Here is a 143,612-nt window from a genome sequence, read left to right as displayed (position 1 = left end):
TCGCTAATGAAAGAGAACAGAATGTATTATATATGTGGCACCAGGCTCACTAAATGCTCATTAAATAAATAAGAAACCCTAGAGATGACCCATCTAACCCAGCAGACCTGACAAATGAGTGTCCCCAAATATAACTGTTCTGCTTTTCCCCTGCTCCTAGAGGTAACAAGTTTTATGGCAGAACTCAAGTACTAAACTAAATTTCACCTTTGTTATATATCCTTATTTTACCCTTAACAGTGTATCATTTCAGTTATGAAATGAGCGGTTCTGCTGTGGTGCTGTTGCCTGCAGTATCCGCGGGTAACACCTGCCCGGCTGACTTCCCTGCACAGCTAGTGTCTAGTCCATCTGCATTAGGATCCCGCAATGCTGCCTCTATCCTACCTCTCTTTAGACAATTCTAGAAAGCTTCATTGTGTTTTGACAATTTTATTCAAAGTCTTGATTTAAAAATCAATTTAAAGTATACAAATGTTTGTGTGGAGATCAGGAGAGGAATGGAAAGTAAAAGTAGTAAGCCTTGCTGTCTGAGTCATCCTCCTTGGCAGCAGGCAGATCACGCTGTGCCATATGTCCTCGCAGGCGCTCTTCTGCCATTACGCACACAAACATTTTGTCTATGCTTTGTGAAGTTAATGCAATAAAGAGCTATCACTTCTTAAAAAAAGACCAAAACTTTTTCTCTCAGTATGTGCACACTCAACCCCTTAAATTACAAGTGACTTAATATTCTGTTGCCCTGTTCCTCTGTAACTGACTACAAAAATGAGAAAACACAATTGAGTATGGGTTATTTTAAGGCAAGTTCAGATACTTTACATCTACTTGACCTTCATACTGCAGCTCATAAGTAGACCTTCGTGGTAAGTGCTCTTACTGCCCAGCTGGCACCAAGTTAAACAGCACACACACACATACACACACACACATACACACACACACACACACACTGAGCAAGCCTTTTGTATGGTGATCAATTTTTTATGATGTAAGTAACTGTTTCTCGCTGGAACATTTGTATATCTGATTTACTTTACAAATTGAGATAATCATAGAAATGAGACAAGAATATCTATAAAACAAGGGGCTTTATTGCCCCAAAGAAATTCTTGATGGCAATATTTTTCATACTTCATCTAAAAACAACAGAGTTCCACAAAGGCCAAAGGATGACAAACTACTTCAAATGAGCAAAACAAAATAGTACAAAAATACATTTAACAGAACAGGGGAGAACTTTTTTAAAAAATATATACATTCTGTTAAAATACTGATATGCAAAGAAATAACTTTCGGCCCTTGGCCAAACTTTAAATTCCCAATTAATTATAATCTTTAGTATTGACTTTATTAACTCTTGATTTCAGGACTGACTATATAAAGTATCAAATATAAGCAGTAGTGTAGCAAGAAATAATTGGCAGAAAGAATTATTCAACCAGTACTGACAGGTAAACCCTCCAAAGACTTTCTATGCACAACAAACGAGGAAAGAGTACAAGAGTTTCAATCCTAAATGGCTACTGTTATACTTCTTTCTTCTTCAGTATGAGCGGACCCACGTTATCGCCCGTCAATTCATTATGCTTATTATGGGACCCATCACAGGCAGGAAACTAAAAGGGAAAAAGAATTGCAAATGTTATTTTACAACGGGATTCATGAAGTAGAGACATCCGTGAGATGCTCATGCAGCTAGTGTGCCACAACAGCACACACCCACCATCCCAGCCACCACACTCCATGCAGGCAGGCATGTAGAGTGAAAAGAAGAATCTTTCCCAGCACTCAGGAGGCAGAGGCAGGTGGATCTCTGAGTTCGAGGCCAGCCTGGTCTACGGAGTAAGTTCTAGGACAGTCAGGGCTACACATAGAAATTCTGTCTTGAAAAACAAAACAACCAAACCAAAATAAAACAAAATCTTTGCTGATCCATATCAGTGAGTATAAAAGTTCAAAAAGGGATTGAAATAAGCTCTTGTTCTCTATGGAGCTCTACGTCTGAGCTAATTTCTTATTTGAATTAAAAAAAATAAATGTATAAAGTAAATGTTACAATGTTTTCTTATAAAACCCATTCTGCAAAGTTTCTGAAAAATATTAAAGGTGTTATTAAATGTTCAATCCATCCAAATATTATAATTAGTATTTTATTATAGGCTTTCCTCTAAATTTAAATTTTAAAAGGAAAATTATGATCCTACTGTATTATGTTTTTCTTCTATTAAGGCAGGACCTCATGTCATATGTTGGGGGGCCTGTGCATCAGATGTACGTGCTTGCCCATGGGGACACAAGTAGAGGCCAGAGACCGACATAATGATGTCCTCTTCAATTGCTTATTCACCTCAATTTTTGAGACAGGGCCTCTTGTTGAACCTGTGATTTCACTCCTGGTTGGCCAGGGAGCCTGTTATCTCTGTCCGTCCTCCCCCAACCCCTACCCCAGTGCTGGGGTAAAAAAAGTCCAGGAGTTGAACTGAGAGATCCTTATGCCTCTGCAGCAAAAATTTAATCCACAGAACCATCTTGCCATTAACTATTTCTTTAAAAACATGGTTTGTGTTGACTTCCCAATATCCCATCAGTTGTTACTTCCTATACTTTGACTGTTGCCTATTATATTGTTTCTAAAACTTTGCTGTTAAAAAGAATAAAACAGAAACATTTAAAGTTTCAAATAACCTTCACCAAATACAAAACAGATTTTATCAATTAGAATACTTACCACCCGAAATCCATTTTCTTCATTAAAAGCTACGTTATTATGGCTAGCATAGCTACACTATGCGAGCTATTTTACATGTATCATTTCACTAAATCTTCAAAAATATCTGCAAGACCTATAGAGAAGATTGAAAAAAACAAAACAAAACAAACAACAAAAGCAAAACAACTCTACAAACCAGAGATTAAAAGTTAATTAAGTCAGGGTAGGCATATTAGCCTTTAATCCCAGCACTCAGGAATCAAAAGCAGCAGTGTCTGAGTTCTAGGTGAATACCACCAATTTTAGGCCATCTAGTGCTACATAGTGAAACTCTGTTGAGAGAGACAGATAGAGAGACAGACAGAGACACAGAGAAACTGACCCAAACCAAACCAAGCTAGCAAATTTGCTTAACCTGCCCAAATGACAGATTGGCATCTAATATTAGTAATTACTTATTCTGACATCAAAGTTTAAGCTCCTTCCCATTAAATCTTAAATACTCTCTCTTGCAAAAAACAAATGAACAACAAACAAGAGGAAGTAGAAAAAGACAAGATCTCCTGAGTAAATTGGAGAGGGTTGAAGCGGAGAGGGGAGAGGCAGAAAAGGGAGCAGAGAAAAATGTAGAGCTCAATAAAAATCAATAAAAAAAATAAAAATTAAAAAAAAATATACTGCTCTAGACAAATGCTGAGCCACATGAGAGCATCAGAGTTCACTGCTCTCTTCTAATTCTATCAAGCAAAAAAGGTCAAACTTCATCTTGGGAATGTCAGTTTCAAATACTGAACAATATGGGGAAATCCCTAATCTCACAGAATTTCAACTGGAGATTGAGACAATCCTAAAGAACTCCAAACAACGTTATCGTACATGTAAATGGACATCTTACCGTCTTGGAACGCCAACACCTACAGTACGCTGCTTTAGTAAGACTCAGATCTTCAATGTTTATTTCGTTCACTACTTTAGGATTTTCTTTTTGTATTTTAAGATTAATCAAGCTATCCTTCTGTTGTTTCTTCTTCGGGAAGAATGGACGCACGGCAAGGTAGCCGAGAAGTGCAAGTACACCAAGGAAGGGCAGCAGGCGGAGCCATTCTGAAACTGAACACGTGCACAGCTGTCAGCATCTGCAGAGCTCCGTCAGGAACACAGACTGTCAAGTTCACGACTGCACAAACACAACAGACCCAGCTCTACTAGGATTATCTTCTTTTATTTGTAGGTTAACTCCATTTGAAAAACTGAAATTTTTGGAAGAGGTACTATTTTAAATATCCTATCTCATACATGCTAGGTATATTTGTGCTTATATTTACTTTTATCTGGACTTATAATGAACATAATTATGAACAAAGATGTTCTTATTAAGTTTAGGAAACATGTTCACTCTTTTCTCCTTAATACCACGTCTAAAACCATACAATGGAAATTCCACAAAAAATTTACTACTAACTTATAATTTCAGGCAGAACACAGCCTCAAATGTTTCAACTTACTTTTTAAGTAAAAAAAAAAATCCTTTAAAAAGCCAGGCTAATGAATTGAAACCTTTATATATTGAATAGTCTCATTAAAATACTTATTCAATACCTTTTACAGTATCTAGAAGGTCTCTAGAACATGAGAGATACAGACAAGGCAGACAAAATGGCTCTCAGAGGCCTGAGAATGCTCCCAGGCACCTCTGGGCATCCTTGCTGACCAATCCCAATCCTGCTAGGCACTGCAGCCTAGCTTAGGAAAGATTATGTGCCAAAGCATGCTAACAAATATCAATGATAAGTGATAGGCCGTGCTCCAGAGGCAACTGAACCAACTCATTTAACACGCTGTTGGCTTTGACAATTACATCATTTTAATATTACTCTGTTGTCACTTGTAGATAAAATGTAGTGCTGACAGGATTAGTTCATCAGCCCAAATCCAAGCCTATTCTAAGTCACCATGAATCAAGCTCCACAGATCTAAAATTAAATGTTTTTCTCTTGGAAGAACTACTCTGAAGACACTACAATTTAACCACTAACAAACATTAGCTCCTACGAAAACGCTGGGGATGGAGCTCAGGGGTAGAGTGCTGGCCTACCAAAAAGAAAAGAAAGTAGTTTTGATTCAACACAAAGCTAGAGATGGAATTTAACTTATTTATATAAGCAAATAATTGCTGAATGTAGAAAAATATTAAGTATTATTCAATGTAGTATTTTCAAATCACTAAACATGAAGCACCCGCTGTTCCTGTGGTATCCACAAACACAGGAGAGATGGGTATTTTCTTCTGTATCTCTGACTCACCACCTTGAGAGAGGGTTTCCTGTTGTGCCAGAAACTTGCCTTTTTCTAGGCTGACTGCCTGGCAAGCCCTCAGGATCTGCCTCCTCTGGCCCCTAAAACTAAGGCTTCTCGGGTGGTGGGACTCACCCTCAGGTTCTCATGCTACCTCCCTGGACCCTAGGCTATTAAATATGTATGATTTAATTTTATTCTTGTTATTATTTCACATAGGAACCTTATCAGGGAATGAGTGGCTCTACCTCCTGCTGACAAGCCCGACTCATGCAGCACTAGACACTCTGCTCTTCAAGCACTCTACCAACTGAGCGACATTGCCAGTCTTTCAGAAACTGCCCTTATGAACAATTAATTCCTTGGTAATCCATTATGCTAAAATAATATAATACAAATTTGATATGAGAGGTATTGTTACCTCCTATAACAAAGCAATAACATAAAAACACTGAATACACAGTCTATTTTTGAAGTTGTATTAAGTCAAAAGTTTTATAAAGTAAAAACAACAAGCATATAAAGCATAATTTAACTGCTTTGCATATATTTAATAAAACTATTTTTTTCTTTTTCTTTCTTTTTTTAATTTTCAAAAATTTTTTGAGACAGGATTTCTCTGTGCTTCTCTCCTGGCTGTCCTAGATCTCACTCTGTAGACCAGGCTGGCCTCTAACTCGGAGATCCACCTACCTCTGCCTTCCAAGTGCTGGGATTAAGGAGTGCACCACTATGCCTGGCTAAGATGATTTTACTTAAAGAATATAAACTACAAAAGACTCAAACAAATAAAAATCCTGTAAGATAAGCTACTTGCTTTGACAATTTTTATTCATACTAGTTACTGTGGGGAGGGAGAAATCACTAATTATAAACAGTACAGAAAATAAAGTGTCTGTCTTATAAGCACAAAGCCCTGAGTCCAATCCCCAGAACCCAGGTGTGGTGATAAGTGCTTGTACTAGTGTTAGGCAGAGACAAGAAGAAGGACCCCAAAGGCTCAATGGCCAGTCAGTCTAGCCTAATTGGTGAGTTCCACACCAATGAGACACTGTGTCTCAGCGTAGGCAGACAGCATTCTGAGGATGACACTCAAGGTTATCGTCTGACTTCCACACACAAGTGCATACGTGTGCATCAACACACATGAGTATGCCTACATGCACATAAAAAATGTAAGTGCATAATAAATACTTTCTGAATACAATCTCATCAATTTTCTCTTATAAATCAATTTTCAAGTTTTACTGTGTAAGTATTAAGTAGCCACTTTGTGGAGACACTGGCAGTGCAAGCACGGCTCGCTGTTTCCCTGCTTGCGGTGTCTGGGAAAAAGCAGGAATGCAGCAAACAACTCGATTACTGTTTATCTTTAGTTTAAGTCCAGGCTCCGTTGGTCTGTAAACCAGGAATAACAATCGTCTATTTGCTTCAAGGGCAATGTTGACTAAGTTTATTCCGGTTACTGCAGTAGGAATGGGGATGCTTGCTAGCAGATAATGAGAGGAGGGGCAGGCGGTAAGGAAGCAAAATACAGGTAATATAGTCACAGGCTGGACTAAGAGCCATGAAGAAAACAAACAAGGTGACATAAAGTCAACAAAACAAGCCGACTGACCAACCATCCAACCTGGTGGCACAGCGGTGAGGTGACTGCAGCCTCAGGTCAGGGAGTCAGGAAAGGCTTCTGAAAAAAAAGAAACCAGACAGACCTGAAAAGTTGGAAGCCAAAGGCTCACAGACTCAAGGATCTTCAAGACACAGAACTGTGAAACCTTGCAGACAATCTTCACTCAGCGAAAACTGCACAGCACTATCTGAAAGGAAGCTAGCGACACATTCCCCGACGAAGCTGCAGGGCACAGGTCTCCTCTCCAAGAGACCCCAGGTCCCGCTCGCTCTCTACCAGACTTGCGTACACCAACATCAAACCGGCAAACAGATCATTCCTATCGTGTTTGTTTACCTTTCTCTATGGCTTACAAAATTAAGGTAGAGAAAGGCTTTAAGGTGTTTAAGCAAAAAGCTTCTTATGCCTCTGAAACTAGCAGAACCCTCATTCACATGCTAGGTGAAGGACTGGGTTTCGAAGACACCAATATAATAAACGAACTACTAAAAAGCGCTTTCCATCCGTACGGAATACAGAGGCATAAAAAAGGATTACAATACTGCAAAATATGAGCAATTACATATCAGTCACGCAGAAGAGAGGTGATAATTCATTGCTGAGATGAACAAAATAATTTGGCTTTTGATCCTGTATGGGCCTTCCTGAATGCTGAGTAAGAGAACAGTTCCTAGGCAAACAAAGGGAGGAGCTGCACACCCAGCTGAAGAAGCTGAAGGCCAGGTGCAGACACTCACCAAAGCCCAGGGACACTCAGGGCCATGCTATCTTTGGAATACAATGGGAGAAGAGAAGGATTAAAGGCCTGAGCAAGTGTCACGTGATGAGAAGTTCTGATATGCAATAGGTAGGTAGGAATCTACTGATGTATGCGAATGTACTTAGAAAATTACCTACTAAGGAAGTCAAGCTAGACTCGGCTGGAAGACCCACAGGAGGAAGGCAGTGAGCAAGAGCAGAGGATGAGAATCCTACTGAAAGCTCATAGACCCAGCACTCGGAGATAGGATCACACCAACCTAGGCTACGGACGTGTCTCAAAAAAACAAAAACAAACAAAACACCCCACAAAGACAGGATCCAGAAGAAACTAATCCCACCTGGACCTAAAACAGAGAAAGGGGCTTGAGAGCCAGCTCAGAGGTTTCGAGTACTTATTGCTCCTCCAGAAGATATGAATTCACTTCCCAGCATCCACATGATGGCTCAGGATTGTTTGTAATTCAAGTTTCAGGGGATCCTTTAATGTCCTCCAGGCACATACCAGGCACAAATACGTGGTTTATAGATAGATATGCAGGCAAAACACCTACACACATAAATAATAATTTTTGAAGGGGAGGAGAAGAAAAGAAAGGAGGGAGAGGGAAAAGACTGAAGTATGGGGTGTAACACAAGTCCCTATTACCTAGACTTGGAACTCAGGTAAGTAATGCAGTCTAGATTCAAACTGCCAATCCTGTTTCAGCAGTCAGCATCTCAATTTCTTTAGTGCTGGTGGAAAGTTGCGAATATCACTGAACAGCTTTTATTATTATCACCTAAAGCCTAACTATCTCAAGATCAAAGGGCCAATAAACTTAATCAATTGTAAAGTTTTCCCCCATTCTATTATAAGCACAGCAGTATGCTAGTACCTAGGAAGCTGCACAGCCGATCACAAGTACTCAATGATCTGTGAGAGCCTGAGGAAACAGACTTTGAAAGAGCTATATGGCAGATAACGTTTGAGCCCCACACTGTTCTCCACAGAGGCTAAGTTCAGTCTTAATGACACTGCTTTTAAGAATAGATGAACTAAGCCGGGCGGTGGTGGCGCACGCCTTTAATCCCAGCACTCGGGAGGCAGAGGCAGGCGGATCTCTGTGAGTTCGAGACCAGCCTGGTCTACAAGAGCTAGTTCCAGGACAGGTTCCAAAACCACAGAGAAACCCTGTCTCAAAAAACCAAAAAAAAAAAAAAAAAAAAAAGAATAGATGAACTAGGAGAATAGAAAACTTACAATCTAAAAATATCTGTATAAGTATTTCCCCAAAAAATTCTAAAGATTTAGATTTTTCAAAAGATTTCTAAAATCAAACTGTCTTTCAGAAGTTATGTTAATAAAAACAACTCCTTTTGTTTACTTATGTTCTCCTATTGAGAAAACTCACCACGGTCCCACATTTTAAAAACTGAGGTATAATTTAGAGTAAAATAAACATACTAAGCACTCAGTTCTGTCTGTGACCAGTAACTGTACCCCTGCATCCACCAGTAAAGTTTTCTGTAAATATCTGTTTACCTGAGAAAGTCATTTCCTGAATCTGTCTAGAATATTCCTCCACTACTGATTTCTGTAACTAAACACTCTTTTATCCAACATAAAGTTGTCAATTGGTGATGGTGGCGCACTCCTTTAATCCCAGCACTCAGGAGGCAGAGGCAGGTGGGTCTCTGAGCTTGAGGCCAGGCTGGTTTACAGAGTGAGTTCTAAGACTGCACAGTAAAAACCTTTCTTGAAAAAAAAAGAAAAAAAAAGTTGCTGATATTCAATTAGTGGATTAGAAACTCATTTCTTTTTACTGCTGACCACTGCACTACACTACTTTATGACTATGACCTATTTTCCTATTGGCAGGTATCTGGATTGCTTCCAATATGGAAGGCCGTTCTAAATGAGGGTGGTACAAATACACATGAAGAAGATCTTAGGTGGATGTATGTTTTCAATCTTATCCTGCTTCTAAATTACAGGTTCAAAACTTGTCCCTTGCCGGGCGGTGGTGGCACACAACTTTAATCCCAGCACTCGGGAGGCAGAGGCAGGCGGATCTCTGTGAGTTCGAGGCCAGCCTGGTCTACAAGAGCTAGTGCCAGGACAGGATCCAAAGCTACAGAGAAACCCTGTCTCGAAAAACTTAAAAAAAAAAAATTGTCCCTTGGACATAATAGGAATGAACTTATTACAGGCTGGTATTCTTGTGTTACTTTGAAAAACTCATTTTGTTTTGTTTTTTTTCAAGACAGTGTTTCTCTGTGTAGCCCTGGCTATCCTAGAACTCTCTCTCTGTGGCCTCAAACTCAATAGGAAAGCATGAATAACAACAAAAGATTTTTTTTTTATTAAAGCTGTCTTCTAAGTTTTTATTTCAATGAAAATCTGTATTTTAGATCCTACAAGTGGCTCACTCAAGAGAATGAAATGTCACTATTACAATCTCCTTTGCAGGGGAGACAGCTTGAGGATTTCACCAAGCCTCCAGGACAGGACCTCGCGCTGCTGCTGCTGCCGCCACACTCAAAACAGAAAGAACGCTGTATTACCAGTACGCCGATGATTCTCCAACAAGTTACTAACACAAGTTATGATAACTAGACTTGTAGGTGCTGAACTGGGGCTTACACAGCTATTACTGAAGTGCCAATTTAACCAGGCCTGTCAGAGGGAAAAGGCAGAAGGCTCAAGTTCAAGGCTATCCTCAGCTACAGATGGAAGCCAGCCTGCATTACAGGAGACCCGGACTGAAAACAAAACCAAACAGACTGGGAGTTGTGTTACTGTTGAGAAACAGTCCTACATTAAATATTTTAAAGCGAGAGTCATCACACACTATTCATTTAGGAGGGGAAAGTTAGGGCTGAAATTCCTTATTGTCTTTAATAAGGATTAAGTATTTATCGACAGGAGGGACCTGTAAGAAATCATGCTTATAAAGTATTCCTTCCACTAAACTCTTCTGTCATATCATCTATAAAAAATTAAACTAATATGTCGTAACCAACATATATAAAGCAAGTTGCCCTACGCTGGTGTGAGAAAACTGTTCCCCTTTTTGACTGTCAGAAATCTAATTAATGTGTATTATTAGAATGAACTGTTTCTTTTTTTAATAAATAAATAGAAGAAAGAACTGGCAAAGCAGATCAATGCCACAAAATGACCTCACCCCTTTGGCTTTGCACTGCCAATTTAGTGAATACATTTAAGGGGATAATTCAAACGGGAAAACCAACCATTTAATTAATTAACATTAAACTACTACAGCTAATTTTTTTAAAAAAATTCTAAATTTCAGGCCATAAGGAAGCATGATCACAAAGCACGAGATTAGTAACTGTTAAATTGCAGAAGGATCACACTTAAAACGGTGCGTAAGCGGAGAGACGACAAAGGCGGGAAAGTCCATTCTTTACATGCTGCATTTTTTAAAAATCAAGTCTCTTAAAACAAGGGATTTTGATGTTTATAGAGAACTGAAGATTTGGACTATCTTTTCTTTTGTTATTTTCACGTCACTTCGGGTGTAGACATGTTTCTTTACTGTTTATTAGTCAGCTGCCATGCTTTCTCATCGATTTATCTCTTAATGGTGAAGTGTTAAAAAAACTCCACCTACTCAGTTAGCAGAGCAGCTGTCTCTGACAATAAAAATCCCTAAGTTTGTCAAAGTCTGTGTGATTGAGTTTATCCATCTAAATCTATGACAAGTCTTTTCTGTTGCCACCGTCATCCCTGAGAGGGAACTCGTTTTGAGGGAAGTACTCAAGTAAAAATAGTGAGCAAAATAATTCCCTTGAAATGGAGCTGACACCCGTCTCCAAATATCCTTACAATTCCATCTTCTGGTTCACAGACTCAATTTTATTTTTCTTTCATCAGGCTTCCAATGACAGTATTTTAAGTCAGCTATTTCTAAAAGGCTGCAGGATAATCAGACCTACTTATTTGCCTTAATTCATTTTTGGAACCCCAGATTCTCGGGGCTTGTCACTACCCTATACAGTCTGGAGATAGCGGACTTTGAGTCAAGACGTGAAGGACTGCATTATGGGAACCTTTTCACACAGGCAGGACCTCGACCCACTTAATTTCATGTTCTGAAATCATACCAGTCTTGGGACTACTTTCTGGCTACTTTTTCTCCACCTGCACTTGCTCCAGGAGCTGTAGTTATGGAGGTGACCTCAAGCCTCCACATACCACGGAGAACAGAGGTCACTTCGGATCTCGTTTATGAAAGCATCACACACGCTTTGCGTGGAGACCGCGCTTTTCCCAGCGCGCAGGGCGCCTCCTAAGGAGGACACAAAGTGCTTCACAAAATGCACGCGGTAGTGGGCACAGGAAGGAGACCCGCCGCCCCGAACTCAGCACCTCCTCCTGTACATCCGCCTGCGGGGGCGCCTCGGCAAGTTACCCTTCCCCACGACCCCGCAGCCCGGCGCCGCACAGGCGCACAAGGGCCCCGGGTCACGTGCAAGGCCTGGCGCCCCGCCCCGCTCCGTCCCTCGAACACCCCCACCCCCGCCCACGGGGCGGCGCGCACGGATACACGGCTGCGGGAGGGGTACCTGTGAGGCGGGCGAAGCCGGTAATGCTGTCGGGGACCGGCAGCTGCTTGAGGTAGGCGGGCAGCTGCACCTTCACGATGCGGGCCACGCTGTCCAGGACCATCCTGCCGCCGGCGTCTGCTGCCCGGCTGCTGCGCTTGCGTGAGACGGAAGCGGCCGGCGGGCTCGCGGGCTCGGGCGGGAGGTGGCCAGGCGGGCAGCGATTGGCGCGCGGCGAGTGACGTGCGCGCTGCGGAGCGCGTGCGGAGCCCGGCCTGCCACGCACCCGCGCGCCGGGCAGAGGCGAGGGACGGTGCTCTCTCCCCGGAAGCCGCCTTTCCAGAGTGAGTGTCTCCCGGCCTCTCCGCTTTGTGCGGCTCTGGCCTCACGGACCCCCCAGTTGGCTGCGGGTCCCGGCCTCGGCCTTGCAAGCTCCAAGAGCACCCCAACCCTGCGCAGTGCTTTGCAGGCTCAGGGAGAGCACCCCAATCTGTGCAGTGCCCGGCCCGGCCTTACAAGCTCTAAAGGCACCCCAACTTGCGCAGTCCCCCGGCCTCGGTCTTACAATCTCTAAAGGCACCCCAACTTGCGCAGTGCCCCAGCCCGGCTTTGCGAGCTGTAAGAGCACCCCAACCCTGTGCAATGCCCAGGCCCCGGCTTCACCTGCCTTTTAAGCCGGGGTTTAAAAGACACACAAAGCAGAACTACCTAGTGACTTTTCCTCCGTAGCTTTGGTCAGTCCTGCTCAAGTAGCCTAAGGCTTTTTTTTCCTTCCGGCCACTCTGACAAATTCTAATAGTCCATGGTTAGATTTCGTTTTTTTCAGTTCCCTGTGAGGGTGAGTTGACTAAAACGCTGGGGGGGGGGGAGTGTTTTGTTTTGTTTAAAGGGGTGGGGGGGAATGAGAGTTTATCTTTTGTTTTTGAGACTGCTCTGTCACCCTGGCTGTCTTCAAGGTCAGGAAGCTGGTTTAGCTAGAGCTTCCGACCCTCCTATCTTCAACTTCCAAATGCTGGGTCTACCACGCCTGTCTTGTTTCTTTGCTACAAGGGCTTGCTTCTTCTAAAACTTAAAAAGTATTTGTGAAGTTTTACTCTTTGGGCTGAAGTCAGACTAGCCAGAGTCATGCACTCGTTGTGGGGTTAAGGGCCCCTTTGGATCTGCTGTTGGGTAAGTTAGATCAGCAGGCTTGAAGGCCGCTGAAGATGGACCCCTCTTTCAGTCAGCCCCTTACAATACTAGGAACTGGAACTGCAGCTCTGATTGCTGGTCACAAAGAATGGGATCTAAATCCCATCTGGCCCTGGTGGGAAGCTTGCATTCTGACTGACTCGAAGATCTTAAGTTTGCCATCTGATGCTGAGGAGGGGGCTTTCTCCTAAGAACAAAGACATAACCATTGTTCCCTTAAGACTTCATCCAAATGGGCCTGTTACGAAAATAACCGTCAGGAGAATTGTCCAAGAAACTTAAGAGGCTCAAATTGTACAATGCCAACTTCTAAAACATGTCACAGCACCATAATTTCTTAGCTGTTGTTCACTGTCGCGTCTTGAAACTGTTTGCCTCTGCAGCGCTCCCTTTGGTCGCTGCCCACTTTGACCCTTTGTGAATGCACTACAATACCATTCAATAAAATCTGCCTTTCCACTATCCTGGGTCTTGGCTAATTTTTTTTTTTAACAGATCACAAGGAGTAGGAAGCTGAGGGGAGACTAGAGTAAGTACCTGGTCAATGTATCAGAACTTAAGAGTTCTATAGCATACAGTATTTTGTATGCTAACGTGATGTCAAGTAGCTTTATTTTTTATTGGTATTTTAAAGTGGAAACTGTCTTTTGAAATGCTTAAATCTAATCTCTGATCATCTTTCCCTAAAACACTAAAAAGAAAAGTAGCAGATAATGAAAACCTTGAAAAAATTACTGTCTATCTGGAAAGATGGCTCAACAGTTAAGAGCACTTGCCAGGTTCAGTTGCTAACTGCCACATGATAGCTTACAGCCATCCTTAACTTCAGTCACAGGTGATCTGAGATCCTCTTCTTACCTCTGTAAGTGCCAGTGATGCACACAGTACACAGACATAAATGCAGGCAAAACACTCATACACTTGAATATTCTTTTTATAAAAGTTATAAAGATATTCTTGGTCCTACTAACTATAAGATTCTTACTGGGAATGTTTTCTTAGATTCCCTTCAAAATTTTTATCTTGTTTTATTTTCTTTTTAAGTATATTTTTAGTGTGTGGGTGTTTTGCCTGAATGTATGTCTGTGCACCACTTGCATGCTTGATAACTATGAAGACCAGAAGATGCCTTGGACTGGAACCACAGACTGTTGTGAACCACCATGTAGGTTCTGGGAATTAAACTCAGGTCCTCTGTAGAATAGCTAGTGCTCTTAACCACTGAGCATCTCTCCGGCCCCTTTTATTTTCTTTTTTCTAAATAGTCTCAGGTAGTCCAATATAACCTCGCATACACCACTACAACTGGAACATTCCAATATTTTGTTTTTCACTTCAGCAATCCTGCTGTCTTGGGTGTGGTGGCTGTATCTTGGTTGTCAATTGGATTATATCTAAAATTAACCAAAACTGCTGGGTACACCTATGATGGATTTTTTTTTCTTGAATTATTTGAAATGGGAAGACTCAATTTTAATCCAGATCTTTCGAGGTGGGAAGATCCACCTCCAATCTGGGCAGCCTATATAAAGAATTTGGAAAAAGGAAGCTTACCTCTCTTGGCTTGCTTGCTCTTTGGCATTAGCACCTACTTTGGAATTTCAGTGTACACTGAATTCCAGCTGAGACATCCAGCTTTGTGGACTGAACAGCTACTGGATTCTTGGACCTTCTAGTAATAGACAGCCAGTGTTGGATTAGCTAGACCACAGCCTGCCATTCATTCTGAGAAGTCACCTAGAGATTGATAGATGATTGATTAGAGAGATAGGTAAAGATATTTAGATAGAAAGATGAGAGGTAGACAGACAGAGAGAGAGAGAGAGAGAAGATTCATTCAAGTCTTCTCCTCTAGAGAACTCTAATACATTGGGTATTCATAAGGCAACTACTGAAACCACATTCAAAAGAGAAGTAACATGTTTCTCTGACTACCTTATGACATCGTTCTCAACCAATTCTGGTTTTATTGACACTAAGATGTCATCTTCAAAAAAACACCAAGAAACTACCTGAGACAGAGTCTTATGTCGCTCAAGCCAACTTCAAAATCACACTCCTTCCTTTGCTTCTCAAGTGCTAGGATTATATGTACATACCAGCTTTCCTTTTGATTTTTACATGATTACTACCTGAGCATTGTAATCCTTAATATGTCAATACTTGATATGTCTATTAAACACTTATTTAAGATTTTGGTAAGTATAAAATGCTTACAGGATCCCTATGCAGATAAGAAATATTTGTATCTACAATTTCCCCATTCCCTATGAATTTATTTTAAATAAACTTTTACTGTAAGCATGACATCATACAGAAAAATAGCCAAATTGCTCTGCACCAGTGGCATTGAAAAGGTAACTAGATAACACTATGTATACAACTATATTACTGTCTCTTAATTATTACATGTCTATCCCCCAGTGTTAACATATTCTGAGTTTTAAAACAAAATATTGTATTTACTAATACTTAACCTTTATGTAGATTAAATTGTACATGGTATATTTTGTGCTTGGCTTTATTTAACATTGTGAGAGTCATCCATCCACTGTTATGTATTATCCTATCAGTATGCCACAGTTTATCCGTTTTGCTGTTAATGGGTATTGAATATGTTTCCACTGTTTGGTCGAAGGCATGCTTTCAGGAATATTGTACATATTTTTTTAGTGTGCTCCTATGTGCATTTTGGTGGTGATTCTCTTTGATCTAACTCACTGGTAGAATTTTTAGGTTCCTGTGACTTTGGAGGTCACTATGAAAGTAGGTCAAATATGAAAGGGAGGAACGCTTCCCAGGAAGCATGGTTTCAATGAATGAGACATATTATTTGTTGGCAACTTTGGGTTCCGTGTGTGTGCTATGTGAACATGTCCCTGTGTCTCTGCGTGTGTGTGTATGTATATGTATGTGTGTGTATCACGTGTAGAACTTTGGCTATCTCCCCTGATCCTCTTCATTTTGTTTTTGAGAGAGTCTCTCACTGAACCTGGAGCTCATGGATTTGGATAGGCTGACTGGGCAATGAGCTTTAAAAACCTGTCTCACTCTCTCAGCACTGGGGTTACAGATACATACCACAATAGGCTTTTTACATGGGTCTTTGTACTTGGGTAGCATTTTATCTCTTGAATCATCTCTCCAGCCCCAAGTTGGGACTTTTTACAACATAAAGCCTAAAGGTAGAGAAAGGGGCACTCTTCTGGTAGGAGTAAGGGATCCAATTAAGAGAAGGAATTTGGATTGCCACTGCTTGAGGGAATACATTGTATTTGGAACAGATTTTTCGTAAGATTTCTCTCTATCCTCTGGCCATGGCCTACTGGTCCACTAATATATAGAGTGGGAAGTGGAGTTATCGCCTAAGGGCCTCGACTAGGACTCAGATCTTCCAGCAGCGTGTGTTTCAGTCACCCTGCCTTAGGAAAGAATTTCATCCGACTTAGTTGTTGGCAGAGTGAGAGAATACTAGCATGTATAGTAAACAAAAGCAACTGTGTCTGAGAATCCAGACAATAGGATCAGCTGAAAAGTGGGATCTAGAAAACAGATTATTTTTCTTCTCCACCATGTGTGAAGCGAGACTAAGACCATTAGTACTTTAAGCCCACCAGAATTTAGCTGGGTCCTAAAATGATTCAGGCATTACAAATTCTGATCTGTATATCATGTGGGTTCTTAGACTACATATATTAACTGAAAGCTTGAAGTTGATGAACTCTGAATTTCAAATACACACCACTTCTATTCGGTCCTGTGAAGTTATGGCAAGCTCTACTTTGTTTTCCAGTGGCTTGTGGAAGAGACAAGGTTTTCTGGAAAAAGCCCCAATTACTAGGCCATAGTTCCAATTCTTTGTATTACTTCAATGAACTCTTGCAATCTTCACTAGTTTGGAGCTTCCCAATGCCTTTAAAAACAGGTATGCTTGTTTTATTTTGATTTAGCTTTTCTTGTTTGCAACAAAAGTATGTGCAAAACTTAGTTTTTCACTATCAGAAGTACAACCTAAAGAATCCTGTCTTTCCTGTCTCTGTCTCTTATACACACACTCACTCACTCACTCTGGGTAACTCAGGTTGGTCTCAAACTGCAGTACTGCCTCTGAAGTGCTGGAAGTACTGACATTACACACCATGCTGGCCTCTGATTATCTTCTATATAATAACACAACATTGATAACTTCATTGTGCAGCACTGTAATGAAAGCCGTACTTTATATGGTTGCTATATGCAAAAATAGACTTGAGAAAGAAGAGTAGAAATAGAAATCCAAGAGGTATCCACAGTAATGGATCAAATATGAGTTGATGAGAGTCACCATAGAGAATGCAAAGAATGCTGAAGTTAGAGTCACAAGACTGGTAATTACTCTGCTTCTGTCACCCCTGGTAGGTCATTTAATCTGTCTGATGCTGCTTCCTTATTTACAACCAGTCACCTCATAGGCCCTAAAATATTTGGATGAAATATTATCCACTTCTGTTTAACCTATGGAATTGTCATTAGTGATGAAAAATACGCTATACAATTTAAAATGCAGTGTGCACTGGAGATTGATGAAGGAAAAGTAATGAAAGACAGATTAATATATTGAGTCTTAGTGACTAGAGAAAGATATTCACCCTAAACAGGTTAGTCAGGATAGAAAATGATTTTTTATAACCAAGGCTAGGATTAAAGAATATAAAATGGTTTAATTTTAATTATAGAAATGTCCAGCAGGTAGTTAGCTAGTAGCATATTAATATATTTTTAGATATTTTCAATGTGAGATTATTTAATTTTCAAGTTCTTAAAAAGATGTTACCTCCAAGAGGATCTATATTCTCTTATTTAAACACAACAAAAATTCACACACTTTACTTACTCAAGTCTGTTTTGTAAGATTCGCTGAACATCTGCTAGGAAAGGACCTCGAAGGTGAGAAGGGGAAGTGTTGGGAGTGGTCTGGGGAGGTATATGTATTAACCTGTATACATGTATGAGTTACTGAGAAAAAATGTTCTAGGTTCTTCCCTAGCTGCTGTTCTTCATGTGTATTATGTTAGTTGTCACCACTAGTACCTTAGGTGCTTGTATCTCAGAAGTTGGGTCTGGATTTAGGTAGGGCTCACAGGGGTGTCATTGTTTAAGGCTCTCCAGTGATACTCAGTGATAGCCTAGGATTGAGACCCCAAGATGGCTTCATTCGCTTGTCTGGTATGTCAGAAGAGTAGTCTCTCCAGCATGGTGACACTCCCCTGGCATCCCTGCCTTCTACGCTTGGAGGATCTCCTGAGATCACTGCTGACCTGCATGTTACCTGCTTTATTTCCTATGCCTACATGTTAGAATATTGTGGCGAACCTCTCGACCGGCGAGAAAGAACAACCACACCAGGATTCTACTCAGATCATGCTTTACTGGAGTGCCCTTGATTGATGGGGAGCAGGAAGCGAGAGGGGCAGGAAGGGAAGGGCAGGAAGCGAGGGGCAGAGGGCACTGAGGCAGCTGCTTAAATAGGGAATTGGCACACGAGTCGCCCTGTTATTGGCTGCCACCAACAGCTGACACCAGACCACATCGGGATAGGCTTAAGGACCCTTATCCACCGCGCATGCGGGAAGCGGGGACACAGGGCTCTCAAAGGCATAGACAAATATGGAGTTGTTTATTTCCAACAAGACAGGATGTCGGTGCCATCTTGTAATGGCGATCCTGTCCGGCTCCCTGCAGAATATGTCCTCCAAAGTTCTTATGTTGAAAACAATTCCCAGCTCAGCAGTCATTGAAAGACAGGGTCTAATAAGGTGATTAGGCCATGAGGTCTTTGCCTTCAGTGATGGATTAATAGCATCGAGTGAGTTGGTTGGTTCTTAAGAGAATCTGTAGTCTGCTTGTCCTCCTTAGCCTTGTCTCCTGGTCTTACATGTGCTTGCTGGTCTTTCCACCATGTTATGAAAAGGAGGAAGGTCTTTACCCAGATGTCTCCAACTGATCTTGGATTTCCTAGCTTTGGGAAATATATAATTTAAAAAGTCACATGCATGATGTGTTTCTTATGTCTGTGTCTTTCATTTAGACACAAAATGTACAATAGTTTCTGTTCCTCCTTAAAAAGTTAGTTTCTCTTGGTGTTTTCAAAAATTATAATGAACGAGCAACCTTAGCGCTAGGTCTATCTTTACACTAAGTCAATGTGATTGTGTCTCAGCTGCCATAGCATCTCACCGACTGGCCAGTGCTAAGTGGGTAGCACCTTTTTATCCATTATGAAGCAGGCTTGGAATTTGAACACACTCTCCTTGTGTGCCTTTTGCCTTTTGCCATGTTAGTGTGAAGCAGGATCTCCTGGAGTCCAGGCTTCCTCTGCTCTCAAGTGCTGGGAGACAGTTGCGCATTACCAGCCTGGCTTTGCCCTGGCCACTTTATTCCAACTTCCCTTAAATGAAGAGAATTTTGGTTGTACAGAATGCTGGCTATACAGAGATATTTTATTTGCCTAATTTGTTTTCACCCAGCCCAAGTTTATAAATAACATCCTTCCTAGTTCTACATTAAAGAAAAGTCTTATGTTTTTACTTGAGTTCCTAGAAATGAGTTAGCATTTCCTCTTACTTAATAGTTAAGACCCTGAAGCCGGGCGGTGGTGGCGCACGCCTTTAATCCCAGCACTCGGGAGGCAGAGGCAGGCGGATCTCTGTGAGTTCGAGACCAGCCTGGTCTACAGAGCTAGTTCCAGGACAGGCTCCAAAGCCACAGAGAAACCCTGTCTCGAAAAACCCAAAAAAAAAAAAAAAAAAAAAAAAAAAAATAGTTAAGACCCGAGGTTCTCAGCCTTAGGGAACCTTGAATTGAGAAGCAGAAGTCAATATGGGAAACTATTCTGTGGCAAAAAGCTTTATGAAGTTGAAATCTCCAGTAATTGCAGCTTTAGTTGTTCCTTATAGACACTTAAGTCAGTGAAGTTTGGAGGGCTCTGTCGTAGGTAAATCTCAAAACTATACTATGTGAAAAAAGAAAAGGTATACCGTATCTCAAAATTCTAAAAACATACAAAGTAGAGTTGACAAGATGACTCAGCAGGTAAAAGTGATTGCCACCAAGTCTGATAATCTAAACTCAATCTTCAGGGCCCGCAATGGTAAAAAGAGAACTCCCAAAAATTGTCCTCTGACGATGGCACATATGCTCACACAGACACAAAATAAATATTAAAGAAAATACAAACTAATTCTCACACACACACACACACACACACACACACACAAACAGGCCAGTGGTTTCCTTTGAAAATGGAGATGAGAAATAATTTATACATATATATATATATATATATATATATATATGCACAAAGTAACACATCAGTGCACACTTTATTTACTACTCTGGTGTATAAAAATGTAAGTTACTAAGTTCTGTGCCTTAAGCATATAATGATTTGTACGTGTCAGTTACGTTTCTATAAAGCTGTTAAAATATAATAATCTAGCTGAGGCATATATGGGGCGATAAGGGAAAGGCAATTCCTTTATTCTGAAGTAAGTACTTTTTTTTTCAAAAATTTCCCCCTTACTAGAACCTTTCAAAGTTTCATTTCTGTTGCTTTAATGAATACCTTGACAAAAATTAAGACAGTGTTTAGTTAAAGTATTAAAGAAAAAAGTGTTTATTTGGCTTACAAATACGAGCTATATTTAACCCTGTAAACATAAGGGTTAAAAGAAAGTACTCCTGCTGGGCAGTGATACTTTAATCCCAGCACTCCGGAGGCAGAGGCAGGCAGGTGGACGTCTGAATTCGAGGCCAGCCTGGTCTATAAAGTAAGTTCCAGGACAGCCAGGATTGTTACACAGAGCCCTTGTCTCGAAAAAACAAAACAACCCCCCCAAAACAAACTAAAAAAAAAAATACATGAAAGCCTGAGTGTAGGCTTCTCAAAGACTTGTATCACACTCTGATACATCCTCCACATGGCTAGCATAGATATTCTTTTCTTTTTGAATGAAATCCAATTAAGCCTTTTTATGTTAAAAATATTATTCCATTCCATCGACTTCAGAATCAAAGGATCTCAAGACTTAGCCACGTATTTCAGTCTTGTCTCAGTGGTGCACAATAAGGGCACATACGCAGCCGAAGTACTTGTTGCTTCCCAGGCTTACTAGGTTATCTTGAGACTTTCAATGTTGTTTCTGCTGCCCACGAGCTTTCCTTTTTCCAGCTCTGCCTCACTTTCTCATTTACATTGCCCTGGTTAGAAAACAAATTATTCTATCAACAATCTGTATTATGTTAAAATTTGGTCTAAACTAGTTATGATGATGTACCCTGCGATCTCAGCACTCCAGAATCTAACACAGAAGAATCAAACTTAGGCCAGCCTGGCTACATGAGTTTGAGGTCAGTCTTGAATTAAAAGTGGATTTGTGTTTTGTTTTGTTTTGAATGTATAGGTATTTTCCCTACACGTGTATCTGTGTACTGCATGTACTCTGGTGCCTGTGGTGGCCAGAAGAGGACATGTGACCACCTGGGTTACATCTGGAATTACAGGTGGTTGTGAGCCACAGTGTGAGTGCTGGGGATAGAAACCAGATCCTCTGGAAGAGTCCAGTGCTCTTTCATTGCTGAACCATCTCTCAAGCTCCTGAGATTGTTTTTAAAAACTGTACTTGTAAGTTACTTTCGTTGAAAGACAGAATGCCTTTGAAACATAAGAACATTACAGTGACTTTATTTCAAGATAACACACAAAAGAGCTAATTAAGTTTTGTGAAACTAAGTGACAATAATAGTATTAAACTGAATTCTGTGTTCTAAAGTAAGAGCAAAGAGGAATGCATTAATTACAGTTTTCCAAAGAAACACTGACATTGGCTCTGACACTATCATGAAGGCCACTAAGTCCCAAAACGTTACTTTTATATAATGGTGAACAAGTAAAGGTAGTGGAATAAATCAGTCCAAGTCTGAGGGTCTGGAGGGTAGAGTGGAGGAAGCTATAAAAGCTTCATTGTGAATCCAAAGGTCAGAAAACCACAAGTACTGATGTCCATCTGGGGCCGGAGAAGATGCATGTAAGAAAAAAGAAGCAGGTTTCCTTTCGTGTGCAATTAAATTTTATTCAAAATCTCAATGAATTGAAAAACTTGTTTGCATTGAGGGCGGTCTTCTTAGGTCTCAGTCCACTGATTCAAAGGGTAATCTCTCCCAAGAACACTCTTAAGGATTCACCAGGAATAGTGTTTTACCAACCATCTGGGCATCCGTCTACCCAGTCAAGTTGACACATAACGTGTCAAAGGTAGCCATCACAAGTACTTTGCTTATAGCTGGGATGCTGTCCCTTCCCTAGAAGAGGTTTTTGAAAAGTGTTTACTTTTAACTTAAATATTATGATATAAAATTAACAAGATTTAAAATACTGATAAGGTATTAATCCATATTGTATAATGTGATAGAGTAAGTAAAGTAATTGCTGAATATTTGTAAATATATAAAAAGTATGCATGTCCACACACATGAATTCATTAAAACAAATTCATGCCAAGCAAGAGAAAAAGCTTTCCTGCTTACTTTTCGTTTGCAGGGATTATTTCAAGGATAGTTTAAGTTGGCTTGTAACATTTTCCTTACTACTTGTTTCTGCAGATCTCATTTTAGCCTGGCCTAGAATTCAGCAGTAGCCCAGGCTGACCTTAATTCATGATCCTCCTGCTTTGCTTCGTAGGTGCTGGGATTACAGAAGTGTGCTGCCAGATGCCAGTATTCTGTTTAGTGCAATTCTGTTCCATAGATACATTACCCAAATCAACTGCTAAGAATCTGGGTTGCTTGTTTTCGAATAGCATGACTAGTAGCTACTATGAACATTTGTGTATATGTTTTTTGTAGGAAAAAAATACACTAATTCTTTTTTCTAATCTCAAAGATTTGTGCACGGCTCATTACAGTCCAAACCCTACCAATTTAAGGTTAAAATGATGTTTTCAACATGAAAGCACAGCTTTTGTTTTGAAACCCTGTTATTATGTAACCCAGGCCTCCAACCAGAGTGCTCCTTCCTCTAGCTCCAGTGCTGGGATTACAGGAGTGTGACACCATGCCCTGCCAAAATACAATTTTCTCAAACAGTATTAATTTAACTTTGTAAGAATGATATTTTATTAAAAAGAAAGGAATGATATTTTAAACCAGAGAGTATAAATTTAATTGGATTTTTATGCAAGCAATAATACATGTTTCACTTGAGCTCCAAATCATGTATTTGCAGGATATGCAAGTGAGCTTTAAATATAAAATCTTATATTTTATTGCGTAAATATGTATTGACTGGGGGTGCATTTTATTTTATTTATTTATTTTTAATATTTATTTATTTATTATGTATACAATATTCTGTCTGTGTGTATGCCTGCAGGCCAGAAGAGGGCACCAGACCCCATACAGATGGTTGTGAGCCACCATGTGGTTGCTGGGAATTGAACTCAGGACCTTTGGAAGAGCAGGCAGTGCTCTTAACCTCTGAGCCATCTCTCCAGCCCCTGGGGGTGCATTTTAGACAGGGTTTCATGTCATACATGCTGACCTCAAACTTTAAAAAGATTAATGCATGTGAGTGTTTTGCCTCCATGTATTTATTACATGCATGCCTGGTGCCCATGGAGGCCAGAAAGCATCAGATCCACTGGAACTGGAGTTAAAGATGATTGTGGGCCACTGTGAACCTGGTCCTCTGGAGGAGCAACAAAAGCTCTTAACTTCTGACTATCTCTCCAGCCTCTGGATGACCTTGAATTCCTGATCCTTCTGCTTCTGTCTCCTAAGATTAGGATTATAGGCCTTCCATACCCAGATAAAACATTGTATCTTCACTAAAGAAAAATTTGCATTTCTTCAATTAATGATGTAGGAGATAAACAGCATAATATCAGCCAACGCTACTTTTCAATGTATGTTAATGTATCACCACATTACAATTCTCATAAATACTGGCAATACCATTCTCTTTCAAAATGTGGGTCTTTATTGACCTATTAGATCCTACTGTGTTTATTTGTATTTCTTTTGAGTAAAGAGTTTTACATATCCTAAGCAGACCTTGAAGTTGATACAAGAAGAGGATAAATTCCAACACGTCCACTGCTGCTCTAATCCCAAGTGCTGGGGTTACAGGAATGCTGCTGCCACCCGGTTATTAGGTGCTAGGGAACTGAACGTAGTGCTGGATACACACTGCACCCACGGAGCTGTTCTGTGTCTATAAAACTTACTCATACCATGTTTGTGCCCTCTCTCCCTCCTCTCCCCCCCCCTCCCCTCAGTTTTTCATGACAAAGTTTCGCTGTGTAGCTTAGAGCCCATCCTGAAACTCACTCTGTCACGGCTGGCCTTGAACTCACAGAGATCCTCCTATCTTTGCCTCCCCAGTGCTGGGATTAAAGGCATGTGCCACCATCGTCCAGCTCTTGCTTTCTCTTAAAAATGATAACTGTACTTCAAAGTCGTTTTAGTATTAATTTTAATATATATCTATAAATATGTGTGTGTTTATATATGAAACATTATTTTGAGACAGGTCAATAGCTTTAATGAACTGTCCACATATTTTTAAACACAAGAACTCTGACCTCAAATTTGTCCCACTGTGCTGTGCTTTGTTGCATAGCAGTGAAGTTTCAGTGTACTTTTACATTGAAGCTTGTTAGATTAGGGCAACGGGAACTGGTTTCTTTGAATCTTCTTCATTGTCCTCCCTTTGAGTTCCTGATTGGTAGGTTCCAGTGTTTCCCACTAATCACTGCACCCTGGCTTCTGAAAGTACAAAACAAATGGAAAAAGAAGTCAAATTAGATTCAGCTGTCAATTTAATTTTTTTAAATATTTATTTATTTATTACGTATACAATATTCTGTCTGTGTGTATGCCCGCAGGCCAGAAGAGGGCACCCTACCCCATTACAGATGGTTGTGAGCCACCATGTGGTTGCTGGGAATTGAACTCAGGACCTTTGGAAGAGCAGGCAATGCTCTAAACCTCTGAGCTATCTCCCCAGCCCCTCAGCTGTCAATTTAAAACACAACTATAAAACTCCATTTAGTAAATCTGAAGTTAAATACCTGCATTCAACTTAATAGGTCTGTCCCCTTTGTATGACAACAACCTGTGCCCTAGTTTCTTCATTTGTAAGAGAGCTTATTTGTAGAAATAAGAATAGTGCCTGGTACATAATTTTCTACATATTATTACTTCAATATATTGTGCATTCACCATCATGTATTCATCCAGTTAAGTGTCTGAGCTGTGGTTGATAAGGAGCAGCAGTGTGTGGAGGGGATAATGAGGACACAGTATGACGTATGTATATATGACACTGTCACAGGGAAACCCATTATATGTATGATATCATAAAAAGGTAAGCACTGATGTAACCTGTCCAGCCTACAGTGTCAGTGTCCATTCACATTATGACATTTACAACACAGCAGCTGAGAAAGGGCAGGCGTCATCTAAATAGTAGTGAAGGAGACCTGTAAGATGTGGAACCAGACCAGAGTCGTAAATAGAAAAGAGCAGTAAGAACTCCCATCTGGGTTTCTCCCAACACCCCAATGCCTAATTCTTTGCTTCTGCTTAAACTGGTTAGCATGAAGACAGAACAATGGGTTGTTTTCAGGGAGGAGGAAGTGTCAGAGGTGGCCAGGAGAGCATGAAGTAAGTACTCAGGGTTTTATAACTCAAATGGTCCACATAATCTCTATCACTTGGGAGCTTGTTGTAATGTATAATCCGGGGCTTCTCCTCAGGTCTACTAAATCAAAACCAGCGTTTTAAACTACACTACAGGTGATTCCTATGGACACTATTTGAAGCAGCTGTATTCCACTAATTGGCTATAATATATATTATATATAGTGTGTATATACATGTATATGTATAGTACAGAATGTATACCCTTATTCTTAGACTATACATTAGAGCCTTCGTCACTTTTTATCATTTTAATTAGGGACTACTTTCTGCAACAGGTTTTCAAAATTCAATTTATTTCCATGTATTCCTGAATGATTTACCCACTTTGTGGGGTTATTCATGGGTGCTGGAAAACCCTAAAGTAGGTTAACCCTTTCTGCCTTTAAAAAATTAAAGGCTTAGTTTTTAACCTAAAGGATACACTAGATGACAAACGGTCCTCTACACCTTAAACACGACAGATTAAAAACTGGGCAGTGGTACACTTTGAGATCTCACCCACTGAATTTAATCCAGACTTATTCCCTAATGTTTTGCCACTTTGGGGCTCAAAAACTGAAACGGCAACGGGAGAAATCCAGACTTATTCCCTAATGTTTTGCCACTTTGGGGCTCAAAAACTGAAACGGCAAAGGGAGAAAGAAGATTCTATTCCTCTCGCTGATCCACACCTGATTTAGCGTGACATCGGGGACCAAGGCTCAATGCAATCCGACCACAATTAAACCGCATTGTTAAGGCTGTGCTAACGCAGACCCCTGCAGGCCTCTGGTCGGATTGGGCGCTCGGGGTTTATCACGCACATCGTCCCGCACGTGGCGGCGCTATCAGCACTCAGCCTGGATCTGTTTCAAATTACCGTCCCTAATTTCAGGGGAGCCTCCTCCCGCGGCCCGATCCCTCCGAGGACCACGGGAAGAAATCTCCATCACCTGGGCCACCGGAAACCGGGACCCCGCGGGCCCTCCCACAGCGCACCCCCGATTGGACGCCGAGAGGGGCTGCGTCTGCGCGCGCGCGCGCGCGCGCCGGCCGGCCTGGGGAATTCCATTTCCTCTCCCGCCCACCAGCATCAGCACTCAGGGGCGGTGCTCTCCGCCAGGGACCCGCCCAGTGAGAACTTAGGGGGACCGGCGCATCTCGCGATAACTTGCGGGTTTGGGGGCGGGTCCCAGGCAGGAAGAGAGCACAAAACTGCCCTTAAGTCATTGCAGCCCCGGAGCTCCGGTGAGCCTGCCACGAGGTTCTCGCGAGATCCGCCGCCTCCATACCAAGTGAGGAAACCGGGGGCCACTGTAGGGAGGGGCGTGGGGCCTCAACCGCGCAGCTGCCGCTTCCATTACCTTCCTCCTAAGGTCTCCTTCCGGTTCTCGATGCTTCTCTGGGTCTGAGGGTTTCCGCCACTCGTCTACCCTCCCCCTCAGCCCATGACCCGCCTCCGTCCCCCGCCCTCCTGGCCCGACCTCCGATCTGTCTAGTAAGAAGGTGCTGTCCCGACCCGGAGACGGCAAGAGGGTGGCGCGTCCACTCGGGCCTGGACGAGGGAGGCAAACCGCTCCCTTCCAACCCTCGGCTCGCCCTGCGCTCGCGACGGCGGCGTTGGCGGACGGATACGCGGCGGTGAATAGGCGGGCGGGCGGGCGGGCGGCGGGGGGGAGGGGCGGAGCGTGGCAGCTGGCAGTAGTTCCGTCAGAGCGGACATCTTGTGGCTGTGCCGTGCGCGTGAGCCCCGTAGGGCCGGGGAGGCACCAGCTGCCGCGCGGGGAGGAGGCCGAGGCCGCAGCTTGAGGGAGGCCCCGGCCCCCCTGTACGCGTGGGGTGTGGATGGCTCGGCCGAGGGGGGGGGCCGGCGCGGAGCCCCGGGCTGTGGGCGGCCCGAGTGGGCAGCCCTCAGGGCTGGGTGGGGTAGGGTGGGAAGGCCGGCGAGGCCGGGACCCGATGGGGGGGGCGGACATGGGCGCGTCCTCGCGCCGGGGCTGGAGCTTGGTGGCCGCCGGGCGCGTGGTGGAGGAGGAGGTGGTGGCTAGGCGCGCGCACGTAGGAGCGCGTTGTAAGGCGGAGAGTAAGGTGGTGTCCGGGGCGACACGGAACAGCCCCGGCTGTGGGGACGGCAGCACCCAGGAGCTCCGTTGCCCTGTGCTGGCCCGCCGACCTTTGGAGCAGAAACCGAAAGGAGCCCGGCGCCGGGCCGGAGCCTCCCGCTCCCATCCCCCTTGCCTTTCTTTGCCCTAGTGACGCCGGCCTAGCGCCGACTAGGCCCGGGCTCCTCCTCTGCCCGGCTCTGGACCCTGCCCCGCACCCACCCCTTTCTCCTCCACCTCTTCCTCTCCCACCCGGGGCTCTTCCCTTTCGAGAGGCCGGGAAGTTAAACTTGTAACCTCCTCTCGGCTCTTCCCGTCACCCTCGCCCTCTCTGGGCGAGCCACGGATCGAAGTAGTTGGTGGCTTTGCTACCCCACCCTCCCCGGATCGCGACGGTTTTCAGGGATCTGGCATCAGCAGGGTTTCTCCGAGGCCTTGGCAAGTTTCTGATCTCCTCCGTTTTTGCAAAAGGCGCCTGTGTCTGGCAGAGCCGGTGTGAGAAGAGGAGACAGACCTTCCTCGCCACCGGGATAATCAGGAGTTTTGGCCGGACCTTTGAGTTCACATCGGGAGAGTGAGGAGCCCGGCAAAGAGCACAGACTATGGCGCTGAAACGGATTAATAAGGTAAGTTGTTGGAACTATGTGGTCCGAACCGGGGCCTGGGAAGGAAGGAAGGCTCGAGCCCTGAGAAAAGTGTGCTGGTGAGATACAGTTCTGAAAATGCCCTTTCTTGGGCTGCCTCTTTCGTTAGCAGAACGCGTGTGCACTTTCTGAAATGAGCTTTTATTTGGGGGAGCTGAACGCTTTGGGCAAGCGAAATGTTAAAGGCTGAGTTTGTTTCGCTAGAATCTGCAAATTCTGGGTGAAAGCGTAGCGTTTAGGCACGCCGGTTTTCTGCTTCACGAAGTTAGTTCGGTTTGGGAAGTGGGATTGTGTAGAGCCCTGGGGCAAATGTCATAGTACTGCTTCCTAATGTTGGTTCTTCAAAACTTACTTTAGCTGTGCTGTGCCTGTGGGCCTTCTAGGAAGAAAGGAACGAAACAGATGAAAAGAAAACGTTTTGTTGCAAACTTTGCTGAGGGTCAGGGTATTATAAACATACCTCGGTTTACTAAAAGGTAGTGACGAAGTCTGCCCAGAAGCTTAACCCAATCTGGGCAGTTACACAAGACCAAGTGGGGTTGGGAGGAGGTGGACTGGCACTGTTGCCACTTCCTGTGTTGTGTGGTCACCCGAAGCTATTTATCTGAAGTACCGGGAACTGATGTAAATGCCTTCAAGAGATCCCTGTGGTGTGGGGGTTGACAGTGGACGAACTGTTTTGTTTAGAACCTTTCTTAAGGAGGCTTATTTGAGCAGTTCAGTTAATTTGATAATTTGTCGATTTAAGTTAAAAAGAAACTTAAGATTTTTCAGAACTAGTTGTCTGAGCAGAACTACCTCTTCGGATGGTTTCGTCTTATTTTCTTCCTCTTAACTTCTATCCCGCATTTTAAGATGGCGGCTGCTTTAACTGGTTCGGGTTCTTTCTGGCATCTCCTTTTCTAATATACGAAATAATATTCTCTGCTAAGTGTTAACCGTTTTTTATCTGGTTGTAGAGAGTTCAGAGACCCTTTGCTTCCAAGACTTAAAACCTAAATCCACACTCTCAGACTGAATTTCTCTTAATTTATGTGTGTGTGGTGTACGTGGTTCTTGCACAATCGAGAGGGTGGAGTGTTTTACAGCTAACTTGAAAAAAATGTCATGGAATAAAGGCAGTCTTAGTAGAAAAGACAAAATAGGAAGGCTCGGTGTTAGAAACTGGCTCTTAGAGCATAACTTTGAGAGTCTGTGAAGGAAAGGCCAGGAAATGGATTGGCTGTTGGGGAGCTGTCTGATGCTACTTATTTACAGTTATTTACTGTGTTTAGCTTGCTAGGTTTAATTGGCAAGGCTAGAGTTCCATGAAAGTTAGAATCTTACCTGAATATACCGATGCTGAAATCTGAATTCTTGATGTCAGTGTGTAATCATTGTAGTTTTATGCAAAACACTAACTGGACTGTTGTATTGTTGTTGATAAGCAAAGGAGAAAAGCAAAACCTTAGGATTCAAGACTTTGAATAGATAATTTTAGAATAATCACTTTACTGTGACCATTTTGAGGGTGAATCTCCCATTAGAGATGCATTGTTCTTTCCTGCATACATATACAGAGACTATAACTTTCAGTACTAGTGAAAATAATTCAGATCTATAGCTGTTTATAAATGTAAAAATTACTTGAAGGGAAGGTCTTACTGATTTTTTTTCTTTTACAGGTGATACTCGGCTGCTCTGCCACCATTTTAATGACTTAAAAGCTCTAGAGAGACAGTAATGGTTAAGTGTGAACATTTGTAGTAAAATGCTTGGCGATAGAATCGAGCAAGTTTATCCATGAGGCTAATCTGTATAAGGAGTTTGTCTAGTTAGAGATGACAGAGAACAGATGGTTTGAAGAATTGTGTGTTGATACTTGATATGTAAGCTTTCTAATTTAGAGAAATATTTATATGCCACATGACTGATTCAACTTGTAGGGCATTTCTAATTTACCCCATATATATATATATATATATATATATAGTCAGAATCGTGAGACTTCTCTTAAAATGGCACCCAGATGCAAGCATAGTTTTTGAAAGTTCAGAAAGAGGATGTTTTTTTCTTTGGGTGGGGCGGGGGCATCATTTCTGTCAAAATAAGGGCCCAGTTAGCCATTGTCTTTTTTTTCTTTTCGTATTGTTCCCTGTTTTGAATTTATTCTTATGATTACCCCTAGCAAGTATTAGTATGACTGTAGTTCTTGGTATTTTATTAAAATTCTTATACCACTGTGAGCTTTAGAGATAAACTGGAATAAGTTGTTGGGTTTTTTATTTATTTTATTTTAACAGTAATTTTTCTTAGTATTTTTGACTGTTTTTTCTTAGCCCAAATAACCTTTTGCTGTAGTCGTTATTTGGACCAAATTGTAGTATGGTCCTGTTACTAAACTGGCATTTTAAAAGCTGAATTCAAATCTGTTTTGGGAGTTTTAAGAAATTTTACTGCTCCAAAGAAAAGTGACTGTTACATAGTTGGGGAACATTGAGAAACCAAGCCAAAAATGTTTTTGTTTTAAATAAAGTATTTGCAATGCTTTTGTTATAAAGTATTTGCAATGCTTCACAACTTTTAAACAGTATTTTCTAAGTAATTTTCTTACAGCAAATGTGGAAAAGTAGATACAGTTGACATCTTTCTTCACTGTGAAGAATTAAGTCACCCTTAAATTTAAAAAACAAAACCTCAGCCGGGCGGTGGTGGCGCACGCCTTTAATCCCAGCACTCGGGGAGGCAGAGGCAGGCGGATCTCTGGGAGTTCGAGGCCAGCCTGGTCTACAAGAGCTAGTTCCGGGACAGGCACCAAAGCTACAGAGAAACCCTGTCTCGAAAAACAAAACAAAACAAAACCTCATCCAGGTGTTGATGATGTAGCAGAGCTGGAACTAGAACCCAGGCAATCTAGATTGTTCTGGTAACCCCTGCATTTTTATACCATTCTCTTGTGCTAGTTAAGGCCTAGTGTAGGCTCTTGTGTAGTAGGCCTGAAAATTGCCATGTGACATACTCCATTTTATGGATGAGGTAACAGCATGGAAGTTGACTTTTGATTTGTTCAGTCACACAACTAGTGAGTAATGGGTTTCTAATAAGATAGGTTGTCTTTTGTACCATTTCAGTTCTTACTAAATGAATACGACTTTTTGTTTTCTACCTCATATATAAATAATCAGGATTTAGTTTGATTTTTATGTTATAACTAACTTGTAAATTAAGAGTGTATTTAATTCTTAGGTAATTTTGTTCTGGGCTAGAAACTGCTGCGTATTAAGTGCTGGGATTCTCTTAAAGTACACAAAGTAGTGGTTCAAGCTTTGTAGGCAGATAGGTTTGTCCTGTGTGGTGGTGTGTGTTGGGCGGGGGGGGGGGGGGGCTTAATTAATTGGTCCTCGAGGCTTATCCTTCATCTGATGCTTACCTGCTGTGTTAAATTCTGTTAGCGCATAAAGGTTAAGTTGAATATTCTTCACAACACTAGAGAAAGCTACTTGTGTAGCTGCATTGTCAAATTTTTTCATGTTGCTTCCTAGGTTCGAGTGCCTCTTAATAGTCAAGTCAGTTCTTGGTTCTCAGTTTAATTGGGTTCTCGGGGTGCTGTTGGTGACCACTTTGTATGGTCAGCACTTCTGGAGTCAGGTCTCCTTACTTTACCTGTGGGTTCTGTCTAGAGATTGAGCTCAGAGTGTTTGCATCTAAGCAAGCACCTTTATGCTCTATGAGCCATCTTGCCAGCCCCAGCTTCTTAATGTTGAGATTAAAATGTTTCAGTTTAAATTTTGAGGCAAGGTTGTCACACAAAAGCTGGCCTGGAGTGAGGCACTTCCGTCTCAGCCCTCTGAGTGCTAGATTATGATGATTATAGGAATGGGCAGGTATGCCCAGCTTCCTGATTGTGCTTTTAGTCATCTATTTGTTTAATTTATTTTTGTACTTTGATTTTTGAGATTGGGTTTGACTTTATAACATTGGTCTCAAATTTAGAGCAGTCCTGCCCCTGCCTCCCACCAAACCTAGCTGCATTGTGGTTCTTAATAGAAGTATCTTCTGTTTCTGTATACAAGAGCTATTTGTTTAGGTAAGTTTTTACATTAAATTTTATTTCAGAAGTTTCTGACTTTTTAAGAATACACCAATGTGAGTTCCTTACTGAGTCATCTCTAGAAAGGCATAATTTTGAAACATTCATTAAGGGATTCTAATCTTGCTCTTAGTTAGAAACCTGGGGTTAATTTCATCAGTACTTCACTAGGGTTGTAATTGTATGAAGTGTTACCAGAGGATAAGAAATTGTCATTCATGAGAATCTGCTTTGGTTGGAAAAATAAGCATTAAATACATTCATGTGTTTCATCACTTTGTATAACTTATTCTCAAGGGTTTATCAAAAATTCTTTGCTATTCTGTATCCTAATGGGGGTTTTGGAGGCTTGCTACCATGGCAGTAAGCTTAATTCAAAATTCAGTAATGGTAATGAGTCTGTTTACTATTGTAATGTATAGCCAGTTTACCTTATAACATGTATTCTTAAAATGACTAAGGCAGCTGCGATGGTACATGCTTATAGTCTATATTCTAGGGACTAAGGTCTGGCAATATAAATAGGAAGTGACTTTGGCAATGTAGTTTACAAATCTTAATACAAACTAACATCTTCAGGCGAGGAAGGGGGAAAGTTTACATTTTTACACCTTGTTTAGACATTGATTTTTTTTTTTTAATCCTTTAGGGACCTTTCAGATAGCTTTATGGCAGATTTTGTCCTATTTAAATTTGGATTCTCTCATTTGTGGTTTGATATTTTTTGGTTGGATGTTTGAGGATGGAAATGCTTATTCACATGGATCCTAACCCATGAGTATTTACTACCACTGAATTGCTGCTGAGTTTTTTTTTTTTCATATCTGAAGTACCTGATTTGCTTTCATGGATTAAGGCTTTCTTTTGGTCTTTTCCAATACTGCTTACAAACAGAATTTTCTCTTTCTGAGATAGAAACTTAGTAGGACTGAATTTGCATGTCACTGGGCCTGGCTTTGAAGAATCTTAAGTGATTACCTTTAAGAGTGACCCGACGAAAGAAAATTGTAGTATTATTCACTCAAGCCATTCTTAGGGCCTTGTCTAATGAACAAGCATAGTTGTGTCACCTATAATTAGAACTAAACAGGAAGCTAATGCCTTGACAGTGATGTAAGCAGCATAGTGTACAGAACCCTTAACTTGTAGTCCTTAGGATAAAGGAGGAAACTAGGTTTCCTTAGGAAAGGTTAAAAATGGAGTTGTTAAAGGGGGAGGGGGTGGGTTTAGTTGTGGTGCTTTGGGTTTTGGCCTTTGAAATGGAGTTTGGTTTTTTTGGGGGGGTCACTCAAACTTCATCCTCCCGCCTGGTAGCTAATGATGATTCTTTTTGATTATGTCTGCAGTTCTGTGAAGTTTGTTCAGAGCATAATCTTTTGTCAAGTATCTTCTGGAAATAATTCTAGTAACCATAAATTTCTGAGAACCTTGTTTCTTGGACATTTTTGTTAAATAAGAAATTCAAGTTGTAGTAGTTGTAATGGGCAGCTGGGGTAAGATTTTTGTTTTTTCAGGACAGGGTTTCTCTTACCTGGCCTGGAATATTCTTTGTAGATCAAGCTGGCCTTGAACTCACTGAGATCCGCCTGCCTCTGCTGGGGTTAAAGATAATGCATCACCACTGCCTGGCTTTTGGGGTAAGATTTTTAATCTCAAAACACTTTGGAGGTTTTTCTGTTCCTGCTTCCTGCCTTAAATCATCTCAAAAGTTATTTTAATTGAGAATACGTGTGCAGCAAGGGCTATCTTGATTTCTTTGAAAGTCAAGTCAAATTTAATTCTGGAAAAGTGAACTCCCAAGTAAAATACCGGACATTAACTTTTAAAATAGTAAAGATTCTGATAGGAAATCTGTTTTACCTTTGATGTACAGAAATACAAGATAGTGTCAGATAGGGACAGCTGATACTGGAACATGGTGGTATAGTAGTAATGTGCTGTATTTAGGGACATAGCGTAGGTCTGAGGTAAACAGATAGAGGCATGAAAGCTTGGAGTTGTACAGCGTTATTCACAATCCTTATATTCCACTTAGCTCTCAGTGCACAGGTCCTTTCATGTTTATTCCAGCACTTTTTCTTTAGTTCTTTGTTTTTAATACATTGGCCAGCTATAATTGTAGTCTTTGCTTACTTTACTACGGGCATCGCCCATTACCAGCTAAAATACCAACACAATATAGAGTAACAAACATGCAAAAAACAGAACAACATACAATATTGTGTTTAGATGTAGATCTTCCTGTAGGCCATTTCATATTTTCAATAGTGAACTGTCAAGAGATGTTCTATCCCATAATTGTTGAAGTAAGGGTCCTCTTAAACTGTATGGGCTTTCTTCTAGCAATATCTGAGAAATGTTAATCAGAGTAAAAACTTGGAGCCTGGAGAAATAACTCAACAGTTAGGAGCACTGGCTACTGTGCAGAAGATGAGGCTTCAGTTCCCAGCACCCATATGGCAGCTCATAACTGTCTTTGGTTCCAGTTCCAGGGCATCCAGGCTCCCTTTTGGCGTCCTTGGACAAATACATGCATGTGCGTTCAGGCAAACAATCATAAAATAAAAATAATCTTTTAAAAATGTAATGGTCCTACCGGTTGCTATTCTTAGTAATGTAGCCACTGGTTGTTAGAGTTTTGCTTAGCATACAAATAACAATTTTTCTATGCTGTTTACAAAGTCTTCAGGAAATATTCGGGTATGTAGTGTTTATTGCAGTCCTTATGTGAGATTTTAACCTAATGAGGTGAGTTAGACCATGTAAGAGCTTTTAGGATCTTTTCTTGATTGGAAAAGGGTAGAGTGGCCTCTTTGACTTCTTGGGTCTTTCAGATTTTTAAAGAAAAATAGCTTACAAGTAGGAAATGGATTTAGTTAGCTCTTCTGTTAACCCATACGTGTGCCACGTTTCAAGAAAAGCAGGTCAGGGAAAAATTTTTTCTAAATAGGTTGATTCTTACTGATATTTTGTGTTCTTAATTGGTCTTTTTACTCCTTTAAGAGGTGTGGAACCTTTGGCAAGTCCTAATATCTGCCAAACTCTACAACAGCTGTCTTCTGATTTCATTAGTCTACATAATAATTGACCAAGAACAACCTAAATATTCCCCTTACCATGAAACAAATCGTTGTTTCAGTTAGTTTTCATTTAAAGACCATATAGGTTAGGATCAGAAAGGTGGCATGTCTATTCCCGGAGAATACTTTGGTTCAGCTCCTAGTGTCCATGTAGTGGCTCTCAACCTTTTTTTATTCGAGTTCCAGGGGATCCTATGCTGTCTTTAGACCTACAGGTACCAAGCACTGCACTCAGTAAATCCAGAGTCTGGTGTGATGTAGACGAACAGCAAATAGCTTCAGGGGAACTGATTTTATGAGCGTTGTTGTCTGTGTTTTGTTTGATCTATAGTTAAAAAAAAAATACCAGTTTGTGGGTCAAACTAATATGTGATTTAGAGTATCACTTCTAATATCGTACTTCAGTGTATTTCAACAGATCTAAACTTAGTTTATTGTGCTTTAAAACTCCAGTATCTCGTTACTTTTGGAAATACACTTTGACAAAACTTTTGAAGTTCTTAAAGATCAAGCCTGATCCAACTCTTTTCTTAACTTATCCTTTGTTATATAAAGCTATATTAGTGCTTGGTTTTCTAGGAAACTTCATAGACTGTGTCCTTACCTGGGTTTTCCTGTCTGATACCTGATTTTTTGTTTGTTTGAAGGACTGTTTAATCATCCATCATTGCCTACTACAAAACTCAAATGCCTCTATTTTTAGGTCCAGGCAAACAAAACGATTCCCTTTTCAAGATGTATAGCGCATTTGAATACCTTTCAGTTTAAGATTAAATTTTTTTTGTCTTGTGCCTACTTTTGTTGGTTTCTTAGAGATGTTCATATTTTATTTTACTTAGTATTTTGAGATCTAACATGTTTGGTACCTTGCAGTCAGCTCTGGTTTTGCGCCTGGTATGGTTCGTTCTGATCTGCTCATCCTGTGAACCTGTCATGAAGACTTAAAAGCGTTGCTTGACTATCACTGGTGCGCATTACATAAAACTCAAGTGACAAGATTAGAATAGCATTATCTCCTATTTATTTTTGAGACATGTATCCCAGAATGAATGTAATCCTCCAGTCTTTACCTCCCAAATGTTAGAATTAGAGCCATGCTACTGCTTTCCTTTGTTATTAAAACTGTCGACCTCAATTTGTGTTGCCTGTAAAGTTGGTGTATGAAGTTACTGACTTTACATCTTTGTTTCTGTAGAGATGTCTTGGTTGTGGAAATTTGGCAAATAGACACATAGAAATTATTTAAAGGGGAAAGAAGAAAATTATTTGAGTAGCAAGAAAGGAAATAAAAAGCTGAAACTTCTGAAGTGATGCCTTTGCCTTTGTTCTAAAGAATTGGTAATGCTAGGTTTTTTTCTTGTTTTTTTTTCAAGACAGGGTTTCTCTGTGTAGCACTGGCTGTCCCTGTAATTCATTCTGTAGACCAGACTGGCCTCAAACTCAGATTTACTTGGCTCTGCCTTCCAAGTGCTGGAATTAAAGATGTACGCCACCACTGTCTGGCTGGTAATGCTAGCTTTTAAAAGCTTACTGACTCACAAATAGCGTGTAGAAAACTAGTTTTCTTTTATCACTCAGATAGTGCCTTGATGTAGTCTACTTCAGCTTTACAGTTTTCTGATCATCTTTATTTATAATAAATGAAATTTTAAGGCTATTGGGTAGATGTTTTGTTTAGGCCAAAAAAATTTTTTGTTTGTGAGTTTACATGTGGATAGGTGCCTGATAGAGATCAGAGGCCAACATCAGGTATTCTCTTGACTTTTAAAACAGGTCTTCGGTAGAACTTTGACCTCATTGGTCTGGAAATAATTTGTCCTGTCTTAAAGCTAGGGTTACTACCAAGCCTGGATTCCAGGGGTGTTAATTCAGGTCCTCCTCGTGCTTATGACTCAGGCAGTTGATGGATTGAACTATTTTCCAGACTCGGAAGGCAGAGGCAGGTGGATCTCTTGAGTTTGAGGCCAGCTTGGTCTATACCCTGTCTCAAAAAAGAAAAAAACACCATGGGGAGAGAGAGAGAAGGATTGAGTATTTGAAAAGAGAGGCTCAACTAAAAATTCAAAACTTTCAGGAGCACCTTGAAGCTTTAAGCGGAAGGTTGTGCACCCAACATTTTGTAGCAGGTTTCACTAAAAGTAAGATGCCCTTGGCATAGCTGTTATATATAAAATGTAACTGAATTCTATGCTTAGACTTAGGCCCCACGATATCTTCTGTATATGCAGTTGTTTCAGAATTTTATATGTATGAAATCTGAGACACTTGTTTCAAACATTCCTATAAAATAATTGAATTGCCTGAGGTAATTAACTTGTTATTTTAGTGTGATTATCCGGTGAGTTTTCCGGTTGTGTGCATGTGTGTGCCTTCCAAGGTTAGAAAGGGACATTGGAAAAGCTGGGCGATTCCAGCACTCGGGAGGCAGAGGTAGGCGGATTTCTGTGAGTTTGAGACCAGCCTGGTCTACAAGAGCTAGTTCCAGGACAGGCTCCAAAGCCACCGAGAAACCCTGTCTCGAAAAACCAAAAAAAAAAAGGGACATTGGGAGTATCTGTATCTGGAGTTAGTGAAGTAGTTGTGAGCTGCCTGGTAGTGGGAACTCCTGGACCACCTCTCAAGCCCATAGCATTTTTTTTAATGTAATTTTCTTGGTACAGTGTTTCAGCAAAACTGATCAGAGGTTTAAATGTTTAGGGTGAATTTTATCCCATTGAATGATGTTGAAAATTGAATGGTATGTACTAATGGCAAAGCATATAAAGGATTGATTTAAGATTGTAGACCAGTTGGTTCATCTTTTGGTCTTCGGTAATTATATAAGCAGCTGGCCCTGTGTATCAGGACTATTTTGTCAAATTGACTTTTTAGTATAGTTAAATCTTAGACTGGTTATTCCTGAGCAAGTGGTTATTTCACTTTCTTGCAGTATTTATTGTGGTTAGGTTTTACTTAATTGGTAATAGTCCAGTATATACTTGACGTTCTTAGTCACTTTGAGTGTACCGATCTCTTCTTAATGTTGAATTATTTCAGAGTACATTCTTAGGATTTTATCAGAGTATACAAAACCAATTCTAATGTCTAGGTATTTGATTATTTGTTTCTAGGCTCTCCTACCCAACCTAGATTTTTTTTTTCATATCCTGATTAACTGAACTGAGTGGGATCCATCTGCGTGCTTGATTCACTTAGATGTTAACCAGTTTACTTAATTCATTTCACGCTTTTTTTCTGATCAGAAATCTTTTTTAGCATTATCTTTACTTCACACATTGAGTCAGTCCACAAAGATTGTTGAATTATCCACTTATGAATTATGCACCCATTCTTGATAGAGTGTTGTGCTTGCTTTCAACTTCCAGTGATATTCTTGCTTCAAACTTCATACTGAGATTACAGGTGTCTGCTACTATACCCAACTGTTGCTTAGTATTAATCTTTGAAGAAACATTTATTAAAAAGAAAATTGGAGACCTTTTAGTGACATTATTTTTTAAAAATGTATTTAAAACAGCACTTATTGCTCATGCCTTCCAGAATCCACATGGAATCTAGGTCCTGCATGCCTATGAGAGTACATGCACATAATGATTTCATTTTCTACCAAACTGACCGTTTTTCTGCGCTAATTAAGCGACCTTTAAAGATTTCCAGTGGTCTCTAAACAAAAACAAAATTAGAGGGCTCAAGTCCATGTCAGAATGGAACTTTGTCACTTTATTGCCTCAGTGTTTAAAGAGCTTATGCATAAGCAAAAAATATTAGTTGTGATGTTTTGGTAGAATATTTTGTATTTTACCCAGGATTAGGATAGAGAAGGCATGTTTTATGCTGCATTGCTCAGTGTATGTTTTTTTAATTGCAAATTTTGACGAATATTGTTTTTTAAGAATTGTACATGTGTGCATCTGTGAACACCATGTATATAGGTGCCCTCAGAGGCCGGAAGAGGATGTCAGGTGCTAGAACTGAACTTACAAGAATATCCAGTGCTCCTAACTGCTGAGCCATCTTTCCAGCCCTTTTACCTTTTTGCTGGAATATGCCACAACAGTTTAAACGTGTGCTTCATTTAAAAGAATATTGTTGGGGGCTAGAGATGGTTTAGCTGTTAAGGATCTACGTTCTTTTCTAGCCCTTACTTTAGGTGACTCACAACAGCATATAACTGCAGTCCAGGGAATCAGATACAGGTGTGGCTTTTGTGGACATCTAGATGGAGTATACCTAAGCTCATGTAGGCACAGACTGTAAATGCACAGAAGTAAAGTCTGAATGATCTCAGAAAAGCTGTGTTTGGAATGGAAATACATAAACAAACTATATGATTACCACAGAAGAGCAACACACTATGTAGAATACACACGTCATTCTACTCAATGGTCTAGAAATCCAGAGACCATTGCGATAGCATACCTAGTTGGTACATACCATTTAGGCATCAGAAACAGCAAGTGTTAATCTATTCATATAAGTTGTAAGAGTTGGTTGGTAAGACTCTAATCGACTTATGTCATTAAGCCTTATATATTGGCTCAGCGGTTAAGGGCATTGCCTGCTCTTCCAGAGGTCCTGAGTTCAATTCCCAGCAACCACATGGTGGCTCACAACCATCTATAGTGAGGTCTGGTGCCCTCTTCTGACCTGCAGGCTTACGTGCAGACAGAATATTGTATACATAATAAAAATATATATTTTTTTTTTGAAAAAGAAAAGAGCCTTGAAATGAGAGTTAATCGTATGTAAAAGAGAATTCTTTTCCCTGAATTTGCTTTTTAATAAGTGAAATCAAGGCCGCATCTGCTTAAGTATGCAAAGTAAAGTTTCTTTATACCCATTCTGGCATTTATTGTGTTTTGTAAGGCAGTCTTGTGTGTGTATCCCAGGTTAGCCTCAAACTCTTGAGGTCTGCCTACTTCTGCCTCCTGAGTGCTAGGATTAAAGGTGTGCACCACAGTGCCTGTTGATTCTGGCATATTTATTGCAGTTAATAGTTGAGTGGAAGGAGGTCTAAACTGGGGGCCATGGGACTCAAATAGGCAAACAATCCCCAGTGGTCATTTTAGAAATTTTAATTCACTGACACTTAGGTTTCTTTTTAATGGTGCATGACATAAATGAGTTCGAGTTGTGTAGTTACTTTCAATAAAGGAGTGTGTGTGTGCGTGCATGCATATGGCTGGGAGTGAGGGCACACAACCTTTAATCCCGGCACTTGGGAAGTAAGGGAGGGTAGGGGTAGGGTAAATCTTGAGTTTGAGGCCAAAGAGCTTCAGGCCAGCCAGGACTCATGATGAGAGACCCCTGTCTCAAAACAATGGTGTATGGCTGTATGCGTAAAGTGTTTGACTTAATATAGCACATGGTATAGTAGCCATACTTGAGATCTTGGACTCTTTAATTTTTATACATCATATACATTACGTTTTATATCCAAAATATACAAAATGAGTAGTTATTCAGTAATATAAGCTAAAAAATAAAATAAAAAATAAAAAAATAAAAGCGCTCTGGATTTCTAGACCATTGAGTAGAATGACGTGTGTATTCTACATAGTGTGTTGCTCTTCTGTGGTAATCATATAGTTTGTTTATGTAGTAAATAGGATATATTTTCAGTATGAGATACATTTCAGTTGCAGAGGAGTGCTTAGCCCTTTACTCCCCTCGCTGGCAGCTGCTGCCTACTTGTCTTAAAACTTTGAAGAGTTAGAAAGCTACAGGCAATCTGCTCTGTGAATGAAAGTACAGTCAGAAACGGGGGACAGTCTCTACTCCAAATTTGATCATTAAATGATGTTTTGCCTCCTAAATCATTAGAATGGGAGGTGTGATTAGGATCGTGATTTGCTGGATTGTGAATCTCGCCTATGGGGAAAAAAAGAGGGCAGGGATTTAAAAAACATTGTCTTGGGTCAGATCAGCACTATAGCCATTTTTGCCTTTTCTCTACACTGGCAATCCCATTCTACAAAATACATTACTAAAAACTGCTTTGTTTTTACTAGTTTCTTGAATTTGTTACTCTTCAATAATCTTATTTTCCACATTTATATGCTTTTAATGAGACCTATTAAAAGGTTCTTTGGCCTTTCTCCTTGGTTCTCTGTTCTTTGGCTGAGGCAGTTGATTTTTCTGGAATTTAAATTGGAAATTTCTCTTCCATTCTCTATTTTTGAGGGATGTGGACTTACTCTGAATATTCTATACCTTATGAGTTGTTTGGTAAGTTTCATTGCAAGATTAATATCTTCAGTTAAGCAAATTAATACATTGTTGATATTGGTCAAGATAATCCTTTATTGTCTTCTAAAATCGGGGGTTAAACAAAAACATATTTTACATGTTATTGGGCTACTTAGAAGGAGAGAGGGTCCAAAAACTAGCTAATGTTAGATGATTAAGCCCAAAGCCAACAAATTTTTTTTTTTCTCTCTTTTGGATTTTCGAGACAGGGTTTTCTCCGTAGCTTTTTGGTTCCTGTCCTGGAACTAGCTCTTGTAGACCAGGCTGGCCTCGAACTCACTGAGATCCGCCTGCCTCTGCCTCTGCTGGGATTAAAGGCGTGCGCCACCACCGCCTGGCTAACAAAATTGTTATAGGTTGGAAATACAGCTAGTTGATAGAGGGCTTCGCTTGGCATGTGTGAGGCAGTTAGACTACCACTGCCTTTTAGTGCTTGGTCTTTTGTAATAACAGGATTCTGCCTTTGGGGGGCTTCTGTTTATGACTACTTCCAATTTTGGTATGAAACGTATAAAGAACTTAAGCTAACTTGTGTTTATTGGAGGAAGGTATTGAAGGGAGGTGACTCTTAACTGTCTTGGGCCATAGAGATAAGTGTTGAAGGCAGCAGCAGTACCTTGAGGTTGGGTCGAGTTTATACTTGATGTTTTGATGATTAAAAAAAAAAAACATTAGTAAGGTTGAACCTGTATCATCACCGATTTTTGTAAGTCTAATAAAGGAAACTACTTTTATACAAAGTACTATCATGTACATGCAGATCATTGATGGGTATGTACATACATGTATATTTTGTAGATGTATTTTCACAATTTATAAGAAATTACGAAAATTTCATCTTTCTACCTAGAAAAGTTGAATGAGTCCCTCACATTTGAATTTTAAGAATAACTGAAAATGAACTCTGAGTTAATAGGTTACATTAATCAGGGAGTTTTATTTATAAAGGGCATGTAACTCTAAGCAGTGTTTCACATGGAAAATGAAGTCAGAATTTTGGGGAAAGAGGGATTTGAGACATAACAGGGAGCATCTGAGATTGTCTGGAAAGTTAATCAAACAATATATTGATCTTGGCTTTGAACTTTTGAAGACATCTGCTACTACTATATTTTGTTCAGAGGTCAATTTTTGTTCATAAAATAAAAAGTTGGTGTGTGTGTGTGTTAATATAAACCCTAGCCAAGATAGTTTTAGGTACTGATTTAAGATTCAGGTTTCTTTCCTCTGATAATGGGATATGTTACTTCTTTTTTTTTTTTTTAAAAAAAAAGCATGATTGCATGTTCCTTTCTTAAATTTAATCTACCTTCTTCTGTCTTGGTTTAGGAACTTAGTGATTTGGCCCGTGACCCTCCAGCACAATGTTCTGCAGGTCCAGTTGGAGATGACAGTAAGTAAACTGGTTTTCTTTTTAATGGTTAACTTCAGAAAAGGTTGAATGTTTTGGGAATAATGAGGTTTTTGTTTTGTTTTCCCTCGTCCCTTTCTAGTGTTTCATTGGCAAGCCACAATTATGGGACCTGTAAGTATTAGTTTTTTGTTTTTTTCAGTTTCACTTTTCATTGAAAATCAGTGTTCGCTTAACACATTTTTATTTTAGATTTTTTTGACCTTAGTATAATAGACTTACCATATTCTGGTATATCATAGTTAACACTGCTTTTAAAAGAATAAGAAGTCCTTCCTTAAATGTATATTTGTGATCATATTCTGTGGTACATGTCATCTCTGAACCCACCAAATTCCTCGTTTTGCCTCTGTCTTGGCTTTCTGTATGGTGGTAAAAGTAGTCATTAAGCTTCTAAGAAGGCAGTTTATTCTCCCATGGGTTGTTCTCAAAGCATTGAAACTGCCAAAAATGAATGTGGCTGGCTTGTGTTATTTTGGTCACTCGTGTGCTTGGTCTCTGTCTCTGTCTCTCTGTCTCTCTCACACACACACGCACACACACACCTTGAGACTTGAGACAAAATTTGTATTAAGGCAGAACTTGATATTTTGAATAAGAGTGCTCTAAAAACAGCATGGAGTAAGATTATGTCTTGGCACAAATAACCTTTATTTTTAACTTAGGGTCTCTTAAGTTGCATATGTACTGAACTTTTTGCTTTTTGGCGGTAATGTATTTACATTACTGTGATTGATGTATTGGGTAGGGAAAAAGTAGGTTGTACCAGGCTTTCTTTTGGACTACCAACCAGCCACCAAATCATAGACACAGACTTACTAGTTTTGAATGCTTGAGTTAGCTTAGGCTTGTGCCCTTCTTCTCTGAGTCATTTCATAGGCCCAAGACTGACCTTTTTTGTGACAGTTTGGGGCTGGTCTTAAATTCCTGCCTCAGCCTAATGAGTTACAGGATTGTGCCTCATGTTTGGCTCATTCTTGATTTTTAAAAAGTTAGTGTCTTATTTGCAGTTTGTTTTGTTTAGTTCAGTCTTAATGTTGTAATCCAGGATGTTCTCAGATTTTTTTTAGCAACCTTCCTATCTCAGGCATGAGTCACCTTACCTGGTCTGATTTTAATAAATCATTTTCTACCTTATTGAATGTGAGCACCTGGCTATGTTGTGTGTTGGAATTAAAAATATGAATAAATAATAGTCTCTGATAGTCTTCAGGTACTTTGAGAGTAGGTAATTTAAACATGTTAGAAAGTAGTAAGATACTGGAGTAGATAATAAAGTACACAGTAGGAGAAATCCTTGACTTTCCGGAATGATGGAAATTCTAGAGTAAATGTGAGATTATAATTAAAAGTAGATTAAGTAAAATTAGGGAACCAGGCTGGTATTCGGTTTTGAATAATATTGGTCTGTCTTATCTTAACTACAGAGAGGCCACAAGGACTTTTTTCTTAACTCAGTCACAGTCGTATATTTTTGTGTTTGTTTGTGCCCTTGCATAGGTTTGAGAGGTATCAAATCGCCTGAGTTAACAGGCAGTTGTGAGCTGCCTGATAAGGGTGCTGGAATTGAGCTAGGTCTTCCGGAAGAGGAGTGTGTTCTCTTAACCACTGAGCCATGTCTCCTGCCCTATTGTATATATTCTTGACAGTTAAGAATTGTCCACTTGGACTGCTTACTCTCTTGACATTTTAAAATTTACTGCTTGGGAAACATGCCCCTCTGGCTAGATGCTTGCTGTACAGACATAATGAATGACTAGGGATGGGATAACAGTTACTGTCACTTTAATTTTTTCAGATAGGGTTTCTCTGTAACAGCCCTAGTTGGAACTAGCTCTGTAAACCAGGCTAGCCTCAAACCCAGAGATCTGCCTACCTCTACCTCCCAAGTGCTGGGATTAAGGGTGTGTGTCACCATCACCTGGTTTACTATCGCTTTTTAAGTGGAATAGATACCTGTTGTATGCTGTACTATGCCCATTTCATACTTTTCTCCAGTTTTATATTTCAACTATGGTGGGGGGGGCGCCCATACTTTCACTTATGAATATTTTTGTAAACCTATACATGTAAACTGAAACAGGGGACGTGATAACCTCATAAGTTGCAGGTTGCCAAGGACATCTGGGTAGTAAAAATAATTTTCTTTGTAGTACTAAGGTCAGTTAACATGATTGTATTGGACTCTATGTAAAGATTTTGGTTCGTTTTAAATTTTTACTTAATGTTTTAATAAAGAACTTGAATTTTAGTGAGTTATACCCAAGAAATGCCTTTGAGTCGTTGAACTTTACACATAAACATGTAAAGTTAGTATGGTGTTTCTTTCTGAAGATATTTGGAACCACAAAGATTGGTTGAAGATTGCTAGTTGTAATTTAAGTGTAGGAAAGAGAAGGGACCATCGCACTATATTAGCATTAGTCCCCAGTAATGTTTCATGTCATCAGAATGAATGTTTCTTATCTGTTACTTTTCATGTGCTTAATCTTTTTAATTTGCAAGGGTGATAAAGATTGGGAAACTACTTCCACCTTAGTCTGTGACCTAACGGTAGAAGAGAATCCTGTATTGTCAGTAATGGGTTAAGCATGATCAGCTATAAAGGAAATCTGAGATAAAACAGTTCACAGGGCTTATTGTTCTATTTCACATATATTACTTCATACTATAATAGTTACTGCTCTATAAAATATTCTTTTAAAGAGAGCTTTGTGGTTCAATTGAAGAGGGAAGTATGACTAAATTAAAAGAATGGTACATTGACTAGTGTGGAAGATATGATATTCCAAGTAGAGGAAGGCGTGTGAGCGTTTTATTACCGTTATGACACTACTATAGAGATTACTATGATAAATTTAAAAGTAGAGAGTACATGGTGGTGTCTTTGGAAGACAATGTTTCACTTTACTGTGTAATCAAGGCTGGCCAAGAACTTTATATCTCAAGCTGCCTTCAAACTCACAGCAAACCTTCTGCCTCAACCTTTCAAGTACAGAGATGACAGGCCAAGTACAGAGATGACAGGCATAAGCTACTATACCTGACAAGTCTTCCTGTTCTTTAGAGCTGTGAATCAAATGAGAGAGTAAGAATTATCTCTGAGATTCTGGGTTTCTGCTTTCTCTTGTGATTGGGGAAGAATGGGATTGAGGAAGATAGAAGAATTGAGATTGGAATGCATGTGGGAAGTAGGCTTGAGAATTGTGCCCACACACTGTAGAAGAAAACATACTGAAACATGTAAGGTCAGAGGTTAGAAGCAGAAAAGGGGTCTGTAGACACATGCAAACTTTCATGAGGGAAATTGTTGAGGGAGTAAAAAAAAAACTAGGAGGAACAAAACCTAAGGTAGAAAGAATCTAAAGAATCTTCTCAATTTCGAAGGTTGATGTCAATCAGTTCAAAGTAATTTTTTGTTCCTTTGGTTTGGGTTTTGTCATCACAGGGTGGGATTAGTGTATCATTGAAATACTTTAACCCTTTGTGGGTTTTTTTTTTAAATATTTGATTTTGCCTAAATGGGTCTTTATTGAATTATTTTCATTGAACATATTGTGTGAGTGTTCATATTCATGTGAATGTATCATGGTGCCTGTATGAAAGAGAACAGCCTGTGGAAGTCAGCTCTCTTTGAACATTCCTTCCATGGGATTCTAGGGATTGAACTCGGGTCATCTGATGTGGTGGTAGGTAACCTTTACCAACTGAACCATCTCATTCACCAGCCCCATAGATTAATTCATCTCATAAATTGATGTTTCTCATTTTGGGTACCTTAATTTTTTTCATGCAGTTTTTATGTGTTTTCCAATCTGGGGTTGGTTTTGTTTTTTGGTGAGCATTTTGCAGAGAGCACTGGTGGTATCTATATATAATGCCTGTACTTATGAAAGATAAAGAAAATCAGCTTGGGGCAACAAGATCTTGACTGAGAAAACAAAAATAGTATAAGGGCTGGGAATAGCTTGGACATAGAGTGACAGCCTTGTTGCCTGCTTTTTTTAGTCTGTTAATTGGGTTCATTACTTTATAGTAAACTTTGTTTCTCCATTAGTATGAACTGAATTGGAGGGCACAATAATTTCCGTTTCTTCATTGCAGTGTAAACAGCAGGTAATTTTGGTTCATTAAAAAAATGAACCTTTTTTAAAGGAACTGTCTTGGCATATTAAGCCTATTTCTCTCTTCACAGAATGACAGCCCATATCAAGGTGGTGTATTCTTTTTGACAATTCATTTTCCTACAGACTACCCCTTCAAACCACCTAAGGCAAGTATTACCTCTCAGACATTTGTTAGTTTATTGATTGTTTTAGAAGAGTATACAATGGTCATAGAAATACAGGTTTCTGTGTAATTGAGGCTTGAGCTTTGATTATTGTTGAATAAAAATAATACACAGAGAATTAAGCTGGATTTGCAGAAAGATTCCTATTAGTCTGTTCTGGAATTTTTCTATCCACTTTCCAAGGGCTAAGGTTAAGAGTATGCCACTGTACTGAACTATTGCTGATTCTTAACTTATAATTAATTAGACACAGATTTGAATTCTGTAAAAATATGTAATTTGCTTTTTTGAAGTTGGAATGCCCAAGTGTTTTCTCTGCTTAAGTGGAGTGTTGGAGTCTAGTAAATTATAGGATCAATTTGCCTTGAGTATATGTTACCAAAATGGTTACAGTTACTTATTGCACTTAGGTGGCTGATTTCAAGTGTTAAAGACTGGATCAGTCACAACACACATGGTGCTGGTAATCTCTGAGTTATTTTTCTAGCTATCTTTGAAATTAGCTTTTATTATCTAAAACAATTGGTATTGTTAAGAAATTATCTTGTATGTATATAATTACTTTGATCCCATTCTCTCCTCCCCTTCTATCCTCTCATCACCGCTTCCACTGGTGTGACTTAGAATTTATGCCTTATTTTTTAAAGTCTAAGGTACTCGTTTTATTTGGAAAAACTATCTAAAAGTTTTACTGTGTGTTTTGTTTTTAGGTTGCATTTACAACAAGAATTTATCATCCAAATATTAACAGTAATGGCAGCATTTGTCTTGATATTCTAAGATCACAGTGGTCTCCTGCTTTAACTATTTCTAAAGGTAAAATAACAGTTTTAGCTACTGATTTTCTAACAGTTAAGGCTTTATCCTTGAATCTGCTTGAATATTTTTATTGTGCCACCGTTTTAATAAAAAGCTGTTTTCAGGGCTGGAGATAACTATAGCTCAGTCGGTTTAGAGTGCTTGCCTAGCATGCACAAAGCCTACCATTCAGTCTTTTTTCAGTCCTTTATAAACCAGGTGTGGGTATATGCCTAAACAATAGTGCAATAGTGGGGATGGGAGGGTCTGAAATCAAGGTCATCCTTGGCTGCACACAGAATCTGAGACCAGACTGGGAATGTGTGATACAGTATCTTAGAAAACCAATTTAGTGTTTTTGGTTGTTTTTACTTCCATCATTGAAAATAAACTAAGGGCATTTTTGTTAGAAGTTAAACTGTGTTGGGGAAGGTATTTGCCTAAGTTTTCACATAATAGCAAAGTTTGATTTAGTGTGTTAATTGTGCATACAGAAGCCAGAGTTGTCTTCTCTTTTCTACCTTTATTTTATTAGGACAGGTTCTGTCATTGAACCAGAAGTTTACAATAACTCAGTGTCTACTTTTTCTCTACCCACCAATGCTGGGATACAAGTAGACAGAACTAGTGACTCCCAGTTTTTTTTTTTTACGTGAATGCTGGGAATTTGAAATCAAGTCTTTGTACAGCCAAAGCTCTTACCTAGTGAGCTGTTGGCTCAGTCCTCAAATTAATTTTTTAACGAACTTTGTTCTTCGGTTACTAAACTATTTGATTGTGGGTGTGTGGGTTGTAATATATACATGAATGCAGGTGCTCTTGGAGTGCAGAAGGAAATGCCAGATCCCAGGAGCTATTAACAGGCAACTGTGAGACACCAAGAATGAATGTTAGGAAACTCAAGCTGTCCTCCAGTGTGTGCTCTGAATTGCTTGGACCATTTCTTGTGCCCCTCTTAACACCTTTTAGGAAGGATAGGAAAATATAGCCAGACATCATTGCTACAGCTTTTAAATCTTTAAAGTTTTCTACTCTAGCAAACATCTGGTGTGGAGCTTCTGTATTTGAACATACCTTTAGTTGGGTGTTACTTACCTGTGATAGTTGCTTTGTGTCTAATAATTCTCTATAATTAGGGAATTTGGGGAAGATTGCTATATAAAATCTGATCTACTTTAAGTAGAAGTATGTTAAGCCTAACAAGTTCTCAGATCTCAAGGGATACCCCAGATGGAGATAGTTCCTCCTCTTGAGCCGCTGCTGGTTTTAAAATGACAAGTAAATTTTGACATTTCCACTCTGCAAGTTAAATTGTATACAAAACTTTTTAATGATGAAATTCTGGCTTTTAGTATTTACAGGCTTGGGTATTGTCTTAATTTTTCTTATGGTAGAGTCAAATTTTTAATGCTAGTAATTAGAATTTGATATCAGCTCCTCTATATTGATCATTATTTTCAGACTCCATGCTGAAATGTACCATTTCTAAAACTTGGGATGATTGTTAGTTTTTGTTTTTTACCAAAGTGATTTATGTGAGTAAATGCAGATTAAACAAGTATGTTTTGTTTACAGGCAGCATGTGACTCAAACATTTCTTTATATGATTGTTGAAATGCATTTGACTCTTTAGAGTATTACCCAGTTTTTATTTTTGTTTGGTTTTGGTTTTTTGAGACAGGGTTTCTCTGTGTAACAGCTCTGACTATGCTGGAACTCGCTCTGTAGACCAGGCTGGCCTCAAACTCAAAGAGATCTTCTTGCCTCTGCCTCCTGAGTGCTGGGATTAAAGGTGTGTGCCATCATCACCTGGTGCAATTTTTATTTTTTTCAATTAATTTTTTAACCTAAATTTTAAATCTCTTTGTCAATAGTGTTTTCTTATAATCTAAATGCCAAGTTCCTATTTGGTTTTTTTGTTTTGTTTTGTGCTGTGATGTACTATAATTCTGAACTGTATTTCTACAAATGCAGACTGAGTTGATAGATGTTACTTGTTTTATATATATTGCACTAACAGTTGAGAATTAGAAACTGACCTTTTTTGAGTTAACTGTATTTTATTTTTTGATGCCCACTCATTTTAATTTTGACTTGTAAGTGCTGCTGTTAACATATATATTTATCTTATGTGGCATTTACTTGTCGGGCTGTTCGATTTTATTCATTCAGTGGTTGTTTGAACCACTGAAGGCATTTATATGTGTAATGAATGGCCTTTGTTAATAAATGTTACTATAGAACATAGCAGGTATTCAAAAAAAATCTGGTATCTTCTGACACTTGGCATTTTCTAAACCTGTGTAGAACAGACCAATCAGAGTAAGAGTTAGAACTGAAGGCTTGCTATACCACAGAAATAACACTTCATCATCCTGTAGGGACAGTGGTTTCTTCTTCAGATTTAAGAAAATAAAACATCTAATGGAGCAACTTGTAGTTTTTGTGAAAAACATTTTCTACTGTAGATTAAAGAATGGGTCTCTTTGGGATTTTTGTTTATTTTGGCTGAGCCTTGACACTAAAAATAATAGGATGTGGTGTTAACTGTTAGTACTAGAGTTTTGTATTCTCTCAAAGTACCAAGAAATCCTTGAATACAGCCTCTCATTGGTTGATTGGGGAGGGGAGGCTACTACCTTAAAAACTTATTTGGCGTAATCATTACTGCCTGGTGCCAATAGATTTTTGTTTCTAATAGTTCTTATTTATAGAAAATTCTTTTCTGTAGAACTTTCTTGAGAATGGTATAGACTAATAGAAGTATGATTTGGGGTCTGGAATATGTTTTTAAGTTCTAACATTTGCTTATCCTAATGCCTGAAACTGCATTTTTTTTTGGTAGTTCTTTTATCCATTTGTTCTCTGCTATGTGATCCAAACCCAGATGACCCCCTAGTGCCAGAGATTGCACGGATCTATAAAACAGACAGAGATAAGTAAGTACGAAGTTGTTTAATAAATGACTGTAAACAATGGGATTGTTTGTTTTTAATGGGTTGGGCTAATTTTTTTAGTTTGCTGAAATTTGAGACAGTACTTTTTATATTTGTTTCTGGTAAAGTAGTTACTATAAAACAATTAAGAAAACAACAAGGGCCAGCATAATGGCTGAGACTGGAGCATTTAGAAGTTTGGAGCTGGGCTGGGGCTACCTAATGAGACCATGCCAAGTAAATAAATGGTCTTAGCATATATGACAGTGAGTAACTCCTTTGAAATTTGTTTCCTAATGTTTTAAAACACTTGCATAATTACTGAATTTGGGGGAAATAAAACACTTTTTCTTCAGTGTTTCTCAAAATAAATAGTACTAATGTAAAATTTTTGGTCTAAATCTATCAAATATTTGAATTATCTTATGTTCAGCTTAACCATTTAACTTTCGTATGTTATAATTAATGCTAAGTGTGCTTGTTCAATTAGGTACAATAGGTTAGCAAGAGAGTGGACAGAGAAATACGCTATGTTGTAGGGTAAGAGGATCTGCACTCTATGGTGCGCTTATTCATGGTACTGCCAGCACTTGAGTGCTGCATGCTTTAAGGCACTGTATTAACTAACCAAAGGTAACAGATGTGGCAGTTTTCTGACAACTGTTTTAACTGCTTGATCTCTGTTAGTGTGAAAAGTATATACTCAGTCTTCATTACTGCTTGAGATTATTGCATGGCAAAGCAGTTATATAGCTTTAGTAAGAAGTAGAAATGTAAGAGTATCTTCATCCTATACTAAATTACCATGGTGTTCATAAACTTTGTGTCGATACTATCGAATGTGGTGGTTTTACTCAGATTTTACCAGGAAGAATATAGTGGTATATAAGAGAAAAGCTTAAACCTCAGCATCCAGACTAAATGTTTATTACTGACAAGCATGAATTAATGTTAGCAGTATTTTGTGGCTCTTTGTATGCTAATTCGTTTTAAAGTGCTGGCTGTTTGAGGAGGGTTTTCTAAATCCTGTAACTCTTAAATTGCTAGAAAAAAAATTATGTTGAGCTGTAGAAAAATAGTTGAACTGTATATACTTGGTTTGAGATGAAACTAGTATTAAGTTTTCCGCTGCCCTTTGTTACATACTTATTTCTTAAGCTTTTGTCACTTTTTTGTTGCGGTAAATAGCCTGTATGATATGGGTGTGTACTGTAAGGGAGAAATGATATTTGTCAGTACTGGTGATCTTTCTCAGTAATAACCTGGCTCACTGAATTACCTGTTGATCTTGAACGGAAACGTGGTTGCACTCCTAGAAAGTACATTCATTCTTCAGCAGGTCTCAGTGGGGATTAACAGCAGTCATTGCTACTAAAAGTTTTAATTTAAAATAACCACTGAAGCCTGTTTCTTGAAAGTTACTGTTTTATCACCCTTTCCAATGTCTTCTAAGTTTCAAAGGCAATTTTCTTTCAATATTTAACTTCTCAATCTAGGTTTCAAATATGATTTTTCAGTAACATAGGCAAATGTTCTGACATTGGCCAAAATTTCTATTGATATACAACATGTGTATACTGTTGTGACAGTAATGAACTGTAGTTTTTTAAATGTGTGAAAATTTGTTAGAGTGTACAATCAACTTGAACTTTGATAGTATACTACCTTATTGGTGGGAGGTCCTTGTTAAGACTCCCAATCTCAGCACCACTTTTATTTAGTGAGAGAACACTATTTCCATGGCTCTCATCTTCCATACTGTACTGGTGCTGCTATTTCTGTTTCTTGTTGACTTTTAATCTACTATAACCATTACAGGTGACATGATAAATCCACAGGTAACATAGAAGTGTTTCCCTTGCCTTTACAATACTAACAATTCTTTCAGTTTTATTTCTTAATATCTTACTTGTTTATTTACAGGTACAACAGAATATCTCGGGAATGGACTCAGAAGTATGCCATGTGATGCTACCTTAAAGTCAGAATAACCTGCATTATAGCTGGAATAAACTTTAAATTACTGTTCCTTTTTTGATTTTCTTATCCGGCTGCTCCCCTATCAGACCTCATCTTTTTTAATTTTATTTTTGTTTACCTCCCTCCATTCATTCACATGCTCATCTGAGAAGACTTAAGTTCTTCCAGCTTTGGACAATAACTGCTTTTAGAAACTGTAAAGTAGTTAACAAGAGAACAGTTGCCCAAGATTCAGAAATTTTTTTAAAAACTGGAGCATGTGTATTATGTGGCCAATGTCTTCACTCTAACTTGGTTATGAGACTAAACCAATCCTCACTGCTCTAACTTGCTGAAGAAACCATCTGAGGGGGAGGGAGATGGATGCTCAGCTGTCACATCCAAGGAAGCATTATTCTAGCGCATCCATTCTTGTTTAAGCCCTCCACTGTTAGAGATATGAGGTTACATGATATACTTTATGCTCATAACTGATGTGGCTGGAGAATTGGTATTGAATTATAGCATCAGCAGAACAGAAAATGTGATGTATTTTATGCATGTCAATAAAGGAATGACCTGTTCTTGTTCTACAGAGAATGGAAATTGGAAGTCAAACACCCTTTGTATTCCAAAATAGGGTCTCAAAAAACATTTTGTAATTTTCATTTAAATTGTTAGGAGGCTTGGAGCTATTAGTTAATCTATCTTCCAATACTGTTTAATATAGCACTGAATAAATGATGCGAGTTGTCAATGGATGAGTGATCAACTAATAGCTCTCCTAGTAATTGATTTATTTTTCTTCAATAAAGTTGCATAAACCAATGAGTTAGCTGCCTGGATTAATCAGTATGGGAAACAATCCTTTGTAAATGCAAAGCTGTTTTTGTATATACTGTTGGGATTTGCTTCATTGTTTGACATCAAATGATGATGTAAAGTTCAAAAGAGTGAATATATTGCCATGTTCAGTTAAAGTTCGCAGTCTGTTACAGGTTGACACATTGCTTGACCTGATTTATGCGGAATTAATAAGCTATTCAAATAGTGCAGCTTTAATATGCTGCACGTGATTCTGGCAGCCCTAGAGTTCAAAATGGACTTGGGACTCAGCAGTTTTGAAACATGTACATGGAGTTTAAGAAATTTATTTTCCAGGTGCATCCCCTTCTAACTAAAATTTCTTCATCTTGTACACTTAACAGCTGAATATATATATATATATAACTTGGGAGTAATAATGGGTCAAAATTTACAAAATAAAGTACTGTTTTGGTGTGGGAGTTGTCATGAGGCTGTATTGAAGTGACTTAACTTTGGGATATTGACTATCCATTGAGATGGATTTGTTCAGCCATTTACATTAATGAGCATTTAAATGCAACATACCATTTCAGGTGACTTAACATGAATGAATAAAAATCAATGCTATTGGATGTTTGTTTGACAAGTGATATCTGTGCCAGTAAATCTTCTGTAGTAATAAGGGCATTACCATTCATAATTCTGAACCTGTAGTTTCACTTTATCTAGCTTTGACTTTTCGTTGCTTTTTCTTAATCTTGTATTTGATTTCTAGCACATGTAATGTCTCCACTTCCACATTTTTGCACTGCTTATATTTATGTGCAATCTTATTCTTTGTCTGCACACATGTGGAAAGCTAGAAATAAATAAATGTAAAAGCTTAATTTTTTATAAACATTTAAATAAGTAATTTGGACATGATTTGTTGGCTTAAGGTTCTTCTCTAAACTGGAAGTGAAGTGCATGCCTTCTGAAGATGTTCTGGCTTTATACTGTAATAAGTATATTGGGAAATAACCAGTTTCAGTTATTCACTCCAGTGAGTTCCCCCCTTACCCCCATTTTTACTTTTTGTTTAAATCATGGGTCCTTCAGGGTGTAGGTATCAATGCCAATTAAAACTTTGGGTTCAGATTGTGAAAAGTGTTCCCATAGGGGTAAGAATAGTATTCTTTGACTTTGTCCCAAAAATGATCCTTTCTGAGACTCTTTACTCAAAACAGCCATATTAGTGGGCTTATGTTTTGAAAGCTAAATATGAAAAACACTTTATAAAGCAGTGGATCCCTGATTGGCTTTCAAATGGATGGGTATTTTGTTTTGTCTTGGTATTTACAGAGACAACTTCCTTAAACTGATCATCAGAACTAATGGGTATGTCCAGTTCTCTCTCTTTGACTTGATGCTTTATACAACATTTCATGTCGCTTCTAAGGGAATAAGCCATAGAGGCTTCTCCAGGTTTAAGAGAACAGAGTACCTGGAAAACCAACATTCTGAATGTATGGACACTGGACTTGGGATCACCACCCTTGATGAGATTTTCAAAAGAATCCAAGAATTTGCTCTCTACCCTACCCAGTAGTGTGTGGTTTCACTAGTGCCAGGTATAGGACTAAAGTGAGTATGAGGTCGGATATTGGTGTAGACATTTGTGTACCCTATACCTCTTAATGCATACATTTTTAAGAATTTAAATTTGTCTTTGAAGTCCAGTTAGCCTGTTAATGGTAAACTTTGTTTTGACTGGTTTTTCTTGGGCAGGTTTGCAATGTGATAATCAGATTTTTTTTAAACTGAGTTTGTTTCTTGTGTGGGTGTACTCACATTTAAAAGTATGAACCACAGTTAACTAGTGGTCTCAGGGGTAGTGAAACACTCACTTTTTATTTTAATGGGTTAGTTTGAAGTATACTTAAGACACTGATCATGCTGTGTTCGTGATTTTGGGGGGTGGGGAGTACTAGAATTAGTCTCGTTTTGTGTTGACATAACTTCAATGACTGTTGGTTATACTTTTAAGTGAACTTGTCTTCTATTTTATGAGGAACCCAGTGCAAGTCACTAAATGTCTAATAGTGACGTCTGCAAAAGACTTGTAATAGCTAAAAAGTTAATTGAGCTTAAAGGAATTGTTACCATTAAAGTCTGTGTTTAAACACACTTTGGTCTTACTCGGTAATTCCAGCTAACATGAAATCTACACTTGAATCTAATATTGTATGAGCTCGAGTTTTGAACATATACTGAAGCAGCCATTATAACGAAACTGGTGTAGGAAGGATTAGTATGGTGATTTTCAAGTGATTCAGAACCAGAGTAGTTTGGGATGTTTTAAAAAACAAACCAATGGCTCCTACCCCCACTTCTGATTGAAAAACTATGAAGTGAGGAGCCAGTAGCTCGTAAAGGCCAAGTGATTCAAAAGACTGGCCTTGAACAATTACCTTGTGACAAACTAGATTCTTAGCAGCTGTAGAAGGCTTGGTAAGTTACCTGACTTCACACAGAAGTAAAGGTTTGAAGAACACTTATAGCATGGGTTTATGGGTTAATTGTGTTGTAAAGCAGGTAGTAAAACATCTGTCTTACGCATGGAGAAAATAAACGGTAAACATCTAGAAATGGCTTTTTGCAACAGCAAATGGCTCTCCGGAGCAGTGTTTCTTAGACAAGGAAAATGGGAATCTGGCCAGCATTTGAATTATTTCTTGCTAATTGGACTTGTTATTAAAGAGTAATGATTAATTCGGGCACACAAGTTTCTGCTAGTTTTTAATGCAGTCTTCAGTTTAATTCCTAATTTAACGTAATGAAATTGGATTGATGCTATATAAGCATCAAGATCCATGAAGTAGGTTTTTTTTTTTTTTTGGTTTTTCAAGACAGGGTTTCTCTGTAGCTTTGGTGCCTGTCCCAGAACTAGCTCTTGTAGACTAGGCTGGCCTCGAACTCCCAGAGATCCGCCTGCCTCTGCCTCCCGAGTGCTGGGATTAAAGGTGTGCACCACCACCGCCTGGCTGAAGTACTTGTTAAGTCAAGCAAATGGCTCTTCTCTCACATAGCTTCCTGTCATACACCTGGCTATATAGAGAACATCTTCAGAATTTCTAGTTCCTGATTCTCTGGACACAGCCTCTTAGCCTCAAATAGTACTCAATGCATTGACCCACAACAGGTATTTTGACCTTTCTAACTAAAATGATTGTCTAGGTTCTACCATAAACCTCAACACCATGATGCCAAGTGCCATTTACAAATTTTGTATTATTGTGGTCTCCCTGCTTCTCAAGCAGTTAACACATTCCATGCAGTGGTTTTTTTTTTTTTTTGTTTTTTTTTTTTTTTTTTGGTTTTTCGAGACAGGGTTTCTCTGTGGTTTTGGAGCCTGTCCTGGAACTAGCTCTTGTAGACCAGGCTGGTCTCGAACTCACAGAGATCCGCCTGCCTCTGCCTCCCGAGTGCTGGGATTAAAGGCATGCGCCACCACCGCCCGGCCTCCATGCAGTTTTAACCAAAAGATGTTAGAGGTACTATGCCATGGTTGGTTCGTTTTCTGTTTTGAGACTGTATAGCCCAAAGTTTACTTAATGTAGATCAGACTAGACCTTAAAACTCAGTTTCGGACGTGCCTGCCTCTGCCTAGGATTAAAGGGCTTGCATCACTATGATCAGCCTGATTTTCAATCTGAGTAAAAGCCAAACGTTGAGGAGTTTATAATGGCACATGATCTTTAGCCTGTACCATTGCTCCACCTCTATTACAATTCTCGTTCACCCAGGTAATTAAATTTCAGACCATGGCTGCAATGGATTTTTCCATGTGTAGACAAATGGTAGTATACCATGTCATGTGGCTTCTTCCCTTTCATATTTCCAATACCACTTGCAGTGGCATTTCCTGAGCATTTTATTTTATACAGTGTATTCACAGTATAAATTGCATATTGGAGCTACCACTTTGTGTGTAATACGTACTTAATCTTGTTTGAATCTGCCCTGTGGTGTAAGCTCCATGAGGACAGGGTTTTGTCTTACCTAGACATTCAATACAAGAGTAACTGGCATTTTGCTAGGTAGTTTTAACAAGTAGGTGACTTAACAGTTGTGATCTTTTAAAACTAGCAACTACACTATAATGACAAAACTGATTTCTAAACTTTGCTATCTAGAACAGGGTTTATTTTCATCCCAAAATTTAATATTCTCTCTGCATACGTGTGTGTGTGTGTGTGTGTGTATATATATATATATATATATATATATATATATATATTACCATTTTAAATGTTCTTAGAAGATGAGTCATATTGATTGGGTGTATTTTGCCTAAATAAATCTTGTTTGGGTATTGTGATTACATCTCCAGTGTTAAGAGTTGAAATTTTTAATTTCATGTCAGCGATGAGAATACTACCCATAAATACAAAATAAAAATCACATAAGTATAATTAGAATCATTTAAGAACTTGTTGGAAATTTTGCCCTAGTAAGCCAAATTTTTCTTAAGTTTTTAAACATTAGCAATTAATAAAGGCCAAACAGTCTGACTCAATACTAGAATAAACAGAGTTGATGCTTACATGTGGTAGGAAAATGCTGCGTTTCTGTCTGCTATGATACTGTTTGAGATGGAGATTGGTCATCCAGGTAACCTGGCCTGGAACTTAATATATTGTTTGTCCTCAAACTTGTATTGATTTTCTTGCCTCTGCTTCCTCAATACTGAGATTACAGGCATACAAACTTACTGTGCCAAGCTAAAACTAGGTTCTGTAAGTGGGAAACTATAGTAGATAAAATATATAATACAAGCATCATTTGCTCGTTGTGGTCTATTGCTATGTGCAGCAGTTCATGTTATAAAGAACCAATGTGAAGTATGAAGTTGAATTGTCAGAGCACTGCCAGAAGTACCTGGATTTCGTGAAGACTTGACTCGTTTTGGTTGCTACATTTTTATAAATATTGTTTGTCTTGTTTGTGGTCCCCATATTTGTTTACCATATGGGCTTATGTAGTAATAGGGGCAGCGGGGCTGCGTTCCCAGCACCCCGGCCGCCTGCTCGGCTAGCTTATGCCCCAAAATAATTACACAGACACTGTATTCTTTTAATCACTGCTTGGCCCATTCTCTTCTAGGCTAATTCTCACATATTAATTTAGCCCACCTCTAATCATCTGTATGTAGCACCCCAAGGTGCGCTTACCGGGGAGATTCCAGCCTAGTCCATCCTGGGTCGGAGCTTCATCCCGGGAGCGGGGCATGGCGTCTCTCTCTGAGGCGCCTGCTCCCGAGAGAGCTGTGGAGTCTCTGAGCTCACTTCCTCTTCCTCCCAGCATTTTGTTCTGTTTACTCCTCCCACCTATCCTCTAACCAATAAAATGGGCCAGGGCAGTGCCTTTATTAGCCAATGACCTTCCTCCATCATTTCCCCTTTTTCGGTTTAAACAAAAAAAAAAAAGCTTTAACTTTAACATAGCAAAATTACATATAACAAAACAGTTATCAAGTAAAAGTTACAATAATCTTTATCATAACTAAGGAAAACTATAACTATAACTAACTATTCTTAACTCCATCAAAGACTCCAGAAAGATACAATACTACCTAAGCAAACAAGAAAAAAGCAACTTTTAAAACTCTAGAAATGACAGAGACATCTCGCTGCCTGGACAGTCACCCAAAGTTCCTCTGTACCATTGGGGCATCCATCTTCAGCCTTTAGGCCCATGGTATCCAGCAGACATTTCCATAAAGCAGGAAAATTCAAAGTCAATTCAGTCACTATCTGTTGTGTCCTGCAGAATGTCTCGCAGACTCTTTCATGAATCAGGAACCTCGAAAGATCATCTCACCTTAGGCAAGTTCAGTAGTCCTCTCTCTGCGGGTTCTCTGTGTCCAGTTTATGCAATAGTCCAGGCAAGAGCAGTTTCTTGCCCAAATGGCTATCAAAACTCCATAACGAGCCTCTTCGATGCCCATCTTCCTCTTGAAGTAGATTGGTGCTGCCAGGAGCAGAGTGTCTCATTGTCATGAAAAGTCCTAAGTTATTAAAACATTTAAAATGCCATATTCTATAATCTTTGAAAGATATGAAGAATGTCTATCTAAAATATATCTTTATATATCTAGAAAATCTAATTAACATGACTACAAGCTTTACTATTATCGATGATTATCCATTAACAACCTATATTTCTTAATTATACAGTACATATTTAAATGAACTACACAATCACAATACCTTAATCAAAATCAGAAACACTTATACATATAACAAAATTGACCTTAAATCTCTATCAATAAAGCAAAATCTATACTAATGCAAATTATTCATACCTATATTATATCCCCCTTTAAATGTAAAAGGACGTTTATAAACCCTATTTGGGAACATGGGCGCAGTTATTTCTCTCCAAACTGCTTCCTGCTGAATGGGGGCGTCGTTAATTAGGTCTTTCATGGTATAACCTGTGTGCTAGTTTCATCTCAGTTGGCAGTTGAGCGAAGCAATTTTCTGAAGGTGTTCACACCAACCCTTCAGGAGGGCGTGGTCTATCATACCATATCGGGATAAATGCAATCCACAAGGTCTGATCCTCTGTGAAAACAAAAGAAGAATCTCTTTTCCAAAGTATCATATCCTTAGATCCAAATTCTGAAATCATACCCTCATGATATCCGTTCTGGTTCCACTTGGCAGCCCATATAATGAAATGTCTCTCTGTACTTAGCTCCTTCACAGTCAAAAATTTTGAAGAAAACACAATGTACATAATCCAGACTCTCTGTGAATTTTCCATTTTTACGTGGCTTATTTTTCTTTATTTCTTTTAATCTCTTAACTATCTGTACTCTGTCTCTTTAAAGACTTTACTTTTACTTTTTTAAACCATTAACTTTATTCTCTATATTCTTTTTCTTCTCTCTCCCAAGCCTACGTACATTCATCCACAGTGTGACTCATTTAGTGGTCTGAATCTGTCCTATTGTGAATCTGCAATTTTTTACTATCCAGGGGCACTTTTGATTTGCGCCTTTAAATCACTAGGCGCTTAAGAATCTAAGCTGTGACATTCCTAGGTTAACTTTTTGCTTTTTGAGCGTATATCTTTGACCTGGAATATCTCTGTAGACCAGGCTGTCTTTGAATTCTCAGAGATCCGCCTGTCTCTGCCTCTCAGGCAGTGGGATTAAAGGTGTTTGCTACTACACCTTGAACTCACAGAGATCTGTTTGTCTCTGCCTTTTAGGCACTCGGATTAAAGGCGTGTGCTACCACACACAACAACTCTCTTCCTTTTTTTGTTTTTTACTTTAAGAACTTCAACTTTTAGTCTGCATATATTTTTAACACGCTGTAAACCATTTAAAAATTTTCCTTGTCTTTGAATCTCTCTTTACTGTATATCTCTCTTTTTCTGACCACATGAGTCTTTTTTTTTTTTTTTTTTTAACCAAGTAATTTACCAAGCAATATCAGTAGGATTAAAGGCGTGGCTTTGCCGGCTAGATCCAGTCCATTCCTTAGCTTTCCAGCCTCATGGAGGATATACAGGCTGTAGCCATGTTTACTGCAACAACTGTATGGCATTTCAAGGTCCCTGCCAGCAAGTGAGCTACAACAGACAACACTCAAGTCCTCTCTCTCGGTAGCCGGCCCTCCTGCCTCAAACAGTCAGAGTTTGCCCTGGCAGGATGGCCCAGAAAGCCGGCATTTTTAAACGGCGCAGCTTTTTTCCTGCTATGGCTGAAAACCGAAAAGCATGTGATCAGCTTTTCGTCAACACCGTTTAAGTGTTTCGTGGCAGGACCTCTTAATGAGCTTCAGGCTTTGCAGCTAAAGCTGAGTCAGGAAGCCTCTCTTAGATGAGGCGCTTGCTTGCCTCTAGCAAGCAGAGTAGAACCGAGAAATTGCTGCTACCAAGAAACCAGGCACAATGCTTTCATTTTGTTCTAGAATTACTTCCCAAGCTGTCTCAGGCTTTATGTGGAAGCAGTTGTCCACGTGGGCGCCATATGTAGTATTAGGGGCAGCGGGGCTGCGTTCCCAGCACCCCGGCCGCCTGCTCGGCTAGCTTATGCCCCAAAATAATTACACAGACACTGTATTCTTTTAATCACTGCTTGGCCCATTCTCTTCTAGGCTAATTCTCACATATTAATTTAGCCCACCTCTAATCATCTGTATGTAGCACCCCAAGGTGCGCTTACCGGGGAGATTCCAGCCTAGTCCATCCTGGGTCGGAGCTTCATCCCGGGAGCGGGGCATGGCGTCTCTCTCTGAGGCGCCTGCTCCCGAGAGAGCTGTGGAGTCTCTGAGCTCACTTCCTCTTCCTCCCAGCATTTTGTTCTGTTTACTCCTCCCACCTATCCTCTAACCAATAAAATGGGCCAGGGCAGTGCCTTTATTAGCCAATGACCTTCCTCCATCAGGCTTATCCAGTGTAAGTCTCAGCTCTAGAATATATGATTTGAGGGTAGGCTGCATTTTATCAATATGAATCATTACAAACTGCACAATTTTGTAAAACATTTTTGGGAAGAACTTTAAAATGTCATTAAAGAAAATTGTGCACACTTACTGAGCAGTTGGGAGACTGAGGTGGGGAGCATCACTAATTGGAAGCCAGTCTTGTTCACTTAGCAAGACCCCATGGGGCATGGGAAGCATTCTCAAGCCAAAACCCAAAATGTCCTACCCAGAGGCTAGTTACTTGAGCTCCTTCAAGTTCCAGTTAAGTGTATTAATGTTCATGGTCTTGACACCAAGTTGCTGTCGTATTCTCCTGTAAACTCGTTCTTGATACAGTTAGGAGTCCATTACCTTTAACTTTACTGTTTTGCTCAAAACTCTAAGACAAAATTTGACCATAAGGCTAGAGGTGCCTATTCGTAGCTAAAATAAGTGATCCTAGAAAATCTGGGTATTTAAAGTGTGAGGTCAGTGGAACAGTAAGAGGACCTTGCAGGAATGACATTGAAAATAAGAGTAGCATATGATTAAGTGTAACTTTTCAAATATTAAAGATAGTATCACTATTCTGGAGAGATAGCTCAGCATGTAATAGCATTTGGTCTTCTAGAGTACCCTAGTATTCCCAACAACCACACCTGGGCAGTTAACAACCAGCTTTGAGGGCTCTGACCCCTCTTGGGTACCTGAGCAGGTGTGGCATATTCATCACATAAATGTTTTTTAAGCACACAAATGGAAAGAGAAACTTTCTAAGTGAAATATGTGGGGACTCAGAATCCATACACAAACCATTTAAAGCAAACCAAAGTTTTTTGTTTTGTTTTTGTTTTTTTGTTTTTCGAGACAGGGTTTCTCTGTGGTTTTGGAGCCTGTCCTGGAACTAGCTTTTGTAGACTAGGCTGGTCTCAAACTCAAAGAGATCCGCCTGCCTCTGCCTCCCGAGTGCTGGGATTAAAGGCGTGCGCCACCACCGCCCGGCTCACAACCAAAGTTTTACAACAGAAATGAAATAGTAGGAATTATAATGACTTCAAAAAGTATTTGAGAAGTTATCACAGGCATGCAAAACTTACAGACAAGTGGAGATATTTGTGCATTAAATCTATGCTGTTGGCAGTCATGCTCAAAGCAATCTAGATTCAGTGCTGTTCCTGTCAAAGTCCTGGTTAGTTTTAGAAATATTTAAAAATTTACATGAACAAAAGCAAAAAATTCAAACCTTGCATTTTCTAAACTTACTACAAATTAAAAAAAAAATACACTAACCAAACTGGTGTGGTATTAGGGAGTAAGATAGGTCCTTGAAATAGAAATGAACCATGCAATTCTGGTCAGTTCAATTTCACATAGCAGAATCATTCAACTAGGAAAGTAATCTCGTCTAAAGTACTGAGACAGCCAGGAAAGTAAAACATTCTTGGACCCCTGCCTCACATCAGAACGTTGACTTGTAATAGACAAGTCCAAGCCAGGCATTGTGATACTAGTATTTGATAGACACAGCAGAAGGATCATGGCAGTTGTTCAAGGCCAGCAACTGTGCCAAGGGATATTGGAATGGTAAAAGAAAAAATACTGAATGAAAAACATTTGCAATTTTGCTAAGGATCTAGAATCCAAAAATAAAAAATTTGTAAAAATAACCTTATTAAACAATAGTCAAAAATAGGAAACATTTCTCCAAAGAAAATGTGCAAATGGCCAGCAAGCACATGAGAAAAGATTCAACATTAATATCAGTGAAACGGAATAAAAATCACAAGTGTTACTTTATACACATTAAGATGACTAATTTGCATAGTTGGAGAGGCTCCTCAGCAGTTAAGAGCCTTGGGTACTCTTGTAGAGGAGTCAGGTTAAAGTCCCTGTGCCCACACGCAGGACACAATTCTAACTCCAGTCTCAAGGGACCTGATGCCTTCTAGACTCTTAACCCTAACCCCATCTGGTATACAGACATGACATTCAGTCAAAACATTCATATTCTCCATTTTTAAAATGGAGAGTGTTGCTGCAAATTTGGGCTTTTCTGGTAGAAACTTAAGGAGTTTGGCAGTTCCTTAGAAGCTGACCAGCTTAGGATGCAGCTTCAGTAGTACAGTACTACCTTATGCACCAAGTCCTGGGGGGAGTGTCCAGCCCTGGGTGACCGAGGAATCCGTTCCTAAAGATGGAAGAGTAATGAAAACTAGCATTTAAACAAATGGGAATAAATGCTCATATGTGCATTTCTCATAGTTACTGAAAGGTAGAAATGAATGAACAAATTTGGGTTATATATATATATATATATATATATATAAAATTTATTTATTTTTTGTTTTTCGAGACAGGGTTTCTCTGTGGCTTTGGAGCCTGTCCTGGAACTAGCTCTGTAGACCAGGCTGGTCTCGAACTCACAGAGATCCGCCTGCCTCTGCCTCCCGAGTGCTGGGATTAAAGGCGTGCGCCACCACCCCCGGCCTATATTTTTTAATTTTATGTTCAGTCATAAGATACATGCTAGAATGTGGCTGGATCTTAAAATCATTAAGAGAACTATATGATTATATGAAAAACCAAAACAATTAAGTCTATAGAAGCAGAAATTACACTGATGTGTGATCAGTACCAAGAAGGAAGAATAAGAAAGTGAGCCGGGCAGTGGTGGCACACGCCTTTTAATCCCAGCACTCGGGAGGCAGAGGCAGGCGGATCTCTGTGAGTTCGAGACCAGTCTGGTCTACAGAGCTAGTTCCAGGACAGGCTCCAAAGCCACAGAGAAACCCTGTCTTGAAAAACCAAAAAAAAAAAAAGAATAAGAAAGTGACTGCCTGCTGAAAACGGGGGTCACCTTTGTGTATAATGAAAATATCCTGAGTAATGGCTATGAAATATTTTAAATGCATTAAAATGTAACTGAAAGTTTCCCTGTTACAGGAAACCACATGAGTCTGACAAAGGGTCTCAAGAATGTATTTAGGTATAAAATGGGGATAAATACTCACTGGTACAGATTAGATGCTGCCTGCTGTGTCCTCTCTTCTGTCCAGGGGAGCTGGAGTCCAACTACTCAAGCAAAAAAACAAGAGCATGACCCCTCCCCCTCAGCCTTTAAGCAATCATGTTTGCAGAAAAGACCACATTCTAGAGCTTGCTGCCCTAAAGGTCATTGGCTAAACGGATTGAAAACTAATGATCTGTATAATTTTTTTCTTTTATAACAATAAAAAATTTATTGTTTTTATTGAGCTATATATTTTTCTCTGCTCCCCTACCTTTCTCCCCACTCCCTTCTACCCTCTTCCATGATCCCTATGCTCCCAATTTACTCAGGAGATCTTGTGTTTTTCTACTTCCCGTGCAGATTAGAGACCTGTATAATCTTGAATGTTAATTTTATATCAGTCTTTCCTTTAAAAATGTATCAGTACAGTTGTGCAGTGGCACATGCCAAAGACAGAGGCAGGCAGATCTCTGAGTTCAAGGTCTACAAAAGTGAGTTCCAGGACAGCCAGAGCTGTTACACAGACAGGCTCTGTCTCAGGAAGAAAAGTATAAGCACAAAGGATAAAATGATAATAGATGACACCATAATATTTTAATCTCCAGGTTCTGTTATGAGTTCTTTAATATGTCAACATTTTAAAAATTCTTTAAAAAATATTTAGATTTTATGTGTATGAATGTTTGCATATGTGTCTATATACCACACATGTGCTTGGTGCCCAGGTCAGAAATAGGCATCAGATCCTCTGGACCTGATAATAGGATAGTTGTGAACCCACCACATGGGTGCTTGGAAGGTCTTCTGCAGGAGCAACAGATGCTCTGAAGAACTGAGCCATCTCTCCAGCCCTAATAAATTAACTGTAAGTTCTTAGAACTTGTACACTTATTATTTATATGATTATGTCTCTGTCTGTCCCTACATTTTAGATGTAAAACTTGAGGGAAAAGAGGCTAATGTTCATCTAATAGCAGAAATTCAGATTTAAATAAAGATATTCACTTTCTAGACTCTTACCACCTAGCCATTTGATATATATGAGAGAAACCAGAAGGATAGGGAGATAGCTCAGTCAAGTGCTTGCCACACAATGTGAAAATCTGAGTTCGATTCCTAGCACACATGTAAAAGGCCTAATATGGTACAAGCCCGTACTCTCAGTGCTGGGGAATTGGACACTGGTTGGTCCCTGAGGCTTGCTAGCCATAACTAGCCAGTGCCAGGGTCCCTTTCTCAATGAAGGTGGGTGACTCCTGGGAATAAATGACACCTGAGGCTATCCTGTGGCCTGCTCATGCACATGCGTGTGTATTTACATACACGTGCCTCTACACACATGAACACTCATCTACACTTTCAACACAAATATCAAAATAATAAGTCAGATATTAGTAAAATGCTGATAAATTCTGAAGGGAAAAACTACAGACTACCAAAGGTTAGAGAGTTGAATAGTTTCATCTTAGAGGATAGGTTTAATGGCCTAATAGGCATACTTCTCTATAAAGAATTAGAACTTAAAGAAAAAAAAAGTGAAAAAAAATAAAAGAAAAGAAAAAAAAAGAAAAAAAGTGGCTGAAAACATTAAAAAAATAGAACTTAAAGAAACAAAGAAGAGATGAAGAAAGATTTTAAAAAATATGAAGATAGAAATAATGGTTCCCCCACCCCCTCCCCAAAAGAAGAAAGGAAGAAAGAAAAGAGAAAGGAATGAAGGAAAAATAAAAGAAATAATGGCTCTACTACCACCTCTTTGTTTTGAGACAAGATCTTTCTTTGTAGCCTCAGCTGTACTGAACATTATTAGATCAGGCTGGCCCAAACTCACAGAGATCCACCTGTTTCTCCCTCCTGAGTGCTGGGATTAAAGTTATGCACCAGGGCTGGAGAGATGGCTCAGCGGTTAAGAGCATTGCCTGCTCTTCCAAAGGTCTGAGTTCAATTCCCAGCAACCACATGGTGGCTCACAACCACCTATAATGAGATCTGGTGCCTCTTCTGGTGTATATATGTTAACAGAACATTGTATGCATAATTAAAAATAAAATAAAATAAAGTTATGCACCACCACTGCCTGGCTTCTAACACATTTTTAACTGAGGCTTGAGTTGGGTTTACTGCCTGTAGCCAACAAGGATATCTTCCAATATTTTTTTTATGATTAATGAATTCTTTTAAGAGCTTATCTCTAAAGTTGGCATGTTAGACTTTCTCAATAAAGGATACTAGAGGGATATTGTAGGAGTAAATTCAAATTTCTGGTGTGGGACTGAGAGTTGGTTCATAAGAGAATGAAGCCAGTGTGTGTCTACGGAGAGGACCTTGCGGTCCTGGCCTTAGGATGACCTTTCTGCACCTTTTTGCCAGCTCTATACAGAGCTGCCTGTTGCCTGGCCATTCACAGTCATTATGAGCATCAATGCAACACACACACACCCACTGCGGCCAAAGGGTCTACCAGGTCCATTCCCCTTGCATGTTCCTGTGTGGGCTGATGGTTTAAGGTGGCCTGAGTCCCTGGACTCCTGCAGTTGTAATCCCCTGCTTCGCTGTTTATAATCCACCCGGTGGTCTGTCCCCGGTGGGGCCCAGCTGAAACCAGAGTCTTCTGCTAGCTAACTGACTCAGCTCACAGCATGTCTTTTCAAGTTTAAGTACTTGGATACTCTTCTTGAGCCTGAAGTCCCATGAAATTTCCTTTCATTATCATGTTTTATCTTGTTAATTTTTATATTATATTTCAGTTTAACCCACCATGTGATTCTTTTTTTTTTTTTTCGGATTTTTCGAGACAGGGTTTCTCCGTAGCTTTTGGTTCCTGTCCTGGAACTAGCTCTTGTAGACCAGGCTGGCCTCGAACTCACAGAGATCCGCCTGCCTCTGCCTCCCGAGTGCTGGGACCACGATGTGATTCTTTACTGATTGGACCGAGACTCTTAAGAAAAATGTGGGAATGGACCAAAGGCAAGTTTTCAAAATTTAGACAAAAAGGCTACTTTTTTTCCTAAAATGAAATTTACATAAACTGCAGATTAAGTAAACCTGCTTGAATTTCAAATAGAAGAGAGGGGTGGGGGGAAGGAACATCTTGAGACATTGTGCTAAATAGGAGAGAAATTTTAAAGCAAGCAGACAAAAATCTAATTATCTACTGAAAAAAAAAAGATAGGGACATGCACGTACGAGCAAAACCAAGATTATGGGGATAGTTTGGTAACAAGTAAAGGTGCTGTATGCATCTAACTAAATCCCAAGGGAGGCAGAAATTTGTGTCATCAAAACTGAGGGCTGGAGAGATGGCTCAGCAGTTAAGAATACTGGCTGCTCTTCCAGAGGATCCAGGTTCAGTTCCCAGCACCCACAATGGCAGGTAACAATCATCTGTAACTTCAGTTTCAGGGGATTCTGGCTTCTGAAATCAGAGGGCTACCTATATACACACACAGGCAAAACACTCAAATAAATGTGAGTGTGTGTGTGTGTGCGTGTGCGTGTGTAACTCCTCAAGGGCTCCTCAAATGGCTGAGTTGATGTGTGTGTGTGTGCGTGTGTGTGTGCATGCGTGCGTGTGTGTAACTCCTCAAGGGCTCCTCAAATGGCTGAGTTGATGTGTGTGTGTGTGTGTGTGCGTGTGTGTGCACGTGCGTGCGTGTGTGTAACTCCTCAAGGGCTCCTCAAATGGCTGAGTTGATGTGGAGTTGTGCTTCTGCCCCTCACCAATGACAAAAGCAGAAACCTGAAAGACCTCAAAGTAAAGAAAGTGAAAGTCCCAAACTGAATAAAAAAACAAAAACAAAAAAACCCCAACCAAACAAAAAACCAAGAAACAAAAACCAGAAGCCAGAGAGCACCATCCTTCCTTGCTCTCTGCTTTGAAATTCTTCTTGCTTGGTTTAATTTTCAGTGCTTGGGTGTTTTGCTTGCAGGTCTGCCTGTCTGTGTACTGTGTGCATGCCTAGGGCCTAAGGAGGCCAGAAGGGGCATTGGATCCCCTGGAACAGGACACTCAGGCAGTTGTGAGCCACCATATGGGTGCTGGGAATCAAATCCAGGTTCTCTGGAAGAACCGTGCTCTTAACTGCTGAGCCATCTCTCCTGCCGCTGTCACTGCTTTCTGGTGTAAGGAGTCCCAGCCACATGCTCCTGCTGCAGAATTGTGCTGCCCTCCGTAAGGAACTGACCCTTTTATACTGGGAGACTTCAAGTTGTTCCATGTCAGTATTTGGTCATAGCACTGAGAAAAGTGATCACGCCCACTCCTGACATTCCAGATCAGAAACTGGAATTTCCCAGCACTCAGGAGGCAGAGATAGGTGAATCTCTGTGAGTTGGAGGCCAGCCTGGTCTACAAGAGCTAGTTCCAGGGAAGACTCCAAAACTACAGAGAAACCCTGCCTTGAAACACAAAACAAAAAACCCAAATTTTTACATTTTAACTTAATTTTTTATTTTCTAATTTTTTCTTTATATACATTACATCCCAACTCCACTCTCCCCTATTGCCACTCCTTCAAGCCCCACAACACCCCCTTCGCTAGATCTTTTCCTCCTCTCCCTTTAAAAAAAAGAAAAGAAAAAGCAGGTCTCGCAGGGATATCAAACGAACATGGCATAAAAATTACAGTAAGACTAGGCACAAACCTTCATACCAAGGCTTGAAGAGGTAACCCAGTATGAAGAAAAGGGTCCTATGCACAGGCAAAGGATTCAGAGACAGCCCCACTCCCACTTCTGTGTGTGGTCATTATCAACCTGACAAGATCTAGAACTGATGGAGAGAGAAGCCTGATAGAAGAGAGTTTCTAGAGTGGGTTAGTTAAGATGGGAAGACCCATCCTAAAAGTGTGTGTCACCATTCCACGGGCTGGGGTCCTGGACTGCATGTCAGGGAAAAGCCTGGCTGAGCAGGAACACCTGTTTCTCTCTACTTCCTGACTGCGGATGCAGTGCCCAGATGCCTTATGTTCCTTTCCATGTCCTCCCTGTCATTAGGAACTGTACCCTCAGACTTTGATCCCAAATAAATCCTTGCTTCCTTAAATTGCTTTTATTGGCTATTTTATCACAGATACGAGAACTAATATTGCTCTTGCTTAATTCTTTGGAATCTATTGGTATGTTCTCTGTTGCTTGGTACAGTGTCATTAATTATTTTCCAGTGTCGCTTGTGAACTGAAAGGCTGTCGGGCACATTTAAGTCTTTCCACTGAGTGGATATAAGGACATTGACTTGCACTGCTCATACCTGAAGCTCTGTGGCCTGGTCATTGTGTATCACCTTCAGGCCAGCTGATCCAAGAACACCCATAGCATTAAAATGACAAAGTATCTTTTCTCATTGGAGTCATTTAGAAGTGGGACTTCCTTGATGTGATCTGCTAAGTACTGTAGCAAACAGTTCCCTGGAAGAGCTAAAGGTGGGAAGCCTGAAGAACAGCCTATGCTTTGGGAACCGGTTTAGTGTATTGGTGTTTCTTGTCTTCAAGCTACACACATCTGTTGACGATAGTCAGGTCTATGTCATTCTTTTTCCTTAACTTTGCATATTGGTTTAATTCCTTTGCTGTGATAAGATGCTGACGATAAGGAACTTAGGGAGGAAACAGTTTATTTGATTTTCATGTCCCCATCACTGAGGGAAGTTAGAACAAGAACTCAGGGCAGGAACCTGTAGGGAGGAATGCAAGCAGAAGTCACGGAGGAACACTGTTTCCTGGCTTGCTCTTCATCACTCACTCAGCCTATTTTATTGTAAAACTTAGGTCCACCTTCCCAGGAGCGGCACAGCCCACAGTGATCCAGGTCTTCCCACATCAGTTATTAACTGAGAAAATGGCCACAGGCTTGCCTACAGGCCAATGTGATGAGGCCGTTTTCTCAATGGGGGTTCCATTTTCCAGATGACCCTGCCTTGGGGCAAGTTGACAAGAAAAACTAGCTAACACACTCCAGGTATTAAAAAAAAAAAGTCTAACTTGGCTCAGTTTACAATTTTTTAGTCTCATATATGACTGAAGTATTTCTCTTTCCAACAACCTATCTCTAAAGAAGAATGACAATGGTTTCTTTTCCTTTCTCCTTGATTTTCTCTAGCTGTCCTTGCTTCTGGATCCTCCTTCCTTCCCAGGTAGGTAACCACACTTGAAGAGAAATGTTCTCTAGACTGCTTCTTCCTGTTGTCTGAGGATGAGGCATCTTTAGGGGACCCTGAAAAACTGGGATAATGGCCAAATCCTGGGAGAGCGGCTGTATTATTTTTTTTTTTAAAAGATTTTATTTATTTATTATGTATACAACATTCTGCCTGCATGAAGAGGGCGCCAGATCTCATTACAGATGGTTGTGAGCCACCATGTGGTTGCTGGGAATTGAACTCAGGACCTCTGGAAGAGCAGCCAGTGCTCTTAACCACTGAGCCATTTCTCCAGCCCTGTATTATTTTTTGTTTAGTCTCTGTGTGATAGGCTTATCTGAAGTCCTGGCTGGAGTATTCTGTGAGGCTGGACCATCTCAGCTAGTAGCTTTGAAGCTCTTCTGGGTGTAGAATTTTGAGGAAACTGCACACAGAGGCATTCTGAGAGGCTGGATCATGTGGGCTACTTATCTTTGTTAGTGTTTGGGCCTTTTATTCTAAAAGGTAACATATATATTCGTATTAACACAAGTATGGAATACACAGCGTGCATAAGTCAGTTAAAAGTGATTTTTGTCGTTGTCTCTGGTATCGCAGCACAGGTGAGAGGAGAGCTTGCAGGAACACGGACAGTGTGAAAACACCTTGCACGGTATGGAATTCCCGCTGACCTTTGGGAGTTCAGAGCAACAGCAAACCTGCTGGCAGAAGGGACCACGGAGGTCAGGTAGCATACGTGACTATCAGACCCAAGAGCAAGGCAGGATATAACGGGCAGGAGAAGCTAAGGGGCATGGAAGGAAGAGGAGCCCTTTAGCCAGGAGTGTAGTTTAGGATTGAATTCAAGTCTTAAAGCTAAGCGCCATAACCCACTGAGCCATCTCACGGGCCCTATTTTATAAGCCTGTAACCCTCCACACAACATTTCAACAACCTTATGATCTCATTTATTGAAGAAAAAAATCTTTAGATAAAAATAAGCACACCGGTGTATCTTATCTCTCTCTCTCTCTTCTGCTTTTTTGAGGCAACATTTGACTCTAGGTCAGGGTGACCTGAAACTTAACTCTGTAGTCCAGGCTAGCCCCAAACTAAAGGCAGTCCTTTTACCTCAGCTAATCAGTTGTTGAGTAGGTGTGAGCCACTACCCACCCACATTCTTTTAAACAGTGTAATTTCAAAACGATAGGAAACGCCATCTTCAAAACCTAGGCTTGTTTTCTGTCTTGAGAAGTCTGAACTTCCTCAACTGGGCATTGCCATGCTTTCTTTTTATTTATTTATTTATTATGTATACATTATTTTGTCTGTATGCTTAAAGGCCAGAAGAGGGCGCCAGACCTCTTTACAGATGGTTGTGAGCCACCATGTGGTTGCTGGGAATTGAACTCAGGACCTTTGGAAGAGCAGGCAATGCTCTTAACCACTGAGCCATCTCTCCAGCCCATTGCCATGCTTTCTTAAGCTTCTCTCAACACTGTTGCTTAAGCTAGACTGAAAGACCCTCAGAGAGGACCTTTCCTCTCCGATGAAGACCCCAGAACCAGGACACTCCGAGACCAGGCCACAGGATGCAATTAGCAAGAGGTTTATTGAGTAAACACAGGTACCTGCGGGCAGCAAAATCTTTCGGAGGACTTGTGCGCCTGCCAACTGGAGAGCGGGCTTTTTATAGGGAAGAGCAAAAAGCAAGTTTACAGAAGCAAAAGCGTGGTTATCGGTCGATCGGAATGAGGCGGGGTGTCAGCAAAAAGCAAGTTTACAGAAGCAAAAGCGTGGTTATCGGAACGAGGGGGGGGGCATGACTGTTCCTATCTCATAGATATCCTGTTTTGCAGTCAACCTGCTTTGTTGATGTCCTATCTTACTGACATCCTGCCCTGCAGTCTTCCTATCTCATAGACATCCTGCTCTCTCAAGCACGTGGGATGTTCTTATGAGAGCAGGCTGGCTGCTGATCCGGATAATTTTTTTAAAGCAAACAGGATGTTCCCCCGGGAGCATGCTAGCTGCGGGTTTTGAGGAGGGGGTCTGTAGGGTCTTTCAAGACAAGATATTATCTTGCTAATCTCCAAGTTTTGCTTCCTACTGGCTTTCTGAAACTCTTTCCTGGGGCCTAAGACCCTGGGTTCACCTGAGTCAAGGTCTCTGAAAAGAACCCAGGGACTGTTGAGATGGGTCAGCAGTTAAATAATGCCCCAAGCGTGACACCTTGAATTCCATCCCTGGGATCCACGTGGTGGAAGATAGCACTCCAGTTCCTCGGACTTTCACATGCACGCTGTGGCAGGAACCCCCTCCTACCCCTCCAAGAAATTAATAAGTAAATAAATGTGAGATGTTTTGTCTAAAAGAAGAAGAACCCGGGCTGTGCCTCCGAAACTGATGTCTGCATGTTTTTAAATTCAAAAAGTGGGAAGTTTGCTGCTTGCCCAATCACCGAAGCGGGGGTGGGGGTGGGGGGGCGGCGGGAGGGGGATGGTGGATTTCAGACTCACCTGTAGCACTAATCCAAGTTCCCGGGAACCCCAGAAACAACTCCCGCGGGGCCTAGGTCACTTATAGCCACCGCTAGCAGGGCGCACATGGAGTTTTTCAGTTAACCGGAGTTTATAGTTAGCTCTGTTTAGTCCCAGCAGGTTCATCGAGGGGGCGTTCAGCCTGGCAGCCCCTGCGGCCTGGACCCAGGTCTGTGAAATCTTCTGCCAGGCGTGGCGGGAGGTCTCCCCGTGCAGGGTCTGCGCATGACTGAGGACGCGCACCTGAGGTCTCTCCCAAACAGTCAGGCTCAGCTTTCCAGGCTTTTCTATCTCTTTGCCGGCCCTCTTACGGTGTGGACCCGAAGCAGGGAGCCGAGCTGCAGGAGGGCGCGGGCGGCAGCGGGCCCTGAGCCCTGCCTACCCCCGGGTCTGTCCCCGCCACTTTCCCTCCCTGCGAGGCGCAGGAGAAGCTCAGCTGACCTGGGGGCGGGTCTGGGCCGCCTCTGGGCGGGTCAGAGCGGCCAAGCCTGGCCTAGGGCCGGGGCGACACTGCCGGGTCCCTGCTGCTAGCGGTCAGCATGCATCTGCACCTACTCCCGCTGTTGGCGCTGTGCGGGGCGGGTTGCGTGGTGGCGGGTCCCAGCTACAGCCTGCGGGGGAGCTGGCGGGTGAGCAACGGGAACGGCTCCCTGGAGCTCCCGGGGACAGTCCCGGGCTGCGTGCACAGCGCCCTGTACCAGCGCGGGCTGATCCAGGTAGGACTCGCTGCCACCCTTCCGTGTGGTCCAGGTCGGTCTGTCTGGGCTGCTTTGGGCAGCTGGGGAAAGAAACGGCCTGGCAGGGGGGTTCAGGCCAGTTGTGGACACTTATCCACCCTCTCTGGGACATCTGTGACCCCGAGAGGCGGAAGTTGCCTATAGAAAACAAACAACGTGTCTGCTGTCTACTTACAGAGGTGATTCTCGGCTCCAGCATTTGATAAGGGGACTTACCTTTCTTTCTAAGGACAGGGTTACTGTTTCCATCATCCGGACGCTTGCAGGAGCCCTTAGTTAATCATAGTTCATTGAATGTAGTGTCTCGGGTTTACACGTTCGCTTTGAAGCCTCGGGGAGTCTGGTTTGAAATAAACCCAAGGGACTGGAGAGTCACGAATAAAGTTTGGTTATTGGTGCTCATGTGTGCAGGTTTTGGGAGTGAAACGCAGAGCCATGAACAGGCTAAGCACACATTGTACCACCGACCTACATCCTAGTCCTAAAACCTAAATAATGTTTTGATTTTTTTAAATGGGGTATTTGAAGCAGTGTTTCATTGCGACACTGTCATGTTCATTTATCTTTCTGAGTCTGGTTTATTTTACCTAAAGTGATCATTTCAATTGCCATTCTTTTTTTTTTTTTTTTAAAGAAAGTATCTTATGTAGTTTAGGCTGGCCTTGGGCTCCTAATAAAACTGAGGGTAATCTTGAACTTCTGATCCTCCTGCCTCTGCCTCTCATGTGCTAGAGATATACAAGTGTGCACTACCATGCATGGCCTAATTACATTTTTCTTTATGGCTAAATTGTGTGTGTGTGTGTGTGTGTGTGTGTGTGTGTGTGTGCCTGCGCATGCGTGCACAGCTCTAGAGATTTAACGTAGAGTTTGGACTACCATTGGACTATACCCCCCCTCGACAAACTGTCTTTGACTGTTGTGATGACGTCTGTAGTTTCCCTAAATGCTAAAGTAGTCAAACTTTATGGAAAACTTCTCATAGAGTACTCACATCAGTCTGTCTTTGTTTTTTTTTCTTTTTATTACATATATCAGAAGGAAAGTGAATATAATAATTTACAATGAACATTGTCTAGTGTACCTTTTAGGTAAATCTTTCTGAAACTTAACTAGTGTGTTCTTAGTTAACAGATTATATATGAGAAGGTAAAAAGTGACGTGTAACATGGAAGCGGAAAGGAGTGACCGGAAGTGAGGGGCGCAAGGGAGGAAAGAGGAAGGGAGACTGGGAGGGGAGGAGGGGGGACAGGGGAAAGGAAGAGGGGGGACGGGAGGAGAGGAGGGGGACTGGGAGGGGAGGACAAGAGATGGAAAGGGGAGGGAAGACAGGAAGGGAAGAGGGGAGATGGAGAGGAGTGGGGAAATGGAGGGGAAGAGGGAAGACAGGAGAGGGGAAGGAGGGACAAGGGAGGGGAGAATGGGAAGAGAAACAACTAAAACAAATGGGAGGAAACGCCAGAACGAAACCCAATTCTTTGTTTGCAAATGAGAAAAAATAAAAAGCAAAACACACGTGTGTGTGTGTGTGTGTGTGTGTGTGTCAGGCCACAGTTTACTTTGGTTTCTATCTACAGTCTCAATTTGTCTCCTTTTGTTAATTGAATTAAGCCAACAGGAAATCAGAACTTTAGCAAAGCAGATTATTGTCCTGTGCTGTTGGGCAACACAGCAAGGAGAAACTTTGGTTCTTTCTAACTGCAGGCCTTTGCTTGGCTTGTGAAATAGCTAACTCTTCTTCACAGGAGTAATTGACAAGGCCTTGCGACCTCTCAACAGATTCTTAGAAAAGCTAAATTCAGATAAAGTGGATTGGAGTCCTAGTGGGAGTGGAATAGAAGAAGGGCGGTTAGTGGATTAGAGAAGAATTTATCCAAGCTGAAAGAGGTGACATTGCACTCTGTGTCATTATAGCATCCGTGTTTAGTGTTGGTCTTCAAAAACATTCTATTGCTTGGCACAGACACTGGACCGGATATGAACTTGAAACTTATCTTGGGAAAGTCGCTTATTTCTGTTTCCATTTGTCTTATTAACTACCCTGTATTCATTTAGTGCCTTGGATTTGTAGCAGGCACGGTTTTAAGCGCTTGAAATTCAACAGTAAAGAAAAAGCTTTGCTCCCGTGGACAATCTAGAAAGACAGTTACCAGGTTAATAAATTACAGCACAGGGGGAACGCTGAAAAAAGCATTCAGGAGGTAAAAGGCAGAGAAGGCTGGAAAGTTGCTAGTTTTTCTGTTTGATTTTTTTTAAAAAGATTTATTTATTTATTATGTTTAGTGTTCCATCTGCATGTATGTCTGCGTGTCAGGAGAGGGCCCCAGATCTCATTACAGGTGACAGGTGAGTTGTGAGTCACCATGCTGGGAATTGAACCCAGGACCTCCGGAAGAGAGCCAGTGCTCTTAACAGCTGAGCCATCTCTCTAGCCACCCCCTCTCCTTTTAAGTTGCTGGAGATAGTCATTTTTATATGGATTTTTCTAAGTAGAGAGCTTTTCCATTGTAAAGGTGGCACACATTTTTAGCCATGTAGAGAACAGGGCGGCAGTGGGCCAGAAGGAACTGACATGCCTCACTGGTTCCACTAATAAGAAGGACAGAGACCAGAAGGCTTTGAGCCGTGGAAGGAAGATAAGTTCAAAGATTTCCAAGGTGTGACCGTGTATAGGACACTTTGGACTTTATTCTGCACGAGATGGGAAACTGTCGAGTGTTTTGACTTGGAGAAGCAGGGTTGGTTTTGCTTTGTAAAAGGACACTGTCCTAGTTCCTGTACACAGTGACTGAAGCATGGGGCCAGCTATGGGACATTTGCAGTTTTGAGGCTGGGAGATTTCTGTATTGGAGCAAGAACATGAAGGGAATGGTTTGTGGGTTTTGTTCTTGTTAAATTTTGCTCTGTGTGTGTGTGTGTGTGTGTGTGCGTGCATGCAAAAAACTTGCAGAAGTAGATTTTCTCCTTCCCACACAGAATACAGGGATCAGACAGCCAACGCCTTTATTTACTGAATTATCTTGCTGCCCCTCCCACCCCCATTTTGTTTTTCAAAGCAAGGTGTCACTCTGTAGCCCAGAATAATGGCCTTGAATTTGTAGGGGAGCCTCCTCTTTAGGCTCCCAGGTGCTAGGATTTTGTGCCAGCACAACTGGCTTCGTAGTGTGTGGGTGCACATCTTGAATGTAGAGCCAGAAGCTGGGTTTGTTTACAGATGGGATGGGAGCAGTAGGACCAAGAGGAGCCTTAAAGAGTATCAGTAGTTTGTTCCCCAGCTGCGGCTACGTGGAACTTTGTCTTTACAGAGAGGCTCGGTGACTGACCTTGATGGTCTCGAAGCTGACTGAGCGTTTCCTCTATAGAATCTCCTTCCTCTAGGTGTATCGGAGTAAAGGAACTGTCAGGAATTTTTATCTAAATAAAGACTGATGGAGCTGGAGAGTCGGCTCCGGGGAGTCAGTTCTCCCCTCTACTGTGGGTTTTAGGAGGAAACTCTAGCTGTTGGCTAACACAGCCACCCCTTTACCCTCTGAGCCATCTTCCCAGCCCCAGGGCTATGGCTGTCTTCTAGATCACTGGTTTCTCGGAAACAACCACAACTAACAATTTCTTGTATTTCTTCTTTATAGACACACATAGGTATCTATCTTATCTGGGTTTGCCTGTCTCCCCCTCCCACCAAATAGTGATACTCTATGACCATTATTTTATGCTAACCTGGAACTTGATAAGTCTTAGAAAGTTTTCTGGATCGTTATGCAAGTAGAAATGCTAGCTATCATGACTGAATGCTCACTTTGTGCCGAGAACAGCTCCGAGCATCTTCACTTCCCCAGTCTTTGTAATCCTTGAGAAATAATTACTTTCTCCATCCCAGAGAGGGGGTAGGGAGCATAGGTATGGGGGTGTGGATGCTGGGGTTGGGGTGGGGGACAGACAGGCCTTCAAAGCTTTTTGCCTTCTTTCTTTTTTATTTGTTTTTTTTTCAAGACGGGATTTCTTTGTGTAGCTTTGGCAGTCTTAGAACTTGCTCTGTAGATCAGGCTGACCTCAAACTCACGGAGATCTGCCTGCCTCTGCCTGTCAAGTGCTGGGGTTAAAAGCATGCACCACTGCTGCCCTGCATTTTCTTTCTAAGAAAATTTCATTACATTTTTGTTTATTGCAGGGTTGAGTCATGAGTCATGGGGCACATATTGAGGTCAGGTGACAAATGAAGGAGTTAGTACTCCCTTTCACTCTGTGCGTTCTGAGGATTGAACTCTGGACCTCTGGTTGGATGGGAAGTGCCTTTATCCCCTGAGTCAGCCTGCTGAACGTCTGTGTATGTTTTCTGCCCTTCAAATGGATCCCACAGGCAGTCTGGCCAAGCTAGGAATTAGACCGTTCAAAACTGACTAGTCCGCTTCTCCAGCCTTCATCTCAGAAGCAGCATCACTGTCTGTGGAGGAGGCCCAGCACAGTCCAGTCCTGACCCTTCAGCCAGTTAGCAATTGCTCGGGGCATCTTTCCTCACCTTTCCTGAGCTCCAGAACCAGAACTCACTGTCATACTACAGTCCTTATATACAGGTCTAAGTCCTTATACCTGTGCCCCCTGCTGCCCTTTGTAGTACCCTTGGTGTATAGTAGTAACCTAAGAAAATGGTTAAATTGAACTCACTTTGTTAGAAAAATAAGAGGTCTCTCTGAGTTTTGTTTTTCATCTAGAGCGCAGGTCAATGGAGCAGTTTTTACAAATAGAAGGATTTTAGAAAAACGGGTTTCAGATTGACTCACAGTCTATACCCATGTACCCTTGGGTAAAGGTAAGTAAGTAAGTAGAGGTCCTTTGAGAATTATAGGTGAAGATGAAAGTCGACAATGGAGCAGCTGAAGTTTGGTGAACACACCATTTTCTGAATAAACCCCATTAAAATCTTCATGTGGTTTCCATTGGCTTAGCATCCCAGTGATGTTAGCACATTAGTACTTAGCACAGAAAAGGTTATATGTACACACGTATTTGTGATTTTTTTTTTTTTTTTGGTTTTTCGAGACAGGGTTTCTCTGTGGTTTTGGTTCCTGTCCTGGAACTAGCTCTTGTAGACCAGGCTGGTCTCGAACTCACAGAGATCCGCCTGCCTCTGCCTCCCGAGTGCTGGGATTAAAGGCGTGCGCCACCACCGCCCGGCGTATTTGTGATTTTTAAGTATCTTTTTAAATGTCTGCATGTATACTAATCTCTGTGTGTGGTGGCCATGGAAACCAGAAGAAGGCATTGGATCACCTGGAGCTGGACTTACATGTAGTTGTGAGCTGTCAGATGTGGGTGCTGGGAACCAGACTGGGATCTTCTGGAAGAGCAGCAAGTGTTCTTAGGCACTGAGCCATCTCTCCAGCCCCCTGCATTTCTGCTTTTTAAACCCCGATAATTGAATGAACACCCACGTACCCACTCTCCAGCTTCTGAGCCCACACGCCTGTGTGTAGTCACCTACCCTGTCCCCAGTGTCATCACCTGTCTCTCCCGCCATGCCTGCTGGCCGTGTGTCATCTTGGAAACAACGAAGGCTCACATTGGCTCCCGGTTTTGCAGATCTCAAATTCAGGTCACCAGGCTTTGCTGTTTTAGACCTGTGGGGGCACATGGCGTGGCAGAGTGTGGCAGAGGCTAGTGTTCATACATTCTAAGAGAAGGAAGGGACCAGCCAAGGTTCCTTTCACTCTTTTTTCCCCTTTCCCCCTCTGACAGTGTTTTGCTTTGTAGAAGCTGATCTTGAACTCATGTAGCCTTGCCTTTTACTCATGGCAATCCTCCTGTTTTAGCTTTTCTAGTGCCAGGAATAGAGGCATATACCACCATACCCAGCTTTGTTTTTGTCTCTCTCTCTTTAAAAACAAACAAACAAACAAACAAACAAACAAAAACCCCAGAATCTCCTTCTGCAGTTCAGGCTGGCCTGGATCTCACTATGTAGTCTTGAACTTGCTGTGATGTCTCTGCCTCAGTTTCCTAAGTGATGAGATCACAGACATGCAACACCACATGCTTAGATGATGTAAGTGTGCTAAATATCAGCTACAAATAACTTACTCAGGGACTCACCTACAACATGGTTGTCTCGTGGCTCTTAATTTGCCCCGACACTGTGATTATCAGTGGTGTCTGGGACACCAGCCTAAGTGCTGGGTCACGAGGAAGCATGCCAAGCCAGATCTCCCTGGGGTGAGTCACTGTTCCGGGGTTCAACAGCTGTTTGACTTTGAGCCTCGAATTCTGCCGTAGCAAATGTTAACAGTACCTACCCGGTAGGGTCCCAGGCAGCATCTTCCAACTACTATTGTTGCTGCAGATTTCATGGGACACAAGAGTGTGAGACTTCAGAAACTCTCTTGCCTTTTGGAGTTCTCGGCTTCCTCCTCTATAAACGGATACTCAGCAAGGCATGTTCATTATGTAGATATGTGTGCCCACCTGGGAGGCCAGACTGGATCGGAGGACTCGTGGGCTTGCTTAGCACTCGGCAGCTTGCATGACTCTGTTTTGGTCACGAGAGGTGTCCCTGAACTGCTGTTCACTTTAAGCAGGACTCAGACTTTTAATGTGGCTCAAAGCGGGTCAGTTAATCTGAAGCCAAATTAAGTTGCTTGATTAGCGTTTAGAATAACTATGATAAATATAATCTGAGCCTCTGAGACTTTTTTCATAATATATTCCCCTTATTAAGAACCAAAAACTGATTCTTTTGACTATAATTTTAGCATATGGACACGTTTGTTATGCGTACGTGTGGGACTCAAGTCTGTACTCTCTATGTGTAGTTTTTTTTTTTTTTTTTTTTTTTTTTTTAAAGATTTATTTATTTATCATGTATATAACATTTCTTTCATGTATGCTTGCATGCCAGAAGAGGGCACCAGATCTCATTATAGATGGCTGTGAGCCACCATGTGGTTGCTGGGAATTGAACTCAGGACCTCTGGAAGAGCAGTCAGTGCTCTTAACCTCTGAGCCATCTCTCCAGCCCACTCTCTATGTGTAGTTTTGAAAACCTTTTCTTACCTTATTAAAGTTTTAAATCACACATTTATGTATGTATTTTGTATGACTATGCTCTGTGTGCCTGTGGGCGTGTGTGCGTCATGGCACACGTGTGGAGGCCAGAGGACACCCTGTGGCAGTTAGTATTCAACTTCCACCTGGTGGCTTCTGGGGATTGAAGTCAGACGGTCATGCTTGGCAGAGGGCGCCGGTGGCAGGGGTACCTTCTCCCTGGCCCTGCTTTATTTTTAATCAGCATGCAAAGTAACAGGTTTTCAGTACAGGCAGACATTGACTCCTGTGGAACAGGCCTCAGAACCCAGTCAGAAAGTGGCTGGTTACCTTCAGAACTGCCATGCCACTATTGTACCGGTGGGCGCGTTCTATCTGGTAAGTCTATAATGTAGCACGCAGGGTCTGCTCCTACGTAAGGCCACTGGAGTCGGGTCTCCCCCAGAAGCCCGGACAGTGCCTTCCCGCACTATAAAAGCTAGCCAGCAAGGGGGAAGTGTTAGGTCAGTTCCATATCTTCTTTATGTTCTACAACCAAAGTTTGCGGCTTTTTAAGAAATGGGGTCTTACCACCTGGTATAGTAGGTTTCCAAGGGCCGTTCTGGGGGCCTTTAGCCTCCTATCATTTTCCCCAGATATCTAGATATGTCCAGATGGTGCATGAGCTACATTGGCCACAAAAAAGTAACACAAAATTGAAAATTTGCTTAAAACATTGTGAGACGTTTTGTATGAGTTATTTATTTACTTATTTGCAATTGGACGGCATAGTTCCCGAATGCAACCCTTGTCAATTACATTATGTTGCACTATCAAAAGATTGAAATTCCCCTGCCTTTGAAAGTGATCTTGGAGGCCAGTCGTCAGTAGTGTAGGGAAAGGATGCTGAACGATGTGTTCCCTGAGTGTAGAGTGTTCTGTCCTGCCCCCTCCAAAGGCTGGAGCTTCCCTATCTTCCTGTTTCTCTCTGCCAACTGGTGTACTAATGTAGTGGGGTTTTTTTTTTTTTTTTTTGGAAGCTGCACCATGCTATGTCACGACGAGGCCTGTACAGCTCGGTGTTCTGTTTGGAGAAATTCAGCTGATCTCCACCATGTGTGCTTAGTAACAGATTTCAGAAAGAGGCTGGAACAGAATGTTTAGAAGGTATTTATGGACCAGAGAGCCAGATAGTAGTCGGTGTGACCACCACATGAAGTGTGACTGGAGACACTGCTCACTCAGACCATCCTGGAACAACTTTTTAGTAATTGGCTAAGCATGGGAGATTCCACACCAAGTCTTGACACTAACCCCTCAGAGAGCTATAGTCTGCCTCTGTGTCCTCTTACCAGTGTCTGGAATGACAAGAGCTTTCCCACTGAATTTGTAGGTAACTTCTGCCACCTCTCTAACTGTGCTTATAGCCTAGTTTAAACAGCAACAACAACAACAAAAAGTTGGAATATGGCTGGCAAGATGTATGTGTTTTCTGAGTTCAATCCCTGGGCCCTACACGGTGGGAGGCAAGAACTCCAAGTTACCCTCGGACCTCCACATGTGTGCCATAGAACTTATACCCACCTCCCTACACCAGTAAAATGAAAAAAAAAAATTGGACTCATCCAAGGGGGAGAAATTAACCTGTAAATTCTGTTTGTATACAGAAAAATATGTGTCATATGATTGCCTTCTTTGAGCTTACCATGTAACTTTCTACAAGTAGCCGAGAGACAGGCAGGGGATCCAAGCCCTGCCAGCCAGATAGCCAGTATTTCTGGGGCTCAGCCTGTTGAGGGGCTTGGCTGAGCTGCCCTCACAGTACCCTGGTATTTTTTTTTTCCTGGTATTTTTAACCGTCTTGGTTTAAGTCCACCGTGCAGCTATAAATAGGGCTGAGTAGAGACACTTGGACAAGCTGATGATTAAGCTTCTCTTCCAGCCCGTGTCCTGAAATATTCACTCTGTGTTTATTCACAGGGAAGGCTCAGTCCTGTGTTCAGAAGAAGCAAAACAGGAGGCAAGTTAGTTGGGGTTTAAACACGCCATGTAACAGAGCCTCATCGTTAAGCAGAACTTAAAATAAAAATCTGTTTGGCAGCATTAAATCTCACTTCTTGCTTTTTCCCACAGCAGCTTATTTCGGAGCGATATGCCTTAGGCAGGAACCTTGATCTCAGTGTACTGCCCTGGGGACACCGTGGTGTTTCTTTCTGGGTGGAGGACACCGGACAGATGTCCAGATGGCCACTACCCGTCAAGCGTGGTCATTCAGCTCTCATTTTGGTGGAACTTAGATGACACTGGGCTTTTCTTCTACTCTGGAGTTGCTGCCCTTGAGGAAATGATGCCCAGCCCAGTCTTAGGGTTTCTTTTGCTGCGATGAAACACCATGACCAGAGAAACTTGGGGAGAAAGGGGTTTATTTTTTGGATTATGCTTCCACGTTACAGATTATCATCAAAGGAAGTCAGGGCCGGGGCTCAAACAGGACAGGAACCTGGAGGCTGGAGCTGATGCAGGGGCCATGGAGGGGTGCTGATTATTGGCTTGCTTCTCATGGCTTGCCGAACTGCTTTTTATAGAAGCCAGGACCAACATTCCAGGGGTATCCCCCACCCACAATAGGCTGGGCCTTCCCCCCATCAATCATTAAGTATAAAAATGCTCTTCAGGGTTGTCCATAACCTGATCTTATGGAGGCATTTTCTCAATTGAGGTCCCCTCCTTTTTCTTTCTTTCTTCCTTCCTTCCTTTCTTTCTTTCTTTCTTTCTATTCTTTCCCTTTTTTTGAGACAGTGTTTTTCTCTCTCTCTCTCTCTCTCTCTTTTTTTTTTTTTTTTTTTTTTTTTTTTGCGACAGGATCTCACTGCGTACCTCTGGCTCTCCTAAAACTCATTATCGACCACGCTGGTGGATCTCTGTGAGTTCGAGGCCAGCCTGGTCTATAGAGTGAATTCCAGGACAGCCAGGGATATACAGAGAAACCCTGTCTCAAAGAAATAAAACAGAGTATGCACAAAATGTATGTGTGTGTGTATGCACGCATGCAAGTGTGTGTGCACTCACGTGTGTGAAAAGGATGGAAGTGTTTTTATGTATTTTTATTTGTGTTTGTGTACACGCATGCACTTTTGTGAAATTATGTGTACCACCTGTCTTCAGGAACCTGAAGAGGCTTGAAGAGGGTGTTGGCTCCCCTGGAGCTGGAGTCATATTTGGTTGTGAGCCGCCTGGTGTGAGTGCTGGGAACCAAACTTGGGTCCTTTGCAGGAGCAGTAAGAACTAGTGACTGCTGAGCCATCTCACCAGCCCCAGTGCAATAGATTTGAAAAGTAGTGCTACAATTACTGATTGTTCTAGATAATAGATTTCTTTCTGCTTTCCTACCTTCCTTCCTTCCTTTTCTTCTCTTCTCCTCCTTTTCCTCCTCTTCCTTCTCTTCCTCCTCCTCCTCCTCCTCCTCCTCCTCCTCCTCCTCCTCCTCCTCCTCCTCCTCCTTTTTTTCTCCCCAGACAAGGTTTCTCTGTGTAATAGTCCTGGCTTTCCTTTTGTAGACCCCAGAGATATTCTTGTCTCTGCCTCCCAAATGTAGGGAACAAAGTGCCCCCCCCCGCACTAGGTTATAGGTTTCTATAAATAGCTTTTCCTTGTATGATAGGCAGGCAGACTGTGACGGTGCTATCTGCTATGTCAGTAGCCCATGTGAAGTTTGACTCCTTGTCCTTTAAAAAAAAAAATCATTAGATTTAAAATTTTTATTCTGTGTGTATGAGTGTTTTGCCTATATGCCTGCCTGTGCACCAAATGTGTGCCCGGTGCCCAGGGACTTCATAATCCCTTGGAAATGGAGTTACAGATGGTTGTGAGCCACTATTTGAGAGATGGGAATCAAATCCTGATCCTCTGGTAAAGTAACAAGTGCTTTTAATTGTTGGACTATCTCTCCAGTCCCTTTATTCAGCTTGTGTGGGCCTGCTGGGAAATCAAATTGAGATCTTCAAGCCTTTGCAGCAAGCCATTTCCACAACCTTTAGTTATCAGCACATGGCCCTTGTTGGCTGGCTGCCACACAGACTCGAGCACGTGTTGCAGACGGCTCACACGGATGCTACGGGAAAGCTGAATCTTTTGAGTTTGGCAGTGAGTGTACCACACCCAGGCCTTTTCCGTGCTCTCTTGGGAAAGCATGGCGAAAAGGAATTTGGAAATGCTTAAGGTCTCCACGGAATGGGAGTTTTGCTGAACGTCGGGCAGTGGAGGAGATGGGCTCCCCCTGGAGGCCATCGTGGGTAGTGGCAGCAATGACGGAAGAACTGGGCCGTGAGAGAGGAAGGCTGTGTGTGCCAAGGCTTCTGGTTTTCATTTGCTAGCGATACTGTGGAGGTTCTGTGCTTGGTTTTCAAAGGGGCGTGGGGCCATTGAGACAGTTCAGTGGATAAAGGTGCTCTCTACCAAGCCTGATGGCTGAGTTCAGTCCTTGGGACCCACATGGTGGAGGTAGAGAACTGACCTCCACCTACGTGTTGTGGTGCATGGATGAGCACACACACGTATAAAATAAAAACCAACCGATACAAAGAGAGCCAGCATCTGTCTCTAGACATGTTCTCTGATAATGAACATATTATTTGTATCCCAGAGCTCTTTAATTTCTGATATTCTGGAAATTTTCTCCCACAATTTCCTCCCACATCCTGGGTGTTTAACAGTGCTGGGCACCATACTCGGGTCCTTGTACATGTTAGGCATCCCACCACTGGCTAGCCTGATCTATGGCCCAAATTCTTAGTGTTAATGACCTGACTTACCTTTTTCTACACCTAGGCCAAGTGGTCATTAATTTTTAGGTTATCAAGAGCCTTTGTTTGTTTTCTATTTTATCTGCTCATTTTTAGCATATCTAGTGATCTTAATGTTTCCCTTGTACCACCAGGATCCTTACTACAGGTTTAATGACCTTCGCTACAGGTGGATTTCCTTAGATAACTGGACCTACAGCACAGACTTTAAAATCCCCTTTAACGTCAGGTATGTATATGTTTGCATGTTCTATATCATTTATTCCCTCTCTGTAGAGATTATATTGTTACCTGAGATTTTCTTTTATTTCCTTTTCTGAGATTTGTCTGCTCAGGTTGTGTATCAGAGTTCAATCAGATTAGACCATTGCGTCATTGAAGTGACTATGAAGCCATGTTTTGTTTTCTAGGGGAGGACGGTGGCGCTGGTTATCAGCGTGTCTTAGGGGATAATTTCACCAGTGGGTATACTGGAGTCACCTAAATCCTGTCAGGTCTTTCCTTCCATTTCCTCCTCTCCACCTCCCCAGTAACTAGGAGGATGTATTAATTGATAATATTTTTATGAAGTTTTTCTTTGTGTGTGTGCATATGTTTAAGGTCAAAGGTAGATACCCTGTGTCTTCATCAGTTACTTTTACTTTGCTTTTTGAGACAGGGTCTTTCTCTGAGTCTTGAGCACTCCAGTTTGGCTGGATTGGCCAATGAGCTGCAAGAATCCTCCTGTCTCTGCCTCCCTAGTGCGGCAGTTGCAGGCGAGTGCTGCTGTGCCCACCTTTTACGTGGGTCTGGGGATTGCACTCAGATTCTTACGTTTTCATGGCCAGAACTTTACCATACTTGTTGGGAGCGGTGAGACCCCAGATCCTGAATTTCTTGTAAACAACTTGTTTTCCCCTGACCTGAGTGCCTGCAGCTGCTCTGAGCACGAGACCTTCAGGAGTTCCTGATGGCAGGAGAGTGGTTTCTGGTGGGTTTGGCTGGGGCATGGCTAGGAGTTAAGGATCCCTATAAAAGCGGCCATGGTACACAATAAAGATGGCATTCTTAGGGCATTCCTGTTTCAAGGATGACCCGTGTCTCTGTCTGTGTCTTTGTGTGTTTAAATCTCCAGGCCCTTGCCTGAGGCTTGCAAATGGTCCTGTAGTGCAGGCTCTGCAATCCAGGAGTAGTACCCTACTGTCACGTAGTGCAGGCGGGCACTACAGTACTGACTAAGGTATCTCCATGGCCTCCCTCACCACCGCTGTTCGTGTGCATGTGTAGGGGTGATCATTGGATCCAGAGTCTTATGCATCACATTACATTCCTAGCTCTATAGTACTGCTAGTAAGATCAGAGATGCATTATTGTTTTCTGTGTAGTGTTAAACAGCCACTGACACTGACCTCGACCTTATACTACATCATGGGGCCATGAAGAAAATTACAACTATTATTTTTGGTAATGTTCTGTTATTTTAAGCAAGCATTTCTAGTTGAAGCAGAATGTAAGCAAGTATAGAAGCCACCATTATTACTAATTTTTTTTTGTTTTGTTTGTTTTTTTTCGAGACAGGGTTTCTCTGTGGCTTTGGAGCCTCTCCTGGAACTAGCTCTTGTAGACCAGGCTGGTCTCGAACTCACAGAGATCCGCCTGCCTCTGCCTCCCGAGTGCTGGGATTAAAGGCATGTGCCACCACCGCCCGGCCATTATTACTAATTTTTAAAAATTATCTCACATATGGCATTTTTTGTTATTACTTATTCTCTCTTTAAAACTCTAAAGCCACAGGCTGGGGTAGAGAGCTTGCCTAGTGTGCATAATGTCCGGAGCTGACAAACAAGCTAGAATATTATGACCAATATCATGGAGCTACTGTGTGTCATGCTTCTATTTCCAGATAATGCTTAAAATATTTCTCACAAGAATCCTGTCCTCCATTACATAGTTAGTTCCAGGTTGCTCTGGACTCCCTGAGACTCGGTCTGAAAAAAAAAAAAAAGTTCCATTTTCACTTTGAACGTCACGCATTCCGTATCCAGCAGCTGACTCTCACTATTGGAACTCGCTTTCCACCCCACATTGGTCTTCTTTACGCAACACGGAGGCCCCTCTCCCGCGTTTGTGCCAGGGTTGTGGTTTGGCCTCCTCCTCCTTCTCTCCCTTGCCTTATGTTTGCTCCACGATTTCTGCGTTTGTTAGCCTCTTCCTGACGTTTCTCTTTGTAGAGCCCCTTCTCATTTTCCGGTTTTCCACTTTGCCCAGAAACTGCATAATCCTGTGTCCTGCGTTTGCCTTTCAGTTTCTGCTCCTGTGAGGAAAGATTACATTTTCTTCTCCACTAGTGATACTCTTTTCTTCAGGAGTAGGAAGTCTGTTTCTTTGTTTCATCAGTAAGGCCCAGTTGCTCTGCATGCCTGTGGAAGTTGCTGGTGGTGGTGGCGTGGCCTGTACAGCTGCTGGCACTGCCACGGACCCACGACTTCTCCAATTTCTCCTTCTTAGCTCCCCAGCAGAGTAATGGCCACAGCATCCTCACTCACAGATACAAGGTGGTGCTTAATGTGTTCCCTTGGATCGTGTCAGCAAATGCAATGGCTTTGATGGATAGCTTTTGTGTAACCTAAGCACTCTGCAGTAGCTGGGAAAGTCAACTCATTTGGAAGTTATAACTATGCTCTTGATTTTATTACAATGATTTGACACATCATAGGGAAAAAGATGAGTCAGATCGCTCAAAGAAATTACAGATCTGTCCGACCCAGACTCCTGAAATCTGATGGGAGCTGCCAGCTAAAGGTGTATATTTTCCTGTGAAATATTTACTTTGCTAGTTCTTAACTGGTTTACAAAGAGACTTAATTAAATTAGTGTTTCAAACATCATGTTGCTAAAGTCTTCTGTTGTTTCTTAGTGAATGGCAGAAAGTAAGGTTGATTTTCGAAGGAGTTGATACAGTTGCACAAATCCTGTTCAATAATGTCACTCTCGGGAAGACGGACAACATGTTCACTGGATATGTAAGTACATGGTGATTCCAGATGAAAGGGACAGAGGGTGCCTCTGTGGTCCTGGTGTGAAGAGGGAAGGCTGGTCACATAATTGACCATGGGCCTTTGAAACACTGAGTAAGTTAGCGTGCTTCTCAGGTGCCCTGTTTGTAGGATGAGAGAGATAACAATGCAAACCCGTGGTGGATCTGCAGACCCTGAGGAAGTAAATTACAGCTTTGGCTTCGCGGTTCACGGTGGTGTGGTCTGGCCGTCCAGCATTTAATGGGAAATCACCACTGAAATACCATTTCAAAAGGATTTTTCTCTCTCTGAAACTGTATCCTTATTTTCCCTCTGTTTCAAGGGGAAAGCAAAAATAACTTATGACTTAGACACACACACACGCGTGCGCGCGCGCGCGCACACACACACACACACACTATGCATTCCAGAGAGTTGGGTCATCATAAAGGGTCTAGGAATCCCTGGCAGCTCAAGGCTACGAGCACAAGCCACAGCAGATATTTCAGGGCTAAAGATACTTTCGGCTCTGCATATTTCTCTGGGACTATAATGCTGGCAGTAAAAACAGGGGACGCCGAGAAGCCTACGCTCGGCCAGGAGAGTAGAGTTATCACTAAAGCTGGGCCGCTCAATTCTGTTTCAGAGGGAGGCTTTCTGTTAATGAGGCCAGCTCTAGATTGGTTATCGCGTGCATCGCTCGTGTAGTCCCCTGCATGGATTTGTGTGTTTTCTCCTTCCTCAGAGCTTTGACATCACCGGTGTGGTCAGAGACATGAACTCCTTACAGCTGCGCTTCCAGTCAGCAGTGCAATATGCTGAGCGTCAGAGCAAAGCTCACACCAACTACTCCGTACCACCAAACTGCCCCCCAAAGGAGCAGAAAGGTGAATGCCACGTCAACTTTATCCGAAAGGTAAAAGCTCTTTCAAACGCATGGGCTCTGCGGCTGGTGTGTGAGTGCTTACTTGATTCCTTCGAGGGGCGTCAGGAAAGTTCTCAGTCTCCTAATCCCTCAGTCTGACTTGAAGATTTGAAAAAAAGATTTTCTGAGTTTTTGTGGTGAATATTCATGCTTCTAGGTTTTCTCCCTGAAGTATGTTTCAGAATTAAGTTTACACACACACACACACACACACACACACACACACACTGGATCACAGAACTTGATATTGTATTCTAGGTTGGCCTAGAACTGACTATGGTGCTAAAAGAGACAATTCACCTACTTCGGCCTCCCACATCTTGGGCTACTGGCATGATCCCCATGGCTGGCTGATAAGGGAACTTTATAATGATTGTGTTATCATTTCAGGCAGGGACTCATCTAGCCCCGAGCAGGTTCAAGCTCGTTGTGAAGCCAAGGATGACCTCTACCTTCTGATCCTCCCCCTCGCTCTGCTGCGTGCTGAGTTTACAATTGTGTACAGCCTTGTCTGTTTTTACCAGACACCGGGGAGGAAACCGCTGTGCATGTTAGGCAGAGCCCTGAGCTAGCTCTACCCTCTGAGCTACATTCCCATCTCTATGAATTATTTAACGTTTATATTTATCAAAATTATTACCAGATGTGAAAACTTACTAGTGATTCTCGTGACTAGCAACCTGTTTGCAAGAAATAAATATTCTGAGACGTTCTTGTATTTTACTGCTAGGATCTTACAAAATAGAATATAAAGGTATAATCCACAGATGATTTTTCTTTTTTTTTTTTTTTTATTTTTCGAGACAGGGTTTCTCCGTAGCTTTTGGTTCCTGTCCTGGAACTAGCTCTTGTAGACCAGGCTGGCCTCGAACTCACAGAGATCCGCCTGCCTCTGCCTCCTGAGTGCTGGGATTAAAGGCGTGCGTCCACCACGGCCTGGCCAGATGATTTTTCTTTGATGTTTAGTCTGTTCTACAGGACTTGGATTTATACTAATGTGTGATTATTATATTAAAATTATATGTAAACTTTAGTTTTTTTTCCTGGTTTTTGTTTTGTTTTGTCTTTGTTTTTGGAGACAGTGTCTTGCTATGTAGCCTTAGCTGACCTAGAACTCATTTGTTGTACAGGCTGGCGTTGAACTCACAGAGATCCTCTTGCCTCTGCTTCCCGAGTTCTGAGAGACATTTAATTTTTAAGAAGAAAACATTAATGTTCTTCATCAACTCTTTGACCCTTCTACTTCTTCCGTCAACATAAAGCGTCTCTTGTCTCTACTTCCTCCTCTGCCCAGCACAGACGGTGGCCTCCATCTTTTCAGCTCCCCTTTACCATTGGGTCAGTTTTCATCACCGTGGCAACAGATTGAGATAAACAGGTTTTGGGGAGCATTTCTTTTGGTTCTCAGTTCTGAAGATGCGCTCTCTGGCTCTGCACCTGTGGAGAGGCAGAACATCGTGGTAGAAGGGGGTGTGGAATGAAGCTGCTTCCTTCTTGCATCTGGCAGAGGAGAGTGAAGGAGTGACCAAGGTAGGTGCCCTCTAGGGCACGCATCAGTGGTCTCTCCTCTTCACTCCAACGAGGTCCTACATTCTAGTTCCTGCCATTATCCAATACAGTCTTTATTTTTTGAATCTGGGTCCAGTTGTTTCTTGCATAGCACGCTGCCCTGGTTGCCTAACTGGCATTTCCCCAACTTCATCCGCCTTCCTTTATTAATTCTACATAGAGTAGCTGGCTGGCAAGGTCTTTCAGACAAAATGACCACAGCAATCCTTGACTTAAAACAGAAACAAGGAACTCTGAGTTCCTACGTCGTGGGGTAGAGCCTCAGGAGACTAGCTATATTTTTAAGTCGTTTATCATTTTATCTTTCAACAACCAGCAGTCAGCTAATGTTCAGAGAGCTCTGAGCTCTGTCCTCACCCCACCTCCTCCTGCTGGGACTGTGTCGTGTTCAGCCAATTAGGGATCTCATTCTCCCTCTCAGTCAGCAGTCACTCCTAACCCGAGGGGCAGGACCCTGTGAAAACCAACCCTTTCACATCTATAGGTCTTTTCATGGTACGGGATTTGTTTAGGAAGCCATATTGTCATTGCTGAGGTTTCTAGGGTCTGGTCCCTGCAGATTTGAGGATGAACTGGACCCTCCAATCTTTCTCCCCCCCTTCCTCAGTTGTCCCTTAGTCTCAGGGGCAGGGTCTGTACTGTAGATGTGTTCGTGTGACTGGGAACCGTAGGGAACACTAGTCAGCTGGTCTCTGTGTTTCACTAGTTGTGGTTGTCTGGGATGGTCTCGTCTATTGCAAAGAGAAGCTTCTTATGTGAGGGACGGGAGCCACATTGTTACCTGGGTTTTTTCTTTCTTTCTTTGTTTTTTTTTTTTTCTTTAGTAGAAGCACATTTATCTTTCTCTGACATAAATACAGAGTGAAAAAAAAAGAAAACTTTAAGAGAGTAGTGTGGCCAGGTCCTCTGCATACAGACACCTTCATCCCCCAAGCTCAGGCACCTATTTTAGGGCTCGCTTTCAAAGCCGAGCTCTTAGTGTCAGGGATTTTATTTTCAGAAGTAGTTTTTCTCTTACCAAGTAAAAGAAAACTTTCTGCTTGTCAGGAATATGTATGTATATCTATCTATCTATATCTGAAATATATATATATTTCATATCATATATATATCATATATATATATGATATGAAATATATCATATATATATAATATATATATATTATATATATATATGATTTTTTTTAAGTTAATTTTTTAGGTTTCATTATGGCAGTTTGTACCAGCATGGCTTTCTGCTTTGTTCTCAGTTCCCCTCTCCCCTGCTCTCCCTGTACAGCCTGCCTATTCCTGGTGTCCCTCTGCCCCCAGGCGGTCTCTTTCCCTAATTCCTTTCTTATCACTTGAATTCCATTATCCTCTCTTTGCCTGCTCCCTTGAGAAGTTATCTTAACAGAATCGTCTCCTGCTATTTGAATCTGAACCTTTGTAAGGTCGTAATTGGGATTTTTTAGTGTCCTGGCTCTCAGACTGGTAGCCGGGTGGATAAGATTAGATCTCTCCGACAGGTAGCCGTCCAGTCCGGGTCTGAAGTCTGAAGTAATTGCCTTTGTGCCTGGTATTCTCAAACAAGGACTGCTGAGTTCATACTTAATGAGTTAGGGGCTAAGGCTCGTTTTGTTCTGCGTTTGTTTTTTAGTTGCATTCCTTAAAGGTGTTAATATTTATCTTTTAATGAGGCCTCTCACTTCTTACACACATTGTTTTGTTTAATACAGTGGTGAAGCCCAGCAGTATGCTGGAAAACTTGAAAGAGTAATAGCATTTGGTTGCGGGGGTGGGGTAGGGGTGGGGGGGTTGGGGGGGGTGGCTTGTGGTCTTGGCACTCTCAGGCCCATCCAGGAGGAGCACAGGATTAGGGCAAACCCCGGGCTCCATAGTGACACTTGAAAAGCAAAAAGCAAAATAAAATAATGTTGTTCTGATGTAATATGCTTTTGAAGAATGAATGTAAAATAGTTTATAACTAGATTTTGTGATTTTCATAAATCTACTCTGGTACTTAGGTTGATATTTTGGTTATTATAATAATAATCAGTATAGTAAATAATAATAATAATGTATAGCAAACTAAACCAGTATTTCTCAGCCTAAACTACACTTGATCTATCAGTTGGGAACCTTGGCCGGGCACCTGAGCTCAGAGGCTTTTAATCAAGCCATCACCCTGCGTCCGACTGGGGCCGATGAGTTCTGAGCTTACCCTGGCTGTCAAGAGGTTTCAGATCTTGTTCCCAGATCTCCCATGTGGCCTCCCACAGCACTGCTTCAGGACATAGCAGCTGGCTTCCCTCTTGGCCCAAAGAGAGCATGGGACCGGGTCCAAAACAGAAGGGCCAGTCTTCTCTAATCTAATTTTGGAAATGACATCACCTCTGCTATTTTCTGTTCACAGGAAGTGGTTCTCTGTATCTGGCACATGAGCAAGAGAGGGGTGCACTGGAGGGCACGAGCACCAGAAGGGAGACTTGTGAGCTTGTGTGCTCATACTCATGTGCATACACACACACACACACACACACACACACACCCCACACCACACTACACAAACAGTCAGGGGATGAACTGTGTGCCCCAAACTTACTAAATATTGAAGTTGTAACACCCCCTCTACTCAAGTATTTCAGAATGTAACTGTATTTGGAGTCATCATTATTAAGGTGAATACGTTAAACGAGGTGTTTGGAGTAAGGAGATTTGGGCAGCCAAAGGAGATGGGAGGGGTGGGAGGAGAAAAAGCCCAGAAGAGCCCCTGTCCAGCCCCGGTGTTTTGCTATGGTGTCTTTAGTAAACTTATATATGAATGTGTATATAATATTTTAAAGACAGAATCTTTCCTTTCTTACTAAGGCTTTTGTTTAGCATGTGCCATGACATTTCCATACACGCGTGTCTTACAGTCAGCTCTTACTGACCACTTCTCTGGAAAAGAGTTTTCCAGTGTTTAATTTTTTAAGTAACCAGAACGTACCTCTCTTTTTCTTCCCTTGAAATTACAGGAGCAGTGCTCCTTCAGTTGGGACTGGGGACCTGCCTTTCCCTCTCAGGGAATCTGGAAAGACGTTAGAATTGAAGCCTACAACATCAGTCATCTGGATTACCTCACGTTTTTGCCAATCTATGGTAAGCCAAGAATTGTGATTTCCTCATTTTATTTCTTTAGTCTTCTCCTTATTATACAAATTGTGTTTCTAATTTGGGATATGGGTATATTTTTCAGGGACATCTTAAAATAATGCAGCATGCCCATTGTATAAATAAATGCAATAATATCTAGTGTGAAATAGATACAAATGGTTTGTTGTGAAGTTTACAGTATAAGCCAGGCCTCCTATTGGGAGACACCTGTTAGAATCTCTCTCTCTCTCTCTCTCTCTCTCTCTTTTGGAAAAAAAAAAGACAGGAAAGGATGGAAGGGAGGGAGGGAAGATTGGTTTGTTTGAGCTCCCTCTGTCGCCCAAGCTGCCTCAGACTTGAGAGTTCCCCCTGCCCTAACCACCCTTCCCCACCATTGACTCCAAGAGATTCTATGACTGAGGCATTCTCAGAGCTGCTTTTCCATGGTCAGTTTCCTTGTTTTCACACTTAGTTGTTCTTAATTTTGTATTTATAATATGTATTTATTTGTGTCTACGTGCCTTTTAGTGAGTATGTCTATGGTATGAGAATATGTGTGTGTGCCATGCAGAGGTTCCTCTCTCTCTCTCTCTCTCTCTCTCTCTCTCTCTCTCTCTTTCTCTCCTAACTCACTTGAGATGGGAGGGTCTCTCCATGAAACCGGAGCTGCGCAGTAGCCAGCAAGCTCCGGCCATCCTCCTGTCTCCAACCTGCTCCCGCAGCGCTGGGGTTACAGTTTGTATGTTGATGATAGGACCTGAACTCTTGTTTACACAGCAATGCTCTTACCCACCAGGCATCTCTGTAGCCTGCTTTTGGACCTACTGAGCTGAGCAGGCCTGTTGGTCTCTGTCTTGTGCTCCACCCCTGCGCTGCCCACACAGAGGCGCTGCCTCAGTCCCCTCCTTCTTTCTAGATGACCTGACTATGAGGTGGAGGAGTGGGCTGTCCTCTCAGCTCGTCCGTGGCCCGTGATAGACCCTATGTGCAAAGAGTGTACAACCGCTCTTTACTGCAACTTCATTTGGAAAATGTCATGTAAAAACACGGCAAACCTGTGTCAGTCCTGCCGAGCGTCTGGTTGGCAGGCAGCCATTGACAGTATCTATCTGTTCCTTTGGATTTTCTTGGTTGTTCTTTTCTGAATTACTTTCCCCCTAAAATGCCATTGTGCTCCTCTAAAATAGCGTCATCCATTTTAGGCTGCAGGAGCAGTCTTCTGCATGCCTGCTCTCTTCTCGCGAGCCGACTGGTCACTCAGGTACACTACAGTCTTGCTGGCTTGTCCTTATTTTGCCTTTGGGGTTTTGCTTTCAGTTCAGTTCAGTTTCAGTTTGAGATTTCCTCTCAATAGCCAAGGAGCTCTGCCTGTTGGTGAAGCAGGGGGCAGGGTGGTGCTAATCAGCCGTGAGCCTGCCCTTCTGGCCAGCGCAGTTGGCAGCTTCCTGAAAAACAGCAGCTTGATCTGTCTTGTATATCTAGTGTGAGTCTGGGAAAATGTGTGGTGCCTGAGCTTACGCGCTCCAAGATGTGGGGACCGTGGAGTGGTGTCGGAGTTTAAACTTTCCGTGATTCAGAGCGAAGTGGCGTCATCATGTCGTCTTTAAATGCACAGGACTGCTTTTCCCTCTAGCCTCTCATTTTCTAGTAAAGGCTCAGGAGGGCAGCGTGGGAGGGTGCAGGGAGGGACTCAGCAGGAGAAAGTCAATCAAGGCAGTTGCCTTTGCACAGCTTTTCTGCCAGTGAGATAAAACACACCCCCCTTAACACAAGCATGAATCACTGATTGCCAACCAGCTCCTGCCTCCCAGCTTCTCTTTCCTTCTTTGTCGTTAAGCCCTGGATGCCATTTGGCCTCCTCCCTCTCTCACTGGAGCTTAGAGTTGGAGGTCGGAAGACAGCGCTGGGTGTCAGTCATTGCCTTCCATTCTCTTTCAGACAGTCTCTTGTCGGCTGCCGTGTATGTCAGGGTATCTAGCCGCCAGCCGCTGAGGAGTCTCCTACCTCCATGCCCAGTCTCACTAGGGGTTACAGATGTATGTTAGAGCACCCGGCTTTCCCAGAATCTTAGGAATTCAAACTCAGGTCCTCACACCTGGGTGGCAAGAACTTTGTCCACTAAGTCATCATTGCAGTCCCATCTGCCCCATCTGCCCCACCATCTGCCCCAGCTGCCCCAGCTGCCCCAGCCCTCACCGTGGAGACCATGCTGGTCTTGAACTCACTCTGGCTTCAAACTCACAGATCTGCCTGCCTCCGCTTCTTGAGTGCTGGGATTAAAGGCCCAAACCTCCATGCTTGTCTTTTTTGTTTTAAGATTTTAAAAATTGTGTATATATGTGTATCTGCATGAGGTTATGTGCGTCATGTGTGTGCAGGTGCCCCTGAAAACCAGAGGGTGTCCAGTCTCCTAGAACTGGAATTGTAGGGGTTGTGATTCATCTGATCTGAGTGCTGGGATCCAAACTTAGTCCTCGGGAAGAGCAGCCAGTACTTTTAACCACTGAGTTGTCTCACCAGCCTGTTTGTAATTCTTTTGCTGTTGGTTTTTTTTTTTTTTTTTTTTTTTTTTTTTTGAGGCAGGGTTTCTCGTAGCTTTAGAGCCTGTCCTGGAACTCACTGTGTAGATCAGGCTGGCCTCGAGCTTACAGAGATCCTACTCTCTCTCTGCCTCCTAAATGGTGAAATGAAAGGTGTGCACTATCACTACCTTTAATCCTAGCACTTGGGAGGCAAAGCCCAGAGGCTTAAGGAATTTACTGGTGGAGAATTCTTCTATGCTGGACCAGACTTCACACATCCTAGGCGAACGCTCTCCCTCTTCTTAGTTGCTCTCAGTTTTCTTTAGAGATTTTTCAGTCAAAGGTGTTGCGCGTGCACTAGAGAAGCCTTAATGCCTTTTTGACCCTTTGAATGGGGGTATGTCTGCTTGGTGTTACTATGGATTCCTATGCAGGCCAGACACAAGGTTGGTTGGTCCTTCCTTCCTCCCTCCCTCCCTCCCTCCCTCCCTTCCTCCCTCCCTCCCTCTTTTCCTCCTTCCCTTTCTCTTGCTCTTTCTCTTCTTTTTTCTTCCCTCCTTCCTTTGAAGAACCTGCATGAATGCATGAGCTGGCCCTGGGAGAACCCTGAAATGACTCATTGTTTAAAACCACAATCCTTGTCTCCTCTGGACTGCCTTCCTGGCTGAGGTCACAGGACCAAAAGCAGCTGCCATCCCTTCTGCACAGGCATAGAGTGTAAGTGAGGATGGAGGCCGCAGCCCAAGGAGAGCCCCATAGACACCGTAGGCCAGCCTTGCCTACCTAGAGTGTGAGAATGGAGCAGAAGACCCCAGGCTTAGTAGGGCTGGGAGGGACAGTGCTGTGCCGGATTCTGGGGTGCCTGCTGCTCTTGCCTTCTGTTCTTGCCTCCAAAAGTTATCTTGCCTGCAAGAGAGCTGAGGATGGAAGGTTTGTTTAGGAGCTGGTGATTTGTAGATTCCTGAAGAGATATGCTAGGTAGTTGTGTTCTAGATACAGGTCCCACTCTGACGACTAGACGGGGTTCCACGGTACTCTGATTATATCCTAAAACTTACTGGGTATTTAAGATTTTGTGAACTCCAGTTCCTTAATTTTCTCTTGCTACCACAAGTCGGTATAGAATGCACAGTTCCGGTTGTTTAGAACAAAAGATTCCACTCTGCAGATGAAAAAAACGTTTCCTCTTAGCTTCCTCTGTGGCAGCTTCGGGGATCACTCACCGACAGCCGCTGCTCCTGCCTATTTTTGGCGAATCCTGGGGCGTGCAGGAACGATGCTTAGCTTGTGTTCTTTCCTTCCTTGGTGCTGTAGATAACGCTTCTCGGGAGTGGAATGTTGAAATAGAGGCTTCTTTTGACGTTGTCAGCTCAAAGGCAGTTGGTGGTCAGGTGACTGTAGCCATCCCTAAACTGCAAACACGGCAGACATTTGACATTGAACTTCAGCAGAGGCAAAGAACGGTTAAACTCCTTGTGAAAATTAGCAAGGTGAGCGACGTCACTTCCGGGAAATGCTGGGTAACTGCACTGGCTGTTCAAGGACAGAAATGGGGGAGGGCGAGGGGAGTGGGTACCTACTTTCTCCTTGTATTTTCTAACTACTTTTTCATTTTTAGAGGTTTCATTTATTTAGACTTTTTTTTTTTTTTGAGACAAGATTGTACGCTGTGGCACAAAGTGGAACTCACTAAGCAGCCCAGGCTGGTATCTTTTTTGTTTGTTTTGCTTGACATAGGGTCTTGCATCGTAGCTTGGGCTGACTTAAAACCCAACCTGTAGCCTAGGCTGCTCTCCAGCTTGCATTTCTCCTCTGGCCTCTGGCTCTCTTAAGTGATGAGATTCCAGGTTCACAGGCGTACATCCCCACGCATGGCATTTTTTGCCTTGATTTTTAACTTCACATATAATTTGTATGCTAGCGAATGGATGATTTCTCACATGTAAGACTCATATAGTGGGAAATATGTAATTTATTTTTTCTAATTTTTTCTTCTAAGAAGTCTGTTACATCTTTAATTTTTTCCTTCTGTGTCATTTGCAATATACTAGCCTATAGCAGATTCTACACTTCTGCTTTCAGTATGGTGGCTCCTTCCCGTTCATTTTCAGTGACTTTAAGTATTGGTATTCTTTCTACCTTTAAAACTCTAAACCTGGACTCAAAGTTTATTCATGGTTAGATGGGGTAGGTTTTAGCTTTAATTGTTTTCTATTAATTTGGTTGATGATTATGAACAGGCAGAGTAACAACAACTTGGAGGAAAGTAAGACTCCCTAAGAGTTCCAGTCCTGGGCATAGAAGAGTCGACTTCCTAGTTCAAGTCTTAGTGTTGAGACTGTAGAATAAACACGCTCTGGAATGATAGAGCAGGGAACAGCTCTTTCTTGAACACCATGATGCTCTGGTATGCTAATCTGTGCAATACTCCCAGTGTGTTGAGTGTTTAGATATTCTCAGTGGAGGGGCTGGGGACACAGCTCAGTCCTTCCCTAGTGTGCATCAAGTCCTGAGTTCCATCCCCAGCACCACAGGAACTGTAGTCATAGGATTCTAGAGGTGGAGGCAGGAGGATCAGAAGTTCATGGTCGTCCTCTCCTCTGTTACCAACTTTGGGCTAGATACCCTGACTCAAGATAAGCAAATGAATAGATATATAAAATTTTAAAATAGTTATTCTGTGTCTGGGCTTTGGCAGAAAGTAAGCATGGACACTTATGTTGCTTTGTGACACACATATTGAGAAATTCATATAACCTGCAGAGTTATACTATTTTTCTAAACTATGCCTCATTACATAGAATGCCTTATCTCTTAAAAGGACATTGCTGTGGAACTCTGGTGGCCTCGTGGACATGGACATCAGACTGGATACAACATGACAGTTGTCTTTGTGCTGGATGGAGGCTTAAATATTGAAAGATCAGTCAAGGTAAGTACATTGTTTTGTGAAAAGGAGGCTATTTCTTGTTTAAAATAGCAATACTGAGATTTGAAAGAAAAGAAGAAATTAGCAGAATTTACAATTCTACCGGACAAAGTGATAGCATTCAAAGTTTCTGGGTTTATGTTCCTAGATGGATCAGATTTCTATTTTGACCATCGCTTCCTGTGTTTTACACTCTTTCCTTGTTTCCTTTCTTTCTCAGTGCTGGGATTTGAGCCAGGAACTCAGGCAAAGTCTCCCCTGGTATGCCACATCCCTGGTCTTCTCCAGTGTGCCCTTGCGTTATATCTAAGAAGCATATATGTGTAATTCTAAAGTGTGTATACTGTTAGCAGGCTCCTAGGATAAGAGAGAACCCAGCCTAACCCATTCTTTTCTTACTTCTAATCTGCAGAGCAACAACGAAACTAACTTATACTCACTGCTTTAGCCGTTGGTCTTCTTCATGTTCCAAATTCCCATGCTTCTACTGATGCTAACTTTCCCCTCCTTACCTCTTTGGGATAATAGCACCTAGAAGTGTGAAGAACTTTTTCACTGACTAGTTGTGTGGTTTGCTCAGCCCTATGAGCACCATTTCCTTATGTTAAAATGGGGCAATCAGAATGATGTAACTTGGGTCTAGCCTATCACAGCCACAGTATGTGAATAGCAGGGATAGTAATCCTTACCTAGAGTTTTCCTTTCCCTGACACAGAGCTTTGGTGTCTACAAATGGTGGAGGTTGCCCTACGGTGCCATCTCTCACAATGCACATCACCTCTCCTTGGGTTCGGATGGCATCCTGAATAGAGGAAGTACTTTTATGCTGTTCGTTTGAATTTTTCTTTGAAGTGTCCTATGTATCTCTGAGAGAGTAGGAATATGAGTGTGTGCACACATGCATAACGTGTTTGAGGGCGAGTCTCGGACTTCTTTTCTCACTTTCTCGGCCGGGATGTGTGTTCTTCCACACAGTGATTTATTCTGAGTTATCGTCATAAAAATGTGGAAAATAACGAGCCAGTCAAGCTGACTGCAGAGAAAAAAGATTCACTTCTATTTGTGGTACATCATTCCTTTTCCTTTAGACTCCAATTGGCTGTACCATTGTTGACTTTGCCTAAAGATGTCAACCTTTGAGCCTTGAAGGGAAGTAAGATGTGTGGCCCTTCCATGCCTTCCTGCATGGGTGTGTGCTGTCTCTTCCTATGGCTTCAGTAGAAATCGTGATTGTCGATGCTTATTTCTTCAGTTACCTCATGGCATCCTCTTGTGCTCTGGATGTTATTTTCCTGATAAAACTGGGATAATGCATGGTGTTCATTTCTTTCCGAGCCTTTAACAAGGCTAATAATGTGGTTGGGAGGTGACTTCATTAAACAAGTTCTTGTAATAATGGTCGGTGAGTACTCTGGAGAAATAAAGAACCTTTGGAGGCAAACCAGGCATGGTGGTATATGCCTTTAATCCTAGCATGTGGAGGAGTGAGGTAAGGGATCCGAGTTTGAGGCCAGCCTGGGCTATCTAGTAAGACCCCCATCTCTAAGGAAAACATAGAAACAAAACAAAAGAAGGATTTTGAACTGGATTAAGGATATGGATGTGTAGATTGGCAGAATACAGGTAGCTGTGGCCATGGTAGGGGATGAACCACTCAGGGAGGACACAAAGAGGACCGAACCCTGAGGAACGATAATAAGGATGTGGCAAGAGAACAGTCTGCAGGGAAGTCTTAGAAGGAATGGTCAGAGGCAGAGAGTCACCTGGTTTGAGTAGAGAGGTGCAGAGCTGGAGAAAGAATATTCTAGGAGCAGACAGCATCAGCCATTTCAAAGGTGCCCATGATAGAAAGACGCTGAGGAAGGTCCTGTGAGTTTGGCGGTGAGGAGGCTACTGGCTGCTGTGACCAGAACGGAAACCAAACTGCATAGGTTCTAGCAACGACTGCAGTCAAGGCAGCGACTGTGGCAACCGCTAATCCCGACGTGCCTCACTTCACCGCTTTGAGATGGCAGCCAGCTGTGGGTCAGGAGACTGTCCACATGGGTTGTATGGAGGCCGTTTGTTCTTCCTGGCCGCATTGGAGCAGATCAGTGGGTGTACTGATGTGTTAGGAGCCAGAGTTTTTGTGATGGCTGGTGTACACGGTTGGTGTACACGCTGCATGAGTTCCTTTTGCAGCGCTGCGGCCAGCGCACCTGAGAGAAGGAACGGTTTACTTCAGCTCATGCCTGGGGGTCAGAGGTCAGTGTCCTGGAGCTGCTTCTCTTCTTCCGCCACGTGGGTCCTGGGAACCCAAACTTGGTCATCAGCTGTGTGCAGGAGGAGCCTTTATCCGCTAAGCCCTCTCAATGACCCAATAAATATTTCTGAGTGATGACCATTGCTTTTCTGGATAGAAGGTCACTTAGCTGCCATTTCTCCTTGACATTGCTTAGCTCACAGTGCGCTCCATGGACGGGAAATGATTCTGCTGAAAGCAGCAGAAGGTCCTTTATATTGTCCCTGGTGTCAAGATTATTCCGTTAAATTATTGTCAGAAGGTGCTAGAACAAAGTAAGCAGTCAATTAGAACTTGTATTTCATACCCCAAAGGCAGATGGAGAAGATTGCCGGTAGCTGTTCTAATTAGGAAAACCGTGGGGATTTCCCCAGTTTTTAAATTTAAAATACACATCACTCTTTTCTTTGATTTTAAATCCCTGTTTCTAGTGTTGCAGCTTCCTGGGGCAGAAAGGGAAGACGATACCCATGGAATTCTTTCTAAGTGCTACCCAGAGCCCTCTGAAGGCTTCACTAGCTCCAAGCCAGACAGGGTGAAATTCGGAATCATCAAGGTGTGTTTCCATGCAGAGAGTTCCCTGAGGCTGTGCAGAGTTAATTTCCCCAGTGTTGTCAGAGAAAATCTGAAGGGAGTGAGAATTCCTCCTCGCACAGCAGCAGGCGCAGCAAGTCCCAACCAAGCGTTTCTAGAGCCACGCTCCCCTACAGACTGTGGAAGGCCCTTCCCTGCCCCTTCCCCTCACCACTAGCAATCCTCCCCTTCCCATGCTTTGCAGATGCCAGACTCCTGTGTCTACCTCCTTCCCCGGATAGCCCTTTCACTTCCCTTCCCACCCCCACTCTCTCTTTCTTGCTAACTGTCTGTTTTTGAGACAAAGTCTCACTATGTAGCCCTGGTTGGTCTGAAACTTGCATCTTTTTCCTCCAACTCTGCCTCCCAAATGCTGGGGCCACAGACATGAGTCATCATGCCCACCTGAAACAGATACTATCCATTTTGCTCGTTCGAGTGTGTGACCTCATTCAAGTTCAATGACTGATATCTTTAAAGCATTATCTCCAGATAATAATATTTTATATTATTATTATTAATAATAATAATTATTATTTTGGTTTCTCGAGACAGGGTTTCTCTGTGTAACAGACCTAGCTGCCCTGGAACTTGCTCTTGTAGACCAGGCTGGCCTCAAACTCACAGAGATCCGCCTGCCTCTGCCTCCTAAGTGCTGGGCGTGCACCACCACCACTCGGCTTAAGGTCACATTTTGTGGTTTGGGGTAGACCTGCATTTTGGAGACATAATGTTTAAGCCAGTCCACCTCCCTTCATCCTTCTCCCTGTCAAAAGCTTAGTTAAAGAATTACAGAATGACCACTGTCAGTGGATTCCTCAGGGAGCCCTGAGAGCTGTTCACCCAAGTACGTGAAGTAAATAGAGGCTGTCAAGTTTTAGTTATCACTATATTTTGGGAGTTCTAGAAAATGCCAGTTATAACATACTGTTTCTCCAACATCTGTTATTGGTCTAAGTTTTCCACACATGGGTGTTCACTGTTAAATTCTGATAATATATATGGAGAATTGGATCTGGCACTTTCTTCTTATTGATCTTTTAGTAAATACTATGATATACGTAGAAGTTTCTTTGGAGAAATTCTGTTATATGGTATCCTTGATCTTGTGTATAATCCTTTTCATATAGTTTTAAAAATGAGATTTATTTGTTTATTTCATTTGTGAGCGTTTGGCCTACATATATGTCTGTGCTGGGGAAGGTCAGACGAGGGCATCAGATATCCTGAATCTGGAGTTATGGATGGTTGTGAGCCACCGTTAGGAGTCTAACCTGGGTCCTCTACAAAGGCAGCAAGTGCTAACAGCTAAGCCATCTCTCCAGCCCCATAGAGTTTTTTTTAAAGCAAGTTCATCTGCTTGAGCTCGCTTTGAACACAGTTTGTGTCTCCAGCTGTTGCCTTCTTGACATATTCTTGCATTTAAGAATAGTCAGGGATAAGTGAAGGGACTAGGGAGATGGCTCAGGTGGTAAAGGGTTTGCATGACGACCTGAGTTTGTTTTCTCATTTATGTGTTTGTTTGTATGTTACACAGACATGGATTTCTATGTCTCACAGCTTTGGCTGTCCTGGCATTCACTCTGTAGACCAGGCTGGCCTCAAACTTAGAGATCCATCTACCTCTGTCTCCTGAGTGCTGGAATGAAAGGCATACGCCACCACTGCCAGGGAGGACCTGAGTTTGATTGCCAGAACCACATAAAAGCTGGGTGCAATGATACATGCCTGTGACCCTAATGATGGGGAGGTGAAGACAGGGTGTAGTCAAGCAACTACATCCATGTTTAATTCTCTGCCATTGTCGGAGATAAAAATGCTAACATACAGACGATCACTGTGGAGATCATGCACAAATCAAAGGAACCAACCCCAAACTGACCTCTGCTGCCTGAAGCTCATTCTGTGAACCTCATGCAACTTGTTCTTTTGGGAGGATTTTTTCAGATGTGATGTTTTAGAACTTTAGAAATGCTTAGTTCTTTTTAGCTTTGCCTCATTGATAGAAAAGGCTCTATAAGATCTAGACGTTTACTGTGAAAATGTTTACTGTAAACCTGGGGCAGAAGAGGTACACAGACCAAGACTTATCTGACCTTTGACATAAAAGTATTCTGATTAAAAAAGAAAAAAGTAGACATTGCAATTCAGCTCAGATTTTGCACTGGTCTGCGTGAATTATTCTCTTTGGGATTATCCTTTTCCCGTTGCTGTTTCAGGTGAGGACCATCAGACACGGTATATTTTTGATTATATGTAGCCAGACACTGTCTTAAACTACATACAGGGAAACATTGAGGTTTAAGCCGCTTCTTTGAAAATAAGTGCCCAGGAAAATTGGTGGAAACAACTTACTCTGTAACGACAAAATGTGAGGACATAGATGCTGTGAGGACGAGCGTGCTGAGGAATAACAAATGGTGCCCCTTTGCCCTGGAAGCTCCAGAGAGGACGCAGACGGCCCTGGCTGCTTCACCAGGAGCTAGACGCCTGCTCAGAATCAGCGAGCCCGAAAACATTTGCTGCCACTCAGCACCTCTCTGGTTTTCTAGAAGAAACACTTGAGAAGAATTTATTTACTTTAATTTTAGAGTATTTGGAATGGATCAAAAGGAAACAAAAGGCTGGAATCTTTGCCAAACTCACCAATGTTTAATCCTTTCCAGAGTATGTACATCTCTTTGACTTCTCTCGAAAGAACATCTCTAAGTTAAGGAGTTTTTCTGTTGACTGACTAGGAAGATTGGCAAACCTGGTATATTCTTTACATATAGGCAAGGATCAATACTGTGGTTTGAATCTCAAACATCCTCTAGGCTTGCTGTGTCTAGCTCAAGTTGTTCCATTACCAGAAAAGACTTGAGAGTCAGATATTGGGGTGAAAACCTGACAGATCAAAGAACTGGTGGAGATGTGACCTCCTCTCCACATCTCCCAGATCAAAGAGAACTTGCAATCTCCAAGTCCCTCCCTGCTCCTTCCTGTGCCTGGCCTCTACCCGTAGTCTTGACTTCTCTTTGGCTAATTCAGGTCAGCGAGATCCTGGCTCCGCCCCCCGATTCAAGGTTAACTTTATTCATTTGCAGTCTCCCAGTGTCTTAGTCCGCTCTAACACCCCGCATCACAGGCTCACTCATGTTTTAAACGCTTGTTCTCCAGCTGGTAATGTTCTTTTAGGAGACTGTGGACTCTGGGAAGTAGGGCCTATCTGGTGGAAGTCAGTAGGAGCAGGCCTTTGAAGGTTAGAACTTTCCTGTCAGGCCTTTTTCGCCACAGCGAACTGGAGAAATTCCCTTAAAAGGAAATTAACTGGGAAGGAGGGGTTCACGAAGCCTCCCAGAGGACCTATAGGCAAATGGTTTTGGAGGTGGGAGAGATATTTTTTTTTTGATGGTGTAGCCACTGGCAAGTTGTCCATGCTCCTGTGGAGAGCCCTTCACTTATGCCTTGTAAGTAACCCTAATTAAACACCTTGGTTCACCCCAAACAAAACAAAATGATGTAATTATTCAAACAAAGGCCAATAAGAGAATGTTGTTAGTATCTGCATTTCATTTTGGCCCTGATTTGTAGCATTTTAGTATCATAATGAAACCCAGCTTTGTCACTAGAAAAGAGAGGTGTTTAAATGGTTGCTTGGCGTCAGAGACCCAAGATACACCTCTAGCTAAAAACTGATCAAATAACTCTGCACTGTGCAAACTCCACCCTGGTAACCTCTGTTTGTGCCATTGGCAAGGGTGCAGGGAAGAGTGGCCTCCTGCCGTTCCTTAGCAAGGGTGCAGGGAAGAGCGGCCTCCTGCCGTTCCTTAGCAAGGGTGCAGGGAAGAGCGGCCTCCTGTCGTTTCTACAGGCTGGAACTATTTGTGGAGAGCAGGCTTTTTTTTTTCTCCTCAATTGCATTTTCAGTGCAAATAACATGGCCTTTATCTCTAAAGTGCGTAGTGGTTGATCTGAAATGAGTTTTAGGAGCATAGGTTTGCCAAAGTTTAGAAACAAACAGTGTTGTTGTTGAGAAAAAAGTTACGGACAGCTTCGTGAGTATCTGGTTACACACGGCCAGGACGTGGCTTGGAGCTCGAGAATCACGATCTGTCTGATCAGCAAGGGAGAGGAATTTGAGGAGTGCGGTATTTACTTATCAGCCACGACCTCACCTGACCTTTGGTTACAGTATCCTGAGCTCCATCTGGAGAATGCCGCGAGCTCTTTCTGCACTTTTGAAGCTAGCTCTTCTATTTTAAAAAGGAAACCAGAGCTGGCGTGATGGGACAGACTTGTAATCCCAGCACGTTGAAAGCGGAGGTGGGAGGATCAAGAAGGGACCAAGGCCAGCCTCGGCTACATACTGGGGTCAAGGCCACTCTAGGTCTTTATGAGACCTTGTCTCTAAGGACAAAACAAAGTAAAATAAAAATAGTTTTTTTATGGGTTGAAATCTTTATGAAGTAGCTAGAACAGTGATCAAGGGACAAGCTCACAGAACCATCAAGAATGGATAGAAAAATTTGAATACTAAGGATTTTAAAACTGGTGCTTGGAGAGATGCTCAGTAGTTAAGAGTCCTTGCTGCTCTTCCAGAGGACCTGGGTTTGGTTCCCAGCGCCCACACTGGGCAGCTCACAAGTCCCTGCAACTCCACTTCTGGGGAACCAGATGCCCTCTTCCGGCCTTTGCTGGCACCCACACAATTCCTCCCACCCCCTCGAAGTGCAAATAAAATAGATCTTTAAAAAAAAATCACTTTAAAATTTAAATTGCTTGATGTTTCGTTTCTTCAAGATTTTTTAATATTTATGCCTGTCCCCTACATTTAGGTAGTATTTTCCTTTGCTGGGCTATTTAACATTTCTTTGTCCCATCAGATATGTTCACTCTGGATGCAAACGTATACTGCTCAGGGATCTTTTTCAAAAGCCATTTTCAGAGGCATTGTGTTCTGGGAAATAAAATACCTGTTGTTGCAGGCTTTTATGTGGCCCTTCGAGGTGAAGAAGGACACAATAGGACACGAGAGCCCTCCCGGGTGCTCTGGTCCCTAAGACGTCAGCGTGCCCGAAGCGAGGTGCCTGGTAGCTGGCCTCCCCCAGAGGCTCTTGGGTACTTTGAAGCGGCCTTCCACTCCTGCTGGACAGTCGCACTGCATGGGTTGGGGGATGGGAGCGATGCTATCTCATAGGAAAAACATCAGAAGGGCTTGTGTTTTATAGTTAATCATGGGTATTCTTCATATCACACTGAGGTTTAATGCATGCTGGTTTCGGGGGATGGGAGATGGGGCCTGGTTTGGTTTCTGGCACCCTGTGGCTGGCTCCAGGGGATCTGATGCTCTCATCTGGCCGCTTTGGGCACTTGTACTCATTTACAGATAGATACCTTCGCCCTACCCCACCACCCGCAGACGCATAGCGTACACAAAATTAAAAAGTTAAAAGGCAGGTACTAAAAATGTAAAACCAACAAGGGTTTTCTTAAAGTTAGTTGGACTGTGAATTCAAGGCATTTCTATGCACTCTTTAGAACCCGCCCCTTTATTTACACCGAACCCTCCCGTGTGTGCTACTGCAGTAAGCTGCATGGGCTATTTGAAAAATACCGCTTTCCTGAGGGTTCTGAATCTTCTCAGTCTTGAAACATTTCAAGCTGTGGAACCACATTCACATTCTTGGTGTTTCTACTGACGTCATCTGAGATGTCTGTTAATTGCTGAATGTTCTCGAGCCCAGTGTGGTGGGTGCAAGCTTTCTTAAGCCTTGTTTTTTCCTGAATTTTTATTGGCCTTAGATACTGTTAGTGCGTATTTCATTCGCTTTCAAGAAAATGTCCTCAAATCTGAGTAACTGCGGTCGTTAGTCAACTTTTTATTTAAATAAACATGGTACTTCCTGAGCAAGATGACTGACCCAGCTCATCGCACAAATGATGATGGCTCAGCTGCCCTCCCCTTAGACAGTTTGGAGGTGCTGCCATGTCTCTCCCTCTGCTGCTGTAATATCTGTGCAGATGTTAGCACGGAATTTACGTGGTTACCCGGAGGATCAAAAATCATCTTGTGCTTCGTGTATTTTGGTGCCAAAACTTTACATCGTAGATTATCCTTGATGTATTAAGCCGATAGCAAGGGAATATCACAAAATAGGAGGCCTGTCCGTGCCCAGAGGGTCTCCCATTTGTAAAGCAAAGTGTCTTCAGATGGCCTGTCGACCATTTTGTCTCTTGCAGCTAAATCTTTTATTAGCTAGGCTGCTGTGTATTGCTGTGAGCCAGGGGGTGAGATTCTGTTCACTATTGTTTCTTCCTGTGGGCATTCAACAGTGCCCACTGATGGCTTGTTTCTCAGCTAATATGTACACTTCCCTAGCCATTGTCACATGTCCACACTGAAAACTTCGACGCAGTCTTGGTTTCTGGTTTGTAAAGGTTCGTCAAGTCTTGACTTTTAAAGGGCTTACTCTGCCTATGTTTAAGATATTTGATTTCTTTTTCTTTATACCACGAATAATTGGCTATAGCATGGCACAACTGTACCATGATATTTAATTGTGCATGTGGGGTGGATGCACGAAGTCTTGCTCTGTTGATCTCTTTCAGACAGTCTTTCATTAAACCTAGAGATCAATGATTTGGCAAAACTAGCTGGCCAGCCAGCCGCAGGGATCCTCCTGTCTCTGCCTTCCCAATGCTAGGATTACAGACACATGCTGGGATTGCAGGGGGGCATTGCCATACTGGTATTCTTGACACAGATGCTGGGCATCCAAGTTCAGATCTGCATGATACTGTGACAAGCACATAACCCACTGAGCCATCTCCTTAGCCCCAATAAACATTATCGATTATCCATCTGTCTATCTAATATATCATCTACCTACCTGTCTATCTACTTACTTATTTACACTGCAAGTAGATTTATAAAGGAAAACTGAAAAAGAACACCCAAAGAAGGAATACCAAATATATATATTTGGCTTTTTTGAGACAGGGTTTCTCCCTGTAGCTTTGGCGGCTGTTTTGGAACTCTCTCTGTAGACCAGGCTGGCCTCAAGCTCACAGAAATTCACCTGCCTCTGCCTCCTGAGTGCTGGGATTAAAGGCGTGTGCCACCACTGCCTGGTTCCATAAATATTTCTTTTTTCTTTTTTTTTTTTAAAGATTTATTTATTTATTATGTATACACCATTCCTTCCATGTATGCTTACATGCCAGAAGAGGGCACCAGATCTCATTATAGATGGCTGTGAGCCACCATGTGGTTGCTAAGAATTGAACTCAGGACCTCTGGAAGAGCAGTCAGTGCTCTTAACCTCTGAGCCATCTCTCCAGCCCCCATAAATGTTTCTTAAAAGATGTTACATTTGCATTAGATAATAATAAATTACTGACTTCTGGAAAGTCAAGGGAAAGATGCCTTTCATCAGAGCTGCATTTCTTATTTAGAGTTACACCCAATTTCTCTTATCTGTCATTTTCAAGTTTCAACCATTTTAGGAGTAGGCTACACAGCTGTGGATTGAGAATTGAAGTGTTCTTTTCTTTAGAACAGGTTTCTCATAGCCCAGTGTGGTTTCAAACTTTGTATGTACATAAGGATGGCCTTTAATGTACAGGCCTTCCTGTACATTAAAGGCCATTGTATGTACATAAGGATGGTTCCCACTGCTCCCAGCCTCTGTGCCACCGTTCCTAGCTTTATGAGACACAGGGATCCAGCCCAGGACGTTCTGTATGCTAGCCGGGCAGGCTTTCCGTGGGGCCTCATCGGAGCCTGAGAATTTAAGTCTTCCAGTCACGTCTTTGCAACTCATCCTTAGAGTAGGAAATAATTTTTTATAAATGTTCTTCTGTAATGAGCTAAAATATTATTTAACTAAGCGAGTTTTGATTATAATTAAAAATTTAAATTAAAAATATCATCTATCACTGTGAATCAAATTAATGAATACAGTTAAGCTTTGTGTTTTTGTGGACGTTGCTGGGAGGACATTAGGGTTTAAAATCAGGGTATATTAAACAGCAGTGAGATTGCAGCATTCAGAGCAGACGACCAATAATAGCTGGTAGGTTTTCAGCAATGCCGTAGAGCGCAAACTGAGTTTCTGGTTTGTTTTGCTTTGTTTTTTAACACAGGGTCTCACTATATAACCCAGGCTGGTCTTGAACTCTCTTTTCTCTTATCTCTGCCTCTTGAATACTGGGGTTATAGTGTACAGTACCCCTCCCTGCCTGTAAATGTATCTCTTTTATTTTTATTTATTTATGAAACAAGTTTTCATTGTGTAGCTCTGGTTGGGCTAGCACTCACTATGTAGTCCAGGCTGGCCTCAAACTCACAGAGATCCGCCTGCCTCTACCTCCAGAGTACAAGGACTGAGGTGCATGCCCCCAGTCCCTGCCTAAATTGGTCTATTAAAAACCTACTTTGTCAGCCAGGAGTGATGGAGCATGCCTTTAATCCCAGCTCTCACGAGGCAGAAGCTGGGGTGACTCTCTGTGAGTCTGATGCTAGCCTGGTCTACAAGAGTGAGTTCTAGCCCAGCCAGAGCTACATAAGTGAGACCATTTTTAAAAACGAATGAACCAACCAAATCAACCAGACAAATAAACAAACAAACAAAAAAAAAACCCACCACCAACAATAACAACAGAAATACCTTTTCATTCTTCCTACCTCTACCTTAGATCATTCAGAACACACAGACCGCATCTACTATCTGCCATTATGATATCATCCAATATCACATGTCTCTGGAAAGTTCACCATCTTTCTAGGTAGTGAGAGGGAAGACGGCAAATGCTGTCTCAGTTTTTTTTTTTTTTTTTTTTTGACAGTAGATGGGGGCTATAGGAGTGTGTGGTCATATTTACCTGGGTGCTGGGGATTCGAACTTGGGTCCTCCTGTTTGGGAGCCATCTTCCTAACCCCCTACTTTTTGGTTTAAAGAACAAGTTCACTTGCACTTTTAAGTTTATGTTCAATATTTATTTCTTTTCACGGTAGGTTTATTTCAGGACAGTGCAACTTATCGAAGAGCCCATAAAAGGATCTCCTGGCCTGAGTTTCTACTTCAAAATTAATGGACTTCCTATATTTCTGAAAGGCTCAAACTGGATCCCAGCTGATTCATTCCAAGATAGAGTGACTCCCGAACTGTGAGTGTTGGCTTCTTTGCCTCTCCTTCCCCTACCTCTCTATACCGCTGCTAAGCTCAGAGATCAGAGTTACTCCCATCTGTCTCTTTCACTCCCAGCAGAAGGACCCGAGATCTGCAGAATGATTGGATAACAGAGATTTTAGGATAGGCACAATTATTTTCAATCATTCCCTCTCCCTCTTAAGATGCAGCTAGCTAGTTTGAGACATCCCATCCACGTTTTACAAAACTATTATTATGTGTTTTCTTTGGAGAAAATGACAAATTGATATTTGAACTAATTAGTCTCAAACATTTAAATCCAGCTCATTGTTGTTCTTCAAAGAATACATTAAATAATTTCAAGCATGGTTTTAAGGGATAAGGGCCTACATTTATTTTATTATGCTAACATGTTATTTTACTTTTTAAAAAAATCTTTTGTGTGTATGATGTGTATGTGGGGGGATATGCACGTGTGTGCGCATGCACATGCCCACATTCATGTGTATATTTTTAGGGGGGGGGTTGGGATTAGTTTTATCTTGTTGACCTTGTCCTTTGCTTTACAGAAACTTTTCAGTTTAATAATTGCTTCTCTCAGTGTCTGTGCTACTGGGGTTATAAATAAGAAGTGGTCTCCTGTGCCAATGTGTGTTCAAGTGTACTTCCCACTTTCTCTTCTATGAGGTTCAGTGTGGCTGGCTTTATGTTAAAGTCTTAGATCTATTTGGATTTGAGTTTTGTGCATGGTGATAGATATGGATCTATTTTTATTCTTCTACATGTTGATATCCAGTTATTTCAGCACCAATTTGTTAAATATACTTTCTTTTTTCCATTTGATATTTTTTTGCTTCTTTGTCAAAAATCAGGTGTTCGAAAGTGTGTGGATTAATATCTGGATCTTCGATTTGGTCCCATTGGTCCTCCTGTCTGTTTTTTGTGCCAATACCAGGCTGTGTTCAGTACTGTAGCTCTGTAGTAGAGTATGAAGTCAGGGATTGTGATGCTTCCAGAAGTTCTTTTATTGTACAGGATTGTTTTGGCTATCCTGGGTTTTTTTGCTTTTCCATATGAAGTTGAGTACCATTCTTTCAAGGTCTTTGAAGAATTTTGCTGGTATTTTGCTGGGAATTGCATTGAATCTGCAGATTGCTTTTGGTAAGATTGCCATATTTACTATGTTAATTCTACCTACCCAAAAACATGGGAGATCTTTCCACCTTCTGGTGTCTTCTTCAATTTCTTTTTTTAAAGATTTAAAGTTCTTGTCATACAAGTCTTCCACTTGTTTGATTATAGTTACTCTGAGGTATTTTATGCTATCTGTGGTTATTGTGAAGGGTGATGTTTCTCTGGTTTCTTTCTCAGCTCTTTTATCATTTGTGTACAGGAGGGCTACTGATTTTTTTTTAATTAATCTTGTATCCTGCAACATTACTGAAAGTGTTTATGAGTTGTAGAGGTTCCTTGGTAGAATTTTTTGGATTGCTTATGTAAACTATCATATCATAAGCAAATAGCGAGAGTTTGACTTCTTTTATGATTCGTATCCCCTTGATCTCCTTTTGTTGTGTTATTGCTCTAGTTAGGACCTCAAGAAATATACTGAATAGATATGGAGAGAGTGGACAACCTTGTCTTGTTCCTGATTTCAGTAGGATCACTGTGAGTTTCTCTTCATTTAGTTTGATGTTGACTGTTGGCTTGTTATATATTGCCTTTATTATGTTTAGGTTCCTTGTATCCCTGCTCTCTCCAAGACTTTTATCATGAAGAGATGTTGTATTTTGTCAAAAGCTTTTTCAGCATCTGATGAGATGATCGTGTGGTTTTTATTTTTCAGTTTGTTTATATGGTGGATTATGTTGAACCATCCCTGCATCTCTGGAATGAAGCCTCTCACACTAATAGTGGGGAGGAAAGAGTTTGTTTGGCTTACATTTCCACATCACTGTTCATCATCAAAGGAAGTCAGGACAGGAACTCAAACAGGGCAGAAGCTGATGTAGAGGTCACAGAGGAGTGCTGCTTACTGGCTTACTCTCTATGGCATGCTCAGCCTGCTTTCTTACAGCACCCAGGACCAGCAGCCCAGGGATGGACTACCCACCATGAATCACTAATTAAGAAAATGCCCTACAGTCTTCCATCTTTTAGAGGCATTTTCTTAATTGAGGCTTCCTCCTTTCTGCTAATTGTGGCTTGAGTCAAGTTGACATAAAACTATCCTACACTGAGGGCAACCTTGCATGTCATCTTCATCATCCATCTTACTTTAGATTGGGTCTTTATTTTGTTCACCACTGTATGTGACAGGCTATCTGTTTCCACCTCCTGTCTTGCTGGAATTACAGTTGTGTGCTATAGAACCCAGCTTTGTGTAGTTCTGGGGATTTGAACTAAGGTCCTCAAGCTTGAGCAGCAAATACTTAACCCCCCCAGCCATCCCACCAGCCCTTTTTTCTACTTCATTAAAGAACTAAAAAATTCTTGGTGGGAGGGGAAAATGCAAAAATATAAGAACAAAGTAGTCGGTGTGTCTGGAGAATGAGTCTGGAGACCAGAAGGACAATGCGAAGACATGAGGATTCTGGGTAACAAAATTTTTCCATGGACAAAACCAAAGGGAGATAGATAATTCAAAATTATGGCTTTGTTAATCCACTTCAGTGACCTTCTTACTGTCAACAGCTACCCTACAGCACCATGCCATGTACCTTAAATATAGATACAACAGAACTTATAAAACTAAGCAAAACCATGAAAATTCTTTATCTGGAAGATAACTACAAGTGTTCTCTGAAGGTTTTGACACTAGAACTTAAAAATTAATAAACGTTTATGTATATGGAGTGTTTATACTGTGCTTTTTTATGTGTATGTATGTATGTGTTCAGTGCATGTGCACACGTGGAGGTCAGAGGTCACTGTTCTTGCTCATCACTTTCCACCCTACCCTTGGAGACAGGGTCTCTCGTGAACCTAGAGCTTACTAACTGGCTACAATTACAGGCATGCGCCTGCCCATCCCGCGATTTACAGGAGTGTTTGGAGTCAAATCCAGGTCCTCATGCTGGGGCTCGAGTACTCTACTTTCTCAGCCATTTCCCCAGCCCTGTGCTGCATTTTTCTGCATGCCGAAATATAAAACAAAAAGAGTTTAAGAAATAGTATAAGGTTTCTGACAACTTACATACTGAATACATCATGCATAGCTTTTCAGCTTGTTTGCTTAATGTGGTTACGACCGGTCTCTGTGTTATTTTACCTCATGGTTTTGGCATTCAGAAGAGCAAAATCATTTTGATTTTAAAGTGGCCTTTTCCCTTAACAGATTTGAAATATTTGGTAATGTCCCCCAGTTTATGAAATAGTGATTGCCTTTGCAATCCCTTCTCCAGGTTGCAGGTCCTTCTGCGGTCCGTTGTGGATGCCAACATGAACACTCTACGGGTGTGGGGAGGAGGTATCTATGAGCAGGATGGATTCTATGAACTTTGCAATGAGCTTGGAATCATGGTAAGTATGTGACGCGGTCTTGATGGGTGACTCGTCCCTCAGTCTGATGTTGTGAGTTGATATTATTGCCCCTTTATACCCTCTCAGAGCAGGGAATCATCTTCCTTACTTCATTCCTCATTGAATGAATGAAGGTTCCTCATTCCTTATTATCTGTGTTTAATCATTTATTTATTTATTAATTTTGTCCAAGGGATAAATGGACTAGAGTTGCTAACAAATACCAGAATTCTCCACTATTTAAAAATAATTACTATTGTATATGAGTTATATAATCAAATATCTCTTTCTACACTTCCTTCATGATTTTTCTTGTGATATGTAGGTATATATATATATATATATATATATATATATATATAATAAAATATTGAATATTTAAAGAGTTCCCATGAACTCTGGAGAGCAACAAAAACAATAAAATTAACCAAAGAAAAGATGGTCTTAGTACTCAAATTTTGCTACAAGGAGGACCAAGCAAGATGCCTTCATCCCTCAGTGTCTCTGGAGAGCTGACTTCAGGAGCCCTGTGGTGTCTACATACTCAGTCTTCTCACATAAAGAAGTAGAATGCTCACAAAGAACTACCTGCATCCTGACATATGCTGTCCGTTAGTACTGGGCCACTGACAGAGCTTCATCTAACATGATACATTTTACACACACACACACACACACACACACACTGTATATATGAGTGTCTATGTGTGCAGGTTGCCATGTGCATGCTTGGTGCCCTTGGAGGTTCATAAGGGAATCAGATTTCCTGGACCTGGAGTTAAGGAGAGGGTATAAGCTTCCATGTGGGTGCTGAGCACTGAGCATGAGTGAGGGCAGCCAGTGAGCTTAACCCCTGCGCCATCTCTGCAGACCTGTGACTGTGCTTTAAACAGTTGCCATACTTATTACTTAGGGACTAATGACAACCAGAAGAACCTGTATATGTTTGGTATATATTTTCTTTAGGGTCTTTTTCTGTATATTTTTTTGACCCATAGTCAAATCTATGTTTGGATAGTTTGCATAGCTTGAATGCAAAACTCATAGATACTGAGGGTAAATTGTGTATCTTTTTAGTTCTAGAAATACAGTCATCATCAGATACACAGAGTGCCAGAGGAGAGTTGGAATCACAGCAGCAGTGATAGGCCTGCATCGTGACGGCAGCCACACGCTACACTGTTCATTGAATGCCAGGCATTTTTATCTGCATTATTTTTTTCGTTTTTGTTTTGTTTTAGTATTTTTTCAACTTCCACGACATGGTTCCTCTTGTTCTTTGTCCGATTTACAGAGTGTAAAGTGACCCGTGAAGAGGGTGTGTATCTTGCCCACCAGCTCACTCTCTATGGTAGAATCAAGGCTGGCAGGAAGGCAGGCTGCTTGGTGGTTTTGCTTTGATCAGACGCTCCACATAGGCCTTCTTGGAAAGGACTTCACGGTCTCATTAGTAAAGTGGGCGTCTAGTAATCTTCTAGCTGTGAAAAAAATTAAATCCTTTCTAAAGCAACTATAATTTTACCAGTCTGGTGTATTTCTCACTACTCCGTGCCTGGCGAAATGAGAAAGAAGGAAGAATGAGGAAGGACCCAAAGCTCCATCTTTCCTACTCTCTCATTTCCTTTTCTGAAGAATCATCCTTCCGTCCTCATCTTTCCTCCTTACTGAGCGTGCTCTCAGGCTTCTAAATATTTTTGTGTAACTCTGGAAAGTCCTTCGGCGTGTGGGCACACTGTAAAGAGGCGCTCAGATGGGCGCGTTTGCAGAACTTGCCTTTCCTTTATGTGAAAGATAATCCCCGCAGTGAGGATGACATCAGGCTTTCCGTGGGATGACGCTGCTTTTTCTTTTGATTGACAGGTATGGCAGGACTTTATGTTTGCCTGCGCTCTTTATCCAGTTGGGCGGAGCTTCGTGGAGTCAGTGAGAGCTGAAGTTGCTTACCAGGTATGCTATTGCTACACCTCCAAGAAGAGAACGCATGCGCATCTTAGTTGTTCCTTTTGTTAAATCGCTCATTTCTTTTAGTTGTTTTCTACTCAATCCCATGAAAAACTGCAGTCTGGAAATTGATTTTGTGAGTGATTCAGCAGTGTCAGGGCTATAACATCACCTACTTGCTGACAACCCCCTGATTAACGCCCGATCATCCAGTCTCTGATGAATCCCTCATCGAGTATCCACCCCTGCTTGGTGGTATGGTCAGAGGTTTAATGGGCATCTCAGTGTAACATGTCCAACCACCAATCCTGCTGCTCCTGTCCTTTTCCTAAGCAAATGGACAGCACTCCAGCTCAGGACAAAGATGAAATGTGGCACTGGAATCCACAATTGTTTTGCGTCCCACATAAGCCTACTCAATGATGTTATGTGCTTATTTATTTGCTTGTTTGTTTATTCCACTCCCTGGGACCTGGGAATCATGGATTAGGATAGGCTGGCTGGCCAGGGAACCCTGAGATTCCCTTGTTTCTTCCTCCCCAGCACCACGAATGCTCTCCACCCTTCCCAGTTTTCAACATGGGTGCTAGGAATAGAACTCAGGTGTAGCGAGTCTTTCTCTGCCCTGGCAACAACCAGCTCCCAGATAACAACACAGAGACTTCTTATTAATTACAAAAACTTGGCCTTAGCTTAGGCTTGTTTCTAACTAGTTCTCATAACTTAAATTGACTCATTTATATTAATCTATGTGCTGCCACATTGCTTGTGGCTTTTACCTCTCCTTCTGCAGGTCCTGCTTTCACTGCATCCGGCTGGTGACTCCCCCCTCTTTCTTCCTAGAACTCTCTCTGTCTGGAAGTCCTGCCTATACCTCCTGCCTAGCTATTGGCCATTTAGTTTTTTATTAAACCAATCATAGTGACATTACATAGTGTAATCAAATATTTCACAACACTCACGTTTAAGTCTTCATGTTTAATTAGAAAGCTACCTCCCCTAGTCTTTCAGAGAACTATTAAAATTGTCTTTCCACAGTGCATGAGTAGCCATTTTGTGAATTATCAGGTAGGCAAGAATTTCTATGCAGAAATGCAATGCTTGTAATCTTATTAATCGTTATAGCTGTGAGCTCTGCTATGTTAGGTATGGGGAAATTACTTCCTGTTTTCTTAACTTTCAGATCAGGAGACTGAAATCTCACCCCTCCATCATCATATGGAGTGGTAATAACGAGAATGAAGTGGCCTTGAGGGTGAACTGGTTTCATGTAAATCCCAGTGACTTGGAAACCTACTTTAAAGACTATGTGACCCTCTATGTGAGAAACATCAGAGAGATTGTCTTATCAGTAAGTAATTGGTTTTGGTGCAGTAGAGTTTAAGGTGTTTTTAAAATGCATAGGTCCCAATATTGGCATAGTGGATTGTATGCCTCTTTTAAGGCAGTCTGTGGAACATCATTTGAATTCAGAGTATTTCATTAGAACGTTCTAGTTCACTATAATGTTCTGTGCATGGGATGTGTATGTGGATTACTTGGAAGATAAACTATCTTTGGGAATCTCCACACATGTTCAGCACTTCCCATTGCAGGTTGTCATACACTCTAGAGTTCATGCATAGACCCTCAAATGTTTGCTGAGTCTCTGGGTCAGATGTGTGTGTGTGTGTGTGTGTGTGTGTGTGTGTGTGTGTGTGTTATGCCACCTCTGCGGGTCTGTAACTGCATACACAAATGCAGGTCTACTTGTATGTGTTGTTCATATATGGGTATCATATATGAACATCTTGGTGTGAGAGTCATGAGGCTAGGGCAGTTCAGGTTGCCAGGGAATCTTGGGGTCCTCTATGGGGGTTCTCCTTGCATCACTATTGTGAACCAGGCATCCTGTACCGTATATGCTAATACATACAGTGGCCTTTTTTATGGTGAGAAGAAGGTGATCTTTTTACAGTAACTCTTTCTAAAGATTGTTTAAAAACTCTAATATTTGCTAAGTAATGTAATAATTTAACTGTCTTTCCAATTTTGTCTCTGTAGTCATATATTCTGAAGTAATTTGAAAAAGCATTTTTTTTTTGTTTGTCTTTTCAAGACAAGCCTGGGTTCCCTGGAACTTGCTCTGTAGACCAGGCTGGCCTTGAACTCACAGAGGTCTGCCTGCCTCTGTCTCTCTGCTGAGATTAAAAGTGTATGCCACTGCCATCTGGCAGGAATATATTTTTAAAAACAGTATGTGATAGGTAACATCTACATATGTCTAGTAAATGATTTTGCATGTGTATATTTAAAAGATTTACTGATTTTTATTTTAGGAGTGCTTGCCTGCGTGGACATGTGTGTGCCACGTGCATGGCTGGTGCCTGGCGAGATCATTGGGTCCCCTGGAACTTGAGTTACTGGTAGTTGTGAGCCACCATGTGGGTGTTAGAGAAATGGTTCAACAGTTAAGAATACTTATTTCTCACATCTGATCAGTGCAAGAAGTTGATTTTAATGTCTGGGGATTTTTATTTAACAGAATGGTGATGAAATGCCCATGATTCACAATCCTGTCTATGAGATCTTTGGCAATTTGCTTACTGTCCGCTCTTCCACTTCTCAAATTGAGTTAGCGGGACTCTTAGGAGCTCTGCTGGTTCTTTGTCTCCAACTTCACAGATAACTTCATCCTAGGTGATGAAGATGTTTTCAGATTTTCTTGAAGATGGGTAGCGTTAAATGCTATGGAATAATTACTGTTGTTTCCATCAAGGTATAATTGTTATGAATAGTTCCTAGCGGTTCGTCTTGCCCCAAACAAGCATCTAAGAGCATCATCTTGAAGTTTCTTCATTATACAGCTAAAACTCCTGACTCTTCCTGTGCCAAACCGGGAAGATTCTGAGTTGAGTTTTAAACCCAAGTATATCTGACTCAGTAGCTTTTGTTCTTGACCCAGGTTCCTGAAATGCAGTAATCTTGTCCCTAGAGAAAATTTGTCACGGCTGAAGACATGTTAGGTGAAGGGACTCATGCCACCTGGCAGGTGTCATAAGCTAGAGATGTTTTTTTTTTTAAATATTTATTTATTATGTATACAATATTCTGTCTGTCTATATGCCTGCAGGCCAGAAGAGGGCACCAGACCCCATTACAGATGGTTGTGAGCCACCATGTGGTTGCTGGGAATTGAACTCAGGACCTTTGGAAGAGCAGGCAATGCTCTTAACCTCTGAGCCATCTCTCCAGCCCCTAGAGATGTTGTTAAATGTCTCTCACAACAGGAGACTCTGACCACTCTTGTCCATACCCAATATTCACCCAACGGTCAATAGTACCAAAGTTGAGAAATTGCGTGAGATGATGCACCCCCTTTGGGGTAAGAAGGGACAAAGCATGGTTGAAAACATTGGGAAGAGGTGCCACAAAGCATGGTCTCGGGTGCTTGTAATAGGACAAGGACAGCAAAGAAGAGCAGGGCAGTGTTGACAGGGAGAGTGGGGGCCAGCCTGTTAACTTTTTCTCACCTATTTGACATTTCTAAGACTTGATGGTATTTTTTATAAGAAGTTAATAGTCTGTACCTTACCAAATTGTCGTATTATCCTTAAAAGTCATTTTATTTCTATGTTCAGGAAGACAAGAGTCGTCCTTTTATTGTGTCCAGTCCTACCAATGGGGTCAAAACCATGGCAGAAGGCTGGATCTCTAACGACCCTAACAGCAACCATTATGGCGACGTCCATTTTTATGACTATTCCAATGACTGCTGGGATTGGAAGATGTTCCCCAAAGCCCGGTTTGTATCCGAATATGGCTACCAGTCCTGGCCTTCCTTTAGGACACTAGAGAAGGTAAGTCGTTGCTCTCTCAATTTCCCCATGATTTACAACAGTAGACAGTGGGTTCAGAGAGTCTAGTTCAGGGAGAGGTTGGAAGAAAAGAATTCTTCTTTAACATCTAGAGAGCTAAAATCTTATAATTACTATTTTGACTGGGTAACTTTCCACTATGTTTTTAATCGTATGCCTTCAGGAACACTTAAAAGTCAAATGGAAGCGTATGGAAGCTTAAGTTTGGCTTATAGTTGTGCATAAAACCAACTCTAGTTGATAAAAACATTTAACTATATATCTATTTATTTATTGCTTAATTGTGGGCATTTACTCTTGCCACATGTGTGTGGCGGTCAGAGGACAACTTGTAGGAGCTGGTTCCCTCTTTCTACCATGGGAGGTCTGGGGAGTCAACCATCAGGCTGGGCAACTAGTGCCTTTGCCAACCGGGCCAGCCTGCTGACCCTGAATCGATACTTCATATACATTCTAATCATTTATAGCTATTCAGAACTAGATACCCACCCATGTTAGAAAAGGTGAACATTAGTCTCCTTGCTTTTGAATGAACATTTTCAGATTAACTGGGAGCGAGCCTATGAGTGCAGCTGCTGAAACATTAAGACTCTTTGAATGCTCAGAGTCATTTCCCATAGGGACCACGGTGATTAGCTGCCCTCCCAGCCTTTTCTGCACCCTTTCCAACACTTTTTTTTCATTTTTTTTTATTTATTATGTATACAACATTCTGCCTCCATGTATGTCTGAATGCCAGAAGAGGGCACCAGATCTCATTACAGATGGTTGTGAGCCACCATGTGGTTGCTGGGAATTGAACTCAGGACCTCTGGAAGAGCAGCCAGTGCTCTTAACCACTGAGCCATATCTCCAGCCCACTTTTTTTCATTTTAAAAAACATTTTTTGTGGAAATACAGCTTTATAGAAAATTTGCATTTCTTTGATGACTGATTATTCTGAACATTTCTTCTCAATCTTATTATAATTTTTTATGTCTTCCTTTGAGAAATGCATATTCAGGTCCTTTGTTCAATAATACTTATTTTTTAAGGCAGGATTTTGCTAGTTACCCAGGCTGGCCTGGAACTCATTCTATAGTCTAGGCCGGTGGTTCTCATCCTTCCTAATGCTGCAACCCTTTAATACAGTTCCTCATGGTGTGGTGACCCCTACCCATGAAATTATTTTCATTGCTACTTCATAATGGTTAATTTTGTTACTGTTATGAATCGTATTGTAAATATCTGTGTTTTCCGATGGTCTTAGTCAACCCCTGTGAAAGAGTCATTCAACCCCCCAAAGGGGTCTCAACCCATAGGTTGAGAACTGCTGGCTTACACAGGTTTCGGATACAGAATTTGAACAAATTCTAAAACATTTAATATTGTAATAGCATCATTTAAAACAGAATATCGACTGTAGCCCATTATTCAGTTCTAAAAGCCTAGTCACAGAATTTACGTAAATAAAGGAAATAATAGTGTAAGGTGCACACAGCCAAGCCAGTTTGCTGGCACTGGATTGTGAGCCTAGCACGTGGGTGGTAGGAGGATCAGAAGTTCAGCAAAATTCTAACACTTAGAGGGTATGGGTGCTAGATGGGGTCCTGCCTCAGAAAACAAAGCGTCAACAACAGAAAGAAGATATAGGTAATAAGCGTTTTAACAAACACAATTGTGTTTTCTAGGCAAGGCTTTTAAGAGAAAGACTTGTAGTATAAGGAGCACACTAGTTAGTTCCCAGCTGCTTAGGCCCGAAATAATCACACAGAATCTGTATTAATTAAATCACTGCTTGGCCCATTAACTCTGGCTTCTTATTGGCTAACTCTTACATCTTAATTTAGCCCATCTCCATTAATCTGTGTATCACCACGTGGCTGTGGCTTACCGGGTAAAGTTTAGGCGTCTGTCTCCTGCAGGCTACATGGCTTCTTCCCTGACTCCTCCTTCTTTCTCCCAGCATTTACTTTAGTTTTCCCCACCTAGATCTGTTCCCCTATAGCTCTGCTATAGGCTCAAAGCAGTTCTTTTATTAACCAATGATATTCACAGCATACAGAGGGGGAATCCCACATTAAATACTAAAATGTAACTTTCTAGATATGAAAACAGACCCCTATCACTAAACTGGTGACTAGCAATAAGAAGAATGATTTTCTTTTTTAAGTGTAAGAAATTAACACTGCAGCCAGGTGGTGATGGTACACTCCTTTAATCCCAGCACTCAGGAGGCAGAGACAGGCGGATCTCTGTGAGCCTGGAGTGAGTTCCAGGACAAGCTCAGAGGAAAAAAAAGAAGAAATTAATGCCACAGAACAAACCTTAAGTTCTTTTCTAACTTGTACAGCCCTTTCCAGGTTTGTGAGGAATGTACAAGAAGAGTCACTTCACTGTGAAGATCTGTAACTCATCCTCTTTCCTCCCAAGGTCTCGTCTAAAGAGGACTGGTCTTATAGTAGCGGCTTTGCCCTTCACCGACAGCATCATGGAAATGGTAACGATGAGATGCTTGAGCAGGTTCAGCTCCACTTCAGACTCCCCCGAAGGACAGATCCCTTACGTAAATTTAAAGATATGATCTACCTTACTCAGGTAAGTCATTTTCAGCGTGGAGTTGGCAGGTTTCTACGTTGAACATTATGCAGTAGTGCAGAGTTTGTAAGCTTTGTCAGGTGGAAAGCGTTTAGGTTTTTATCCTCTTGATTGAGGCTTCTGTTTCCTTCACAATAGTTATGGTAACCCATAAGATCTGCATTTAACTTTTGGCTCTGTTTCTCCCACAAGAATAGCTTATGAAATTCTAAAATCGTGTATTAAATGTTGTTAGTTTAAAGGTTAGTGTAAGGGTTCATCAGTGAAGGTAGTAGTAGGATTCCCCTTGGAGGGCAGAGATAGCCTCACACTTGATACAGCCACCTGGCTTCTGGTTGTGCAGCCCAGCAACTCGTGTGGAAAAGGAGAGCGTTTTCTATGAAGTGTGTTGTAAGAAGCGGGTGGCTTTACTGAAAAATGAAAGTCTTCCATGTGTACAAATGAATTTCACCACTGATCTGAGATTCAAATGTGTGGGTTTGGGGCAGAGTCATGCTTACATGTTCCAGGCTGTGGGTTTGATCCCTGAGACAAAGAAACAACCAGCAGTCTGGAAAGCAGCCCGATCAGCTCCTCAGAGAGAACACAAGACAATAGCTTCATGACTGAGACAGGCGAAGAGTCCTTAGAACTTGAAAACGCTTAGAACTTGAAAAGGCAAGCTATAGACTGAGGACCAACAGTTACAATTAATTTCTGTGTAGTGGGTCTGGCCTGTGTCTTTTATCATGTCTGCTGTTTACTAAATAAGTTCCGTGTAACTCACACCTGGACCTACAGCACAACGTTACCTTTTTCCCCTGAGTTTTGCCACTAGAGCTATCTGTGGCACAGGCGGGTCAAAGACGCTCTTACCGAGTCAGTTTCTCCCCTCCTGACGCATCAGATGCTCAGCAGACACGCTAGGAACAAATGGAGGCAGTAGAGGGGGCTCTAAGCTAAGGGGTGGCTGGAGACTGGGTGAGCCTCCTGGAGTAGGTGGTTAGCGAGAGGGCCTGCTGGGGCAAGTTCTGTGGTTCAGTTTAGCTACTCTTCCAAGGTGGCAGCTGTGAGTCATAGATGAGCCTGTCTGGGTGTGCGGCTCATTTGGGGCAGTTAGAAGCCAGAGAAGAAAGGAGGATGAGAGGGGACTCTGGAATATTGGGAGCCCTGAAGAGGCAGAAGAACCTACTTGTGACTAGAGGATACAGCCAGGGAAAGTTCTCCATGTCTATGAAGACAGCTTGCTGCAAAGCCGCCTCAGTTCAAACTCTTGGTAGTTGCAAGATTTCGTCACTATTAGTGTCTTGAAAAGTGACATAGCATAATACCCTGGTCTTCTGAACCTCTTGGGTATCTAATAAGAACAAACAGTGGGGGCGGAAGTAGAGAAGATGAACCAGAGAAAGAATTAACTATTTTCCTTCTTTTCTTCCTTCCCGTTCCTCCTTCCTTCCCATCATTTAAGCAAATTTTAATGGAAATTGTATATACGATTACTCATTTCCCGCGTCTCCCTACTTGGTGCCTCCTTGTGCTTGTCCTGTTCCTTTCTTACCTGGTGAGGCTTGGTTTTCAGTTCTGGGATTTTAAATTATTTACTATTTAAACTTACTTATTTGCAGTTGTTGTCTGCTCTTAGCCTGAGGTGACCGCCTTGCTGGGGCGAGTGCTCCCAGGGGCAGGGAGAGAAGGAGGACTGGAGAGTGTAGGAGAAAGGTGGAGAAAGGAGGGGAAAGGGAAAAGTAGCAGATTCATTTCCCTGGGATCCCATCTAGTTTAGAATCAGGTCGCATCAAGGCCATGGGGGAAGCTGAGTGAGAGGAAGAGGCCATTCCAAGCCCAGGCTAGCTGGCTACTAACGCTAAATGCTCAAACTTACCCCACTAAAACCCAGGAGCAGATAATTCCCAGGGGCCCATCTGACTCCTGTCGCCTCAATTAGTCTTTCTACACTGAGATTTCAACATAAGCTATTTTTGCTTGCTTACTCAATGCGCTGTGTGAGAGTTGCCTAAGTCGATAGTACAATGAGTGTGTATCCTTTTGTATTGCAGTGGACTGTTTCATCATGGGAACAAATCACACTGCAGATAGTTTCCCCACTAAAGGACACTCATGCTGTTTCTAGCTGGAGGCCGTTTTGAACAGTGCTGCTATGAACAGTGTTTCAGACTGCAGACAAGTGTACTGGCTTGGATATGCAATTGATTTGCGAGGAAACCAAGTATTTAGCTTTGACGGAAACTGCCAGGAATTTTCCCAAAGTGGTTAGACAAAGTGACGCTTTGTCTAACAGAGTTTTATGGTTCCAGCTGGCTCACCTCACTCTAAGCAGCTGCTAGTGTCCATCCTGAATGATAGGAATTCTGGTGGGCATGCATCTTAAATGACTTTAATTTTCATTTTCTTGGTTAAAACTGAGATTAAAGAGGTGGAGAGATGGTTCCGTGGTTAAGAACCATGTTGGTTTCCCAGCATCCATATGCCGCTCATAACTCCAGCTCCAGAGAATCTAATGCCCTCTTCTGGCCTCTGTGGGCACCAGGTACACACATGATACACAGGCATACATGCAGGCAAAGCACCCATACACATCAAATAAATTGTTTTTATAAAAAGGAATGCAATCAAGCACATTTTCAAATATTTATTAACTAGTTGGGTAGCTTTTATAGTGAAGTGTTTAATTCAAGGTCTCTACTTACTTGTGATAGGTTTTCTGTGTCTTTCTTGGTTGGTAGAGGTTCTTGATTATGGATATCTCTTATCAGACATATGGATTATAGCTAGATTATTTCCTAAGCACCACAGGAAAGTTGGGCGTGTGCATGTGTGTATGTGTGTGTACATGGCATATATTAGGCATCATGTGATTTAATAATCAGGCAATGAACATTCTTCTAGGTGTCTACCAAATGTCTATGACTTGGCCATTAGATGTTTTGAACCCTTTCTCATGAAATTCCAACATCTTCAGACATCATGTTGGCTATTTATATTATAAAGTGGAATTTTGTTTATTTCTTTTTATTTTGGCAATGTTGAGAGAATTAAACCCAAGGCCTCTTTTCCTCATACATGCTAGGCAAGCCCCCTATTCCTGAGCTACAGCTACACCACTATTTAATTTCATACCTGAGGAAACAGAGGTTCATAAGACTCATATTTTGCCTAAGAACTCAAGTCAATGGCTAGAATGAAGTTTCAGTTTTTAAATTCTTTATGAGATTCCACAAGCTTACCATTGAGAATAGGGAAGTTGTGCAACTATTGAGGCATTTGGTTGACTTATTAATTTCTAGAACCTACTGGAACACTGGAGAAGATGAAGGCAACAATGAGTTCTTTGGAAAGACCAACCAAATGAACAATGTTTAGATAGAACTCATCAAGTGAAGAGTCTCATGACCAAACTAGGACTAGAAGAAGAAATAATACCGCTTGCCTTACAGAAGTAATACTGATTGTAAGGAAAAGCTATGAACAGCTGTGACAAGTAGCATCAAGGAACTTAAAGTATTACTAGTGGAACTGAAAACTGACAGGAGAAGAAGTAGAGCATCTGAATAGATCTGTCACTGCTAACCAAGTGAGTTTCAGCCCCACATTTAGGGTCATTTTAATTTATATGAGCTTACCTCAATGCAATGTCATTGTAAGTCAAAGATAATCTTTATTTTATCCTTTTGGGATGGAGTGTCAGAACATATGCATTATTTCATGTATGCATCTTTTTTTTCTGAGGTGACAGTACTGAATTTGCATTCTTTGCATTTTTGAAATATGTAATATCTTATTAAATTTTGACACTGTTGTGTACAACAGATTTCTTGAATTTATTTTCCTAGCTGAATTGTATATCAGCATTCCCTTCTCCCAGACCCTGATAGCCTTTCTATTCTCTCCTTCCGTGGATTCAACATTTTGAAACTGCACATATAAGCGATTTTAAGTGTTATTTTTCTTTCTGCAGTTGACTTGTGTTCTAACTAAGTTTCTATTGCTGTGATAAAACTTCATGATCAAGAGCAACTTGATGAGGAAAGGATGGATTTGTCTCTCATATTCCAGTCCCAGTCCACCATGAAGGGAAGTCAGGACAGGCTCAGGACAGGAACGTACAGGCAGGAACTAAAACAGAGGCTATGGAGAAACACTGCTTACTAGCTTGCTCCCCATAGCTTGCTCAGCCTGTTTTTAAGTACAATGCAGGACCACCTGCTTAGAGGGTAGCACCACTCACAGTGAACTGGGTCCTCTCACATCAATCACTAGTCAAGAACATGATCCACAAACTTGCCTACAGTCCAGTCTGATGGAGGTAACCCCTCATTTGAGAATCCTTTTTACCAGATAGGTTTAGGTTTGTGTTGAGTTGATCCACACTAACCAGCATAGCTTGTTTACCTTAACGCAACATCCCAGGTTAATTAACAGTGTCACAAATGATATGATTCTCTTTTTTCCATTGTATCTATACAGTACATTTTCTTTACCTATTCATTTGTTGACAAGACAGGCTGATTCTGTATTTTGGTTGTTAAGAATAATACTACACAGAACATGGATGTAGGCATGTTTTTGATAAACTAATATCATTCCTTTGTGATCTAAACATACTAATGTGTCTGTAGACTGTAATGAAGCCATTTTTAAATCTTTGAGAACCCTCTACAGGGTGTTCTAGTTTCCATTCCCAAGACAATAAAATAGTGGGAAGGACAGAATTTTCAACAGTTGGTTTTGGAACAGGTAGATATTCAAATGCAAAAGAGTAAATATGGACTCCTACTTGGCACCACATAAGATTAACCAAATGGATCAAAGGCTTAAACCTAAGGTGCAAAATCAGAGAGGAAGACATGCATCCAGCAGGGCAAAAGTGGCACGCGAGAGCATGCAGCTTCCAGGCACTCTGCTTAGATATGTGCTACCAAGAACCCAAGTATAACCTTCCCTAGAGCCTGGCTGACTCTACTCTCCAGGGTCTCCTTGGTAGCTTCAGTGTCATGCCCACAGTTCTGTGTGTGACCCCATCAGGGGCTCTCAGGGACTCTGCTCGTCAAACACACTGCCTGGTCTCCCCGAGGCGTGAAACCGTCACTAGCAGCCTCTATGACCCTGTTGCTCTTGTATGTTGCCTGCCTGCCAAAAAAAGCGTCACATGGGAGATGTCAAGGTCTGCGTCTGGCACAAGTTATTCTTGGACCCCTGGAGTCACAGGTGCAGTAGTTTCTGAATGCCCTACCACCCTAGGCTGTCATGAATAAGCAGAGCACTCCTTGAGTCCCTTCTCAGAAGACTCTTCCCTTGAAAGTCTTTGAACAAAATTTCTATTTGGCTGTCACTGAGCTTGTGGTGGGTGGGACCTGTTCTGCATTGTTCCAGTAGAGTGCACTCGGCTTATTTTCCACTCCTTATACGTCTTTGACTGAAAGATTATTTATGCATGTTATTTTTCTGGTCAAGTTTCAGTTATTTTAAAACCTTACTTCTCTGCTCCTCCGTGTTCTTGCTCTGGACATCTGGCCTAAGCGGTGAGTGATGACTTTGTCACCATCAATGGTGTGCTGCTCTCTGCTGGACAGGCCAGCCTGGCTCCCAGGAAGTCTCGGGTATAGACAATATGCGTCCAGATTCTTTGCCCTAACACTGCTAATTCTGATCAGAACTCTCATTTTACACTGAAACCTCATCAGTCTGGCCTTTACCTTCCATGTTCCTATCAGCGTTTTGATTCTGGGTCCTTACCAGAATTTCCCATTAAACTCTGCTTACTGCTTACTAGGGTTTTCCCCCCTAGCCTGTTCCCCCAAACTTTCCCAAACTCTTTCTGCAAAAGAGTTAAAGTTTCCCTGTAGCATCTCTGCTGTAGCAATGACTACCCGCTTCATTGTGCCATTTTTTTTTCCTGCATTAGGTTTTTCATCACCAGCAAATATCTAAGATGAAAACCTTAGGAAGAGAAAGGCTTTTTTGGTTTGAAATTTTAAAGGTTTCAGTCTATGACTGGCTGGGCCCATTCCATTGGGTAGCCCATCACCAAATTAACATGCTTACCTCAAGACCAGGAAGTGAAAGTTAGGGGTTCCACAGTCCTTTTTGAGGGGATACCCTCTAATGATACTTAAGACCTCTATTAGTTCTTACGTCTTAAAATTTCTAGCAGCTATCTAGTATCAAGTTGGGGACCAAACCTTTGAACACTTAATATATTTATTTAAACCACAAATGACTCTTAAACATTATTCCTGACTGGTGAAAACTGGTTTGGGTAAAATGAGATTCATGTTATTGGGCTGACACTCTCTGCATGTACGATCTGCTACCCTACTCTAGAGCCCGAGTGTTCCAAAGTCTTGGCTGCTCTTCTCCATGCCGATTTCCATGTACGATAGGCTCCTAGAGAATTGGTGTGGCTTCCTTTCACACAGCAACGGGGTGGAGAGATGGCTCGGCAGTGAAGAGCACTTGTTGCTCTTGCAGAGGACCTGGGTTTGATTTCCAGCACCCACATCGTGGTTCACAACCATATGTAACTCCGGTTCCAGGAGATCCGATACCGTCTTCTGACCTCCACAGACACCAAGCATGCACATACATGCAGACGGCACTCACACATACAATAATAAAATAAATAAATCTCAGAAAAATTAAAAATAAAGATTTTTGAATTGCAATGTATGCTAATGAGATTGCAAAAGAGTTTAGAGCCAGGTGAATAATCTGGACCTCATTGGAGGTTTTTTTTTTTTTTTTTTTTTTTGCTTCTCCCTGAAAAAAAAAAAATCAAATTTCTCCTAAATAAAAAGGAAAAGCATGCTAGGTCCATCAACGCCACTGGGAAAGTATCTAGTTGTGGCTTGTTTTAGAGTCAATCAAGCGTACGTTACTCTATATTTCATAGCTTTGTCCTGACAGTTTCATCTCTGCCTGAAATAGGTGATTTCTCTACTTACCTTGGCATGTGCCAATATCTTGTATTATGCCTCATCCTGGTGTTCGCTTTTCTCTTAATCACCTTAATTTATAAATCTAGATTGAAGGGCTGTAGCTTCTATCCCGGATGCCTCAAATGGTCCACTTCTTCCAGATCCTAACTCATAAATTGAGGCTGATTCTGGTCTCGGGGCTATTCTCAGAGTGTTCCGTGCTCATTAACCTTGTTGGCATGTCAGAAATGGTCCAGCCTTTGGGGATACTGTGGGTCCTGGGCGTTCTGGAATCTTGAGTTGTTTCTCAGAAGCGTAATGGAGACTTCCTGCCCGGCTGGTGAACCCTCCTTCATACATAGTCCATGAAGCAATGAATGATTCATGAATCTCAGGGTGAGAAGAGATTTCTGGCCAGTCAGAGCATTGCTTGTGTGAGTTACATTGGCAGGGGCCTTAACTGATATTGTCCCCACAGGCCACGTGTAGCATGGTTATAAAAGCATTATTTGGAGGTCCAGTGATTAAAGTAGATTTGGATATTATTTTTATTTTTAATTGATTTTTATTGAGCTCTACATTTTTCTCTGCTCCCCTCGATGTCGATATTATTAGGAAATCCTGAAACCAAATGGGTTGCTTTCCATGCTGTCGAACGGTTAAATCTTTATTTTTCATGTGTGTTCGTGTGTGTATGGTGTGCATGTATGATGTATGTCCATGTGCATGTAGGTGCATGTGTGTGTGTGACTGGAGTTGACACTGGGTGTTTTCCTCCACTGCAGTCTGCTTCACTGAGGCAGGGCTCTTGCGGAACCCCGGAGCTTACTGATTTCAGCTTGCTTTGGGGAATCCCCCCCGTTTCTGCTCCCCAGTGCTAGGATTACCGGCAGCTGACGTGGCTTTCCACATTTACGTGGGCACTAGGGATCTGAACTGCAGTCCTCCGGCTTGCACGTGCTTTACCCACGAAGCCAGCTCCTCATGCCCGAGGTTAGAACAAGGGTATTTAGTGCAGACCCCAGCCCTGACACACCCTCCCCCATCTGTCTCCACTAAGCCCTCACTTCTTGGCTGCTTCTCTTCACAGGACATTCTAGAAATCGCTTTGCTAAGTTGATTTGGTACAGTAACTCAATACACGTGCAGAGGCTTACTCTGGGGGCGGGGGAACTCAGATTATACACAGGTGTCAAGGTCTCAAAGTAGATAAATCCTGCTCTGTTTAGTTCAGACGAGAATTTATTTTTTAACAAGGAACTTGGCTGGAGATCCTGAGTCAAATTGCAGATTAGCTTGACTGACAGAACAACTCTTTGGTTTATTTGTTTTATTTCAGCCCCTCTGAGCTATATTTAGACCAACACATTCCAAGTGTACACCGTGGTCATTATGGACTGTCACCAGTGCTGCTTGCTGCAGATTTTTTTTTTTTAAACTGTCCTATGGCACACTTTCTGGCTGTCACTGCTGTGTTCCTCAGCAAGCTGGCTCAGGATAAGACAGCTGTGTCTTAAGCAGCTCAGCAGATAGCATTCTTTAGTAGACACTCTGTCAACTCTGTGAATGCCTCTCTCGATCCTTCTAGTCTGCCTAGCCGCTTCTCCGTGCAGAAATCCTAGTGGCATTTTGGGAATGCAAGTTGGCCCCATCACTCTTTCCCCTTATAGCATCCGAGGACTTCAGTTACTTTTAGGATACAGTAGACCTTTGCCATGCTTTCCGTGGCTTCTCTGGTCAGGGTGTGAATTCCTACCAGGTTCTTCCATTGCTCAAGGCTGTCTCAGCCCAGGCCCCCTTAGCCTGCTTTCTGTTCTTAGCTAGTTCACACACAGCCACATACATGCAGACATACACACACACAGACAGACAGACACACACACACACACACACACACAGCCCACAGACATTGTTATCTCTAGTTGGAAGATTCTGCTCTATTCTCTTAGGACAGTCCTTACTTTTCCAACTAAGCCCTTTGGCTGTACCACAGAAGCTGATAGCACTGGCCTGTCTTCTGTACGAGGTAGTAAGTGCCATGAGGGTAGGCTATATCCTCTTTTCTGCTTGGATAGAGGTTTAGCATCATGAACATATGTACTGTCAATACTCACTATTTATTAGATGACCAAGACTTCACCCTTCCAGAAAAGGGTACCTGACTCATGCGAGCAGTAACCTGATGACTCCTTCCTCTCCTTCCAGCCTACCACTGTCTAAAAGCTCTTCCTTCATCTGAGATTTGTTATTTGTAGAAGTGATCTGTACTTCGTTTTCTAGTGGCCAGGAAGGTTTCTTTTTCTCTTTCTGGAGTGACTCACATCCTGTTCTCTGAGTGAAATTGCATTGCTCTGACCACCTCTCCAGGATCTCTGGCCACCCATGAGCCCCTCCTGAGCAGAAGTCCAAGCTCAGACCACAAGATGCAGTATCAGGAAAAGCTGCAGTAGGAAGCGCTGGTTTTTCAGAAGCGGTGGGAGGAGTTAAGGACTTGCCTGGAGTTTGTCCATGCCTCGTAAACAAGAACGAGATGTTCTCCGTTCGTTGGTATAATACCATCTGTCCTGCTCAAATAAAGAAGTGGCAGCAAAAAGAAATAGTAGGTTGGTTATCAAAAACCGTGATGTGGAAGGTTAGCTTGAGTAGAAAAAAGAGACTGAATAGTTTACTTATAACAACAATGTTTTTCTTACAGTGTTTTTCTAATAAAAGCTTTTTTTTTTAAACTATGATTGTATTTGTAAAATCTGCTGTTGCAAAAACAACCTGATGTTGGTCACATGCAGCATTGGTTCTGGAATAATAATTTTTGCTTTCCTTCATTGTCTGCATCATTACTGGCTTTTATATCATCCTGTTTCCTTTGTCATTCACTGATATAAAAAATAAAAATGCCCCCCCCCCGCATTGTAGACAAGTTTCTCTCATGCTAAGGAACTAGCTCCAGATTTAATAAAAAATAATATATCCCTAATGCTAATCCAGTTTTCTAGTTTCTCCAGTTTACTCTAAAAAATGAGCAAGCAAGCAAGCAAGCAAACCAACCAACCGTCTCAAACCTGTAATTTCTGAACTCTAAATAGCCAGCATCAAACAATAACATTTATGTGTGACTATCTCTCGGGTCAGGTGATGCAGGCCCAGTGCATCAAGACAGAAACTGAATTCTACATGCGCAGCCGCAGCGAGATAGTGGACGGAGAAGGCCACACCATGGGGGCACTGTATTGGCAGCTGAATGATATCTGGCAGGCTCCTTCCTGGGCCTCTCTTGGTAAGTGTTTCTTTGTGCAAGAGAAATCAATGCCTGTGTGGAGAGGGACTGGGACAGCATGGAGCCTGAGGAATCAGATTACCCCAAGGAGAACTGGGCCAAAGAGGCTGTTCCCTGACCCTGCTCTGTGAACTCACCACGCAGCTGCCCCTAACAGTATTTCCATGAGCTTGCTATGCTGGGCAAAGCAGGGTGGTGAAGAGTGTGTTCAGAGATTCCAGGTGTGATATGGGGTGGAATGGTGTGTGTGTGTGCGCGCGCGCGTGTGTGCACGTGTGTGTGTGTACATGGGTCAGAGTTAGACATGAGCTGTCCTGTCAATCTCTAGCTTACTTTCCCCCCACTGAACATGGCGGTCTTGAGCTGATGATTCAGTGAGGCTGGCCAGCCAACAAGCCCAGGGAACCTCAGTCTCTGCCTTCCCAGTGCTGGACGTGCTGGTGTGCCAAGGTTTTCACATGGATGCTGACCTTCTGAACTTGCAGGGCCAGCAATTTACGAACTGAGCCATCTCCCCAGTCCCCACTGCATAGCATTTTGAATTTATTTAAGAGGGCTTTTCAGGGCCCAAAGGGCATTGATCTTGTTCTGTGTGGGAGAATTCTGCCAAGTAGATTGGTTCGTGTAATGTCAAAGTTTCTCATTTGCTGACTCTGACTCAAGTCTGTAAAATCCCTGTTAGATGGCTCTGTTTGTGTCTTGGAAAAGGTAGTGGAGTCAGAAATGCAGGTCAGAAAGGTTGCCAGCTGAATCGTTTCAACGAGAAATTGGTTATGTGACTGGAATGGGATTTGTGTTTTCATCTGTTTTTGTACCTTTAGAAAGTTACAAGGACCATACTGGGTCTCCGACCCCCAGAAGCAGAAATAACGGGATGCTATAAAGTGAAAGAGTGTGTGGCCATCTTGTAGTCTGTCCATTCTGATGGCTGTCTCTCATGAGACTGTAGTTCCTCCAGGAGCTGTCTCCTGCCAGCAGAAAAATGTCCCCAGTAGAAATCCACCGGGCTGGCTTCTCCAGACCACACTTCTCCTGCCAGTTGCTATTTTAAGAAGAACAGGAACCATTGGGAATGAAATATTAAAACTTGAAAATTTGCAAACCATGAAAGAAATTGGTTTGTATCTTTATTCCGCCTCCACAGTTTGCAGCATACATTGTGTTACCACCTCCCCATCCCTGTCCTCCCCATGGAGACAGCTGTGCACCGCTGAGCTCCGGGCTCTGTCCTAGGCGCCCTATGGCACAACATGCTGGAAGCACTGTGCTCTGGTTTTGCAAGTAAGAAAGCAGTCCACGGAGGTTAGGCAGCAAGCTCAATGTCCTGTGGCCCAGTAAGCACCACACACTGAATCACTTCTGTTTTTATTTAAATACAGTCTATTAATCACTCCACTGTCATTGATTTATTGCTTCAAAGTGGCTTAGTCACCAAATTGCTTTATAATTGACAAAAAAAATGGACGATCAGGATGTTTTTCTAAAAATTGTGCAGCTGGAAAAAAATGTTATCTGTTTAGTTAATTAAAATCTTTACGTCATTTCTCCCTCCTCCAGATAGTAGCTAACAACATTTTCTAGAAAGTTCACTTCCTATTTTAGCAAAATTAAAATTTACTTTATACACATCAACCTCCTTGAGAAGGTTTTTTTCCCCACCTTTTTTTTTTTCCTTTTTGTTTCTGGCCTCCAGAAATGGTTCTTTATTGGGGAGAATCTTCATTCTCAGACAGACATTGAGAAAAGAAGAGAATAGAAGATTAGGTGTGAAGCTGTGGTGGTTTGAACGAGAAATGCCCCCAGAGGCTCATGTGTTTAAACACTTAGCCCCCAGCCGACAGCACTGTCTGGAGACCTTACAGAACCTCTAGGAGGTGTAGCCTTGCTAGAGGAAGTCTGTCACCGGAGGTTTTATAGTCTCATCCCTCTTCCTGCTTCTTCTCTCTGCTTCCCACGTGTGGCTAAAATGTGGTCAATCAGCTTTCCCTGCCCTGTAGACTCTCTCTGGAACCTCAAGCCAAAACAGATCCTTTCTTTTCTAAGTTGCTTTTGGTGGTGATATTTTAATAGCGATTCAAATATAATCGATACAGGAGGCTTATCCTACTAGACATCTGAACAAGGCATGGAATTCTACAAGTCTTGACAATTTTGCATTGTATTCGAGGAGGGTTTTTTTTTTTTTGGTAGGAGGTATTATTAATTGCCGTGGATTTGGCTGTTTAGTCTGACTGTGAAAGCCGTTTTGTATAGTAACTGTTTTGCTTTGCTTAGGAGATTTTGTACCTACAGGAAAGGAGACCGAAGTCTAGATATTTCTTATGAATGAGAATTTGCAACAAGCATCTTTTCCTGGTACTACTAATTTGCTTTTTTATGTGCGTGTAGGAAAAAAGAACCTTGGGAGGCAGCATACTGGTGCACTTTTGTAATTCCAACTCTTAAAATTGCAGGAGGCTAAGGTTATAAGACCCAGGGTTTAAGTCTAGCCTGGATCTTGTGTTAAACAAACAAACAAATCAAAAGAGTATTGATGTACTCTACTGAGCTTCTGGAAGCAAGGTTACCTCTGAGAAAGAGCTATCTTGGAGTAAAATCTGGGCTCAAGATACCATGGCCAGCATGTTTCAATTAAGCCCTTGCATCTTTCTTCCTTTGGGAAATAAGCCATTGCAACCCGCCTGCCTTATCTTTCCACTGTTGTGAGGTTGACATGAAACAGTCTCCAGAACTGATGGACAGGTCCCCGAGCACCCCTGAGTCCCCCACAAAACAGACTCCGTCACATGTGTTCCTTAAAAAACCCCAACAAGGCGGGGGGTGGTGGGCATGCCTTTAATCCCAGCACTTGGGAGGCAGAGGCAGGCGGATCTCTGTGAGTTCGAGACCAGCCTGGTCTACAAGAGCTAGTTCCAGGACAGGCTCCAAAACCGCAGAGAAACCCTGTCTCGAAAAAAACAAAACAAAACAAAACAAAACTGACAAGCCCTGCTCGCTGCTCATGTGGAGCCTGACCTGACTGCTTGTTCCTGGTATCTCCTGACTCTCTGGGCTCTTTTCAGAGTATGGAGGAAAATGGAAAATGCTGCATTACTTTGCTCGGCGTTTCTTCGCTCCGCTGCTGCCAGTGGGTTTTGAAGATAAAGGTGTGTTTTATGTCTATGGTGTGTCAGATCTTCACAGAGACTACAAAACAAGGCTCACTGTGAGTTATTTGGATTGTGTGTGTGTGTGTCTCTCTAAGGTTGAAGGGAACTTTTCGATGACTTCTTGATGGAACACTCTTTTGGGGACATATCAACATGCTGCTAGTGTTTGTAACATAAGCCGGGCTGTGTAGACAGTCAGTGTTCAGGCTAACAGCCGCTATGCATTACATAACCCGAGCAAGGCTGTTATCATCTTGAGGATTCGGTTCCTTCCACTGTCAGATAATACTCATCTCCTTCAGTATTGTGGATGACAAACGAATAGAAGAATTACGTGTAAACCTCAAAGTGCTATGCAAATAGAAGACCCTAATGTGAGAAGCTGGTACTAGTCCAGATTTCAGTTAAAAGGGCGTGTAATGTTGAAATCAGCGAAGCTGTCTGGAATAGGAATATAGAAAGATACACTGTGTTTAAGTAAAAAGAAAGACTTAGGAACCCTTGGGTGCCTGCAGTTTAGGTGATACCACTAACGCTAGAAATAAGTCCTGTCTGTAGAAAACCTGCCATGTGCCAGGTTTTCTCAATGGAGTTCTCCTCATGAAGACATGGATCCTGGGAAGCTGAGCAATTAGTTACTTGGCTAGAACTTAAGTGGCTGAGATGAAGGCTCGGGGTTTAGTCACCTGGTTCCGATCCTCTGTTGCCCAGTCAGTATTACTCTGTAACAGACAGCAGCTAGCAAGAACGGTCACTGTTGCTCTTTTCTCCCTAGGTGAGGCTCCATACCTGGAGCTCCCTGACACCTTTGTGCTCTGTTGTGACTTCAAGCGCTGTGATGAAAGCAGGGGAGGCTGCGATTCTCTACCAGGAGCCGGTGCCTGATCTGCTGAAGAGATGCGGGGGCTGTACAAGGGAAAGCTGTGTGGTTTCCTTCCACCTTTCTACTCACGCTGACCTCTTCAGTCCAACCAACTACCATTTCCTGTCCTCCCTTAAGGACGCCCAAGGGCTGGTCAAGGCCAACATCACTGTAAGTATCTCTTGTCTGGGGTGCCAGTGCCCTATGGGGTATTCCTTCTCTTGGGCTAGCTAGCTGTGTCCTGGTCCTCTCCTGCTTCCGTCTTTGTGCTCTTAATTTGAGGATGGCTCCTCTCCTCCTGCTGGATGCTAAGACTAAGCAGTCTTTATTTCTACCTCAGGATTTGTTTTTTGTTTTTGTTTGTTTTTGTTTTTGTTTATCGAGATAGGGTTTCTCTATAGCTTTTAGCCTGTCCTGGAACTAGCTCTTGTACAATCTTCACAGAGATCCACCTGCCCCTGCCTCACGAGTGCTGGGATTAAAGGCGTGTGCCACCACCTGCCCGGCTTCAGGATTTGTTTGTAATTGATGTCTGACACCTGCGCTTCCCTGGTCCCTTTCCCTGGTGGGGATAGGATGGAGGAATGAGAGGTGCCATAAGCCACCTTTGCAGATTGCATCTCCGCTGGGCTCCAGGCTGTGTTCTAGGTGTGCTACTGCCTAAGCCCTGGCTTCTGCCACTTCCCCGAAGTGCTGTGCTCTTGTTTTGCAAGTGCAGAAGCTGTCCACAGAGGGTTCAGCAGAAAACTCAGTGTCCTGTGACCCAGGAAGCACTGGAGGTTAGTTGGTTGAGTTCACTCCAGTTTGGACTCTTTAAATACACTCTTTATTAATCACTTTATTGCCTTTGATTTATTGCTTCAAAGTCACTTAATCACCGAATCTCTTTATAATTGGCAAGGAAAATAAAAGATAATCAGCTTATGTTTTTCTCAAAATGATGCAGCTGGTAAACTTGGCACCTGTCTAGTTGATTAAAGACCTTTCCTTCCTTTTCTCCCTTCGTGTAAAACCTGACAAAAATATTCTAGAAAGTTTTATTCTCTGTTTCAGCCAAATTTAAATTTGTTACACAGTTTACTCTATTGAAATTTTTAAAATTGGCTTAAGAAATGATAATATAAAGACACTAATTTTTTCAAAAGAAGTTAAAACCACCAAAAACATACCTTCTTTCCAAATTAATAGTGAAATTATCACGTGACCACGTCTAAGCCCTCTGGAAACACTCAGGTTGGAATAGAGATAAGAAAGTTGGCATGCGCTTATGGCATTTTTTAAATTTTTTAAACAGCAAAGCAAGAAACAACTTGTAGTATTTTTATGAGGAAATGTCCCCAAACGCTCACATCTTTGAGCTTTTGGTTCCCAGGTAATGATATAGTGTTTGGGGAGATTTCAGAGGTGCAGTCCTCTTGGAGGAAGCGTGTCCCTGGAGGTGGGCTCTGAGACTTTAAAGCCTTACGCCATTTCTAGTTTGTTCTCCATGCTTGGTGCTTGTGGTTTAAGATATGAGCCCTCCAGTTCTGTTCCTGCTGCTGTCCTTGCTGCTTGCAGCCATGCCCCTGCTCTGCCGTGGGATCTTGACACTCTTCTGTATGTTACGTTGGGTGTGGTGTTTTGTCACAACCACGGAAGAGCCACCGTGTACAACCATGGCAAAGGCAACTGGAAACGGACACAGTCACCCTCTATCAGCTTAGGGTTTGAATCAAATTGGTTAGTTGTTGTTGGAGAGATGGTTCAGTTGTCCAAGTGCTAGCAAACATCCAGAAGCCAAGTCAAAAGTCAACTGTGGCAGCCAGTACCTGAAATCCCAGCATTATGGAGGCAGAGTCAGGGAGGATTCCTGAGCCTTGCTCGTCAGACAGCCTCGCTGAATTGAAGAGCTCTAGGCTTATTTAGGGAAAGACCCTGCTGCTGGGAATAATCTTTTTGTACCCTGTGAAGATGTATCATTCTGATTGGTTTAATAAAAGTTGAATGGCCAATAGCGAGGCCGGATTTCCAGGCGCACAGGATGATGGAGAAGAAGTGGCATGGGCGGTACCAGAGTAAAGGAGGTGAAACAATGCGGCAGAAGGTAGATTGAGAAAAATGGGTTAGCTTAAGTTGTACGAGCTAGTTAGTAATAAGTCTAAGCTATTGACCGAGCTTTTATAATTAATAAGTCTCTGTTGTCATTATTGTTGAGTTGACGGTCCTGGCAGAAAGGCGCACCTACACCCTGTCTCAAAAAAATAAAGTGAATGAGCAGAAGGCTACTTGGCCTCACTCTGTGTCCTCATTGTGCTTGTGTGTGTGTGTGTGTGTGTGTGTGTGTGCGCGCGCGCGCGTGCACACACGTGCATATATACACACACGCATACACACACACCTAAAGGATTTAACTTTTAAAAAATTATTTATTTTTTTTTTCTTAGCTAAACTTTGGTTTACTTCATGCTAATTGGGGTAAAGTAGCAGAAGGGCTTACGCCTTGTTCTTCTAGTGATGTTGGTTATCAGTTATTGTCTGGGGTGCCGAGTGTGTGTATCTCTGTTAACCCAGAGTTCAAGTTCAAACCCCAACTCTGCTGTAAAGCACACAGAGGTGTGACCTTTGGTTCTAAAGCAGGCATCAGAGAGAGCAAGGCCCTGGAGCTTTGGCCTTGCAGCAGTAGTAGCCAAGGCTTCTCTGGTGCCTCCTGGCCTGGCTGGGTGAGCTCTGTCTGCATTGGGGGCTTCACTGGAAGAGAAGGTGCCATGATTTGGGGGCATGAGACATAGCTTCATACCTGAGTCTAGAGGCTCTGTGGTTATGCTCTGCAGCCAGCTATGCTCTTTGACAGTCACTTAAGCCACCCAAATGCCAAGTGTCCCTTTCTTGGTGATATCCTAATAACGGTTCATAGAGATACAAAGCACTCAACGTCTCAAGAGAGATTTTCCTTAGTAATTGGCATTTATGCATTTCCTGGGCTTGAGAAGACAATTTGGTAATTTTCCACAGACTGAAATAATTTTTCAGGTATTGTCAAGTGTCATAACTGCACAGACAAATATATGACTTGGAAGTTAGACCAAGGGATTTGGAAATGCCGTTTTTATTAGGCTCACATAAATGCCTGTCAGATGCAGAGATGTAAACTGCAGTTCTTTCTCTTCCTTTATTTTTTTTATCTTTTTTTAATTTTTTCAGGTCACCATCTCTCAGAAGGGTGATTTATTTGTGTTTGATCTGAGAACTTCTGCCGTCGCTCCCTTTGTTTGGTTGGATGTAGGGAGCATCCCAGGAAGATTCAGTGATAACGGCTTCCTCATGATCGAGAAGATGCGCTCTGTACTGTTTTATCCTTGGAAGCTCACCAGCAAGAGTGAGCTGCAGCAGGCTTTCACTGTGACCTCCCTGACAGATACCTACTGAAGCCACGTGGCTGGATTTCAGCAGACTCTGGGAACGAAGCCTCGCTAAAGCATGACTGGAGAGAAAGGCAGCCTGAGGTAAAGTGGAGAAGCCTCGGCATATCTGCTAGCTGGTGTGCGCCGACTCTTCACGCGTCCAGTTAGTACAATAGATGATTTTAAAGATGTTTGATCACCCAGGCGATGCCCTTGGACAAGGTCATGCCCAGGTGTTCTTGAGTCTCCCAGGGTTGTGGTTTCAGAACTTTGTCCCATAGCTAAGGCATAACTAGAAGGGTTACACAACTTGATGATCTTTTAGGGAGATTGTGACAGACATGGTGGTGTGCATTCATGGAACTAAACGGGGAGGTTCTAAAGTAATGTAGGGCTTTCATAGCGGTATCCCTGAAGACAAAGTATGTGGCTATTATTGCCAGAGGAAATGGGAGCTCAGATGTTACAGTAGAGAATGCGTGATGGCAGCCATATTGGTTGCTGTTGGTAGACAGTGGAGGGGCTCGATGGTTGCCATGTGATTGCCATCTTTGACATAGGATTCCTTTTCTCATAAAAGTGATCTTTCTTTAAAAATTAGTGTAGGCCGGCTATGCTCGTACCTCCCTGTAGTCCCAGCACTCTGGAGGCAGAGGCAGGGGGGCTCACAAATTCCATGTTGGCCCTGGCTGCACTGTGGAATTTTTCACCTGTCTTGGCCCTAAGCTTTCATGTGAGCGTTAGTCTTAACACTGATTCTGATGAGCTTTCTAATCCAAACGGGTGAGCTTCATTTAAATTCATTGATTCTGGTACGGAATTGGCAAACAGGGTTAATAAGCAGCCAATTTGGGTATAGGTTCAGGGACTTTTGGTACCTCTTTTGTATTTTTTCTATATGATTAAAATTATATACAAAGCTACAGGTTATACAAATTGCATTGGCAACTTGATTGTTCGTCCGTGCTCTGTTTCACCATTTAATAAACATCCCATTGTGTATAATGTTGCACTGAACATTTCTGCTTGATAAATGAGAGAATTTGAAGAATATAAACAGATTACTAGAAAGCATTCATAATTGCTTAGTGGGATGGACAGGCGATGAATATTTCTCTTTAAATCTAAGACTCATTAAGTAATGGTTTTGTTTTTAAAACCAAGAAACACTAAGTCAGGAAAGCCTAAAAAGAAGGTAAATA

The 143,612-nt window shown here is 41.9% G+C and overlaps 3 protein-coding genes and 1 long non-coding RNA gene across 9 annotated transcripts in view; 2 read left to right on the top strand and 2 right to left on the bottom strand.

Annotated features, from left to right (window-relative positions):
* Positions 1 to 12,168, bottom strand: part of Cisd2 (CDGSH iron sulfur domain 2) — a 12,350-nt gene extending 182 nt beyond the window's left edge. The window contains exons 1-3 of the mRNA XM_041649126.1: positions 11,973 to 12,168; positions 3,609 to 3,823; positions 1 to 1,619 (exon numbers count right to left, since the gene is read on the bottom strand). The exon at positions 1 to 1,619 is cut by the window's left edge and continues 182 nt beyond it. Of these exons, the coding sequence (XP_041505060.1) occupies positions 1,530 to 1,619; positions 3,609 to 3,823; positions 11,973 to 12,075 (408 nt within the window). The 5' untranslated portion in view covers positions 12,076 to 12,168 and the 3' untranslated portion in view covers positions 1 to 1,529. The remainder of the gene's footprint in view (positions 1,620 to 3,608; positions 3,824 to 11,972) is intronic.
* Positions 12,169 to 24,697: 12,529 nt separating this feature from the next.
* Positions 24,698 to 26,824, bottom strand: LOC121459743. The gene is made up of 2 exons (XR_005975977.1): positions 26,555 to 26,824; positions 24,698 to 24,944 (listed from the first exon to the last, which is right to left on the bottom strand). It is a non-coding gene; the product is annotated as an uncharacterized LOC121459743 (long non-coding RNA).
* A 222-nt stretch (positions 26,825 to 27,046) lies between these two features.
* Positions 27,047 to 54,229, top strand: Ube2d3 (ubiquitin conjugating enzyme E2 D3). Of its 4 annotated transcripts, none has more exons than XM_041669565.1 (8): positions 27,047 to 27,157; positions 28,436 to 28,590; positions 43,336 to 43,399; positions 43,500 to 43,531; positions 47,613 to 47,690; positions 48,419 to 48,524; positions 51,352 to 51,445; positions 53,366 to 54,229. In XM_041669565.1, exons 2-8 carry the CDS (start codon positions 28,567 to 28,569, stop codon positions 53,409 to 53,411), a joined length of 444 nt encoding a protein of 147 aa, XP_041525499.1. In that variant the 5' UTR covers positions 27,047 to 27,157; positions 28,436 to 28,566; the 3' UTR covers positions 53,412 to 54,229. The 4 variants fall into 4 exon arrangements, with proteins under 4 accessions (XP_041525499.1, XP_041525586.1, XP_041525363.1 ...); XM_041669652.1 differs by lacking the exon at positions 27,047 to 27,157 and adding an exon at positions 27,241 to 27,368; XM_041669429.1 differs by lacking the exon at positions 27,047 to 27,157 and adding an exon at positions 27,365 to 27,503.
* A 20,486-nt stretch (positions 54,230 to 74,715) lies between these two features.
* On the top strand, positions 74,716 to 143,405 carry Manba (mannosidase beta). Of its 3 annotated transcripts, none has more exons than XM_041651103.1 (17): positions 74,720 to 75,051; positions 87,023 to 87,117; positions 89,785 to 89,890; positions 90,630 to 90,800; positions 95,378 to 95,501; positions 99,332 to 99,507; positions 100,839 to 100,949; positions 112,799 to 112,950; positions 116,339 to 116,456; positions 118,317 to 118,403; positions 119,581 to 119,748; positions 122,018 to 122,236; positions 124,667 to 124,831; positions 134,875 to 135,019; positions 138,082 to 138,224; positions 138,944 to 139,201; positions 139,475 to 139,582. In XM_041651103.1, exons 1-17 carry the CDS (start codon positions 74,875 to 74,877, stop codon positions 139,553 to 139,555), a joined length of 2,496 nt encoding a protein of 831 aa, XP_041507037.1. In that variant the 5' UTR covers positions 74,720 to 74,874; the 3' UTR covers positions 139,556 to 139,582. The 3 variants fall into 3 exon arrangements, with proteins under 3 accessions (XP_041507041.1, XP_041507037.1, XP_041507028.1); XM_041651094.1 differs by lacking the exon at positions 139,475 to 139,582 and adding an exon at positions 142,211 to 143,405 and having other exon boundaries at positions 74,731 to 75,051; XM_041651107.1 differs by lacking the exon at positions 139,475 to 139,582 and having other exon boundaries at positions 74,716 to 75,051; positions 138,082 to 138,165; positions 138,944 to 139,189.
* The last annotated feature ends 207 nt before the right edge of the window (positions 143,406 to 143,612 follow it).

The sequence above is a fragment of the Microtus oregoni genome, unplaced genomic scaffold (genome assembly GCF_018167655.1).
Source record: "Microtus oregoni isolate MIOR12 unplaced genomic scaffold, Mior012 000000F_ref0000247, whole genome shotgun sequence".
Taxonomy (NCBI): Eukaryota; Metazoa; Chordata; class Mammalia; order Rodentia; family Cricetidae; genus Microtus; species Microtus oregoni.
The sequence above is the reverse complement of the archived record's forward strand: the minus strand, read 5'-3'. Positions and strand labels throughout refer to the sequence as shown.

Excerpts from the sequence above, each read along its gene's own strand:
- Manba (XM_041651094.1), top strand. The coding sequence starts at position 74,875 with ATGCATCTGCACCTACTCCCGCTGTTGGCGCTGTGCGGGGCGGGTTGC. Across the intron at positions 90,801-95,377 it reads ACGTCAACTTTATCCGAAAG|GAGCAGTGCTCCTTCAGTTG; the intron begins GTAAAAGCTCTT and ends TTGAAATTACAG. Across the intron at positions 122,237-124,666 it reads CCTTTAGGACACTAGAGAAG|GTCTCGTCTAAAGAGGACTG; the intron begins GTAAGTCGTTGC and ends TTTCCTCCCAAG.
- Ube2d3 (XM_041669565.1), top strand. The coding sequence starts at position 28,567 with ATGGCGCTGAAACGGATTAATAAG. Across the intron at positions 43,400-43,499 it reads AGGTCCAGTTGGAGATGACA|TGTTTCATTGGCAAGCCACA; the intron begins GTAAGTAAACTG and ends GTCCCTTTCTAG. Across the intron at positions 43,532-47,612 it reads AAGCCACAATTATGGGACCT|AATGACAGCCCATATCAAGG; the intron begins GTAAGTATTAGT and ends CTCTCTTCACAG.